The sequence below is a fragment of the Coregonus clupeaformis genome, chromosome 7 (genome assembly GCF_020615455.1).
Source record: "Coregonus clupeaformis isolate EN_2021a chromosome 7, ASM2061545v1, whole genome shotgun sequence".
Classification (NCBI taxonomy): Eukaryota; Metazoa; Chordata; class Actinopteri; order Salmoniformes; family Salmonidae; genus Coregonus; species Coregonus clupeaformis.
In genome coordinates this window covers 71,456,315-71,600,493 of record NC_059198.1, presented here as the reverse complement: position 1 = coordinate 71,600,493, position 144,179 = coordinate 71,456,315, and the positions used below count along the sequence as shown (strand labels likewise).

The following is a 144,179-nucleotide window of genomic DNA, read 5'->3' as shown; positions in this document are numbered from 1 at the left end:
TGAAATGTTTATTAGTTCTGACGTGATCTCTGAGATTAATCATGCTTGTAAAATACACTTATCCTGAATGTGAAGACATTTAGTCAAAGGGGTGGATTGTTAGATTAATTTGTATTTTAAGAATAATGACTAAAGGATTTCACCCCAAATACAGTATAAATGTGTAAACTGTGTTAGAATTATCAACCCACTAACAGAGGGGGGCGGGACTAAACATTCCAGGTTGAAGGAGAAAGGTGGAAACTGTTTAAGAAAGCCTCCTAAAGGTGGGCAGAGCAAAGTGCCTTTGTGTGTCAAGGGGTATAAAACAGGAGGGTATGGGTTTTGGCGCCAGAGCTCTCCATGAATAAAAATACAGATCATTCTTGCTGGTTGTGGACCTTGAATCATTTATGATTAAAACCAGAGCCTTACAACCTCTGGTAGTGATTCAAGCTTAGGTTGAATTAGAGATAGAAATTCTCTTAACACAAATCCAATGAGCTCATTAAGTTAACTTCCCCTCTGAACAAGAACGTAATGCCCCCACTTCACCCTCTGTCAGACCTGGTTTCAAATACTATTTCATTTCTTTCAAATATGTTTAGCGTTTGCATTAGCCTGCCTCGAGTGCTAGATTAATGGAGTTTGCCATTTGCAACTATTCTATTGGTTCCGTTGCGTCAGGCAAGCTCAATCAAGCCCAGCTAAAGTAGTTGAAATTATTTTATATAGTATTAGAACCCAAGTCTGCCCTCCATCCAGACTGTGTCTAGAGTCAACATGAGTAACACGTAAGTCAACTGACTGATATGACGCAGACAAGGCATTTATCCTCCAAGCCCTAAATGGTTTTAACAGAGTTGGGATTGGAGATGTCCTGCCTATCTGTCTCCCAGTTCTGACAGGAAGAAGGTAGTTTATCTGTTATCCCAGCCTCTGAGACATGTCTTAATGGTGTGTGTGTATTTGTGTGTGTGCGTGTGTGTGTGTGACCCAGGTCTTAATTGTCACTATCTAGGACCCTACTCAGAGTAAACAGGAACAAACAATGTGCTTTACTTTGCCAGGGCTGAGTCACTACTAAGTCATTATGGAGTTTATACTACCGGTTGTGAATTATTTTTGTTCAATTACAACAATGTACAGTGGGGAAAAAAAGTATTTAGTCAGCCACCAATTGTGCAAGTTCTCCCACTTAAAAAGATGAGAGAGGCCTGTAATTTTCATCATAGGTACACATCAACTCTGACAGACAAATTGAGGAAAAAAAATCCAGAAAATCACATTGTAGGATTTTTTATGAATTTATTTGCAAATTATGGTGGAAAATAAGTATTTGGTCACCTACAAACAAGCAAGATTTCTGTCTCTCACATACCTGTAACTTCTTCTTTAAGAGGCTCCTCTGTCCTCCACTCGTCACCTGTATTAATGGCACCTGTTTGAACTTGTTATCAGTATAAAAGACACCTGTCCACAACCTCAAACAGTCACACTCCAAACTCCACTATGGCCAAGACCAAAGAGCTGTCAAAGGACACCAGAAACAAATTTGTAGACCTGCACCAGGCTGGGAAGACTGAATCTGCAATAGGTAAGCAGCTTGGTTTGAAGAAATCAACTGTGGGAGCAATTATTAGGAAATGGAAGACATACATGACCACTGATAATCTCCCTCGATCTGGGGCTCCACGCAAGATCTCATCCCGTGGGGTCAAAATGATCCCAGAACCACACGGGGGGACCTAGTGAATGACCTGCAGAGAGCTGGGACCAAAGTAACAAAGCCTACCATCAGTAACACACTACGCCGCCAGGGACTCAAATCCTGCAGTGCCAGACGTGTCCCCCTGCTTAAGCCAGTACATGTCCAGGCCCGTCTGAAGTTTGCTAGAGTGCATTTGGATGATCCAGAAGAGGATTGGGAGAATGTCATATGGTCAGATGAAACCAAAATATAACTTTTTGGTAAAAACTCAACTCGTCGTGTTTGGAGGACAAAGAATGCTGTGTTGCATCCAAAGAACACCATACCTACTGTGAAGCATGGGGGTGGAAACATCATGCTTTGGGGCTGTTTTTCTGCAAAGGGACCAGGACGACTGATCCGTGTAAAGGAAATAATGAATGGGGCCATGTATCGTGAGATTTTGAGTGAAAACCTCCTTCCATCAGCAAGGGCATTGAAGATGAAACGTGGCTGGGTCTTTCAGCATGACAATGATCCCAAACACACCGCCCGGCAACGAAGGAGTGGCTTCGTAAGAAGCATTTCAAGGTCCTGGAGTGGCCTAGCCAGTCTCCAGATCTCAACCCCATAGAAAATCTTTGGAGGGAGTTGAAAGTCTGTGTTGCCCAGCGACAGCCCCAAAACGTCACTGCTCTAGAGGAGATCTGCATGGAGGAATGGGCCAAAATACCAGCAACAGTGTGTGAAAACCTTGTGAAGACTTACAGAAAACGTTTGACCTGTGTCATTGCCAACAAAGGGTATATAACAAAGTATTGAGAAACTTCTGTTATTGACCAAATACTTATTTTCCACCATAATTTGCAAATAAATTCATTAAAAATCCTACAATGTGATTTTCTGGATTTCTTTTTCTCATTTTGTCTGTCATAGTTGACATGTACCTATGATGAAAATTACAGGCCTCTCTCATCTTTTTAAGTGGGAGAACTTGCACAATTGGTGGCTGACTAAATACTTTTTTCCCCCACTGTATATAGTTTGGAGAGAGACGGAGAGAGATGGTTACACTGCAGATTTCTGGGAGAGGAAGTGCAAAAGACTTTCATATTTTACCCCAGTACCCTACACACACACACACACACACACACACACACTCCACCACCCAGAGACTAAGGAAGTTACAGTGCATTAGGAAAGTATTCAGACCTCTTGACCTGTTCCACATTTTGTTACGTTACAGCCTTATTCTAAAATGGATTAAATAGAAAAAAATCCTCAGCAATCTACACGCAATACCCCATAATGACAACAGGAAAAAAACTGGTTTTTAGAAATATTTGCAAATGTATTAAAAATAAACAACAGAAATACCTTATTTACATAAGTATTCAGGCCCATTGCTATGAGACTCGAAATTGAGCTCAGGTGCATCCTGTTTCCATTGATCATCCTTGAGATGTTTCTACAACTCAATTGGACTCCACCTGTGGTAAATTCAATTGATTGGACATGATTTGGAAAGGCACACACCTGTCTATATAAGGTCCCACAGTTGACAGTGCATGTCAGAGCAAAAACCAAGCCATGAGGTCGAAGGAATTGTCCGCAGAGCACCGAGACAGGATTGTGTCGAGGCACAGATCTGGGGAAGGGTACCAAAAAATTTCTGCATCATTGAAGGTCCCCAAGAACACAGTGGTCTCTATTATTCTTAAATGGAAGAAGTTTGGAACCACCAGGACTCTTCCTAGAGCTGGCCACCTGGCCAAACTGAGCAATCGGGGGAGAAGGGCCTTGGTCAGGGAGGTGACCAAGAACCCGATGGTCACTCTGACAGAGCTCTAGAGTTCCTCTGTGGAGATGGGAGAACCTTCCAGAAGGACAACCATCTCTGCAGCACTCCACCAATCAGGCCTTTCTGGTAGAAAGCCTGTTACAACTCATCTAGGTGGTGTGATGGATTAGTCATGTCTGAATGTGTGAATGGTAGATGTTTGCCTCACATATGCAGACATTCAGAGTAATGAATGCAAACACACTTTTAATGTCATATGTGACAAATTGTTCATTCACTCAGAGCAAAGGGATGTCCCAACTTTACATTTCAAGTCAGGATCCAGTAATCCAAGATTATATTCAAGGCCCATAACAATACAATTACAATATTTTCGTTTTTATTTTGTGAAAATGACATAAGCTCACATACTTATGACATAAGTTATCTTTAGAGGTTTAACTACAAAAGTCATCAGTTTGACAGGTGAAGACAGAGCACATTTTTTATTAACAGGTAGAGAATGTAAATACAATATTACAGCCTGCCAGATACCTCTTGTTATACTATTCACAAAGAAGGAACCCTCTCAAATATAAGTATACCGACCAATGGTTATAGTTCCCCAAACTATTTCTAACCTCATATAAGGTACTAAAACCGGTAGAATGTGGAATGCCAAGCATCACATCTGGAGGAAACCTGGCACCATCCCTACAGTGAAGCATGGTGGTGGCAGCATCATGCTGTGGGAATGTTTTTCAGCGGCAGGGACTGGGAGACTAGTCAGTATCGAGGCAAAGATGAACGGAGCAAAGTACAGAGAGATCCTTGATGAAAACCTGCTCCAGAGCGCTCAGGACCTCAGACTGGGGTGAAGGTTCACCTTCCAACAGGACAACGACCCTAAGCACACAGCCAAGACAAAGCAGGAGTGGCTTCAGGACAAGTCTCTGAATGTCCTTGAGTGGCCCAGCCAGAGCCCGGACTTGAACCCGATCGAACATCTCTGGAGAGACCTGAAAATAGCTGTGCAGCAACGCTCCCCATCCAACCTGACAGAGCTTGAGAGGATCTGCAGAGAAGAATGGGAGAAACTCCCCAAATACAGGTGTGCCAAGCTTGTAGCGTCATACCCAAGAAGACTCGAGGCTTTAATCGTTGCCAAAGGTGCTTCAACAAAGTACTGAGTAAAGGGTCTGAATACTTATGTAAATTTAATATTTAATATTTTTATATATATATAAATTAGCAAACATTTTGAAAAACCTGTTTTTGCTTTGTCATTAAGGGGTATTGTGTGTAGATTGATGACGGAAAAAACTATTTAATCAATTTTAGAATAAGGCTGTAACCTAACAAAATGTGAAAAAAGTCAAGGGTTTTGAATACTTTCCGAAGGCACTGTAAATGTAATTTAGATTCCCATCCACCTGAAGATTAGATCTACATGGACAGGACCTACGTGTTGATATTCTTCTGTAACCTGTTCAGTAATCGTTTTCCAGCATGACACACCATACTGGGCCAAATGGAAAGACCACCTTTGCTGCTCTATCTATTACAGTGAACCTACGCTAGATTTATCAGCGGTGCCTGGTTTTCCTGCTACCTCCGCCTATCAGTTTCCTCCCAAAGGTGGAATGGAAAGACACTAGCTAAAGAGACAGGCAGGCTGTCCAGCTAGCCCACATTGTCCACCTCTCAGTAGTCACTCACTGATGTGCTATTCATACACCATTTAAGACATTTAATAAAGAAACAGATCAAATTGATTATAATAGCAAAAGCAGATGGGCACATTTGTTGGGTAGAATGTTGTCATTACTATAAATTAGTAGCAACGTCTCTGTGATATAGTTTCAAATATTTATTAGTAGCAGAGAAATATGATTTGAGGGATAAATGGGTGATTTGCAATTCGCCATGAGCAAAAGAAGCATAAGAAGCCATCCAGATTCAGCTCTTTCACTATGTCCCGAGTAACTAAAGCCAGCAGGGGCGGACTGGGTCCAAAAATTGGCCCTGGCATTTCTAACACACTGGCCCATTATTTTCCTTCAGGCCCCCATTATTAGCTAGATAATTACAATTTTGTGCAAAAAATCCAGGTTAGACAGGCCCACTGGGCTAAAAATGGACCAGTCCATCTGGCATTTGCCCATAATGCCAGATGGCCAGTCCGCCCCTGAAAGCCAGACATAATTCTCAGATGCCATACATAATTTTTTATTGATGATTGTTGATAGATCTTCTTATGGATCCTAATAGATCTGCATGACTGTCTAGAATAAGCTTTAATTGAACTGCTTTTGAACAGAAAGACTGAGTTTTCTCTGTTCTGTGGCTGTTATCAATTACATTCCTTACCCCTCAGTCAAACTTGGGGAAAAGCGCCCCTAAAGGCATGATACGGTTTGCCAGGCTAATATGCCCTGTTTGAATGCCTCATTACCATTGGCAGACACATAAAGCCAATGTATATACAGTGAACACACACACACACACAAAATACAAACAGTATGTGTGTGTGTGTCCTCCGGAAGGTTTGTCCCTCCCACTGTCCCCCTCTGCCACCATGCCTGGGGTCTGGTTTACATCTGTGTGTCCCTCCCTGCTGTACCCTTAAGCAAAGATGGGAGTAGTGTGTGATGTGAGGGGTGTGTGTGTATGTTCAGAGTCCCTGGTGTTCACGGAGAGGGGGAGTGTGTTTGTCCACAGTAGCAGATAAATGGCTAAACACCCCCTGAAGGGAGCAAGACAAGGCAGCTTAGATCCGTTGATATGGACCATGGATGGAATCCCCACCCCCTGTTCTCAACGCATTCCCATTAGACTGGCTCAATCTGTTGCTCCACAGACAAAGTGCATTTCAACTGTTTCTCAACTCAACAAAGGTTGTGACTTGAGGAGAAAGTGCTGTCCACAGTCAAACTATGAATGCGGATGTTGCAGATCTGTTGCTATATTTACATAGTGAAAAAAGAAAGTTGGACAAAGGGCTGACTGCATAAGCAGCAAACGTTTTAGCTGATGGTATCAACAGTGCTGCCCCAGTTTTTGTAAACTAAACAAGGTCCCCATGAATCAATAGATTGCTGTGTAGATTTTGACGAGTTTGAGGATGGAAAACACGCAGATGCTTTCACTCCTACTCCAGTCCTCGTTTCAGAGCGAACACAAGGTGTATCCAAATGACTGGATGGCACAGCGAGTGCCTTACATGTGACTGGGATGTGTGCAGGAATTTATGATGCGTATAAAGCCTGCATTCCTGTACAAGCCATGTGGAGGGAGGATGGAAAAGCCTGTATACTCAGGGAACCCAAAGGTCCTTCCTTCACTTTTGATCCAGTCCGATTATGATTATCTATAAATTGTTTTACATAACATTTCCAGAGTGGGCTCTCTGCTAATTCTGAAGGTATGATACATTTTATAAGCACCACCAACACAATGAATGAGAAAATGGAAAGGGAACTCCCTCAGCTGGTGACTTGCTGAATGTGCTATCCTAAAGGAGGGCTATGATTGGTTAATGACCTATCATGTCAATTTCTCTGTATAAAATCGGTCATATCATTCAAAGTACCAGAGAGCCCACTCTGGAAATGTGACATGTTTGAAGAGTATATTGTTACAAACAATATGTCTAAAAATTATCAAAATCAAAAGGGTAGTTTTAATATTTCTTAATGTTGAATAAGTGAATGCGAAAATTGGATTTCACAATCTAGACATACTCCATATTTTAGAGCACACTATAAGGAGTATAATGACTCCAAGATGTCTGTATCATGTACAGTTCACAGATCAAAGGATTCACAGATCATCTTACAGGAGGAATGCATAGGTCTGAAAAGGGCCTAACGGTGTGTAGAGCCTAGGTGGTGGGTGGGAAATCCTGCCGTTATGTTGACCAACCATTGTGTGGAATTAGTCAACCATCCTGGAGATATGACAGAGTGGTGGGAAGACTGCATGTGGTCCCCTTAAACTGAGCAGTAAATTGGCTAATATGCTAACAGGGGAGCATGCTAACAGGGGTCCTCCTACCACTTCCATTGTTTTGCGTTCAAGGATGCTAATGTTAACTGTAGCTTGCTAAATCAACACAAATCTTTGTTCCCTGATTTGGGGCAGGTTTCCTGGGCACAGATTAAGCTTAGTCCTGGACTAGAAACTTAAAATTATGATTCTCTATTGAGAATTTTTTTTTGTCCAGCACTAGTCTTAATCTGTGTCCAGGAAACTGACCCTTTGAGTCCATGGAGTACTTAGTTACTACTTAGGTACTACTTTAGGTATCTAGAAGATGAGGTCAATTGTAATTTGGGTGAACTATCCATTTAACTATACACTGCCGGTGTTAAGGAAGGAGACTCATTTAATATGATCCAATGTGGTTTGAGTGGAGTTAGTGGGCTATTGTGGCATTGAGTCAAGTTGACCAGCTCAAATGAATAGATGACATCATATCAACAGGCTACTGTTTGGGTGGAAACCATGTATCACGCTGTAGGTATTAGTAAGTCTTTCTGTGGGATAAGGAAAAATAACATGTGGTAAAAAGTCTAAATGTGATTCAGTGGGAGAGGATATGCCTACTGAATGGAGGAAAGTAATCCCTGAGACAATGAACTTTCTGTTGACTCTGTTTCTGGACACATTGTCCTGTGCTAAACTGGGATTGTGGTTATTGTGCTCTCTTCCCAGACCATTGAATGAATAACAATAACATGGTTTTCATTTAGTCTCATTATGCTGTACTGTATACAATAAAAGGGATTACTCACCCCATCCACCACAAATGTTTACAATAACACCCACCTGGTTGGTGCATGGCAACCATTTTATATAAGAATGCCCACCACAAGCTGTGAATGATGAGGTGATCATGCAGTATGAGTTGCCCCATTGGGAATTTAGCCAGGACACCGGGGTTAAGACGGTAAGACCCCTAGTTTTGCGGTAAATGTGGAGAGAGTCTCATAGAATTTCACCAGACTTCTCTGTCGACAGTTGTAATCAGATAAAGGATTGGTTCTCTGGGCTGTGTTCATGCCTGTCAGGTCTCACTTCACACAGGCTGCGTTGGAGTTTTATGTCAAAAGCATTCCAGAATGATTCTGAAGAAATTGACATGAAACAAGATTATTCTGTCTTGAAGTGTAAAAGATTTGGTAGATAGGTTTCTCTGGGACTCTTCTGATTACTGCTACAAAGTTCAAACTTCCAATTCAACATGCAACTTTGGTTTCCCCAGTCACTACCTATTAGGTCTGCAGCGCACATTGTCCCCACTGTGGTTAGAGTCCCTTGCTTTTCTGTCTCAATGGCCTTTGACTTGGTAGCACTTTTTCTAATTTTCTGAATCTTGTGGAAACACCTTTTGCAGGTAGGAACAGACTCTGGACTATTTTTTTAACAGGAGAACAGAGCGGGTGGGGAGTAAATGTCACGATCGTTTACGAACGAGAAGTACCAAGGTGCAGCGTGATATGCGTTCATATTTATTTACGTACTGAACACACGACAAAACAACAAACGAAACGTGAAGTCCAAGGTAGACAAATAACATACCTCACACGGAACAAGATCCCACAACTAACAGGTGCCAAAAGGCTGCCTAAGTATGGTCCCCAATCATAGACAACGAGCTACAGCTGCCTCTGATTGGGAACCACCCCGGCCAACATAGATCTGCACATGCTAGATCTAAAACATAGAAATCAACATAGCAACACACAACACGGAAAATACACACCCTGACTCAACAAATACAAGTCCTCAGAGTCAGGGCGTGACAGTAAAAATAGCCATAGCACCAGTTAACATCTGCTGTGTTTGTTCGGCAGAAAAAAAATCCATAAGCTGCATTTGCGCTCCTTTATGAGTGTCTGTGCGAAGTGCTCGTCGCTAACTGGGCCCAGATGTGTTCCATGTCAAACAACGGCAGCCACGGCCATGGCGTTTGATCAGTGGAAAGAGAGTGGCAGGCCAATGTTGGGCCCAGGGATGGCCACGGGGCTCTTGTGAAAACAAACTCATTGCGGGAAGACCTGGCAACCCAGTACTGGACTGAAGGGCCGATATCAATGGCTGTCTGAGTGCTATGTAAGCCTACTTATTTTACTTTGGGGAGACAGATTCATGTACAGGAGACGTCTTATCAATCCGTCCTACTCTCACTCACATATTTATGGACCCCAAGAGGTTCTGTTCTGGCTTACACTATGGCAACACTGCCATTCATCAACATATAAAACCAACTCTCCCTCCCTCCCTTGCAATGAAACCTATGAAACCTATTTGGCCGGAGTTGTGACACCCAGTTGACACATTGCGTAAACCATTTCCATATCCCTCTGTTTATTAGATTCTCTTCCTACAGTATGGATGTGTAATGGAATCAGAGATGGTGTCAGAGATGTGGTTACTGGGAAAGAAATGTGGTTATTGGGTAAAGAAGAGCTCATCTATCCTCATCGCCATGACGATATCCTTGCCGCTGCCTCTTCTCCAAAGGTTCCACGTGGGTGGTGGGGCAAGAGGGAGTTTGTAGGGAGTTAGACCATTAATTTTTTATTATTTTTTATTTTAGAACTTTTGGGAGAGTGCCAAACCTCTATTGTTTCAGGCATATGCTATATGCTTTTGTTTTATTAAGTGTATGTTATGCTATATTTTCCAGGTTAGGGGGGTCAGCTTTGCATATACAGTGAGCTACAAAAGTATTGGGACAATGATTATTTTTGTTGTTGTTTTGGCTCTGTACTCCAGCACTTTGGATTTGAAATTATACAATGACTATGCAGTTAAAGTGCAGACTGCCAGCTTTAATTTGAGGGTATATTCATCTATTCATCTAGAAATTACAGCACTTTTTGTACATTGTCCCCCCATTTTATAATATGTTTCTTAACACTTCCCCGTGGTTTTCTGGGACAGCGTTCACGAATTACCTTGATCGCCTGGTGTCTTCATGAGTATGGCCAACTATGGTCATCCGCGGGCCCTCCTTGGCATCGGTAGTGTCTTGTCAGCCTTATCACCTGATCCTAATCCAGCTTTATTAACCAGTGTTGGTGTGGCGATGGATCACCCATCTGATCCAAGACCAGGCATTTCATAAGGATGGATGAGGCAAAGGGTGTTTGATGCTCACATACTTTAGTGTGCCACTTGAGAATATGCCTTCCAAACTGTTTTAAGTGAATGGGTATTTAACCAAGCGTCAAGCTTTGTTAAAATGATATTAACCCGTATCTACTGGGGTGTTGTGCATTTGATCTGTCTGTAAATGTGTTAGTATCGGATTGAAATGTTCAATTTAATAGTTTTCATGGGTTTTCTGCACATATCGTGTATGAAAAGCATAAATCAGTATCTGCGCTCTTAGAAACAAGGGTTCCAAAAGGATTCTTCGGCTGTTCCCATAGGAGAACCCTTTTTGGTTCCAAGTAGAACCCTTTTTGTTTCAGGTTGAACCCATTTGGGTTACATGTAGAACCCTCTGTGAACCCAAAAAAGTTCCACCTGGAACCAAAAAGGGTTCTTCAAATGGTTCACCTATGGGGACAGCCGAAGAACCCTTTTAGGTTTTAGACAGCAACTTTTTTTCTGTTCCCCGCCTGGAAAAATGGCTCCTGATCCATAATCAAGTATGAGTCACTCACTGTATAGAATAAGATATCAACTGTACTGCCTGTCCAGTGTCCACTTTACGGTGATGGAGAACTCATTCACACTCATTTACTTAATTTATGATTCCAGGCATTGTTTCAGAAGAGCAAGCATAAGGAAAATAGGTTTGGTTGTCCAAAAAGAGATGTCTGAAGTAGTCGTTTGGATCACACACCGTCCAAAAACGCTTCCCTGAAGACTCACTTCATCAATCTCACTGAGTTCAAATTGTTTGTCATTGGAAGATGGATTGAAGCGATATGGTGCACAAGATATGTTGCCACACCAAAAACTCTTGCGAAGTCCCACATAAATTGAAACAATAATATAAACAATTTGGTGTACTTGGCAGTCTTTTAAAGAACTCTCACAAAATTTTGTATCCAAGGATGAATTCTCTAATGGCCGCCCATTGTTTTGTGATCTGTGAGATTGTTGTCTAAGATAATTGCCTCATTATGTTGCCTGCTGTATACAAAACAATGTCTATGACAATCTTGACATTGCTGAGAAACAGCCTTCGGTTGACTACAGAAATCATGCAGTGTAGACCCTATGGAAATGTTAGTAAGATTATACAAATTCAGCTGAAGGGTCATTCATTCAAAATGGCATTGGAGAACGTGTTACTCTCTTTTCAGAGTAATTCATATGACTTCTGTTATGAATCATTGCCCATTTACATTATTCCTGCATTAAATGTTATGTTTGCTTACATGTAAAAACGGTAATTCAAATAAACTTTCTGATTGCAAAGCAAGCATGTTCACTTGTAAAGCTAACCTAAATAAACTATTGTACTATATGTACTGTGGGTGATATACAGCATTCTAAAGGAGTTTAGATGCGGGGGTTACAGCATTTTGAAATCAACATTCTTTCTGACCCTGCCTGCACGTCCGTTGAAGAGAGCCCCTAGGGATTGAAAAGTAAATGTGTGTTTGGAACACTTTGAGAAACAAAAAGTTTATTTTCATTAAGGACAATATCCCGCAAATGTTTCGGTAACGACTTTAATCGTGTGGAGTAGAGGGAGGGATTTGTGAGGAAAAGCAGTGAATATATTTTCCTATTGCTCTGAGAAATATGCCAGGCCGGGGAAGCTCTCAGTCTCTCCATGTATACCAGTTCTGTTTTCCTTAGCCTTCGGGGTGGGATGGAGGCAGGGGCAGCTAAGGTATGTGTCAGCATCTGGGCATAACTTAATGCTTGGGCCAAGGTGCACTTTCCCTTGAAGAGTTCATGTCCACCCAGTGACTAGAATGAATGGGCCAAACATCAGTTATCACAGAGTGGGACTTCAAAAAACACTGCTGCCCCCAGAGCCAGAGCTGGCTGTTAATTTGGCTGCCCCTTCCAAGGTGTGTGTGTGTGTGTTTGTCTGCATGCATGTGTGTGTATCTGCGTGCACGTGTGTATGTCTATGCCTGCGTGTGTGGGTGCACGTATGTGTGTGTGTGGGCATCGGACAAGGGTTTGCTTGGTCGTGCAGGGGCGTTGGGCGTGTGCGTCCCCTCCCCTCCAGTAGGGCAGAGCCACAGACAGCTGTGGAGGCAAGAAGAGGCCAGGATGAATGAACAGTATCTGGCTGCGCTCCTCACTCCTCCACTGACTCCCATTCCATTACGTCAAGAAGCCTCTCTCCATCTCTCTCTCTCTTCCTCTCTCGCTCTCTCTCTCTCTCCCTCCCTCCTCCTCTCTCTCTCGCTCTCTCTCTCTCTCTCTCTCTATATATATATACATATATATATATATATTTATCTCACTCTCTCTCTGGCAGAGTAACATAGCTTCAGTTAAATTGTATTTAAAAGGCACTCCGACAACATTGATTTATAAGGCACCCTTTTGGTAGTAGGTTTTCCAGCAAAGAAATGGGTTGAAAGATCACCTGCCTGTTCAACCATGTCATTCAAATCTTGTTTAAAAGTTTTAAAACATGCTTGGCTTGCCCAGTTCAAAGTTCCACTGAGTAAAAATACATTTTCACTGTTTGGAACATATGAGCTATCAAATACTCAGATATAAAACAGCACTTCTGCAGCATATGCAAAAAAGAAAAAAAATTAAATATTGGCATATTGTTTATCGATTTGGACTAAATTTACCTCATGCAATGATGTTTTGTAAATTGTGTAAATGTAAATGTAATGTTTTGAGGACACAATCTGTACACTGTTACAGTGTTGAAGCCATTACCTGAAAGGCTTGCAGGTTAAATGACACTTTTTAGATTACCCTAGTCATCAGTATCACAAATACAAACAAACCACAGAGCCAAGCGAAGGGACCTCCATGGTACTGTGTCTTATTGAGATACTTGACCATGAGTAGCATCCAACAGTACAGTAGCCCTCATTAGCGCAGTCTAACACAGGAGACAAAGCTATGTTATTATCATACACCTTATCTCCACTGGTTGAGGGTGGGGGTTAACCCCCCTAGACATGGGAAACACGACCCCTGACCCCAGAGAGAATGCAGCTCTGTCAAATGACTTCATTATAGTGCAAACCAACTTACTCACAAAGGGGTTGGGGGGTCAAACCAACTCACGCATGGGGGTGGGTGGGGGGGTGTCCTTGTCATTCATAGGGAAGGGGTGAATGGTGTGGGTTGAGACAGGAAAGAGGGAAAGGGGGATGGTCTGTGGAGACAAAGGCCCCCAGCCAAAATTTGTCACAGTGTCCACTACAGGACCAACTTTTCTCCCTTCCCTTATTAAGAAAGATGCAGGCAGCCCGTGCAGAACAGAGTAACTATTCTCAGCATTATTTGTGATCTGTGAAGCACATCCTTTCTATTTAAATCAGCTGCCTGTTGAATTCAATGAAACCAGTCTTTGCATCAATGATAACCATGCATTTCTCTACTGCCACAGCATCATTAACCAGGTTTCCATCCAACCAGTTTAATGCGGATGAATGACCTGACGCATGAAAAAAGTCACGACCAGGCTGATGGAAAAAGGAAATGTTAGTACAATTTGATCAATTTCAGCAGACAATTTGTTGGTAAAAAAAAGGGTTAAAAAGATATATATACACTACCGGTCAAAAGTTTTAGAACAACTACTCATTCAAGGGTTTTTCTTTATTTTTCCTATTTTCTACATTGTAGAATAATAGTGAAGACATCAAAACTATGAAATAACACATATGGAATCATGTAGTAACCAAAAAAGTGTTAAACGTCATTGTGAGACGCGGTGTGGGTGAACAGATGATCTCCGCATGTGTATTTCCCACCGTGAAGCATGAAGGAGGAGGTGTTATGGTGTGGGGGTGTTTTGCTGGTGACACTGTCTGTGATTTATTTAGAATTCAAGGCACACTTAACCAGCATGGCTACCACAGCATTCTGCAGCGATATGCCATCCCATCTGGTTTGGGCTTAGTGGGACTATCATTTGTATTTTAACAGGACAATGACCCAACACACCTCCAGGCTATGTAAGGGCTATTTTACCAAGAAGGAGAGTGATGGAGAGCTGCATCAGATGACCTGGCCTCCACAATCCCCCGACCTCAACCAAATTGAGATGGTTTGGGATGAGTCGGACCGCAGAGTGAAGGAAAAGCAGCCAACAAGTGCTCAGCATACGTGGGAACTCCTTCAAGACTGTTGGAAAAGCATTCCAGGTGAAGCTGGTTGAGAGAATGCCAAGAGTGTGCAAAGCTGTCATCAAGGCAAAGGGTGGCTATTTGAAGAATCTCAAATATAAAATATATTTTGATTTGTTTAACACTTTTTTGGTTACTATGTGTTATTTCATAGTTTTGATGTCTTCACTATTATTCTACAATGTAGAAAATAGTAAAAAAATAAAGAAAAACCCTTGAATGAGTAGGTGTTCTAAAACTTTTGACCGGCAGTGTATATGTAAAAAAAAAAGGGATATATTTGTGTCTGTAAAATGTTATATGGCGGTGGAAACACTTTTATGCTCAAATATTGATATAATAACCATCACATCTAAGTAAACTTGGAGTCACGCAATAATATGGTGTGTGGTCCTCCCACTACGACTCGGGAAAGCATGGAGTTTATTAGGCTACAGATGACATAAGTTTTGATGAACTTCACAGGGTGATGAAAGTACACGGTGATGAGCTTGATGCTCCTTTCCAATACATTTCGAGGGCCTTATTCTGGTGACACGATGATCGATGCTTGGCTGCCATTTTACAAATACAAATAATCTTACTCTTATGTATAATAATGTCATCGTGTAGGCCTAAACTAGCCTATACCAGTACTGTGTATCCGCGAGCTGTCGGTTAGAGCACACGTGCCAAGACCAGAGTGGGTACATATGCTATATAATGCAACAGTTTTTAGACAAAACCATCGGTAGAGTTGAAAATGCGATGGAAACCAATTTATCTTCATCATCATGCACAGACCTTTATCTGCAACAAGTCAGTTTGTTAGAAACATATCTGTGGTGGGAAAATACACATATTGTTTTCATGCAGATTTTAGAATATTCACATGAAAATCTGTCGCCAATTGGATGGAAACCTAGCTAATGAGAGAAACATACTTTTCTATTGGGAATGGCTCCTGGCCGGTCCCCAAGCACATTTATCTGCTTCTGTATAGCGTATTAATTATACTACATATTGTACTGTCACAGCTACAGTACTGAATCCTTTGATTGAAAACGTGAGCTATGGTGCAACACTAGATGGTGTGCAAGATTTCTCAGGGCAGTTTGAATTGCACACGCACGCACACACACACACACACACACACACACACACACACACACACACACACACACACACACACACACACACACAGGGACTAGTCCAGGTGTCAGTGTGGTGGAAGGCTCTGTGTTCTGTCTCCTCACACTAGCCATCTATGTTTACTTGTGGGTTTGTCTCTAAAGTGTTGTGATAATGTGTGTGTGTGTGTGTGTGTGTGTGTGTGTGTGTGTGTGTGTGTGTGTGTGTGTGTGTGTGATAACACTAGTTTCACTCCAAGCTGTATCAGAACAGTCTGAAAAGTAGCTCTCCTCTTAGTTGGAGAGCTTCTTCATCTTCTAAATTGTTTGGAAAACAGATTTGGGCCTCCCCTCATTGAAGTGGAGGAGTTATCTTGAGGTCTACTTGCTTGACCACCTGTTGTATGGGAGTCTTTTCCAAGTCCTGGCTTGGGTCTGTGTGGTGTTTACATCACCACAGAAAGCTTTCAGGCAGACCATGTTTACCACAGAATACACAACAACACATTTGTATTTACAGGTTTACATACATACATACTGCGGTTAGAGTTACTTTATCTGACAACTTGTTTTAGGTTAACCCATTGCATCAAACAAGCTTCCCATTCAAACATCCAAGTTCCAAGCAGCCATTTCTAACAGATAAGTTTTGTTCTCCTATGTCTTTTGCTGTCAGTGAAGGCTACTGTGTATTGTCCCAGATTCTCACAGTGGTCCATAGAGAGGTGATGGTGACCTGTCTGACTCATATAGGCCTTAGATTTCCACTTTAATCTGCAGCTGCAGTTTTACTGCCCACAGTGCCTCTATCTCTCTCTCTCTCTCTCTCTCTCTCTCTCTCTCTCTCTCTCTCTCTCTCTCTCTCTCTCTCTCTCTCTCTCTCTCTCTCTCTCTTTCTCTCTCTTTCTCTTTCTCTTTCTCTTTCTCTTTCTCTCTCTCTCTCTCTCTCTCTCTCTCTCTCTCTCTCTCTCTCTCTCTCTCTCTCTCTCTCTCTCTCTCTCTCTCTCTCTCTCTCTCTCTCTCTCTCTCTCTCTTTCTTTCTTTCACTTTCTTTCTCTCTCTCTCTCACCATCAACACTTATTCTCTCAGACACTGTTTGTTTCCCTCCAATGACACACAGGCTACCATGGAGATCCCCTAAACATGGCTTTGTGTGAATTCACTTCCTCCCTTTCAATGTCTGTGTATGTGTTCTCTGTAGCCTACATGTTTTTGGCCACAATCATTTTGAGATGAAGGGCAACTGTTTTCCTTTGGGTATAGGCTTTCCTGCTAGGGTATGATATTGGATGTGATTGCAGTGCTGTAATTTGTTAACTGTGACCAAACCGTTTTGTTGTGGGACGGATCAAGGCGTTGTTTTCCTCTGAAATCATAGGATGGGGTGATGGAACCCGAGATGTGAGAACTTTGTTTCCCATAACTTTTAATGTGACTGTTAGGCCCTTCATATGAGTTGTTTGTGGTTCACAGTTTGTCAAAAGCATCTTTTAAATGATATTTTACGGAGTGGCTGCGGATCTGACTTTTATGGACCCCTCTTCGGGACCTTTGGCTGTCAGGATGAGGTGTCCAGAAAAGTAGGATTTGCAGCCTCTGGCTATCTTTTATTGCTTCTTTATCCCAAAAACTGTTGTTGCTTTTAATATTATTCTCCTGACCTTTCACATTACTTTTAAAAAAAAATCAGAGTTGGATGAATATCCAAACCAAATAATGAAAATGACTTGGACAGATTATGTTGTCCAGCTGCAGACCTTCCTCTCTCGTTTGAACAGTATTTAACTCTTTTGAACAGCTCTGATGAAGGCCAAGAGGCTTGAATGAAATAAAAAAGTGATACTAGCAAGAGCAGTGTGCGGCTTTCTCTTTTTTTTAACAGTATTTCATGAAAGCAGCAACACTGAAGTTCTCATTTACAACGGCGACCTGGCCAAGATAAAGCAAAGCAGTGCGATAAAAACAACAACAACACAGAGTTACATAATATAATATATAATATGCCATTTAGCAGACGCTTTTATCCAAAGCGACTTACAGTCATGCGTGCATACATTTTTTTTTTTGTGTATGGGTGGTCCCGGGGATCGAACCCACTACCTTGGCGTTACAAGCGCCGTGCTCTACCAGCTGAGCTACAGAGGACCATGTATGGAATAAGCAAAACGTACAGTCAATAACACAATAGAAAATCTATATACAGTGTGTGCAAATGTAGTAAGTTATGGAGGTAAGGCAATAAATAGGCCATAGTGCAAAATAATTACAATTTAGTATTAACACTGGAGTGATAGATGTGCAGAAGATGATGTGCAAATAGAGATACTGGGGTGAAAATGAGCAAAATAAATAACAATGTAAATAACAATATGGGGATGAGGTAGTTGGGTGGGCTAATTACAGATGGGCTGTGTACAGGTGCAGTGATCGGTAAGCTGCTCTGACAACTGATGCTTAAAGTTAGTGAGGGAGATAAGAGTGTCCAGCTTCAGAGATCTTTGCAGTTCGTTCCAGTCATTTGCAGCAGAGAACTAGAAGGAATGGCGGCCAAAGGAGGTGTTGGCTTTGGGGATGACCAGTGAGATATACCTTCTGGAACGCATACTACGGGTGGGTGTTGCTATGGTGACCAATGAGCTAAGATAAGGCGGGGATTTGCCTAGAAGTGATTTATAGATGACCTGGAGCCAGTGGGTTTGGCGACGAATATGTAGTGAGGACCAGCCAACGAGAGCGTACAGGTCACAATGGTGGGTAGCATATGGAGCTTTGGTGACAAAATGGATGGCACTGTGATAGACTACATCCAATTTGCTGAGTAGAGTGTTGGAAGCTATTTTGTAAATGACATCGCCGAAGTCAAGGATCGGTAGGATAGTCCGTTTTACGAGGGCATGTTTAGCAGCATGAGTGAAGGAGGCTTTGTTGCGAAATAGGAAGCCGATTCTAGATTTAACTTTGGATTGGAGATGCTTAATGTGAGTCTGGAAGGAGAGTTTACGGTCTAACCAGACACCTAGGTATTTGTAGTTGTCCACATATTCTAAGTCAGACCCGCCGAGAGTAGTGATTCTAGTCGGGTGGGCGGGTTCGATTGAAGAGCATGCATTTAGTTTTTTACTAGCGTTTAAGAGCAGTTGGAGGCTACGGAAGGAGTGTTGTATGGCATTGAAGCTCGTTTGGAGGTTTGTTAACACAGTGTCCAATGAAGGACCAGATGTATACAAAATGGTGTCGTCTGCGTAGAGGTGGATCTGAGAGTCACCAGCAGCAAGAGCGACATCATTGATATACACAGAGAATAGAGTCGGCCCGAGAATTGAACCCTGTGGCACCCCCAAAGAGACTGCCAGAGGTCCAGACAACAGGCCCTCCGATTTGACACATTGAACTCTATCTGAGAAGTAGTTGGTGAACCAGGTGAGGCAGTCATTTGAGAAACCAAGGCTATTTAGTTTTCCAATAAGAATGCGGTGATTGACAGAGTCAAAAGCCTTGGCCAGGTCAATGAAGATGGCTGCACAGTACTGTCTTTTATCGATCACGGTTATTATATCATTTAGGACCTTGAGCGTGGCTGAGGTGCACCCAAGACCAGCTCGGAAACCAGATTGCATAGTGGAGAAGGCACGGTGGGATTCGAAGTGGTCGGTGATCTGTTTGTTAACTTGGCTTTCAAATACTTTCGAAAGGCAGGGCAGGATGGATATAGGTCTGTAACAGTTTGGATCTAGAGTGTCACCCCCTTTGAAGAGGGGGATGACCGCGGCAGCTTTCCAATCTCTGGGGATCTCAGACGTTACGAAAGAGAGGTTGAACAGGCTAGTAATAGGGGTTGCGACAATTTCGGCTGCTAATTTTTGAAAGAAAGGGTCCAGATTGTCTAGCCCAGCTGATTTGTAGGGGTCCAGATTTTGCAGCTCTTTCAGGACATCAGCTATTTGAATTTGGGTGAAGGAGAAGCGGGGGGAGCATGGGCAATTTGCAGCAGAGGGTGCAGAGTTGGTGGCCGGTGTAGGGGTAGCGAGGTGGAAAGCATGGCCAGCCGTAGCAAAATGCTTATTGAAATTCTCAATTATCGTAGATTTATCGGTGGTGACAGTGTTTCCTAGCCTCAGTGCAGTGGGTAGCTGGGAGGAGGTGCTCTTATTCTCCATGGACTTTACAGTGTCCCAAAACTTTTTGGAGTTAGTGCTACAGGATGCAAATTTCTGTTTGAAAAAGCTAGCCTTTGCTTTCCTAACTGATTGTGTATATTGGTTCCTGACTTCCCTGAAAAGTTGCATATCGCGGGGGCTATTTGATGCTAATGCAGTACGCCACAGGATGTTTTTGTGCTGGTCAAGGGCAGTCAAGTCTGGGGTGAACCAGGGGCTATATCTGTTCTTAGTTCTGCATTTTTGGAATGAGGCATGCTTATTTAAGATGGAGAGGAAAGGTAGACAAGATGGCGTATTGAATAGACAGCGGTACAAATCTCCTCAAGATAAAAACATAATATTCAAAATCAGTAATTTAGACTAAATATTAGCATTTCATATATTCGCAGTTAATACAATTCTATCTGGATAATAACACAAAACAAATCATGAGGCTAGAGAAATATATCGACAAATATTACAACAACACTTAACACCCAAACATGTCGGAAGATAAACGAGGAGAACCAATCTCCAAGAGAAAACGTGACTCGTCGACTGATACAGATTATATATGCTTTTCACCACTGGGTCTGGTAAGTGTGGAAAGCGACCTGTTGAAGTCGATAAATGACAAACTGGGCATACTAGAGTTGGTCAGTAAGGATGTAAAGGAGTTGAAAGCTAGTCTTGAGTGACGAAAAAGCTGCGATAATGGAGAAAGAAACCAAACAATTAAAAGTGACAGTCACTAAGATGGAAACGGACGTTAGGGAACTTAAAAAGGAGAACAACCTTCTGAGAGAAGCCTTACTAGACATCCAAACTAGATCAATGAGAGAAAATCTAGTACTTACGGGTATTCAGGAAAAAGAGGGAGAAGTAACTGAGAATATTGTGAAGGACTTATTTCTTACAGCGCTTCAAATCCCACTCGAGGCTGTCGATAAAATCCAACTCGAACGTGTACACCGTTTCGGACAAAGAGGACAGAAATACGAGCGTCCAATCGTTGCCAAATTAGCTTTTTTTAAGGATAAAGCAATGGTTAAAAGCCTAGGTAAAAGACTTGCTGGCACGAAAATAGGCATGAATGATCCGTTTCCGAGGGAGATTGCAGAAAGGCGCAAAGTTCTGTACCCAATCTTCAAGGACAATAGATTAAAAGGGAAACGTGTTGCACTCGTTGTCGATAAACTGTATATTGACAACCAAATGTTCCGAGACACAAAGATTACTCCATGGCTATTCTGAAAGTTCTAATAGAGGAGTCGAATAATGGAACACCCAATACTAGCCATGATAGGGATTGTAATATTATAAAAGGATAAGACGATATAACAAGAAAAGATAACAAGCAGAATAATACATCTTCAAATACAACTAATTAGAACATTGCATTTTTGGCAGGCAATTGTTGTTTTGGCGAACGGTTGTTGTGGTTGGTCCTGTGTTCTCCCTGGCGTCCTTTCCCCCTTGCGGCAGGTGTGGGATGCAGAAACACGCGTGCGCTTGCGCGCTCGGCCCCTATCCTCCGCAATCAGCCATGTGGTGTGCGTTTGGAAAAGTGCCGTTAAGTGAGTGAGAGGGGAAATGGTTGCATATCCCAGAACCAACGGGTGTCTATGAGCAGGGGTTGTGAGAGAGAGCTTTCAATTTTGTGTAGATGAGGGATACAATTTTTTTTAAATATAGTATACATCTAATCAATTTTTTTATTGTCCTATCATGATAGAACGATCCCCAACACTATATCCTGGACACCCACCTGAGCGACCCATACACCAAAGAGAAGTTCCCATCTGTTTTATGGACCTGCTGTGAATTGCCTATATGCAGCCGAAACAGATAAATAAATGCGGTCAGAGACCTATTTGAGCAGCACCGCCCCTCAAGATTCTGAGCCTGCCTGGCAGGGTTGGTCCTACAAAGCCAGAGCCCCCGATGGGGGAGCATAATATACAAGTAAATTCTCAAAGCTGCTAATGAGAACCTTGACGACCTTGTACCTAGCCGGTGGGGATTCCGGTGGGGTACCCCCACCCAGGTAGTGGCAGTGCTGGCAACACTGGATGCAGTAATCGCAGTGGTTGTTTGCTGAAGTGGTAGTTGCTTGTTAAAAATGTAATGTAATACAATGGCAATTTGGGTTATAGGTTAAAATCCTACGCATGAACTGCCGACATTATTACGCACATTAATTGATAATGATGGAAAATAAGATATGCAAGATATTTGAATAGATATTTTTTAAATAGCTATATAAATATATTGAGGTGAGAGCATTGGAAATGCTTTTGGCGGTTGACCTGCTTCTGTTTTGTGGGTGGCACTATGTGATGTTTTCGATGGATGGCTCCTGACCCCTCGGGGGCATAGGGATCCGGGGGGACAAGGGTGGTATGCTGATCACTGGGATGACGGCCCAACTTGGGATGGGGAGGGCTTTTAGCGGGGGAATTAGTGGAGAACAATTGGAGGGTTATTTAGTGACATTGCAAATATCATGGTATAGCTATATGGACACTCAATCACTATGGTATTTTCTATTGGTAAATTTGCAAACATATATAATGACAAAAATATTTGAAACTTGTATCTCATTATGATATGTGGTGAAATAAGTATAGCCAGTTATAATTGTAATGGCTTAGCAGATAATAACAAAAGAAGAACAATATTTACATGGCTCAAAGAGAAGGAATATAATATCTATTGTTTACAGGAAACCCATTCAACAATTCTAGATGAAGTTGCGTGGAAAAAGGAATGGGGGGGGCGAAATATACTTCTCCCATGGGCTAAGAAACTCAAAAGGGTGATGATATTAATTAACAGTAATTTCGATCCGAATGTGCAAATTGTCCAAACAGATACGCAAGGTAGATGGATTATTTTAAATATGTTGTTGGACCATAAACAAATATGGCTCATTAACCTTTACGGACCAAATAATGATGATCCACACTTCCTGGAAAATATATATAATAAATTATCGACCTTGCAAGCAATTCAAGACTCTATTATTACGGTGGGAGATTATAATACCGTTTTAAATAGCTCAATGGACCGTAAAGGAAATCACACTACAAACAATCACCCTCATGCTCTTAAGGAAATCGTGAATGTCATGGATACATTAGAACTAGTAGATATATGGAGGCTTAAATATCCTGATGTAGTGAGATATACATGGCGGAGACTCAATTAAGCTAGTCGTCTTGACTTCTTTCTTATGTCATTCTCGTTGGCACCAAAAGTTTAAAAAGTGTTGATAGGGGACAGAATGCGGTCGGACTATCATATAATTGGCATATACATTACTCTTACTGAATTTCCACGTGGGCGAGGATATTGGAAATGTAATCAAAGCCTATTGGATGATAACTTGTTTTTAACTAGGACAGAGGAATTTATAACAGATTTTTTCCGACATAACATAGGTACAGCAAATCCCCCTATTGTATGGGACACCTTTAAATGTGCCTTTAGATGCCATGCAATTCAGTAATCTCGAAAACAAGAGCAATTTAGGTCAAAAGAGTCCACACTAACAAAGGAAATAGAAGGTCTAACAGAACAGGTTCAGAATAAATTAGAGGAAAAACAAAAAGAAATGGAGAAACTTATTCAAGAAAGATCAAGTGTAATATATTATAAAAATAAAGCAAACTGGATGGAATGTGGGGAAAAATGCACCAAATTATATTTTAATCTTCAACATAGGAATGCTACCAAAAAGAATTTAGTGAAACTGGTTACAAATGACGGAGTCACCCATGATTCACCAAATGATATTTTGAAGGAGGAAACAAAGTACTTTAAGCATATGTTTTCGTTTCAGTCGCCTCCATCTCCTCTAACTGAAGCAAATTGTAGAGATTTTTTTTTCTATTGATAATGTAAAATTAACAGAAAGACTCATGTGAAGGTGAAATTACAGAGGAGGAACTTCTGGATGCAATTAAAGACTTTAAGTCCGGGAAAACTCCAGGGTTGGATGGCATGCGAGTCGAGGTATACCAAACCTTTTTTGATATACTCAGATTACCGTTATTAGCATGTTTTAACCACTCCTATGTAAATGGTAGATTATCAGGCACTCAAGAAGAAGGTTTGATTTCATTATTACTGAAACAGGATACAAGTGGAAAATATAAAGATCCAGTCCATTAAAAAAATTGCCGGCCCCTTACACTTCAGTGTTGTGATGCAATAATTCTAGCAAAATGTATAGCGCATAGAATAAAAAAGGTATTGTCAGAAATTATTAATTCTAATCAGACAGGTTTTTTACATGGGCGATACATTGGAGATAATATAAGGCAAGTACTGGAAACAATAGAACACTATGAAAAATCTGGGAAACCAGGCCTATTATTCATAGCAGACTTCGAAAAGGCATTTGATAAAGTACGACTGGGGTTCATATATAAATGCCTGTAGCATTTCAATTTTGGACAATCTCTTATAAATTGGCTTAAAATCATGTATAGTAACCCTAGGTGTAAAATAGTAAATAATGGCTATTTCTCAGAAAGTTTTAAACTGTCAAGAGGAGTGAAACAAGGTTGTCCACTATCGGCATATCTATTTATTATTGCCATTGAGATGTTAGCTATTAAAATCAGATCCAACAATAATATAAAGGGATTAAAAATCCAGGGCTTAAAAACAAAGGTGTCATTGTACACTGATGATTCATGTTTTCTTTTAAAACCACAACTTGAATCCCTCCACAGCCTCATAGAGGATCTAGATACATTTTCGAACCTCTCTGGATTACAACCAAATTATGATAAATGTGCTATATTACGTATTGGATCACTAAAAATACAATTTTTACATTACCTTGTAGTAATAAAATGGTCTGATGGTGATGTGGATATACTCGGAATACATATCCCAAATGAAATAAATGATCTCACTCCAATACATTTTTATAGAAAGTTAACAAAAATAGATAAGATCTTGCTACCATGGAAAGGTAAATACCTGTCAATTTGTGGAAAAATCACCCTGATTAACACTTTAGTATTATCCCAGTTTACCTATTTACTTATGGTCTTGCCTACGCCTAGCGAACAGTTTTTTTAATTATATGAGAAAGAAATATTCCATTTGATTTGGAATGGCAAGCCAGACAAAATTAAACGGGCCTATTTATATAATGAATATGAATTCGGAGGACAGAAATTATTAAATATTAAAGCAGTAGACCTATCACTAAAAGCTTCAGTCATACAACAATTATACTTAAATCCAAACTGGTTCTCTAGCAAGCTAGTAAGATTGTCTCACCCAATGTTCAAGAAGGGACTTTTTCCCTTTATTCAGATTACAACCCCTCACTTTCAGGTATTTGAAAAGGAAATAATCTCCCAAATATCACTATTTCTAAAACAAGCCATAGAAAGTTGGTTGCAATTTCAATTTAATCCTCTAGAAATGACAGAACAAATATTGTAACAAATATTGTGGTTAAACTCAAATATACTAATTGATAAAAAACGGTTATTTTTTTAGATAATGTTTAAAAAAGGTATAATCTTTGTAAATGATATTATCTGTAGGAATGGTGGAGTTATGTCGCACATGCAGCTAACAAAAACATATGGAAATGTCTGCTCTACCCAAAATTACAACCAAATAATTGCAGCATTACCGCAAAAATGGAAGAGGAAAGTGGAAGGAGGAAAAAGTAAGGAACTTGTCTATCGGCCTTGCATTAAAGAACATAAAAAAGTTTACCAGTTTCATTTAAGGACCAAAAGATTGACAGCCGTCCCATATAGATTGCAAAATAGTTGGGAAGAGATTTTTGACGTACCGATTCCATGGCATAGTGTTTATGAACTGATACGCAAAACGACGCCGGATTCAAAACTTCGAATTTTTCAATTTAAATTATTATATAAAATTCTTGCTACCAATAGAATGTTATTTGTATGGGGGATACAATCTTCCCAGCTCTGCAGATTTGGCTGTGAAGAGACAGAATCATTAGATCATTTGTTTTGGTACTGTCCATTTGTAGCTTGTTTCTGGACACAGGTCCAGGAATGGCTGAAGGATTGCAATATTTGCATGGAGCTGACCCTGCAGATAGCACTACTGGGTGATCTGAAAAGTCATAGTCAATCGATCAATAATATAATAATACTTTTAGCGAAAATGTTTATTTTCAATTCACAAACTGTAGAAACAATGAGAATAGAAAGGTTCAGAACTTTTGTAAAACATCACAGTACAGTTGAAAAATATATGGCAAATAGAAATCCAATATGGATGGTGTTAAGAGATAGATGGGAGGTGTTGAATGGAGATGAAGGATGGAACTAATAACACCAAGACCTTCTCCAGATCCTTCAGGTTTCGGGGCTGTCGCTTGGCAAAACAGACTTTCAGCTCCCTCCAAAGATTTTCTATTGGGTTCAGGTCTGGAGACTGGCTAGGCCACTCCAGGACCATGAGATGCTTCTTACGGAGCCACTCCTTAGTTGCCCTGGCTGTGTGTTTCGGGTCGTTGTCATGCTGGAAGACCCAGCCACGACCCATCTTCAATGCTCTTACTGAGGGAAGGAGGTTGTTGGCCAAGATCTCGCGATAAATGGCCCCATCCATCCTCCCCTCAATACGGTGCAGTCGTCCTGTCCCCTTTGCAGAAAAGCATCCCCAAAGAATGATGTTTCCACCTCCATTCTTCACGGTTGGGATGGTGTTCTTGGGGTTGTACTCATCCTTCTTCTTCCTCCAAACACGGCGAGTGGAGTTTAGACCAAAAAGCTATATTTTTGTCTCATCAGACCACATGACCTTCTCCCATTCCTCCTCTGGATCATCCAGATGATCATTGGTAAACTTGAGACGGGCCTGGACATGCGCTGGCTTGAGCAGGGGGACCTTGCGTGGGCTGCAGGATTTTAATCCATGACGGCATAGTGTGTTACTAATGGTTTTCTTTGAGACTGTGGTCCCAGCTCTCTTCAGGTCATTGACCAGGTCTTGCCATGTAGTTCTGGGCTGATCCCTCACCTTCCTCATGATCATTGATGCCCCACGAGGTGAGATCTTGCATGGAGCCCCAGACCGAGGGTGATTGACCGTCATCTTGAACTTCTTCCATTTTCTTATAACTGCGCCAACAGTTTTTGCCTTCTCACCAAGCTGCTTGCCTATTGTCCTGTAGCCCATCCCAGCCTTGTGCAGGTCTACAATTTTATCCCTGATGTCCTTACACAGCTCTCTGGTCTTGGCCATTGTGGAGAGGTTGGAGTCTGTTTGATTGAGTGTGTGGACAGGTGTCTTTTATACAGGTAACGAGTTCAAACAGGTGCAGTTAATACAGGTAATGAGTGGAGAACAGGAGGGCTTCTTAAAGAAAAACTAACAGGTCTGTGAGAGCCGGAATTCTTACTGGTTGTAGGTGATCAAATACTTATGTCATGCAATAAAATGCAAATGAATTACTTAAAAATCATACAATGTGATTTTCTGGATTTTTGTTTTAGATTCCGTCTCTCACAGTTGAAGTGTACCTATGATAAACATTACAGACCTCTACATGCTTTGTAAGTAGGAAAACCTGCAGTGTATATATGTATGTATATGCGTACATGTATGTGTATGTATGTGTATATATATATATATATATATATATATATATATATATATATATATATATATATTAGCGAGAGAAAAAAAAACATATGGGGGATTGGAAGTGATGCAGACAATTACATTGATGGAAGTTACAATCTATCTGCAATTATTTAAGCTGATCTACCCCCTAGAATTTTTTTTTTTTTAAGATGGAGTGGAAAGCACTTTTAAAGAACATCCAGGCATCCTCTACTGACGGAATGAGGTCAATATCCATCCAGGATACCTGGGCCAGGTCAATTAGAAAGGCCTGCTCACTGAAGTGTTTTAGGGAGTGTTTGACAGTGATGAGGGGTGGTCGTTTGACCACCACAACATGTCCACAACACTTCCACAACACGTCCACAACACTTCCACAACACTACCACAACCCGTCCACAACACTACCACAACACTACCACAACACTACCACAACATGTCCACAACACATCCACAACAATACCACAACATGTCCACAACACTTCCACAACACTTCCACAACACATCCACAACCCCACTTCAACACTCTGTCCTGCACTGGCTTCAAAGAGGTGCCTCAGAACTGGCTTTTCAACTACCAGGGCCAGACAATGGTAGAGACAGTTCCCATCTCCCACTAACACCACTCAGATGCTTGTCATTGCCCCCCAGCTGTGTATAACAGTAAGACTAGTTGTGATAGCCTCCCCTATCAGTGGTTTGGCCTCACGTAGCATCACTCATGGCTGTGACTCAATGGGAAGGGGATTTCAGAGCAGTCTTCTTATCGACCCTCCCCACCACACCGACCACAAAGGCATCTCCCAGACAGACAGAAAGCTCTTGGGGGTCTGGATGCTGGATTCCATTCTTGACTATACACCCAACTATATCTAAGGTCCGACCAGACGTGGTGGTGGGTGAATCATGGACTGTGTCACGGTCACGAAGTGCAGATGTTCTACAGAGATGCTGTACATTCATAGCAAATGAGTGGGTGTACAGTATCTGTTGGTTTAGACTCAACCTTATCTCTATGGTTACTATAATATAATAATAATATGCCATTTAGCAGACGCTTCTATCCAAAGCGACTTACAGTCATGCGTGCATAAATTTTTTTTTGTGTATGGGTGTTCCCGTGGATCGAACACACTACCCTGGCGTTACAAGCGCCGTGCTCTACCAGCTGAGCTACAGAGGACCACCCATACTGTTAACAGTCATAATGATGATCGAAGAAGAAGATTATTCCCATGGAGATTTTCCCATGGAGATCTTCTCTTAAAAAGCAAAAGGTTTTGTTGATGACACCTTTATAAATCCTTTATTTGGTCATAGGAAACAGAAGAGTATAAGTGGCACAAAGGTGACAATTAACTGACAATTAACTGACAATTAATTGGCAAATAACTGACAATTAACTGACAATTATTTGATACAAAAATGTATGAAATGCATCTGTGCCTGACACATATTTTCTAATTTCAAGGCCAGATAAGAGCCATTTAAAACAGGAGAAAGTTAGGAGAGAGAGATCTCTCCTTAATCGATAGGGAGGGAACTTGGTGTGTACATTCATTTGAATCTGGGATAGGTAGTGATATACAGTCAGGTCCAAAAAGATTGGCACCCTTGATAAAGATGAGCAAAAAATACTGTATTATAATACAAATATTGAGCTATATTGCATGCAAAAAAAGGAAAACTATAGTATTTTATACTAATATAATTGGTCAGAGAAAGGCATTTTGTTAAAAAAAGTAATTTTTAAAATCTACAAAAGATAGGGGTCAAGATTATTGGCACCCCTGTTTTCAGTACTCCAGCACCCTCCCCTTGCAATGATAACGACACAGAGACTTTTTCTAATGTTTTATGAGATTGGAGAACACATTTGGAGGGATCTTAGACCATTCCTCCATATATAATCTTTCCAGAACCTTGATATCCTTCGTCTGCGCTTATGGACTGCCCTCTTACATTTACATTTGTACATTTACGTCATTTAGCAGACGCTCTTATCCAGAGCGACTTACAAATTGGTGCATTCACCTTATAGCCAGTGGGATAACCACTTTACAATATGTTTTTTTTTTCTTTTCTTTTTTTTTCTTTCTTTGGGGTGGGGTAAGGGGGGTAGAAGGATTACTTTATCCTATTCCAGGTATTCCTTAAAGAGGTGGGGTTTCAAGTGTCTCCGGAAGGTGGTGAGTGACTCCGCTGTCCTGGCGTCGTGAGAGAGCTTGTTCCACCATTGGGGTGCCAGAGCAGCGAACAGTTTTGACTGGGCTGAGCGGGAACTGTGCTTCCGCAGAGGTAGGGGGGGCCAGCAGGCCAAAGGTGGATGAACGCAATGCCCTCATTTGGGTGTAGGGACTGATCAGAACCTGAAGGTACGGAGGTGCCATTCCTCTCACAGCTCCGTTGGCAAGCACCATGTTCTTGTAGCAGATGCGAGCTTCAACTGGAAGCCAGTGTAGTGTGCGGAGGAGCGGGGTGACGTGAGAGAACTTGGGAAGGTTGAACACCAGACGGGCTGCGGCATTCTGGATGAGTTGTAGGGGTTTAATGGCACAGGCAGGGAGCCCAGCCAACAGCGAGTTGCAGTAATCCAGACGGGAGATGACAAGTGCCTGGATTAGGACCTGTGCCGCTTCCTGTGTAAGGCAGGGTCGTACTCTCCGAATGTTGTAGAGCATGAACCTACAGGATCGGGTCACCGCCTTGATGTTAGCGGAGAACGACAGGGTGTTGTCCAGGGTCACGCCAAGGCTCTTTGCACTCTGGGAGGAGGACACAACAGAGTTGTCAACCGTGATGGCGAGATCATGGAACGGGCAGTCCTTCCCCGGGAGGAAGAGCAGCTCCGTCTTGCCGAGGTTCAGCTTGAGGTGGTGATCCGTCATCCACACTGATATGTCTGCCAGACATACAGAGATGCGATTCGCCACCTGGTTATCAGAAGGGGGAAAGGAGACGATTAGTTGTGTGTCGTCTGCGTAGCAATGATAGGAGAGGCCATGTGAGGATATGACAGAGCCAAGTGACTTGGTGTATAGCGAGAATAGGAGAGGGCCTAGAACTGAGCCCTGGGGGACACCAGTGGTGAGAGCACGTGGTGCGTAGACAGATTCTCGCCACGCCACTTGGTAGGAGCAACCTGTCAGGTAGGACGCAATCCAAGAGTGAGCCGCGCCGGAGATGCCCAACTCGGAGAGGGTGGAGAGGAGGATCTGATGGTTCACAGTATCAATGGCAGCAGACAGGTCTAGAAGGACAAGAGCAGAGGAGAGAGAGTTAGATTTAGCAGTGCGGAGAGCCTCCGTGACACAGAGAAGAGCAGTCTCAGTTGAATGACCAGTCTTGAAACCTGACTGGTTTGGATCAAGAAGGTCATTCTGAGAGAGATAGCAAGAGAGTTGGCTAAAGACGGCACGCTCAAGAGTTTTGGAGAGAAAAGAAAGAAGGGATACTGGTCTGTAGTTGTTGACATCGGAGGGATCGAGTGTAGGTTTTTTGAGAAGGGGTGCAACTCTCGCTCTCTTGAAGACGGAAGGGACATAGCCAACGGTCAAGGATGAGTTGATGAGCGAGGTGAGGTAAGGGAGAAGGTCACCAGAGATGGTCTGGAGAAGAGAGGAGGGGATAGGGTCAAGCGGGCAGGTTGTTGGGCGGCCGGCCGTCACAAATCGCAAGATTTCATCTGGAGAGAGAGGGGAGAAAGAAGTCAAAGCATAGGGTAGGGCAGTGTGAGCAGGACCAGCAGTGTCATTTGACTTAACAAACGAGGATCGGATGTCGTCAACCTTCTTTTCAAAATGGTTGACAAAGTCATCCACAGAGAGGGAGGAGGGGGGGGGCGGGATTCAGCAGGGAGGAGAAGGTGGCAATGAGCGTCCTAGGGTTAGAGGAAGATGCTTGGAATTTAGAGTGGTAGAAAGTGGCTTTAGCAGCAGAAACAGAGGAAGAAAATGTAGAGAGGAGGGAGTGAAAAGATGCCAGGTCCGCAGGGAGTCTAGTTTTCCTCCATTTCTGCTCGGCTGCCCGGAGCCCTGTTCTGTGAGCTCGCAATGAGTCGTCAAGCCACGGAGCAGGAGGGGAGGACCGAGCCGGCCGGGAGTATAAGGGACATAGAGAGTCAAAGGATGCAGAAAGGGACGAGAGGAGGGTTGGGGAGGCAGAATCAGGAGATTGGAGGGAGAAGGATTGAGCAGAGGGAAGAGATGATAGGGTGGAAGAGGAGAGAGTAGCGGGAGAGAGAGAGCGAAGGTTGCGACGGTGCATTACCATCTGAGTAGGGGCAGAGTGAGTAGTGTTGGAGGAGAGCGAGAGAGAAAAGGATACAAAGTAGTGGTCGGAGACATGGAGGGGAGTTGCAGTAAGATTAGTAGAAGAACAGCATCTAGTAAAGATGAGGTCAAGCGTATTGCCTGCCTTGTGAGTAGGGGGGGGGACAGTGAGAGGGTGTGGTCAAAAGAGGAAAGGAGTGGAAAGAAGGAGGCAGAGAGAAATTAGTCAAAGGTAGACGTAGGGAGGTTAAAGTCACCCAGAACTGTGAGGGGTGAGCCATCCTCAGGAAAGGAACTTGTCAAGCTCATTGATGAACTCTCCAAGGGAACCTGGAGGGCGATAAATGACAAGGATGTTAAGCTTGAATGGGCTAGTGACTGTGACAGCATGGAATTCAAAGGAGGAGATAGACAGATGGGTCAGGGGAAAAAGAGAGAATGTCCACTTGGGAGAGATGAGGATTCCTGTGCCACCACCCCGCTGACCAGATGCTCTCGGGGTATGCGAGAACACATGGTCAGACTAGGAGAGAGCAGTAGGAGTAGCAGTATTTTCAGTGGTAATCCATGTTTCCGTCAGCGCCAAGAAGTCGAGGGACTGGAGGGTAGCATAGGCTGTGATGAACTCTGCCTTGTTGGCCGCGGAACGGCAGTTCCAGAGGCTGCCGGAGACCTGGAACTCCACGTCGGTTGTGCTTGCAGGGACCACCAGGTTAGAGAGGCAGCAGCCACGCGGTGTGAGGCGTTTGTATAGCCTGTGCGGAGAGGAGAAAACAGGGATAGACAGAGGCATAGTTGACAGGCTACAGAAAATGGCTACAATAATGCAAAGGAGATCGGAATGAAATGAACTAAACATCTGGGAAAGCGAGAGTGCGGGTCCTCCCCCACTTATGTTTCACTGAAACACCCAAATATAACTCTCCCAACTTCCACCTCAGAAACTATAATTGTTGTAAACTACAGCGGTTCAATGTTTTCTAGGAATAGACTAACTTAGTTTATTCAGCTAGCTAACTTGGTACAGTATTCTTCCGTGCAAACCGTCCAGGGCACCTAGTCCTATGACGCCATAGCCAACTAGCATGCCAGGCTCCAACAACACGGTTTAGCACCAATACTCGGCCACAACAAACCACCAGTGTGTTAACACGCCAAGCAGATCATACGTGTCCGTGTCTAACGTTGTGGGTTAGTCCCGACAGCTTGAGCGAGTCCGTCGTCAATTCAAACCACAGGTTTTCAATAGGTTTCAAGTCCGGAGACTGAGATGACCATTGCAAAATGTTGACTTTGTGGTCAAGTTACCATTTCTTTGTGGATTTTGATGTGTGCTTGAGGGTATTGTCTTGCTGGAAGAGCCACTTCCGGCCAAGTGTCAGCCTCCTGGCAGAGGCAATCAGGTTTTTGGCTAAAATGTCCAAGTACTTGGTAAAAAATCATGATGCCGTTGACCTTAACAAGGGCCCCAGGACTTGTGGTAGCAAAATAACCTTATAACATCAACAATCCACCACCATATTTTACTGTAGGTATGAGGTACTTTTTTGCTTATGCTTCTGTTTTTGATGCCAAACCCACCACTGGTGTGTGTGGCCAAAGAGCTCTATCTTCACATCATCTGACCATAGCACCGCCTGGAGTTTGATAATGACATTGGCACTTGGATTGGAACCAATCTGAGCAAATGTATTAGTATAAAATAATGTAATTTCCCCTTTTTTTTGCACACAATATACTGTATTTGTATTATTAATTTTATATAGTATTTTTTGCTTATATTTATCACGGGTGTCAATCATTTTGGACCAGACTGTATGAGGGCAGAGTTGGATAAAGCGGTGGTCCACGAAGAGTGAGGAGTCCGATTTCAGTGTTTGAGGACGGGTTCACTCTTGGAGGACTAAAGCAACCTTTGTTTCATTTGCAAATGCGGGCAGTCCAAGTGAGGGGGAGAGCGAGAGATTTTTAAGAGGGAGTGAGTGAGGGATAGAGCGGGCTCCAACTCTTACCACTATCACATTGGAACAAGAAGACTTTTGTGTGGACTTAACAAGATTGAAGATGATTTCACGGTAAATTCGCGCATATTTTACGCGCATTGAAAGTGTTTTGACAAACCGAGAATTGAACTCAGCTAAATTATTAACTTTTTCCCCTCTATCATCAGCCTCTCCCTGTGGTCCTTTGGAATACATCTCGCCTTGTGGTACTGTCAACTGTCGACTGCATATCAGCTTCTGGACGGTATGTGACGCTCATCAGATTTGTTCCTGTTCTCGCTCATTTGGCTGAACTGGTTTGGTATTGTGAGAAAGTATAAGCACAAATATCGCAAATATGCATTCATTCACGCATGTAGTATTGCTTGATAGTTAGATGAAATCACATAGTCAGCGCGAGTTTAGCTATAGGATTTTGTGATAATGCACATCGTATTCTAAAATTCCTTGGTGCAATCGCATTTTCGTAAAGTTCCACTTTTTTGGACAGCTGGTGCTGTGCAATTATTATAGCGTTATGAAAGTGAGTGATTGGTCCGTAAATCCTTTCCTTGTGGGTCTAGTGTTGGGATTTACGAATGTTTTTAACTTGACAATAAAAACATTTATTTCAGACTGATGCTTAAAACCTCTTGAGTTGGTTTCGTCTTGTGGGTGTAAATACAAAGCGCGTGTCTTTGACAGCATCGACAACCAAGCGTTAAACCAATCAGTCATTATTCTTTGCGTAAAGTGTCATTCTGGCAACACTCTATCTCATAGCTGGACAGTGCGACAGAACATGTCAACACAAATTTGGAAAGCTGAAGATGTGATGATGCAGCGTAGTCAAGGCTCGTTTTCTTGTGGCTGGTTGTGTGGCTTGCTGTGCGCTCTGTGTCTACGGTGTCTGCGGAGACTTTTCAATGATCTGTCACCGACGGCTCCGTGACTAATGGTAAAAGTAATGCAAGATGTGCGCGACTCAGCAGGTATTGACTGTGATACCAATGGCCACTGAAAGGAATTGTCACAGACAGACAGACTAGTGTCGCAGTGTAATCAAGGACGCAGACAGCAAAGGACTATGTCTGGAAGATGAAGAGCATAGGCACCTGCTGTATCAGCAGCCAACCATGTCATTGAGTTGGAGCAGTAGATGGAGTTCTGTATCACTTTGAATACACTTTCCGCATATAACCATCCAGTAGAACTCATTGGACGTTAACTCGATAGTTCAGACATTTTATAGGACAGTCGGGACTGATTATGCGCCCGGGCCAAAGAAAAAGGATACACTTTCAAAGGGAACGTGTGTATGTGTGTGTGTGTGTGTTTGTGATTTCGTGCATGTATGTGTCTAATGACAGGTCCCTGACTTGGCTTCAACTTCAATTCAAGGTCAATGCCTGGGACGATATTAGGCTTCTTCATTTCATTAGGGTTTGCCTATATACGGCTCCATCGTGATAAATGACCTGTGTAGTGACTGACAGATAATTACTGTCTCTCCTCGTCAGTAGAATGGCGCGCAGATTGCCATTTTGACAAGCTCTGGAGATCATATAATCACCACTCTGAGATGACCTCACAACAGCACCTTTGTTTTCGCTAGCCCCATAAAATAATTATGGGCTGCCAAGTCATTGTAATGTGGCCCCGGGAGCTTAATTGTTGAGCTCATTCCTTCTGAGTTAGAGTCACTTGGCTCTTACAACAACAAAAAATCTATATGAGGAAGCTGTCTCTAATTTACTATGGAAAAGAACTCTGAAGTATGATGACTTGTGACTGAGGGGAATGTGGAGCTGGGGGGAAACTGGTGATTCTACAGCCTTGACAGTTTCCTCAACTGTATTTCCTGTCAGCTGTTTGTGTATGTGCCATATTCATAAACTGCTCAAAGATGATTCACTTTTCGGAGAAAAAAGAATTCAGTGTGTGCTGCTTTTGCCAGCGGAGACCATTAGGGACAAATATTTCCATGCACATGTAAGCTATGCAGTAAATACTCTAAAAAACAAAACCGTCGCCTAGAAACGTCCCATCTCATGAATTTGTGGAAATCGAGCTGATATTACAAATTGTGGGGTTTTGTGCTGTAGCCTACCGCTTAGATCAGGGGTGGCAAACTCATTTCATGGAGGGCATAGTGTCTGCAGGTAAAAATAAAATAAAAAATGTATCAATCAAGTACAAGGGAGGAGCGAAAACCCGCAGACACTCGGCCCTCCGTGGAATGTGTTTGACACGTGCCTTAGATACTTGCTACACTCTCTTGTTCCTTAAAGTAAAATCGAATCAAATCAAAATGCCTTTGTCACATGCGCCTAATACAACGGGTGTAGACTTTACCATGAAATGCTTGCATGAAAAAAATATATACAGTACCAGTCAAAAGTTTGGACACACCTACTCATTCAAGGGTTTTTCTTTATTTTTACTATTTTCTACATTGTAGAATAATAGTGAAGACATAAAAACTATGAAATAACACATATGGAATCATGTAGTAACCCAAAAAGTGTTAAACAAATCAAAATATATGTTATATTTGAGATTCTTCAAATAGCCACCACTTGCCTTGATGACAGCTTTGCACACTCTTGGCATTCTCTCAACCAGCTTCATGAGGGAGTCACCTGGAATGCATTTAAATTAACAGGTGTGCCTTCTTAAAATTTAATTGGTGGAATTTATTTCTGTCTTAATGCGTTTGAGCCAATCAGTTGTGTTGTGACAAGGTAGGGGATGTATACAGAAGATAGCCCTATTTGGTAAAAGACAAAGTCCATATTTTGGCAAGAAAAGCTCATATAAGCAAAGAGAAATGACAATCCATCATTACTTTAAGACATGAAGGTCAGTCAATATGGAACATTTCAAGAACTTTGAAAGTTTCTTCAAGTGCAGTCGCAAAACCATCAAGCGCTATGATGAAACTGGCTCTCATGAGGACCGCCACAGGAATGGAAGACCCAGAGTTACCTCTGCTGCAGAGGATAAGTTCATTAGAGTTACCAGTCTCAGAAATTGCAGCCCAAATAAATGCTTCACAGAGTTCAAGTAACAGACATCTCAACATCAACTGTTCAGAGGCCTTCATGCTCGAATTGCTGCAAAGAAACCACTACTAAAGGACACCAATAAGAAGAAGAGACCTGCTTGGGCCAAGAAACATGAGCAATGGACATTAGACCTGTGGAAATTTGTCCTATGGTCTGCAGTCCAAATTGGAGATTATTGGTTCAAACCGCCCTGTCTTTGTGAGACGCGGTGTGGGTGAACTGATGATCTCCGCATGTGTAGTCCCCACCGTAAAGCATGGAGGAGGAGGATGGTGTGGGGGTGCTTTGCTGGTGACACTGTCTGTGATTTATTTAGAATACAAGGCACACTTAACCAGCATGGCTACCACAGCATTCTGCAGCGATACGCCATCCCATCTGGTTTGGGCTTAGTGGGACTTTCATTTGTTTTTCAACAGGACAATGACTCAACACACCTCCAGGCTGTGTAAGGGCTATTTGACCAAGAAGGAGAGTGATGGAGTGCTGCCTCAGATGACCTGGCCTCCACAATCCCCTGACCTTAACCCAGTTGAGATGGTTTGGAATGAGTCAGACAGCAGAGTGAAGGAAAAGCAGCCTACAAGTACTCAGCATATGTGGGAACTCCTTCAAGACTGTTGGAAAAGCATTCCAGGTGAAGCTGGTTGAGAGAATGCCAAGAGTGTGCAAAGCTGTCATCAAGGCAAAGGGTGCCTACTTTGAAAAATCTCAAATATAACATATGTTTTGATTTGTTTAGCACTTGTTTGGTTACTACATGATTCCATATGAGTTATTTCATAGTTTTGATGTCTTCACTATTATTCTACAATGTAGAAAATAGTAAAAATAAAGAAAAACCCTGGAATGAGTTGGTGTACCAAACTTTTGACTGGTACTGTATATATTGTAACACCAGAGGAATGAAATACAGAATAATTAAACTATGTGTCCTTGTATGCTCCTTGTGCAGTGACTAGCCCTAATGGTTTTCTTAACAGCCTAGTCCTGGACAAATACCTGGTTTAAGTGTGTATCAATGTAATGAGCCCTTACACATACCAGGAGAGTTTAATGTATGAGGTATTGTCATAGCTAATTAAGTTGTTTTTCTTTTGGAGACATCATAAAATGAGTTTGTGGGAATTCACTCATGTTGATTTGTTGCTCTTAATGCTTGGTAATGTGGAATTTATCAGCCAGCAGGCACATTGCGCCATTCCAGCCTTAGTGTGCTACCCTCAGTCTAAATGCATGATCAAGCATTTCCAATTCAGATAAAGGTTGAAGACTGCTGCCTCTTAAACCTAAATGTGTTAATATTGTCCTAATGATCTGATTATCTATGGTTAAATTCTGCAATAGGCTAATTAGAGCGTCAACATTCACCATTTGAAGGTATTATGTGTAATTTCTTATGCATTGGAGCAAGGACTGTAAAATGTTAGATGCTTAGGCCTACAGCGCATGTGGAGGCGGCCTACTCATGTTAAAGGTTTATTAGTTAAGGAAGGGGGGTGGAATTTGGCAGCCTGCTTGGTGTTGGCACCTTCCATCTGTTTCACACATGCAGAATATTCCCTTAATGATGTTCATGGGACTATTGTAATGAATATCTGAGACACAGAGACAGACAAAAGGCTTTCAGTTGTTCAAAAGAGGAGCACAATTATGCATCTCCAAACAGTAATATAATAATGACATTTAGCAGAGGCCTTTATCCAAAGCATACATTTTACATATGGGTGGTCCTGGGAATCCAACCCACTATCCAGGCATTGCAATCGCCATATCTATGAACTGAGCTACAGAGGACGACAGTGCTGACATAACTAATTTCCTGTGGCCTAGTCTGTAATGTAGCCTACATACTTCGTCTAAGAGATAACCATTGGAGTAGTCATTGGAGGAAAGGAGTAATCCCATGTGTTTCACTAGTACCCCTAATGATGATGATGATGATGATGATGATGATGATGACAATGCGGTGGTGTAATTACACTTGTTATGATGGTTTTCAGTCGCGGCTCCTGCCCTCAGTTGACTGGGGCCTGACAGTAACTTACTGTATAGGCTAGAGCTGTGAATTATTCAATACTGACATGCATATGCCATGTGGGGACCACCAACTGAACCTTTTTAGGAGGGGAGCTGAGGGTCTAGCTGTTGATGTACGGTATATATTTATGGGAACAGCACAGTATGCTTCCTAAAGAAATGTAAACGTCTGTACAGTGTCTCAGGATACTACACTATACAGATAAGAAGATACCATATATCACTCAGAAGCATGCCCGTGTGTATGTGTGTGCTTGTGTGTGTGTGTGTGTGTGTGCTTGTGTGTGAGTCTGTATGCTCTTAATTCTGGACCAGTCCCATGGAGCTTTGAGCCAGAGAGGGGCTTGCATAGTTTGAGTTTCTCCGCCCAGGGCTGCTCCCATGTCAGGCTAACAGAGAGAGAGGGTGGCCTCCTGCCAGGCTGCTGAGTTTAGCTGTAATGAAAGATGACTGAGTGGCAGCTCTGTCCTGGCTGTGGGGGCAGCAGGCTCAGACATACAGTAGAAGGGCAGACTGCATCACCCCTCACAGTGCATGACCAATAATGAATGTCAACAGACTCAACACCTCAGTGAAGAGAACTGCACTGACATTCCATGTGTTGCCCTAAAGGGATAGTTGTTCACCCCAAGATCAAAGTTTCATACCTCAAAAGTGGTCCAAAGTCGAGCTGAGTTTGTACTGATGAGCTTATTTTTAAATAATTGTTTTAATTATATATTTTATTTGATCACAAGGCCATGCAAAGGTACAATCATTGATAGTTATGCAGAAGAGCTGCTTCAACAAAAAACACAAATATATGTAAACAATGTACAATATTAACAGAAATACAGTAGTTAGATGCTAACGGATTTGTGTTCCAAAATGGCTTACCATACAGGAAAGAAAACATTAAAAAAACAGGATAGTCACTTATGGCAGAGCATTAGTATCTAAAATACAACTAATACATAGGGATATTTTTCTTTTTTAAACCATGTGTCCAAATCAAGTCCATATTATGGCAAGAACAGCTCAAATAAGTAAAGAGAAATGACAGTCCATCATTACTTTAAGACATGAAGTACAGTCAATCCGGAAAATTTCAAGAACTTTGAAAGTTTCTTCAAGTGCAGTCACAAAACCATCAAGCGCTATGATGAAACTGGCTCTCATGAGGACCGCCACAGGAATGGAAGACCCAGAGTTATCTCTGCTGCAGAGGATAAGTTCATTAGGGTTTCCAGTCTCAGAAATTGCAGCCCAAATAAATGTTTCACAGAGTTCAAGTAACAGACACATCAACTGTTCAGGCCTTCATGGTCAAATTGCTGCAAAGAAACCACTACTAAAGGACGCCAATAAGAAGAAGAGACTTGCTTAGGCCAAGAAACATGAGCAATGGACATTAGACCGGTGGAAATGTGTCCTTTGGTCTGGAATCCAATTTGGAGATGATTGGTTCCAACTGCCGTGTCTTTGTGAGACGCGGTGTGGGTGAATGGATGATCTCCACATGTGTATTTCCCACAGTAAAGCATGGAAGAGGAGGTGTTATGGTGTGGGGGTGCTTTGCTGGTGACACTGTCTGTGATTTAGTTCAATTCAAGGCACACTTAACCAGCATGGCTACCACTGCATTCGGCAGCGATACGCCATCCCATCTGGTTTGGGCTTAGTGGGACTATCATTTGTTTTTCAACAGGACAATGACCCAACACACCTCCAGGCTATGTAAGAGCTATTTTACCAAGAAGGAGAGTGATGGAGTGCTGCATCAGATGACCTGGCCTCCACAATCCCCCGACCTCAACCAAATTGAGATGGTTTGGGATGAGTCTGCTTATTTTTCTTTGTTTTTTTTTTGTTTCCTTATTGCTGTTAGTGTATATCATATTTGACTTCACTTTCTCCTATTTGGTTTTTGTTTTTATCTGTTTCTTTAATTAAATACAGAGTCTCCTGTTACGCTCAACACGCTGCGCTTTGGTCTCCTCCTTCAGGCGATCGTGACAAAAACCCACCATAAGAAGACCAAGCAGCGTGTCCAGGAGCAAAAGACTGACATGGTGGCCCTAAGGAGATGGAGAGGCTGGCGATAGGCGGGTGGGCACATCGTGGTCCCTGGGAGGGACATGCTCGGGAGGCAAATGGATTGGGGAAGATCAAGGCCCTGGCGAAGAGGGCATCGAGCGGCAGCAGGTTTCCCGATCGGAAGAACGAAGGCAAAAATTTTGGGGCACATGGTCTGGGCGCAGGGCTGCCACAGGAATCTGAGGCCATTGGCGAGTAGAGGGGGAAGTGTTTGTGACAGTCGTGAACCACAGAGTGAAGCAAAAGCAGCAAACAAGTGCTCAGCATATGTGGGAGCTCCTTCAAGACTGTTGGAAAAACATTCCAGGTGAAGCTGGTTGAGAGAATGCCAAGAGTGTGCAAAGCTGTCATCAAGGCAAAGGGTGGCTATTTGAAGAATCTCAAATATGAAATATATTTTGATTTGTTTCACACTTTTTTGGTTACTACATGATTCCATGTGTTATTTCATAGTTTCTATGTCTTCACTATTATTCTACAATATAGAAAATAGTAAAAAATAAAGAAAAACCTTTAAATGATTAGGTGTTCTAAAACTTTTGACGGGTAGTGTATATCTACACACATGGGTACAAATGTAAACTCTTGTACATAATTAATCCGACACAGGTATCGGTTTCATCATAAGAAAGAAAAGGAGCTTTCTTATTTGAGATTAACTAGCCGTTTAAGTAAACAAGCCATCGTCCATTGCTGATGAGACGTGGTGATGTTGCTGGGCTAGCTCACCATTAATCCATGTCTAGAAAAAGCAGCGAGGTGATGGTTTGATGTCCTTCCACAGATATGTAATACATATGGTTTAGGGCTTTGTTTCAGTAAAAGAGACATACAATTGGGGCCCAGGCCCCACATGGCAAGCATTTATTTATGTTATATGTAAATCTCTGCTCCCTCTGTCCCTCCCTGATTGAATAACAGAAGTGGCTGTATTTGACTTGAAATGCCAAACTGTTTCTTCTTCCAAACTCTCCTAAACTCTGGAAAATATGAAGTAGAGGAGGATGGAGATGGATATTCATCAAGGAAAAAGTGTTGTTCTCATGTCCAAACATGAACCATGGAGACAAAAAAACTGGGCGGTTCAGTTTAGTCCTCTCTCCTCTCCCCAAACGGACAGTGTGTGTGTGAACATGTGTGTTGGAGAAATTTTCAGACATGAAGGGGAGGAGAAGTTCGGACCTTTATGGAATGTAATGTAAGCTCACTCGAGTACTGTTGCTAATACGAGCCTGTCCCTTGCACTTGTCGGAGAGACTCTCCAGTCCTGTGTCTTCCAGGCAGACTGTTAGCCAAACACAAGGCTTCCCTTGGGTGTTGGGGCAGGGCGAGTGTCCACTGGGTCTGGTCAATGTCTGCTGCACCATGTATTGTAACACCGACCAGACCCATTCTAAACTCAGCCTCCATTACAAAGGAATAATTACTTGTCACACCGTTGGGGTAAACATTCACCAGTATTCATCAAGTTAAAAGCGCTCTAGCTTTAGTTTTGAGCCAGCGTGCCTATGTATGTTTATAGAATTGTTAGATGTGTATGGATGTGTATATATAGGAGAGGTTCAAGCACATTCTATTTCCCTTGTGCTTACTTGCCCCCTTAGAAGTCCATACCCACTGGGCACACCATGTCATTTCAACATGGATATTTGGGTAATATTTGGTTGAGACTTTGATCAATCAGATTACAACCTATATTCACCCACTCGTTGAATTTCCAATATGTTATCACTATGCTTTCAACCATCTAAAAGCACAACCAAATTCCTATGGAAAAACAGTGTCTGACTTTTGGTTTAGTTGTCACCCAAATGTTTATCACTGTGCTTTCAAACACACAATACAACCACACATGGATACTATGCATTTAAAAATCACAGAGGATAACATACACAAGTTTAGAAGCCTATTTCATCGTGGTCCTCTTGCTAACAAAATACTTGATGAACAAGACATGAAAGATGGAAAACGAATGGAGTTGAGGCTGTTTGGAAAAGTCAGTATGGCTTGAGCGGATGGCACATCAATGGTACAGTACAGCCAGGGAGAAAGTCAGTCTGTCAGACAAGGGCCCATCGCTTTGTCCGACGTTCCCAGTTCCTCCATAGTAGCCACTCCTCCGTAGTCCCTCTGCCTCTCTGACATCTCAGACACTGCAGTCTCCACCTTCCAACCGTCAGGTGAAACAAAAAAGCTGGAGATGCTGCTGCATTATTTAAATGCAAATATTAGCCATCCAGCTAGCTAGCCATGGCAAACAAACAGATTTAACATCAAAGTCCTGTAACTTTGACATTGAAGACCACAATATGTATGTGATAAATTGTTTTAAACAAAAAAACGCTTTAAAATGATTAAATATTTACAGAATGTACAGGAGCTCTCTGCCTAGGCAACCTCACTGTCACGCCCTGGCTCTGGGGACTCTTATATGTTGAGCCAGGTGTGGATTTTTCTATGTTATAGTTTTCTATGTTGTGTTCTAGATCGTTTAGTTTCTATGTTGGCCAGGGTGGTTCCCAATCAGAGACAGCTGTAGCTCGTTGTCTCTGATTGGGGACCATACTTAGGCAGCCTGTTGGCACCAGTTTATTGTGGGATCTTTTTATTTTTTTCTTGATCCGAAAGGTTTGTGTTATGACCTAGGACTTCACGTATCGTTTCGTTTATTGTTTTGGTTCGTGTTGTGTACACTCAATAAAGTATGTACGCCTATCACGCTGCGCCTTGGTCCGCTTCATCATGTGACGATCGTGACACTCACAACACCATCGTTTGATTTGATTTAGTCCTATTCTTTAACTTAACTTTTTGGTTAAGATGGAGACGTGAATCCAACATATAAATCATTAATTTGTAGACAAACTGGAATTAAAGCCAGACTAAGTCAGTGGCACAGATTAAACTATCCAAGCAGAAGATACATCTCCTTCAAATGTTGATATTTGGTTGCGTTGACAACCAAACACAATTCAATATCACTAAATATCATTACATTTTCAATCAACCAGATCTTGAAACCCTAGGCCTATTATAGTCTATTTTCAGTTGAATTCTGGGTTGAATTGAAACAATAGCTGTTGATGACTTCACAAATTATATATAGGCCTAAATAGTATCATTGATGATATATGAGTGATAAAGTATGGTCACATTTAATTTGCTCTGTTAAACCTAACCTTTGGAATGACTTCGATAGCAACAGTGAATATATTTAGTTTGGAGATCTAAATGGAGATCTCTCAACAACTATTCTCACAATAGCACATTGGTAATAGTCTGTGACAAAAAGCTCAGATAAGCAGGGCTGTGCTTGATTAAAAACCTGGCTGGGAGAGCAAAGGGTAGCTGTAGATAGATCAATTCTCCAGTAGGAGGTGCTGCCCAGGCTATTGTTTTTTTTCTGACAGTGGATATAACATTGAATATCTGACGTTGTTTTAAAGGTACAAATTCAAGGTTTGTCTATGTTGAAATTTGGTTATCATGATGACATAATCCTGTGGTTGAAATTTCACCCTCAAAACAACAGTTGATGATCCAATCCAATGTATTTTCTAGTAGATTCCATGTCACAATACGATTACAAATTGCATTGAAACAACGTTGATTCAACCAGTTTGTGCCCAGTGGGTGTGTCATGAGACAGCATACTCAAACCAAGACCCCCTTATAGATGTGTTTATACAGGAGAGGTTCAAGCACGTTCTATTTCCCCAGTTGCTTACTTCATGATGTAAGAATAGCATATATTCGAGTGTACATTTCCCCTTAGAAGTGACCCTAAGAAGTCCATACTATTATATTTACATTTACATTTTAGTCATTTAGCAGACGCTCTTATCCAGAGCGACTTACAGTTAGTGAATACATATTATTATTCATACTGGCCCCCCCGTGGGAATCGAACCCACAACCCTGGCGTTGCAAACGCCATGCTCTATCAACTGAGCTACATCCCTGCCGGCCATTCCCTCCCCTACCCTGGGCCAATTGTGCGCCGCCCATGAGTCTCCCGGTCGCGGCCGGCTGCGACAGAGCCTGGATTCGAACCAGGATCTCTAGTGGCACAGCTAGCACTGCGATGCAGTGCCTTAGACCACTGCGCCACTCATTATCATAAGTCAGCATCCAATACTAAATCCACTACATTTTTATGCGGATGACACTGTTCTCTATTCAAGTAGAAGCAGTTTGACTTTGGCTTTTGAAAAAGCTCAAACAGCTGTTAACATCATTCAACAGAATCTGTCCTACTTGAAGCTTGTTCTGAATTCCTCTAAAACAAAATGCATGTTATTTTCCAATACTAAACACTCTGAAAACCATGTAATTACTACCTTGGAAGCACATTCTATAGAGCAAGTCAAAACGTACAAATATCTGGGAGTTTGGGTGGAAGAGAAGTTGAGCTTCACCACCCATGTAGAGAACTCAAGTATTGGGTTTTATTACCGGCACAAAGTTTGTTTTCCCTTTGCCGCCAGAAGATAGTTGTACTTTTCTCTCTGTGTGTGACTATGGTGACTATGTGCAAGCCTCAAGCTCCACACTGAAGGCTATTGAGTCTGTGTATCATGCAACCCTTTGTTTTATCACCAATTAGAGATATGCTGTCGGGTGGCCGTCACTAGCAACAGGCAAGCTCAAACACTGGTACATTCTTATTTGTAAGGCCATTTTAGGAAAACTGCCATCTTATAGCTCGAAATGAAAACACATACAAGCTCAGATCTCAATCTTGTTGTATGCTTACAGTCATTAACATTTGAACCGAGCATTACTCAGCCTCCTGGTCTTGGAATTCCCTCCAAGCCAACCTAAAACTCCAGGACCCGGTGTCCCTGGAGGGGTCAAAGGACAAACAGATGAACAGGTTGTTGAGACGTAGTTGTTTCTAGTTGTCAGCCGATGTCACTAGCTTGCGTTGCCTCAATCTCTCTAGCTCAGGCTGTTATCCCCACCTGCTTCAAGATGTCCACTATCATCCCCGTGCCCAAGAAAGGGAAAGTAACTGATCTGAATGACTACCGACCAGTAGCACTTACTTCTGTCATCTTGAAGTGCTTCGAAAGACTAGTCAAAGACCACATCACCTCCTCCCTCCCTGCAACACTCAACCCTCTCCAATTCGCCAACCGCCCGACAGATCCACGGACGTCGTGGATCATTATTGCACTGCACACTGCCCTCACCCACCTGGAAAAAATGAATGCATACAGTTGATGTCGGAAGTTTACATACACTTAGGTTGGAGTCATTAAAACTCGTTTTCCAACCACTCCACAAATGTCTTGTTAACAAACTATAGTTTTGGCAAGTCGGTTAGGACATCTACTTTGTGCATGACACAAGTAATTTTTCCAACAATTGTTTACAGACAGATTATTTCACTTATAATTCACTGTATCACAATTCCAGTGGGTCAGAAGTTTACATACACTAAGTTGACTGTGCCTTTAAACAGCTTGGAAGATTCCAGAAAATGATGTCATGGCTTTAGAAGCTTCTGATAGGCTAATTGACATAATTTGAGTCAATTGGAGGTGTACCTGTGGATGTATTTCAAGGCCTACCTTCAAACTCAGTGCCTCTTTGCTTGACATCATGGGGAAATCAAAAGAAATCAGCCAAGACCTCAGAAAAAGAATTGTAGACCTCCACAAGTCTGGTTCATCCTTGGGAGCAATTTCCAAACGCCTGAAGGTACCACGTTCATCTGTACAAACAATAGTACGCAAGTATAAACACCATGGGACCACACAGCCGTCATACCGCTCAGGAAGGAGACGCGTTCTGTGTCCTAGAGATGAACGTACTTTGGTGCAAAAAGTGCAAATCAATCCCAGAACAACAGCAAAGGACCTTGTGAAGATGCTGGAGGAAACAGGTACAAAAGTATCTATATCCACAGTAAAACGAGTCCTATATCCACATAACCTGAAAGGCCGCTCAGCAAGGAAGAAGCCACTGCTCCAAAACCGCCATAAAAAACTCCAGACTACGGTTTACAACTGCACATGGGGACAAAGATCGTACTTTTTGGAGAAATGTTCTCTGGTCTGATGAAACAAAAAGAGAACTGTTTGGCCATAATGACCATCGTTATGTTAGGAAGAAAAAGAGGATAACTTGCAAGCCAAAGAACACCATCCCAACCGTGAGGCACAGGGGTGGCAGCATCATGCAGGTGGTGTGCTTTGCTGCAGGAGGGAATGGTGCACTTCACAAAATAGATGGCATCATGAGGAAGGAAAATTATGTGGATATATTGAAGCAACATCTCAAGACATCAGTCAGGAAGTTAAAGCTTGGTCGCAAATGGGTCTTCCAAATGGACAATGACCCCAAGCATACTTCCAAAGTTGTGGCAAAATGGCTTAAGGACAACAAAGTCAAGGTATTGGAGTGGCCATCACAAAGCCCTGAGCTCAATCCTATAGAAAATGTGTGGGCAGAACTGAAAAAGCGTGTGCAAGCAAGGAGGCCTACAAACCTGACTCAGTTACACCAGCTCTGTCAGGAGGAATGGGGAAAAATTCACCCAACTTATTGTGGGAAGCTTGTGGAAGGCTACCTGAAACGTTTGACCCAAGTTAAACAATTTAAAGGCAATGCTACGAAATACTAATTGAGTGTATGTAAACTTCTGACTCACTGGGAATGTGATGAAAGAAATAAAAGCTGAAAGAAATCATTCTCTCTACTATTATTCTGACATTTCACATAACGTGGTGATCCTAACTGACCTAAAACAGGGAATTTTTACTAGGATTAAATGTCAGGAATTGTGAAAAACTGAGTTGAAATGTATTTGGCTAAGGTATACAGTGGGGAGAACAAGTATTTGATACACTGCCGATTTTGCAGGTTTTCCTACTTACAAAGCATGTAGAGATCTGTAATTTTTATCATAGGTACACTTAAACTGTGAGAGACAGAATCTAAAACAAAAATCCAGAAAATCACATTGTATGATTTTTAAGTAATTAATTTGCATTTTATTGCATGACATAAGTATTTGATCACCTACCAACCAGTAAGAATTCCGGCTCTCACAGACCTGTTAGTTTTTCTTTAAGAAGCCCTCCTGTTCTCCACTCATTACCTGTATTAACTGCACCTGTTTGAACTCGTTACCTGTATAAAAGACACCTGTCCACACACTCAATCAAACAGACTCCAACCTCTCCACAATGGCCAAGACCAGAGAGCTGTGTAAGGACATTAGGGATAAAATTGTAGACCTGCACAAGGCTGGGATGGGCTACAGGACAATAGGCAAGCAGCTTGGTGAGAAGGCAACAACTGTTGGCACAATTATTAGAAAATGGAAGAAGTTCAAGATGACAGTCAATCACCCTCGGTCTGGGGCTCCATGCAAGATCTCACCTCGTGGGGCATCAATGATCATGAGGAAGGTGAGGGATCAGCCCAGAACTACACGGCAGGACCTGGTCAATTACCTGAAGAGAGCTGGGACCACAGTCTCAAAGAAAACCATTAGTAACACACTACGCCGTCATGGATTAAAATCATGCAGCGCACGCAAGGTCCCCCTGCTCAAGCCAGCGCATGTCCAGGCCCGTCTGAAGTTTGACAATGACCATCTGGATGATCCAGAGGAGGAATGGGAGAAGGTCATGTGGTCTGATGAGACAAAAATACAGCTTTTTGGTCTAAACTCCACTCGCCGTGTTTGGAGGAAGAAGAAGGATGAGTACAACCCCAAGAACACCATCCCAACCGTGAAGCATGGAGGTGGAAACAGCATTCTTTGGGGATGCTTTTCTGCAAAGGGGACAGGACGACTGCACCGTATTGAGGGGAGGATGGATGGGGCCATGTATCGCTAGATCTTGGCCAACAACCTCCTTCCCTCAGTAAGAGCATTGAAGATGGGTCGTGGCTGGGTCTTCCAGCATGACAACGACCCGAAACACACAGCCCGGGCAACTAAGGAGTGGCTCTGTAAGAAGCATCTCAAGGTCCTGGAGTGGCCTAGCCAGTCTCCAGACCTGAACCCAATAGAACATCTTTGGAGGGAGCTGAAAGTCTGTATTGCCAAGCGACAGCCCCGAAACCTGAAGGGTCTGTATGGAGGAGTGGGCCAAAATCCCTGCTGCAGTGTGTGCAAACCTGCTCAAGACCTACAGGAAACGTATGATCTCTGTAATTGCAATCAAAGGTTTCAGTACCAAATATTAAGTTCTGCTTTTCTGATGTATCAAATACTTATGTCATGCAATGAAATGCAAATGAGGAGAGAGGTTGGAGTCTGTTTGATTGAGTGTGTGGACAGGTGTCTTTTATACAGGTAACGAGTTCAAACAGGTGCAGTTAATACAGGTAATGAGTGGAGAACAGGAGGGCTTCTTAAAGAAAAACTAACAGGTCTGTGAGAGCCGGAATTCTTACTGGTTGGTAGGTGATCAAATACTTATGTCATGCAATAAAATGCAAATTAATTACTTAAAAATCATACAATGTGATTTTCTGGATTTTTGTTTTAGATTCCGTCTCTCACAGTTGAAGTGTACCTATGATAAAAATGACAGACCTCTACATGCTTTGTAAGTAGGAAAACCTGCAAAATCGGCAGTGTATCAAATACTTGTTCTCCCCACTGTATGTAAACATCCGACTTCAACTGTATGTGAGGATGCTGTTCATCGACTACAGCTCGGCCTTCAATAGCATAGTGCCCTTTAAGCTCACCACAAAGCTCACGGCTCAGGGACTGCTCTTTCCTATGTTACTGGGTCCTGGACTTCCTGACGGGCCGCCCCCAGGTGGTGAAGGTAAGCAACATTACCTCCTCCACACTGATCCTCAACATGGGGGCCCCATAAGGGTGCATCCTCAGTCCCCTCCTGTACTCCCTGTATACCCACGACTGCGTGACCTCACACATTTCCATCTCCATCATCAAGTTTGCTTAAGACAGTAGTAGGCCTGATTACCAACAACAGAGAGGACGTAGGCACCATGATGGCATGGTGCCAGTTAAATAACCTCTCCCTCAATGTCAGCAAAACAAAGGAGGCTGAAGAAATGCATCCTGTCCCCGAGGGCCCTCACAGTGTTCTATAGGAGTACCATCGAGAGCATACTGTCGGGCTGCATCATAGCCTGGTACGGCAACTTTACCGTTGCTGACCGCAAGGCTCTACAGAGCGTGGTACTCTCAGCCGAACGCACCATTGGGTGCACACTGCCTGCCCTACAGGACACCTACACCAGGTGTCGCAGGAAGGCCAAGAAGATCATCAAGGGCCTCAGCCACCCGAGCCACAGTCTGTTCTCCCCGCTTCCACCAGTCAGACGCGGGCAGTATAGGAGCATCATGGCAAAAACGGACAGACTGGCCAATAGCTTCTACCCCCAGACCATCAGGCTGCTGAATAGCCACCATTAGGAACCTAGCTACCTGCTCATCCTGTCCCCCTCCTGCTACCTGGACTTCCTTTGATTTGATTTGACTAACCAAGACCCATTGTACATGCAGTTGTCAGATACTCAGAGAAGTGTGTGTTCCATATGGCCAAACATGTTCCTGCTGTTCCCAATGTGAATATCATAGACATGGAAAACGAGAAGTGATGACACAATGAAACCAGGAAGTGAGGAAAAACAGGAAAGGGATTGGGTCCAGGAATGGTTCCATCCATGCATTGCCCTCATCATGGCACGATCCAGCTGTTAGATCAACAAACACACTATCCACTCACCTCGTATGTTTTTGTTCCATTTATGTAACCACTAAGTAGCATGGTCCCAGCTCTGTTTGTTTTGTGGGTCGTTCCACCAATTCATTGCCTTTTGAGAAAGGATAACTTTCACCCTAATTTAACATTCTGTCAAAAAGAGCACATGTTCAACTTCATAAAAAAACATGTTTTCCCATCTCAAGAGGTTAAATAACAAAAAGTCTATAGTATGTGCCTATTAAGTACCAAATAAAGTAACAGGGTTGACCGTAACAGGGTTGACGATTTAATCTTAAATCAGCCATAAATCCCCTTGTGACAGGGGGAATGGAAGCTTGTTGTGTGCAACAGGGAATGGCAATTGAATGCAAGCTTCAGCCCCAAAAATGTATTGTGGAACAACCCCAAAAATGACTATTTTTGTGGAACGACCCTTGTCTTGCCAACTCCTATGGTCAAATATGGCGTGGCAATGACCATAAGAGTTGGAAAGACAGCACAAACAGATCTGACACCAGGTGACTGGTGTTGATATCGAACTCCTTTCCCCATTTCCCTTATCTTTTCATTAATCTCTCATTAATTCTCCCATCTTTGCATTAATCAGCCTGTTGAAATCAAAGCTTTGTTCATCAAAGAGACTAGTGCTTGGCTGGCCCATTTTCAAAGACTTTGATGTGCCTAAAGATAGTTTTTTTCTCTCTTTAATTTTGAGGTCTTGAGTAAAATGCATCAGGCCATTGCCATCTCCCACTCTCCCTCTCTCCCTTTCTCTCTCTATCCCTCTCTCCCCCTCTCCCGCTCTCCCTTCTCTCTCTCTCCCTCTCTCACTCTCTCCCTCTCTCCCTCTCCCTTTCTCAAGCCGGTATTTATTTATGTAACCTTTGTTTCCCCCAGGGAATCTCCTTTGGGTTAGAGCCTTTTTTCCAAAAAGAGACCTGAATGCTGCCTGAAACTAGGAAAGGAAAGAACATTTTCCTACATTAGGTCACCTTCCAAAGGGTTTAGAAGTGCATCAAATACATAAGTTAATAGAAGATTAAATCTGTATGAAACATTTGTGTTTTTCTGGGAGTACCAATGCAATGTCCTGGCGCAATGCGACAGACAAAGGGGCCTGATGGGAGATTTATCCTGTCCTGGAACGTCACTGTCAGAGTGGAAAGATATTGCGAAAAACAAGCAGAGAGAGAGTGGCTATCTTCTCATCCCACAGTGAAGCATCTGAGCCCTGAGAAGCCTTTAGAAGTACAAGCAGCAGGTATCCTGACTGGCTGTTGATTAAAGTCAGTTGAGTACTGCTGTGTTTGTTCTCTCACTCACTGAAGGTGATGAGACTAGAGAGGGGGCCCCCTAATGACAGAGCAGCCATCTGCAGCCAACAGATTTATGAAGTTGCTTTGGAGCGCGAGTGTTTTCTCTTCCGTCTGGAAAAATGTCAGCTTGTCATTTGAAGCGGGTGGCGCATCCTTCACCCTTTGATCGCTGCTTGTCAGATTAGCACCTCAGCCTCAGCTGTTGCTGTTTTAGAATCTTTCATCATCAACTTTAAATGGTTTTTGGTTGGCTTTTTGAAGATAACGTATCAGCGCTCCATGTATGCACAGGCAGTCGACTCGACGCATTAGGTCATTTGAGGTCACTCGGCCAGGGGGATTTACTGTGGTCTCTGTGTTGTGGTCAAGAGTGTGGTCACTGACCATCTGTGCCTCTCAGCGTGGTTATTGAAAATCCTCTGCTTTGTCAGCAGGAAATCCAAACACACGTCACACTCTCAGAGATTCCACATGTCATGGATGTAATATGTGTTGGTGTAATGCTGTTTTCGTAAGGCATGGGTCAGGGGTGAGGTTAGGCTGCAACTTCTGCAAGGATGCTGTCAGCCTACAGTAACTTGTTTAATGGAAGATAGCGAGAGAGGGGGGTTAGAGGAAGAGATAGTCTCTCTCTTTCTCTATCTCTGAATCTATCTTGATGAGTTTCCGGGCAGACTAGATCCTGGGATTTTCTCGGGGCGGGGGGTGGGGAGTGGTCTCTACTCTCAACAGCTGGACTGCAGCTACTTTGTTTTTGAGATGCGACATAGTACTGTCAACAAACTTCCCCAAACCCCACCACAAATGTAATCAGCAGCCTCCCACTCATAAACCTTACCTCTTCCTGCCAACCTTAAAACCCCCGCTATGAGTGTGTATGAAGTCATCACTGTCTTTTTTTCATTCATTCAGCCTGTTTATTTGATTCCTCTCCACCCTCACATAGATTATTTAAGAAGCTAAAATGTGACTAAACCACCTTGTTTTCCGGCTTCTTGATTAAACAGTAAGAAGAACCTACAGTAACTGGAAAAAGCAACAACAACTCAACAGTGCCCTTCCCTTGATTGGGTTCTAATTACAAACCAGCAAATCAGTTTCTCGCTTCGGTTTGTGGTGACGAGGCCTTTAACACTCACTAATGTAGCATGGCTGCTGCCCATCCAAAACAGTGCCCCTCCTTAAACAGTGATGATTATGATTGTGTTGTACGTATTCTACACAGTCTGCACCCCTTTCCAAAGGCATAATAACATGGTATCAAGAGAGACAATGAGCCCTATAAAGACTCATTATTACTCTTCCTCATCCATCCAGTAGCAGCACAGCACAGAAAATCCCCATCCATAGACATAATATCAGAATACGGCTCAGTGGGGACCTATTCTGGAGGACCCACAGCGAGTTCTTCAGCCTATTATAAACACACCTCCACTGGTGTGTGTGTCAGTGTGCTTTTGCGCACGTGTGTGTACGTGTGTGGCTATGAAACTACCTCTACCTCTCAGAAGAAGTTCCAGCTGTTTCCACAGAATTTACGCCTTTAGAGCCGTGGATTAGCAGTTGTGGTCAGTCAAACGCATAAACGCAAATGCACCTTTGGATTTTAAGGCTTCCCCTGAAGTACAGTTCAGTATATGATGTGTCCTACAGGAGATAATAATAATATAATAATATGCCATTTAGCAGACGCTTTTATCCAAAGCGACTTACAGTCATGTGTGCATACATTTTTACGAATGGGTGGTCCCGGGGATCGAACCCACTACCCTGGCGTTACAAGCGCCATGCTCTACCAATTGAGCTGTATGTTATGCTGTATGTTATGCTCCTTAATTATGGTCTGCCCATATAAATAGTCATTCTATGTTATGGGGATTGTCAGAAAAGTGCTATTAGTGTGTCCCACAGGACTCTTCAAAAACACATCCAAACTTTTACAATGTTTGGGAGGATAAATATTGAGCTAAATGACTTTCTTGACTGTGCTGTCCTTGCCAAGCTAGATCTTGGTTAAAGGTCTAGACGTAGCAATGACCAGGACTGTCTTAGTGTCTTGGTTGATTATTGTATAATTCAGTGCTCAATATGACTTACTTTTAAATCTTGACTCATATCTCCATCACTCAATTCTTTGTCTTGCGTTAACCATCTGTGATCTTGACTCAGTGGTCTTTCCTCCTCATCTCTCAGTCTAAGGCAATCCACCATTACTTTGAAATTAAGCGTGTTTTTGGAGTAAGATGTCATGGATGTTACACACTTCACTGCATGGCCAACTGTCCATCTTCCCTCCCTAGTCAAGATGGTAATGATCCATAAGTGTTAGGCTCCAGATAAGAATCTGAAGCCAAAGTCGACAAGCCAATACTAGTGGTTGTTTGGATATAAAGTGTGTTCTTTGTCTATTTATGATGATACACCACCATACTTGTTGCAGTGCTACACCACCACACTCTTCTGGGTCACCTCCAGAACACTAGACTCTAACCAGGGTCCTCAGTTGTAAACATTATTCCACAGTAGGCTACCTTCCCATGAGCCTCAGCTGAACAATGCTGTCGTTAGTCCATCACAGCAGAGTAAACACCAAAGCTCTCAACCTAGGGTGAACGCTCCTAAACCTTTCATCGACTCACACCAGACTTGAAACATACTTCCCTTTCCAAGGCCCACCAAACTGAGAGTGAAGGTTGATCCCAAATTGGCCCATGCTACTGACTTAAACCGCACTGCAAACTTCCTTTAGCCATGCCCTCGAAAAATCGGCAATTCAGCAGGCTTACTGTAACAGCTGAGTCAGACCTGGCAACCAAGTGAAGCCAAGGGGAATCAGCATGCTGTAGTTTTAATGGGAAACACAATGCAGGGGAAGCATACCTGGCAAACCATGCTGTAAAACGCTCCGAATGGCAAAACCATGGGTATGAAATAGCGATTTCCTCTCCCTCCACTCACAGTTCTTGAGATATCATCAGCTGTGAAATTGCTCCATTCTTGGTGTATTGAGCGTAACTTTGTGAAGTGGGCCGTCACGGTAGGAGTTAGAGTTTTGGGCATACAATGTATGGAGAGTATAATGTTGAACTCTTGACTAATGGAAGTGTGGGTGCTTTTCAGCCAATCTGTTTTGAATGAGCACAATACCTGTGGGTTTTGGAAGCGGTGTCCGGGACCAAGGGTTTAAGCGGTTAGAGCAGAGACTTATGGGTCAGAGGAGCCACTTGGCAGGAACGGCGGGCGGTTGAAGGGATGCTAGTCCTCCCCTACTGCTTTGTGGGTAACCATAAACAAACCTATAATCCAGTGTCACATGTATTGGAGGATCCTGTGGTCATGCATTGGGTTGGTGATACAGAGGGAGAAGGAATGGGAGGAGGGGGTGCTAGGTGTTATGGCAACGAACAGATCCTACCACCATTCAACTAATTGCGGGGAGAAATCCTTATTGTTTGTGACGATGGACATGTCTTGGGAAGCCCTTCTACATAGTGAGGCCCGTTTTAGCTGACAGGCCTTTTGTAGAGTGATGCATGCCACTGTTAAATGGCAAGTCAATGAGATGGACTAAAATAAAGAAGAAATAACTATTTATTGTCTAAGACTAGCTAGTCAGTTGAAATGTCTGTAAGATGACCACACCTGTCTAATTAGATCCGTTTAGACAGTATTTTAATTAGGAAGTTTATTTTTCACAATAAACTGCGGTTGTGATCCTTGTTAAAGGGTTCTGTGACACTCTGGCTCTATGGACTTTGATTTTGAGCCAGGGTTGTTCATTTCACTTGGGTGTATTTCTATGTTGGTTAGTCTAGGTTGTTTTTTCTATGTTTGGTCAATGACTCCCAATCGGAGGTAACGAGTGTCAGCTGTCGGCTCGTTATCTCTGATTGGGAGCCATATTTATACTGTGTGTTTTCACCTTGGGGTTGTGGGTTTTTGTTCCATGTTTCTGTCAGTGTTACAGAGGACTTCACTATCGTCATTTGTTGTTTTTTGTGGTTGCTTTATTAAATAAAGTCATCATGTTCACTCCACGCAGCTGCGTATTGGTCCGCTTCTTCAGACGATCGTGACAGAAAAACCCACCACAAGAGGACCAAGCAGCGTAACAAACGGCAACAGGACCTACCTACACAGGATTTATGGACGCCTCCAAAGGATTCGTGGACATGGGAGGAGATACGGGCTGGAAAGGGTCCTTGGGCACAACCGGAGGAATATCACCGCCCTCGTGAAGAGCTGGAGGCAGCTAAAGCAGAGAGGAGGTGGGATGAGGCGGAAGCACGGAGGCAAGGCTGGAAGCCCGGGAGTACTACCCAAACATTTCTTGGGGAGGAAGCGCCGGGTAAGGAGAAAACGCTGGTGGATGTCCTCCTCGGTTGGGGACAGATAACGCAGGAGGAGGCCGTCCGGTACCGGAGGGCGATGAAGGGGGAGAACCTGGCAGGAGAGGAGCAACGACAGCAGCAGGGCCATCGTCGGAAGGACGGGAGGCAACCCCAAAAATTTTTTGGGGGGGGGCACATGGCTTGGGCGCCTGAACTGCCCGTCTGCTCAACGGCGCCTGTACTGCCCGTCTGCCCTATGGCGCCTGAACTGCCCGTCTGCCAAGCGCTGCATAAGCCGCCCGTCTGTACTGAGCCTGCAAAGCCGCCCGTCTGCCATGAGCCTTCAGAGCCGTCCGCCAGACCGGAGCCGCTAGAGCCTTCCGCCAGACAGGAGCCGCTAGAGCCTTCCGCCAGACAGAATCATACACCAGCGATGGAATCAGCAGGAGCCGACGCAGCCCGTGCAAGACTGGAAGCCCAGGTTCGGGTCCAGCAAGAGCAGCTCCTGCAGATGGGAACCGCCCTGCGGAGGTGATGACCACTCTCCGAGGCTGGGGTCCGCCTCCACCGCCAGCCGCCCAGCCAGCACCGTCAGCCAGCCACGAGCAGCCAGATCCGTCAGCCAGCCACGAGCAGCCAGATCCGTCAGCCAGCCATGAGCAGCCAGATCCGTCAGCCAGCCGCGAGCAGCCGGATCCGTCAGCCAGCCATGAGCAGCCAGATCCGTCCAGCCAGCCATGAGCAGCCAGTTCCGTCAGCCAGCCATGAGCAGCCAGATCCGTCAGCCAGCCATGAGCAGCCAGATCCGTCAGCCAGCCACGAGCAGCCAGATCCGTCAGCCAGCCATGAGCAGCCAGACCCGTCCAGCCAGCCAAGAGCCGTCCAGCCAGGATCCGCCAGAGCCGTCCAGCCAGGATCCGCCAGAGCCGTCCAGCCAGGATCCGCCAGAGCCGTTCAGCCAGGATCCGCCAGAGCCGTCCCAGCCAGGATCCGCCAGAGCCGTCCAGCCAGGATCCGCCAGAGCCGTCCAGCCAGGATCCGCCAGAGCCGTCCAGCCAGGATCCGCCAGAGCCGTTCAGCCAGGATCCGCCAGAGCCGTCCAGCCAGGATCCGCCAGAGCCGTCCAGCCAGGATCCGCCAGAGCCGTCCAGCCAGGATCCGCCAGAGCCGTCCAGCCAGGATCCGCCAGAGCCGTCCAGCCAGGATCCGCCAGAGCCGTCCAGCCCGGAACCCGCCAGCCAGCCAGGATCCGCCAGAGCCAGCCAGCCAGGATCCGCCATTTAGTCCGGAGCTGCCCCTTAGTCCGGTACTGCCCCTTAGCCCGGTGCTGCTCCTTAGCCCGGTGCTGCCCCTTAGCCCGGTGCTGCCCCTTAGTCCGGTGCTGCCCTTAGGCCGGTGCTGCCCCTTAGTCCGGTGCTGCCCCTTAGCCCGGTGCTGCCCCTTAGTCCGGTGCTGCCCCTTCCGCCCTTAGCCGGTGCTGCCCCTTAGTCCGGTGCTGCCCCTGAGTCCGGTGATGCCTCTTGGTCCAGTGCTGCCCCTTAATCCTGTGGGGTTTAGTTGGGGGTGGTCATGTGGAGGAGGTTACACAAGCGGGTAGTGACTATGGTGGGGTGGGGACCACGACCAGTGCCTGAGCCGCCACCATAGACAGACGCCCACCCAGACCCTCCCCTAGACTGTTTGCTGGTGCGCCCGGAGTTCGCACCTTTAGGGGGTACTGTGACACTCTGGCTCTATGGACTTTGATTTTGAGCCAGGGTTGTTCATTTCACTTGGGTGTATTTCTATGTTGGTTAGTCTAGGTTGTTTTTTCTATGTTTGGTCAATGACTCCCAATCGGAGGTAACGAGTGTCAGCTGTCGGCTCGTTATCTCTGATTGGGAGCCATATTTATACTGTGTGTTTTCACCTTGGGGTTGTGGGTTTTTGTTCCATGTTTCTGTCAGTGTTACAGAGGACTTCACTATCGTCATTTGTTGTTTTTTGTGGTTGCTTTATTAAATAAAGTCATCATGTTCACTCCACGCGCTGCGTATTGGTCCGCTTCTTCAGACGATCGTGACAGGTTCACTTCAGTGTATAGTCAGACCTCATTCACACAAACAATACACAAATATGCTTTGTTTGTTCTGAATGGATCTGCTTGTTGTTGACATTTCTTAGCATTGAATTGTTCCCATGCCAACTGGATATTCTCAGTGAACCTCATATGAAGTTATTTAACATCCTCAGGCAGTGTATCATCCTTTCTTCTTCCTCTTCTCTCCCAGGGTCATGTTTTCAATGGCTGGCCAACTGCTTTTAATTTTCCCAACACTCCGCTTCTCTCTGTTTGTTTTGACTTGTGTGAAGCAAAGTTCTGAGGGCTTCGGGGCCTTCTTTTGAATTTTCCATCAGAGGATGCAATCTATGTAGTCCACTACTTGATGTGTAACAGTGGAGTGTGAATGGGAAGTGGGAATGGGGGATTATTGCAGTCACAGCCTTTTCGGTCGGTCTCGTAACGTCTCGCAAGCTTTTAGCAAAAGGGGGGGGTCATCTACTACACTAGGTTCAGTCTTTCTCGCTATTACGATGGGACATTTTAATGAAAGAGTAGAGTGTCCTCCATCATGAGGAGGATTGAAAAGAGGGGTTTGTGACCTTTGAACTCTGGGGTGTTGGATGTTTACCTTCCCCATCAAGGTGGACCTCATTCTAAACTTGAAAAGAGGGAGAGTGGGGGTAACATAAGTAGAAATAGACATCTAACGGTCAAAGGAGAGAGAAAGACAGGAGGCAAAGAAAAGCAAACTTACGGGAAAACCTGCATGTAAAAATCCCAATTTTGTATTTGTATTGTATTTGTATTTATTAAGGATCCCCATTAGCTGCTGCCAAGGCAGCAGCTACTCTTCCTGGGGTCCTGCAACATTAAGGCAGTTATATACAATTGAAAATAATACATGACATTATATTTCATAACACTTTACCCAATACATTTAATGTGTTCCCTCAGGCCACTACTCCACTATCACATATTTACAATACAACATCCATGTGTATGTGTGTGTATGTGCCTGTGTGTGTGTCTCTTCACAGTCCCCGCTGTTCCACAAGGTGTATTTTTACCAGTTTTTTAAATCTGATTCTACTGCTTGCATCAGTTACCTGATGTGGAATAGAGTTCCATGTAGTCATGGCTCTATGTAGTACTGTGCGCCTCCCATAGTGCGTTCTGGACTTGGGGACTGTGAAGAGACCTCTGGTGGCATGTCTTGTGGGGTGCATGGGTGTCCGAGCTGTGTGCCAGTATTCCAAACAGACAGCTCGGTACATTCAGCTCGTCGACACCTCTCACAAAAACAAGCAGTGATGAAGTCAATCTCTCTTCCACTCTGAGCCAGGAGAGACTGACATGCATGTCATCAATGTTAGCCCTCTGTGTACTTTTAAGGGCCAGCGTGCTGCCCTGTTCTGAGCCAACTGCAATTTTCCCAAGTCCCTCTTTGTGGCACCTGACCACATTACTGAACAGTAGTCTAGGTGCCACAAAACTAGGGCCTGTAGGACCTGCCTTGTTGATAGTGTTGTTAAGAAGGCAGAGCAGCGCTTAATTATGGACATACTTCTCCCCATCTTAGCTACTGTTGTATCAATATGCTTTGACCATGACAGTCTACAATCCAGGGTTACTCCAAGCAGTTTAGTCACCTCAACTTCCACATTATTCATTACAATATGTAGTTGAGGTTTAGGGTTTAGTGAATGATTTGACCCAAATACAATGCTTTTAGTTTTGGAAATATTCAAGACTAACTTATTCCTTTCCACCCATTCCGAAACTAACTGCAACTCTTTGTTTAGTGTTTCAGTTATTTCAGTTGCTGTAGTAGTTGACGTGTATAGTGTTGAGTAATCCGCGTACATAGACACACTGGCTTTACTCAAAGCCAGTGGCATGTCGTTAGTAAAGATGGAAAAAAGCAAGGGGCCTAGACAGCTGCCCTGGGGAATTCCTGATTCTACCTGGATTATGTTTGAGAGGCCTCCATTAAAGAACACCCTCTGTGTTCTGTTAGACAAGTAACTCTTTATCCACATTATAGCAGGGGATGTAAAGCCATAACACATACGTTTTTCCAGCAGCAGACTATGATCGATAATGTCAAAAGCCGCACTGAAGTCTAACAAAACAGCCCCCACAATCTTTTTATCATCAATTTCTCTCAGCCAATCATCAGTCATTTGTGTAAGTGCTGTGCTTGTTAAAGTGCTGTGCTTGTCTGTTGTTTATAGTAAAATAGCATTGTATCTGGTCAAACACCATTTTTCTCAATAGTTTACTAAGGGTTGGTAAAAGGCTAATTGGTCAGCTGTTTGAGTCAGTAAAGGGGGCTTTACTATTCTTAGGTAGCGGAATTACTTTTGTTTCCCTCCAAGCCTGGGGGCACACACATTCTAGTAGGCTTAAATTGAAAATGTGGCAAATAGGAGTGGCAATATCATCCGCTATTATCCTCAGCAATTTTCCATCCAAGTTGTCAGACCCCGGTGGCTTGTCATTGTTAATAGACAACAATAATTTGTTCACCTCTTCCACACTCACTTTACAGAATTCAAAATAACAATGCTTGTCTTTCATAATTTGGTCAGATATACTTGGATGTGTAGTGTCAGCAATTGTTGCTGCTATGTCATGCCTAAGTTTGCTAATCTTGCCAATGAAAAAAGTATTAAAGTAGTTGGCAATATCAGTTGGTTTTGTGATGAATGAGCCATCTGATTCAATGAATGATGGAGCTGAGTTTGCCTTTTTTCCCAAAATTTAATTTAAGGTGCTCCAAAGCTTTTTACTATCATTCTTTATGTCATTTATCCTTGTTTCATAGTGTTGTTTCTTCTTCTTTTTATTCAGATTAGTCACATGATTTCTCAATTTTCAATAAGTTTGCCAATCGGTTGTGCAGCCAGACTTATTTGCCATTCCTTTTGCCTCATCCCTCTCAACCATACAATTTTTTAATTCCTTATCAATCCACGGGGATTTAACAGTTTTTACAGTCATGTTCTTAATGGGTGCATGCTTATTAGTAACTGGAATAAGCAATTTCATAAATGTGTCAAGTGCAGTGTCTGTTTGCTCCTCATTACACACCACGGACCAACATATATTCTTTACATCAACAACATAGGAATCACTACAAAACTTATTGTATGACCTCTTAGTCACAATATTAGGCCCAGCCTTTGGAACTTTGGTTCTCCGCTATCTTCAAGGCGGTAACCCGATCCTGTAGGTTCATGCTCTACAACATTCGGAGAGTACGACCCTGCCTTACACAGGAAGTGGCACAGGTCCTAATCCAGGCACTTGTCATCTCCCGTCTGGATTACTGCAACTCGCTGTTGGCTGGGCTCCCTGCCTGTGCCATTAAACCCCTACAACTCATCCAGAATGCCGCAGCCTGTCTGGTGTTCAACCTTCCCAAGTTCTCTCACGTCACCCCGCTCCTCCGCACACTACACTGGCTTCCAGTTGAAGCTCGCATCTGCTACAAGACCATGGTGCTTGGCTACGGAGCTGTGAGGGGAACGGCACCTCCGTACCTTCAGGCTCTGATCAGTCCCTACACCCAAATGAGGGCATTGCGTTCATCCACCTTTGGCCTGCTGGCTCCCCTACCTCTGCTGAAGCGCAGTTCCCGCTCAGCCCAGTCAAAACTGTTCGCTGCTCTGGCACCCCAATGGTGGAACAAGCTCCCTCACGACGCCAGGACAGCGGAGTCACTCACCACCTTCCGGAGACATTTGAAACCCCACCTCTTTAAGGAACACCTGGGATAGGATAAAGTAATCCTTCTACCCCCCTTACCTCACCCCACCCCCCAAAACAATAAAAATAAAAATTATAATAATAATTGTAAAGTGGTTATCCCACTGGCTATAAGGTGAATGCACCAATTTGTAAGTCGCTCTGGATAAGAGCGTCTGCTAAATGACGTAAATGTAAATGTAAAATTTGGCTACTATATTGTGATCACTACATCAAATGGATTTGGATACTGCTTTCAAACAAATCTCTGCAGCATTAGTAAATATATGATCAATACATGATTTAATTTCTGTACTGTTTGTAACCACCCTGGTAGGTTGACAGATAACCTGAACCAGGTTGCAGGCACTGGTTACAGTTTGATGCTTTCTCTTGAGTGGGCAGCCTGATGAAAGCCAGTCAATATTTAAATCACCCAGAAAGTATACCTCTCTATTGATATCACATACATTATCAAGCATTTCACATGTTATCCAGATACTGTTAGCACTTGGTGGTCTATAGCAGCTTCCCACCAGAATTGGCTTTAGGTGAGGCAGATGAACCTGTAGCCATATTACTTAAACAGTATTTAACATGAGATACTCTCTAATCTTGACAGAAATGTGGTTCTGAATATAAACAGCAACACCTCCACCATTAGCATTTCTATCTTTTCTGTAAATGTTATAATCTTGTAATGCTACCACTGTATCATCAAAGGTATTATCTAAGTGAGTTTCAGAGATATTCAGAATATGAATGTCATCTGTTACTAGCAAATTATTGATTTCATGAACCTTGTTTCTTAAGCTACATATGTTAACGTGGGCTATTTTGAGCACTTTTCTTCTGGGATGCTTACTTGTTTTTATTGCTTTACTGGGAAGCTTAGCAGCAGTAGATGTGCTCATGTTCTTTATGTTAGTGCACGGTGAGCTGCACACAGTGGACTGCCTCCTCGGGTACACCGGCTCAGTGCTAACAGTATAGATCTGGTTCTTAGGCACATGATTACTGCACACAATAGTTGTAGGATCAGCGGTGGAATTCAAGGCAGTTAGAGGGACATAAATTACATTACTTATATTGTGACTACCGACGCCCCTGATGTAATGTACATTTGCTGAAGCATTTTGACAACTCTGCGTTACAATGGTAGGGATTAGCTGAGCTTGGCTTGGGTCATTGCTAAGTCATTGTCTCAACGCAGCCTTATAATGCTGTGAAAGGATCTAGGAACCCAAATGATTTGGGTGGATCCCATCCTCCTTATAAAAACGTGTTTTGTTTCCAAAAGGTATCGAAATTGTCAACAAAAGTTACACCCATTGAGCTGCAATAATCACGTAGCCAGTTGTGAAGAGAAAGAATCCTGCTAAAGCGTTCAATGCCACGATTCAGAGAGGGCACAGGGCCAGATATTATGGGTTTTTGTTAGTGTCTAGCAGAGAGTCAATCAGCTCTTTAAAATCCAGTTTCTCTTTAGAATCGATTTCCATGTCCTGACATAGTACATTCGGGAGCAGCTTAGTAATGTAATTTACTCGAGCTCCGGGATAGGACATTGTTTTTGCACCAGGAACGGTCACATTTCTTACCATGGAGCTGCCCAAAATCAGGCTGGCGAGAAGGACGAGGAAATTCGCCCACTCCCACGCTTCACAGGATGCAGGCCTCCGACAGATGGAGAAGCCCCACTCGATCCAGAGCAGGGACGGAAGGTTGCCGACATCGACTTTGAAATCGTAGTAGTAGACACTGTGGCCGCAGACACAGGCACCCCCAGCGAGGAAGGTGCAGGAAGATCAGGCTCCAGTACGGCGAAACTATTCTTTGTTTGTATCCGCTCCGGGCCTCTCGTTGGGAGTGTAGACTGCTTTGCGGGAGGTCACTGTCTTCGGCTTCCATGGCTCGTGACATGCGACCATCGTTGATTGCCTTTCTCTTCATGCTGTGCTTCTTCGACAGCGCTATCAGATGGTGGAGCTCCGGGCAACACCGGCCAGTCGGATAACGACAAACGACAAGGCGGAGATGTATCCAACAAGCGTGAACGCCGTCCAGCCACCGGCGTAGAAAATTTTAACATTCCACTCTGCGTTTTCCCCAGTTTCCATATTGGGCCGGTTACAGTTTACACCAATTTCCTCTTGCTACTTAAAAAGAAATGTCTTAGAAGTTACTAGTTTATACACTCAGTGGCCAATTTATAAGGTACACCCATCTAGTACTGGGTCGGACACCCCTGTAGCCATGAAGGGATGCACCTGGTCAGCAACAATGTTCAGATACGCTGTGGTGTTCAATCGTTGCTCAATTGGTATCAAAGGACCTAACGGGTGTGCCAGGAAAACATTCCCCACACCATTACACCACCACCACTAGCCTGTACCGTTAACACCAGGCAGGAGGGGGCCATGAACTCATGCTGCTTACGCCAACTGTGCCATCAGCATGACGCAACAGGAACCAGGATTCGTCAGACCAGGCAATGTTTCTCCACTCCTCAATTGTCCAGTGTTGGTGATCGCATGTCCACTGGAGCCGCTTCTTCTTGTTTTTAGCTGATAGGAGTGGAACCCAGTATGGTCATCTGCTGCAATAGCCCAACGAGTTGTGTGTTCCGAAATGCCGTTCTGCACACAACTGTTGTACTGCACCATTATTTACCTGTTTGTGGCCCGACTGTTAGCTTGCACGATTCTTGACGTTTTTTGAATAGATGTCTTTTGTTTGTCTCACCATTCTCGGTAAAATCTAGACACTGTCATGAGTGAAAAGCCCAGGAGGCTGGCCTGTATCTGAGATACTGGAACCGGCGTGCCTGGCACCGACGATCATACCATGCTCAAAGTTGCTTAGGTCACTGGTTTTGCCCATTCTAACGTTCAATCGAGCAGTAACCGAATACCTCGATGCCTGTCTGCCTGCTTTATATTGCAAGCTACGGCCATGTCTGTAGGAGCGTGTACCAAATAACGCTCCCTACTTCAGTAGCAGGTTGTCAGTCATTCGAAGACCAATGACCATAAAGCTGTAATGGCGCTCCTCAGGTGTGAATCTATTTTTGTGGATCTATATTTTGGCAATTTGCGCCTAGTGGAAGAGAGTCAGAGTTCAGACGTTTAGTGCTGTTTGGCATCAAAGAGCCGACAAAGTAGGTCCTGTGCCACCAGCCACTTGCTGTGTGGATTTATAGGGTCTAACAGCTAACTGCTATCTCCTCTGTTATATAGGCCCTGGCAGCCAAAGAGGCCAAGTTCTCAATCTGGACAATTTAAGAGCATGTGAAGAGGGCTTGAGTTGTAGCGTTTGCCTCAGGAACTTATTACCTGGACTGTGTTAGCGTAAATCTCGTTTGGCACCTTAGCTGAGGCAGACCTAGAAAATCCCTTTTATCCTCTGCTGTAGATATAGATGAGCTTATACAGGTAGGAAGACATAAATGTAAGATAAATGGTTATTGTAAGACAGGCATACTGTTCAGTGTATGGGTTGTGACGTCTCTGTCCATTTGCTTGGTTCTTCAGGGCTCTGATCCTTTAACTATAGTAGAGGAAAGATAAACAGGTGCATTCGAGGTCACACAGTATTTTTATTTTATGAATAAAAATTCCTATGCGTAGAAATCCACAGAGGGTGGCAAGCAGAGATAGGCGGGATAGGATGAGAGAAACTGAGGGTTGGGATGTGGAACTGGAGACAATTGGAAGTGGAGTTGCTGGGCCGGGGATAGAATGACGGTCAAAGATAAAAGTAATAAATAAAGTCAAAATAAACAACAAAAAAGTATGTTTGATTGACACTGAGGGGCAACGCTGCTACATCCAATGCCTGTTTGCCTGAGGCTGATCCCGCGCGGGTGCTTGTATGCGTGTACACCTGCATATACACACACTCGCATTCAAACGCACACATGTGCACACACATTGACACACACACACACACACACACACACACACAAGTAAATAGTGCCAGACATGCACTGAAACGGATACAGTTGGGCTTGCTGTTTTGATTTGTGTTGTTCTTGATGTCTTTTGTTTTTGCATTGTTGTTTTCTGTAGTTTTCCTTTGTTTTTATCTTTTTAAAAAGGGAGAGGTTATGTGGAGGGATCTTGGATGGTTGGTGTCCTGGCGGAAGGTCGCTGGTTCGGGTCCCAGTTTTGACTAGATGGGAGATCTGTCAAAGTGCCCTTGGGCGGGGCGCTTGACCTTGATTGCTCCTGTGGGTCGCTCTGGACGGGAGACGGTTAGATGACTGAATGTAATGTAAATGTTGAGCGGCTTCACTGCAGGTAGATTGTATGTTTTAATATTAAATAAAAATACAAAATAAAATACAAATAAAAAAATCATATGAATGTACTGTATGAATTAGAAATTTGAATTAGAGTCAAAGAGAAACAAACTTTATTGGTTACATAAGTTTGTTTCCTTGTCCATAGTGGATTAATTAGTTCATTGACTACTACAGTTTGGCAGGTAGAAGAGTTTACTTTGGGTCCTGTTTGTTATTGCCTCTAACGAGAACGATGAATCAAGCTTTCAGCTTCCCTGGACGTCAACCTGAACCTGCTCGGTAGGTCAAGTACAGCAGAGGCTGAAACCATACAATTCAAATGTCTGAACATACAGCTGGTCTCCAATGCTTTGGTAACATCATACTTTGGGTTGTTCCATTAGCATAGAAGGTAGGGTTAGTTCCCAGTGGGCAAAATAGGTTGAAATGATGTCATTACAACCAGTTTAACATTCATTAAGATGTTATTTCAACCAATTTTGCGCGCTGGGCTAGACAGTGGTTCCCAAATTTGGGAAGCACTTTGTTAGAGGATTACTGTCTAATTTCTGGATGGGGAAATGGAAGTTTAATGTTTCAGGACTTGAACCTGAGTGTGTGACCTTGTTATGGGGTTGAAGCGGTGGTTGAAGTGTGTTGGGTTGATTTCTCCTCAGTAGGAGAAGGGAAGTGGGAGTTTTGGTCAGGAGGTCAGTTCGATCGAGTGTTGCCAAACAGCCACAATCAGTTGGCGCCATGGAAACAATGGTGCTACACTGATTTAATAAACTGTGAGTGGACTGCAAAGCGGACTGCAAGTGGCCCTCTTCAGACTTTACAGACTCCCACTGCAATGCAAAGCCAAGACAGATGGTATTGCTCTGGGCTTTAGAGCACTTTACTAGTTTTGATTTCTAAACTGGGATCTACAAGTGATGTATATGGACACGGATAACCCACTCGGCTTAAGCCAGAAATACTTTATTTTTCCAGGAAACAGAAAATAAGAAAACAGGGGGAAAAAACACATTAGGGGATATTCCGACACAGAGGGGGCTTCTTTATGACTCTGGAGCGACCACTGCAGTGCACTTCAAAGAAAAGCCCCTTATGGATGACTCTAGTCTTCAATGGGTCATGGTATACTGCAGACCTCCCTTTACAAAGCACTCCATCAGTCATCGTTCCCTCTTTCTCCCCCTGAGAGGCTGGAAGGGGGGTGGGGGGGTTGGAGGCAAGCTGCCAAAAAGTGCAGCAATTTTAGCCTCTCGAGCATTTTCTCTGACACTTCGGTCAGAGAGGTGTCAGTACAGCTGGTCAAACAGAGAGGGAGACCTCTAAAACAACGTGTCGTTTACATGACGGCAGCCTCATGCCCCCTCCAGCCATACACTACTGCAGCCATGATGTACTCAAACCAATTACCACTGTCCTAAGCAAGAGCATATAGCTAGCTAAGCATGAAATAACAATCTATTTTATTAACCAATCATTTGCTGGACTGTACTTATTTAATTTGTATTTATTTTTATTAAACCTTCAATTAACCAGGTAAGCCAGTTGAGAACAAGTTCTCATTTACAACTGCGACCTGGCCAAGATAAAGCAAAGCAGTGTGATAAAAACAACAACATACAGTCAATAGCACAATAGAAAATCTATATACAGTGTGTGCAAATGTAGTAAGTTATGGAGGTAAGGCAATAAATAGGCCATAGTGCAAAATAATTACAATTTAGTATTAACACTGGAGTGATAGATGTGCAGAAGAAGATGTGCAAATAGAGATACTGGGGTGCAAATGAGCAAAATAAATAACAATATGGGGATGAGGTAGTTGGGTGGGCTAATTACAGATGGGCTGTGTACAGGTGCAGTGATCGGTAAGCTGCTCTGACAACTGATACTTAAAGTTAGTGAAGGAGATAAGAGTGTCCAGCTTCAGAGATGTTTGCAGTTCGTTCCAGTCATTTGCAGCAGAGAACTGGAAGGAATGGCGGCCAAAGGAGGTGTTGGCTTTGGGGATGACCAGTGAGATATACCTGCTGGAGCGCATACTACGGGTGGGTGTTGCTATGGTGACCAATGAGCTAAGATAAGGCTGGGATTTATAAATGACCTGGAGCCAGTGGGTTTGGCGACGAATATGTGGTGAGGGCCAGCCAATGAGAGCGTACAGGTCACAATTATGGGTAGTACAGTGGGGGAAAAAAGTATTTAGTCAGCCACCAATTGTGCAAGTTCTCCCACTTAAAAAGATGAGAGAGGCCTGTAATTTTCATCATAGGTACACGTCAACTATGACAGACAAATTGAGATTTTTCTTTCCAGAAAATCACATTGTAGGATTTTTTATGAATTTATTTGCAAATTATGGTGGAAAATAAGTATTTGGTCACCTACAAACAAGCAAGATTTCTGGCTTTCACAGACCTGTAACTTCTTCTTTAATAGGCTCCTCTGTCCTCCACTCGTTACCTGTATTAATGGCACCTGTTTGAACTTGTTATCAGTATAAAAGACACCTGTCCACAACCTCAAACAGTCACACTCCAAACTCCACTATGGCCAAGACCAAAGAGCTGTCAAAGGACACCAGAAACAAAATTGTAGACCTGCACCAGGCTGGGAAGACTGAATCTGCAATAGGTAAGCAGCTTGGTTTGAAGAAATCAACTGTGGGAGCAATTATTAGGAAATGGAAGACATACAAGACCACTGATAATCTCCCTCGATCTGGGGCTCCACGCAAGATCTCACCCCGTGGGGTCAAAATGATCACAAGAACGGTGAGCAAAAATCCCAGAACAACACGGGGGGACTTAGTGAATGACCTGCAGAGAGCTGGGACCAAAGTAACAAAGCTTACCATCAGTATCACACTACGCCGCCAGGGACTCAAATCCTGCAGTGCCAGACGTGTCCCCCTGCTTAAGCCAGTACATGTCCAGGCCCATCTGAAGTTTGCTAGAGTGCATTTGGATGATCCAGAAGAGGATTGGGAGAATGTCATATGGTCAGATGAAACCAAAATATAACTTTTTGGTAAAAACTCAACTCGTCGTGTTTGGAGGACAAAGAATGCTGAGTTGCATCCAAAGAACACCATACCTACTGTGAAGCATGGGGGTGGAAACATCATGCTTTGGGGCTGTTTTTCTGCAAAGGGACCAGGATCCGTGTAAAGGAAAGAATGAATGGGGCCATGTATCGTGAGATTTTGAGTGAAAACCTCCTTCCATCAGCAAGGGCATTGAAGATGAAACGTGGCTGGGTCTTTCAGCATGACAATGATCCCAAACACACCGCCCGGGCAACGAAGGAGTGGCTTTGTAATAAGCATTTCAAGGTCCTGGAGTGGCCTAGCCAGTCTCCAGATCTCAACCCCATAGAAAATCTTTGGAGGGAGTTGAAAGTCCGTGTTGCCCAGCGACAGCCCCGAAACCTGAAGGATCTGGAGAAGGTCTTGTTGTTATTAGTCCCATCCTTCAGCTCCATTCAACACCAAAACATCACTTCTCTAGAGGAGATCTGCATGGAGGAATGGGCCAAAATACCAGCAACAGTGTGTGAAAACCTTGTGAAGACTTACAGAAAACGTTTGACCTGTGTCATTGCCAACAAAGGGTATATAACAAAGTATTGAGAAACTTTTGTTATTGACCAAATACTTATTTTCCACCATAATTTGCAAATAAATTCATTAAAAATCCTACAATGTGATTTTCTGCATTTTTTTTCTCATTTTGTCTATCATAGTTGACGTGTACCTATGATGAAAATTACAGGCCTCTCTCATCTTTTTAAGTGGAACTTAAACTTAAAATTAGAACTTGCACAATTGGTGGCTGACTAAATACTTTTTTCCCCCACTGTATATGTGGCTTTGGTGACAAAATGGATGGCACTGTGATATACTACATCCAGTTTGCTGAGTAGAGTGTTGGAGGCTATTTTGTAAATGACATCGCCGAAGTCAAGGATCGGTAGGATAGTCAGTTTTACGAGGGCATGTTTGGCAGCATGAATGAAGGAGGCTTTATTGTGAAATAGGAAGCCGATTCTGGATTTAACTTTGGATTGGAGATGCTTAATGTGAGTCTGGAAGGAGAGTTTACGGTCTAACCAGACACCTAGGTATCTGTAGTTGTCCACATATTCTAAGTCAGACCCGCCGAGAGTAGTGATTCTAGTCTGGCAGGCGGGTGCAAGCAGCGTTCGATTGAAGAGCATGCATTTAGTTTTACTAGCGTTTAGGAGCAGTTGGAGGCTATGGAAGGAGTGTTGTATGGCATTGAAGCTCATTTGGAGGTTTGTTAGCACAGTGTCCAATGAAGGGCCAGATGTATACAAAATGGTGTCGTCTGCGTAGAGGTGGATCTGAGAGTCACCAGCAACAAGAGCGACATCATTGATATACACAGAGAATAGAGTCGGCCCAATAATTTAACCCTGTGGCACCCCCATAGAGACTGCCAGAGGTCCCGACAACAGGCCCTCCGATTTGACACATTGAACTCTATCTGAGAAGTAGTTGGTGAACCAGGCGAGGCAGTCATTTGAGAAACCAAGGCTATTTAGTCTGCCAATAAGAATGTGGTTATTGACAGAGTCAAAAGCCTTGGCCAGGTCGATGAAGACGGCTGCACAGTACTGTCTTTTATCGAACGCGGTTATTATATCGTTTAGGACCTTTAGCGTGGCTGAGGTGCACCCATGACCAGCTCGGACCTGGTAGCCGGGGTAGGGGTAGCCAGGTGGAAAGCATGGCCAGCCGTAGCAAAATGCTTATTTATCGGTGGTGACAGTGTTTCCTAGCCTCTGTGCATTGGGCAGCTGGGAGGAGGTGCTCTTATTCTCCATGGACTTTACAGTGTCCCAAAACTTTTGGAGTTAGTGCTACAGGATGCAAATTTCTGTTTGAAAAAGCTAGCCTTTGCTTTCCTAACTGATTGTGTATATTGGTTCCTGACTTCCCTGAAAAGTTGCATATCGCAGGGGCTGTTCGATGCTAATGCAATACGCCACAGGATGTTTTTGTGCTGGTCAAGGGCAGTCAAGTCTGGGGTGAACCAGGGGCTATATCTGTTTTTAGTTCTGATTTTTTTGAATGGGGCATGCTTATTTAAGATGGAGAGCAAAGCACTTTTAAAGAACATACAGGCATCCTCTACTGACGGAATGAGGTCAATATACATCCAGGATACCCGGGCCAGGTCAATTAGAAAGGCCTGCTTGCTGAAGTGTTTTAGGGAGCGTTTGACAGTGATGAGGGTTGGTCGTTTGACCGCGGACCCGTTACGGACGCAGGCAATGAGGCAGTGATCGCTGAGATCCTGGTTGAAGACAGCGGAGGTTTATTTAGAGGGTAAATTAGTCAGGATGATATCTATGAGGGTGCCCATGTTTACAGATTTAGGGTTGTACCTGGTAGGTTCCTTGATAATTTGTGTGAGATTGAGGGCATCAAGTTGTAGGACGGCCGGGGTGTTAAGCATATCCCAGTTTAGGTCACCAAGCAGTACGAACTCTGAGGATAGATGGGGTGTAATCAATTCACATATGGTGTCCAGGGCACAGCTGGGGGCTGAGGGGCATCTGTAGCAAGCGGCAACAGTGATAGACTTATTTCTGGAGAGGTAGATTTTTAGTAGAAGCTCAAACTGTCTGGGCACAGACCTGGATAGTATGATAGAGCTGTATGATTGTACCGTACTACATTTACATTTTAGTCATTTAGCAGACGCTCTTATCCAGAGCGACTTACAGGAGCAGTTAGGGTTAAGTGCCTTGCTCAAGGGCACATCGACAGATTTTTCACCTAGTCGGCTCGGGGTTTAGAACCAGCGACCTTTTGGTTACTGGCACAACGCTCTTAACCACTAAGCTACCTGCTGCCACACCCTGCTAGATTCCCAGTTAGCTGTTTTCAGTACATTTTTCGTGCACATTCCATCCCAAACTGTTGAACATTGTTAAATCCCCCCAGATTTATTTTTGGTCTGTTTGACAGAGAAGCCCACATAGTTTACAGGTCTCCATGGATAGTATTTATATAAGTTATACATGTACATGCAGTTATTCCTATGTTCTTCATAGACAGTGTTTGAACTGTTCCTCCTGTTCCTCCTTGATTTGCCCTAACAAACAAATTTATCAAATTAAGATCCTACATCTGTACACTGCATGTAGTTCTTAAATCAAGGTGAAATTGCCTCTCAAGAGACCAACATTAAAAATCAAGACAAATACTGCAAATCTCCCCCCACACAAAAGAGATACTGTTCTCCCACTGACACTAACAAAATGCTGGCCAATATCTAGATTAGAGATAAAGACATCTGGAAGGAGGAGACTAGTCGTGAGGGACCGTTAGGTCAGTGACCTAATTATAAAGAGCTATTTGGTCCTTGGCCTTTTTGTCCCTTGACATTATGCCCAGACACAGTTATCAGTAACCCCCATCTTATAAATGTTTACTTATGTGGGTACACCCTGTTGTGGAATGGGATTTTGGCCTGGACTTAACAAACTCACAGTGCCCCCTATTGGGCTTGGCAAGGAGTACTCTCTACTATGATTTCCTGTATAAATGTCGTTGTGAATGTCTTGTGGTCATACGGATTTGCTCTTTATTGAGGATAAAAGCTCACTTTCACAAATGGTTAAACTCTTGTCCTACCACTTGTCAAGTGTTGTCATTAGGATGTTGTTACAGCTCTGTTACACAGTCTGCTGAAAATGGAGGCACACATCCTTTAACCCCTTGTAAATCACTCACACACACACTCAACTCCATATGAGTGACTACATCAGACTGGGAGCCTGGTGTACTGTCAACAGGCTCTCTTAATGAGGCACACACACACACACACACACACACACACACACACACATCACACTCACATTCACATTCACACCCTGGCCCGGCCCCTGGTTGCTCCTGGCCGCTGCCTGCTCCTGGCCCAAACACATGCTGTAAAGAAGGGGCTCTGCTAACTCTGCTAGGCTGCGTTTACACAGGAAGCCCAATTCTGATCTTTTGCCTAATTATTGGCAAAAAGTCTGATCTGATTGGTCAAAAGACCAATTAGTGAGAAAAAAAAGATCAGAACTGGACTGCCTGTGTAAACACAGCCCTAGACTTTCAGACTCTTCTTATGTCTTGACTGGCTGGCTGAATGTTATCTCCTAGTTAGTCTCACTTTGGCCAAACTCTTGGATCCACCAGACACAACGGGTGTGGTAAGAGACTGTCTCCTTGTGGTCTGACAGCCTTTGTGTCTCAGGACTCTAGCATCCCAACGCCATGGTAATTATGATGGAAATATAAATCATTTAGCCAGGGTTGCCAGATTACTGAAGGCCATTTGCATTGCAGAACTCACTTTTCCCGGGTTGCCAGATTACCGGAAGACATTACAGCATATCCTCTCGCAAAGGTTCACGGATCATTAGCTGATCTCAGCATCTCTGTGGTGCGGTAATCAGCGTTCAGAACCAAAATGTCTCGCTACGTAGTCTCAGTAGACCTCACAGCAGTTAGCCATAACGTTAAGAGTACAGGCATCATCTTGTTTCTATAACAAACCACCTACTGTACAGTCAGTCAGTCTGGACTCTGTGGTCAGAGACTGTAGCTACTGTAGACTGAATGACCTCAGCTAGCCTAACGCCGTTAGATAGATTCTCCTGACTCAGGTAAAAAAGGGCTGCTGACATTCAAGATGAAGTCTGTCTGGGATGAGGGGGAAGAGCGAAGCCGAACCGCAGATGGTCGGGCCAAGTCGACCACTGGACCGTGGTAATGAGCGCGGTCAAACACAGATGTTCATTAAAAAAAGTTCTCGACCTTGTCTGTCTGGGCGCAGTTTAATGCGCTCCCCTGTGCCGCAACAGCTCCTGCATTCATAATATAGGTTCCATTCAGTCAGCTTAGGTTTACATCTCACTCCTTAATTTGCACTCCTATCCAAGTACAACACACTCAGCGGAATGTGGGTGATTAGGTGACCCATGAACAGTAAGAAAGGGTTCAATTGAGACTTTGTACACTAGGTGGTAGAGCTGTTAAATATATTGCTAAATATAATGGTAGAGAGCCGTGTCTTAAGTCTGTGTGGTCTGTGTGTGTGTGTGTGTGTGTGTGTGTGTGTGTGTGTGTGTGTGTGTGTGTGTGTGTGTGTGTGTGTGTGTGTGTGTGTGTGTGTGTGTGTGTGTGTGTGTGTGTGTGTGTGCGTGCGTGTGTGTGGGTGTGCTTGTGCAATACCATGAATGTGTATGAAAAGGCATGGGACATGAGACCACCAGACAGCTAATGACATTCAACGAGTGGCGCAGTGGTCTAAGGCACTGCATCGCAGTGCTAGCTGTGCCACTAGAGATCCTGGCTCGAGTCCAGGCTCTGTCGCAGCCGGCCATGACCGGGAGACCCATGGGCGGCGCACAATTGGTCCAGCGTCGTCCAAGGTAGGGGAGGGTTTGGCCGGCAGGGATGTAGGTTTGTTTCCCACAGTATGAAAATAATAAATATATAATAATTACATGTATGCATTCACTAACTGTAAGTCGCTCTGGATAAGAGTGTCTGCTAAATGACTAAAATGTAAATGTAAAATTAAAAACCTTTGTGTTCCCTAAGAATTACTCCCCTACTTTATGTGAAACTGTAACCCTAATGACAAAAGTTCCTCTCTCTGTGCTGTCGGAGCTGAGCACACCAGGACTGGGGATTGCAGAAATAATCAACTTCCTTGTCCTCACTTTGGTAGCTGCAACCAAATGTTACAGTTGGTTTACAGTAGGCATGCATGTGCATCTTAACATTTAACATCTTCATCTCCCATTAGCGTGGACTTGACCCTGCCCTTTCTGTTTCCTGTCTAGGCGGGTCATGAGTCACAGTAACCCACGGCAACGCTACTGTGGAAACTCCCTGAAATTATCTTTTGTGTTCCCAACTTAATTTCCCTCCAATTACGTTAATGCACCATGTGTGTTCCACCGGAACACAATGTGAAGGAGCCTTCTCCCCCTTAACACGGAACAGGGGTTAATTGAGGACGTTAGGTAAAAAATGTTGGCTATTAAGACTTGGCTTTGAGGCCACACAAAGGGCCTGAGCACTGCCAACAGAGTAATGCTGTGGTGTCATGGAAGCTGTGATGCTAATGAAATCATGCAGATGGGGCGTGGAGATGGAGATGGCATGCTACTCCCTGGTCTGCCAAGCTGCTTTTTTCTGTCTTTCATTCCATTTCTCTCTGCCTTTCCCTCTCTTTCTCTTTCTCTTTCTCTACCCCCCCCCCTCTCTCTCTATTTCTGGGTCCCTTTCCCCCTCCTCTCTTTCCCTTTCCCCTGTCTTTCTCTCTCTTTCACCCTTCTTTGTTCCTGTTCTCCATAGCTCCTAGTAGTTTATGTCTGCTCTCACACATAAGCCCCTTTAGACCGTCCTCAGCAGTGCCAAGTTGCATGCCATCTGCAACTCAGGACAGCCCAACTGGACAACTCAGTTGTTACATTTGCAGAAACATACTGTATACTGTCCGCAGAAGGGTGTGCAGAAGATTATACAGATTGTTGAATGAAAGTTATTTTGAACCTCAAGTTTCTTAGGCTCATGCACCTTGGTTAGACCGCAAAGCAGCGATAGCATACTTGTTCCTTTGTCAATGTCAGTTCACCCCCTGGCTACTGAACCACATTTCTCTCTCAGATAAAACACGCATGTACACTGACAAACAAACACACAACCCAGAAAATATTATTGTACAACTTTAATTGATTAGTCTTGACTATAGAGGGATGACTTCAGTGCAAAGTATTAGTCCACAAAGGTTGATTGCAGTCAAGCTTGAATCACTACGAATTATGCTTCCAACTGTACCAAATAGATAAAGATATTTTAACTTATCTTTTGTTTCCAACCAATGGGGAATGAATCATAATTGATATTTGATGCATTTGCCCAAACCCGCAATGATAAATAATGGGCATTACAGTGAAAACAGACTTTGACTACTCTTGAGTAATTGAGTAATACCCACATTTCTGTCATGTCAATTCATTCCAAATGTCGTGATGTAATTCATTTAACAAGATATTGTTTTTGTTGAATTTCCTCATGGGCTCTAGTTGGGCTTCTGGCAAAGTCTTGGCTGGCTCGTAAAGACATTAACAAAGAAAACAGTGCCCGTGTTAAAACCTGATGGAAAAATGACTGTTAATAACCGACCCAGAGGGTCCTCCAAATATGAATTAAGGGCGATTCCACGCCAGCATGGCCCGAAAACAGATTGTTCTGGCAATTCTCACATAAAAACTTCATGGGGAGGTTTAACATGCTTTTTACATATATATCACAAACCATTTTTGGCAAAATCCTAATGAAAGTGGCCATTTTAGGCCCCTTTTAGACCTATACATGCCTCCTGTAAGACCCTATGATCCGGAACCGTACATTGTACAGACAATATCTTAGTGTCATTATACTCCTTATAGTATGTCTAAAATATATAGTATGTCTATATTCTGAAATACAATTTTCCACATTAATTTATTCCACAATAAAAATATTATTATTCATATTTCAAAAGTACCCTTTTTTTATTTAGCTTATTTTTAGACATATTGTTTGGAACAATATACTCTTCAAACATATCACATTTCCAGAGTGGGCTCTACTTTTGAAGAAATTATAAATCGTATACATAGAAATTAACATTATAGGTCATTAACCAATCACAGCCCTCCTGTAGGATTGCACATTCACCAAATCACCAGCAGAGGGAGGTCCCTTTGAATCCATTTTCCCATGCACTGCATTGGTGGCACTCATACAATTTATCATAACAAAAAAAAAGCAGAGAGCCCACTCTGGAAATGTGATGTACTTGAATGCTATATTGTTTAAAACAATATCAAAAAGGGTACTTTAGAGATATTCATATGAGTAATATTTATGTTGAATAATTGTATGTGTAAAAATGCATTTCAGAATGCAGCGATACTCCATATTTTAGAGCAAACTATTAGGAGTGTAATGACACCAAGATGTTGTCCGTATCATGTACGGTTCACAGATCATAGGGTCTTACAGGAGGCATGGATACAGCTGTGGAAAAAATTAAGAGACTACTGCAATTTTTTCTTAAATCAGCATCTCTACATGTATGACAGCAATTCCATTCCAGTGTCTGTTGAATTCCAACACAGGCACACCTCATTCTACTGAATTAGGTACTGATTAGGTGATCACATGAACCAAATCTTATTTAACGAGGAAAAGTATAAAAACCACTGCTGTGGTCTTCACTATCATCTTGCAATAGAACCAGCTGGATAGCAAAAACAGTGCTAATAGTACCACAAAAGTAATATTAATCAAAAAATAATATTGACCATGCCAAAAGAGTTGAAAAGGAAAGTTTTGAGTGAGGAAAAGAAGGGGTCAATTCTGGCTTTACTGGCAGAGGGATACAGTGAGCGTCTGGTTGCTTCCATCCTTAAAATTTAAAAGACGGTGGTTCATAAGAACAAGGTCAAGCAGCAGACATTGAGGACAACAAAGCTACAGACCGGCAGAGGGCGAAAACGACTCTCTACTGACCGGGATGACCGCCAACTCATTCGAATGTCACTCAACAACCGTAGGATGACATCAAGTGAGCCAGGCTGAGGTTTGCAAAAGACCATAAGGATTGGACCGTAGAGGACTGGAGTAAGGTCATCTTCTCTGATGAGTCAAATTTTCAGCTTTGCCCAACACCTGGTCGTCTAATGGTTAGACGCAGACCTGGAGAGGCCTACAAGCCACAGTGTCTCGCACCCACTGAGAAATTTGGTGGAGGATCGGTGATGGGGGTGCTTCAGCAAGGCTGGAATCAGGCAGATTTGTCTTTGTGAAGGATGCATGAATCAAGCCGATGAATCCAAGATGGCATAGCAGTACGGTCGTGTTTTCTGAAATGTCCTCATGTAAATAGCCTGTTTTTTTAGTTTTTTGTATTTTTCGCATATATTTCTCAATCTCACTTTCCATCCTTTAACTAAATATACTTTCCTGCAACCCGCCTCACCCAATGTGGAACGGATTCTGTTGTTCTTCATACATTTCTATCCAGAACCTCTGGCTGAAACTAGCTAGCTAACTAGCTACTTGCTACTTGCTATCAGCCACCATTAGCGGTCCTCACCATTGTCCGTGGCCGTGGCCTGCACTACCTACCAGCCAGCTCTAGCCTGGACAATTGTCGGCCAGTCTGCACAGTCTGCACATCGCGCTATCGAGCCAGAGCATATCGGATTTTCTGCTGGAACCACTGAATCACTGGACCTTAACACAGGATCATCGCTAGCCAGCTAACTAGCTATTGCTATTAGTCACCATTAGCGGTCTTCACCATTGTCTGTGGCCGTGGCCTGCACTACCTACCAGCCAGCTCTAGCCTGGACTATTATTCGGCCAGTCTGCACAGTCTGCCCAGCGCGTTATCGACCCAGAACATATCGTTTTTTCTGCCGGAATCACTGAAACACTGGACCTTTAACACCGGATTCTTCGCTACTAGCTAACTGCAACCAAATGGACGTCGTGGTTGCTAATCAGCCCTGAGCTAGCCTTGAGCCAGGCCCATCTCCCGGCTATCTACCTCTCTGTCAACCGGACGGGACCTCCTAGTCTTGACACGGAGCCCCGCCGATCCAACACGACTGGTCTGCCGACGAAATCGTCTGATGTGGTTACAACAGGCTTCCCGTTATGACGTCGACCACAAAGATCAATCTGCTAGCCCTGGCCCGCTAGCACACGCTAGAGGTGGCCTCTTGCTCGCTAGTGCAATAGCAACCCCCGAACTACCTCCGAACTATCCTATTGCTGCTCACCGGACCTTATGATAATTCAGCTATACAGCTGATGCCTGCTGGACTGTTCCTTTTTACGGTACCTTATCCTGTTTATGTTTAGCCTCAGTCCAAACTTTGTCGCCATTACCAGCTGTTGTCTTAGCTCTCTCGAATTACACCTGTGATTGCTTTATGCCTCTCTCCCATGTCAATATGCCTTGCTTATTGCTGTTTCGGTTAATTCTTATTGTAATATTTCACTGTAGATCCCCCAGCCCAGCTAAACCTGCCTTAGATAGCTCCTTTGTCCCACCCCCCATACATGCGGAGACCGATTCAATCGGTGGCTCCAGTGATGCTATCTCTTTCATCATTACCCAGCGTACTCTGTACCCAAGGCACTAGAAGACCAGTACTTAAAGCCTTTAGCCGTATCCTTATTCTACTCCTCCTCTGGTGATGTAGAGGTTAACCCAGGCCCTGTAGCCCCCAGTATCACTCCTACTCATTTACATTTTAGTCATTTAGCAGACACTCTTATCCAGAGCGACTTACAGTTAGTGAGTGCAAACATTGATTTTTTTAATTTTTTTTATTTTTCTCTTTTTTTATTTTGTTTTATATATATTTTTTTCATTTCATACTGGCCCCCCGCGGGAATCGAACCCACAACCCTGGCGTTGCAAACACCATGCTCTACCAACATCCCTGCCTGCCATTCCCTCCCCTACCCTGGACGACGCTGGGCCAATTGTACGCCGCCCCATGGGTCTCCCGGTCACGGCCGGCTACGACAGAGCCTGGATTCGAACCAGGATCTCTAGTGGCACAGCTAGCACTGCGATGCAGTGCCTTAGACCACTGTGCCACTCGGGAGATACTCCCCAGGTGTTATCATTTGTTGACTTCTGTAATCGTAAAAGTCTTGGTTTCTTGCACGTTACTATCAGAAGCCTCCTTCCTAAGTTTGAGTTATTCACTGCGTTAGCACACTCCGCCAACCCTGATGTTCTAGCAGTGTCTGAATCCTGGCTTAGGAAGGCCACCAAAAATTCAGAAATTTCCATCCCCAACTACAACATTTTCCGTCTCGATAGAACTGCCAAAGGGGGTGGGGTTGCAATCTACTGTAGAGATAGCCTGCAGAGCTCTATCGTACTATCCAGGTCTGTGACCAAACAGTTTGAGCTCCTACTTCTAAAAATCCACCTTTCCAGAAATAAGTCTCTCACTGTTGCCACTTGCTACAGCCCCCCCTCAGCCCCGAGCTGTGCCCTGGACACCATATGTGAACTGATTGCCCCCCCATCTATCCTCAGAGTTCGTACTGCTTGTTGACCTAAACTGGGATATGCTTAACACCCCGGCCAACCTACAATCTAAACTAGATGCCCTCAATCTCACACAAATTATCAACGAACCTACCAGGTACAACCCTAAATCTATAAACATGGGCACCCTCATAGATATCATCCTGACAAATTTACCCTCTAAATACCCCTCCGCTGTCTTCAACCAGGATCTCAGCGATCACTGCCTTATTGCCTGCGTCCGTAACGGGTCCGCGGTCAAACGACCAACCCTCATCACTGTCAAACGCTCCCTAAAACACTTTAGTGAGCAGGCCTTTCTAATTGACCTGGCCCGGATATCCTGGATGGATATTGACCTCATTCCGTCAGTAGAGGATGCCTGGTTGTTCTTTAAAAGTGCTTTCCTCTCAATCTTAAATAAGCATGCCCCGTTCAAAAAATTCAGAACTAAGAACAGATATAGCCCTGTTTCTCCTCAGACTTGCCTGCCCTTGACCAGCACAAAAACATCCTGTGGCGTTCTGCATTAGCATCGAACAGCCCCCGCGATATGAAACTTTTTAGGGAAGTCAGGAACCAATATACACAATCAGTTAGGAAAGCAAAGGCTAGCTTTTTCAAACAGAAATTTGCAACCTGTAGCACTAACTCCAAAAAGTTTTGGGACACTGTAAAGTCCATGGAAAATAGGAGCACCTCCTCCCAACTGCCCACTGCACTGAGGCTAGGAAACACTGTCACCACCGATAAATCTACAATAATCGAGAATTTCAACAAGCATTTTGCTACGGCTGGCCATGCTTTCCACCTGGCTACCACTACCCCGGCCACCCTCCGCTGCAACTTGCCCATGCCCCCCGCTTCTCCTTCACACAAATTCAGACAGCTGTTGTTCTGAAAGAGCTGAAAAATGTGGACCCCTACAAATCAGCTGGGCTAGACAATCTGGACCCTTTCTTTCTCAAATTAGCCGCAGAAATTGTCGCAACCCCTATTACTAGCCTGTTCAACCTCTCTTTCGTAACGTCTGAGATCCCCAGAGATCCTCTTCAAAGGGGGTGACACTCTAGATCCAAACTGTTATAGACCTATATCCATCCTGCCCTGCCTTTCGAAAGTTTTTGAAAGCCAAGTTAACAAACAGATCACCGACCATTTCGAATCCCACCGTACCTTCTCCGCTATGCAATCCGGTTTCCGAGCTGGTTATGGGTGCACCTCAGCCACGCTCAAGGTCCTAAACAATATTATAAATGCGATCGATAAAAGACAGTACTGCGCAGCCGTCTTCATCGAACTGGCCAAGGCTTTCGACTCTGTCAACCACCGCATTCTTATTGGCAGACTAAATAGCCTTGGTTTTTCTAATGACTGCCTTGCCTGGTTCACCAACTACTTCTCAGATAGAATTCAATGTGTCAAATTGGAGGTCCTGCTGTCTGGACCTCTGGCCGTCTCTATGGGGGTGCCAGAGGGTTCAATTCTCGGGCCGACTCTATTCTCTGTGTATATCTGTCACGCCCTGACTCAGGGGACTCGTATATGTTGAGTCAGGGTGTGTATATTCTTTGTTGTGTATTATCTATGTGGTGTATCTAGTATGTTCCCAATCAGAGGCAGCTGTCGCTCGTTGTCTCTGATTGGGGACCATACTTAGGCAGCCTATTGGCACTGTCTAGTTGTGAGATCTTGTTCCGTGTAAGGTATGTTGTGTGTTCTACCTTGGACTTCACGTTTCGTTTTGGTTGTTGTTTTGTCGTTGTGTTTATAAGTTAATAAACATGTACGTATATCACGCTGCACCTTGGTCTGACCCGTCATTCAATGAACGTGACAGAAGATCCCACCAAACGAGGACCAAGCAGCGTGCCCAGGCGGAGCGAATAGCCATGTCACAGGTGGGCAATTTGTGGTCATTGGAAGAGATATTTGCGGGGAGAGGACCATGGGCTAAGGTAGATGCCCAGGCAGGAGAGGTGCAACGGCAAGACGGAGGAGGCCGGTCGAGGAGGAAGCCCGAGAAGCAGCCCCAAGGACATTTTTGGGGGGGGCACACGGGGTGGTTGGCGGAGCCTAGTGTCAGAGCAGGGCCAACTCCCCGTACTCACGCAAGGAAGTGTATGACTGGGCTTGCACCACGCACGTGCCGTGCGAAGATGGGCATCCAGCCAGGACGGGGTGTGCCGGCTCAATGCTCCTGGTCTCCAGTACGCCTCCTCGGTCCCGCATATCCTGCGCCAGTTCTACGAACTGTATCGCCAGTGCCCGTGCACAGCCCAGTGCGTCCTGTGCTGATGCCTCACACATACTGTGCGGAAGTAGGCATTCAGCCAGGACGGGTTGTGCCAGCTCTGCGCTCCAGACCTCCAGTCCGCCTCCACAGTCCGGCCCGGCCTGTTCCTGCTCCTCGCACCAAGCCAGTGGTGCGCGTCGCCAGCCCGTCCTGGCCTGTTCCTGCTCCTCGCACCAAGCCAGTGGTGCGCGTCGCCAGCCCGGCCCGGCCCGTTCCTGCTCCTCGCACCAAGTCAGTGTTGCGCGTCGCCAGTCCGGCCCGGCCTGTTCCTGCTCCTCGCACCAAGCCAGTGGTGCGCGTTCCCAGTCCGGCCCGGCCTGTTCCTGCTCCTCGCACCAAGCCAGTGGTGTGCGTCGCCAGTCCGGCCCAGCCTGTTCCTGCTCCTCGCACCAAGCCAGTGGTGCATGTCACCAGTCCGGCCCGGCCCGTTCCTGCTCCTTGCACCAAGCCAGTGGTGCGTGTTCCTAGTCCAGTCCGGCCCGTGCCTGCTCCTCGCATGGCCCGTGCCTGTTCCACCGGTGCCTGGTCCGGCACGGTCAGCGGCTCCACTCCGGAGCCAGAGCAGTCCGCTCCACCGGTTTCTGATCCAGCTCCGGTCAGTGGCTCCACTCCGGAGCCAGAGCAGTCCGCTCCACCGGGGTCTAGTCCAGCTCCGGTCAGCGGCTCCACTCCGGAGCCAGAGCAGTCCGCTCCAGCGGTGCCTGATCCAGCTCCGGTCAGCGGCTCCACTCCGGGAGCCTGAGTAGTCCGCTCCACCGGTGCCCGGTCCAGCTCCGGTCAGCGGCTCCAGTCCAGACCATGACGTCAGCCCCTCTCCAGGTTCGGGGTCTCCCACACCAGGGTCCAGACAGTGCCTGGAGTATTGGGGGAGGAAGGAGAGGGGAAGCAGCGCGCCGAGGTCCAGACCAGACCAGGGGCGCAACAGGGAGGTGGAGAGGGTGTGGTCGTCGCGCCCGGAGCCGGATGCCCCCCCGGCCCCTACCCTGGTATGTGAAGGTTGTGCGGTCGGAGTCCACACCTTTGGGGGGGGGTACTGTCACGCCCTGACTCAGGGGACTCAGATAGAATTCAATGTGTCAAATTGGAGGGCCTGTTGTCTGGACCTCTGGCCGTCTCTATGGGGGTGCCAGAGGGTTCAATTCTCGGGCCGACTCTATTCTTTGTGTATATCTGTCACGCCCTGACTCAGGGGACTTGTATATGTTGAGTCAGGGTGTGTATATTCTTTATTGTGTATATTCTATGTGGTGTATCAAGTATGTATAGATCTATGTTGGCCGGTGTGGTTCCCAATCAGAGGCAGCTGTCGCTCGTTGTCTCTGATTGGGGACAATACTTAGGCAGCCTATTGGCACTGTCTAGTTGTGGGATCTTGTTCTGTGTAAGGTATGTTGTGTGTTCTACCTTGGACTTCACGTTTCGTTTCGGTTGTTGTTTTGTCGTTGTGTTTATAAGTTAATAAACATGTACGTATATCACGCTGCGCCTTGGTCTGACCCGTCATTCAACGAACGTGACAATATCAATGATGTCGCTCTTGCTGCTGGTGACGCTCGGATCCACCTTTATGCGGACGGCACCATTTTGTATACATCTGACCCTTCATTGGACACTGTGTTAACAAACCTCCAAACGAGCTTCAACGCCATACAACACTCCTTCCGTAGCCTCCAACTGCTCTTAAACACTAGTAAAACTAAATGCATGCTCTTCAACCGAACGCTGCTTGCACCCACCCACCCGACTAGAATCACTACTCTCGGCAGGTCTGACCTAGAGTATGTGGACAACTACAAATACCTAGGTGTCTGGTTAGACTGTAAACTCTCCTTCCAGACTCACATTAAGCATCTCCAATCAAAAGTTAGATCTAGAATCGGCTTCCTATTTCGCAATAAAGCCTCCTTCACTCATGCTGCCAAACATGCCCTCGTAAAACTGACTATCCTACCGATCCTTGACTTCGGCGATGTCATTTACAAATTAGCCTCCAACACTCTACTCAGCAAATTGGATGTAGTCTATCACAGTGCCATCCGTTTTGTCACCAAAGCCCCATATACTACCCACCATTGTGACCTTTACGCTCTTGTTGGCTGGCCCTCACTACATATTCGTCGCCAAACCCACTGGCTCCAGGTCATCTATAAATCACTGCTAGGCAAATCCCCGTCTTATCTTAGCTCACTGGTCACCATAGCAACACCCACCCGTAGTCTGCGCTCCAGCAGGTATCTCACTGGTCATCCCCAAAGCCAACACCTCTTTTGGCCGCCATTCCTTCCAGTTCTCTGCTGCCAATGACTGGAACGAACTGCAAAAATCTCTGAAGCTGGAGACTCTTATCTCCCTCACTAACTTTAAGCGTCAGTTGTCAGAGCAGCTTACCGATCACTGCACCTGTACACAGCCCATCTGAAATTAGCCCACCCAACTACCTCATCCCCTTATTGTTATTTATTTTGCTAATTTGCACCCCAGTATCTCTATAATATATAATAATAATAATATAATATGCCATTTAGCAGACGCTTTTATCCAAAGCGACTTACAGTCATGCGTGCATACATTTTTTTTGTGTATGGGTGGTCCCGGGGATCGAACCCACTACCTTGGCGTTACAAGCGCTGTGCTCTACCAGCTGAGCTACAGAGGACCACAATTCTCTATTTGCACATCATCTTTTGCAGATCTATCATTCCAGTGTTAATATGAAATTGTAACTATTTTGCACTATGGCCTATTTATTGCCTTACCTCCATATCTTACTACATTCGCACACACTGTATATATATGTTCTGTTTGTATTTTTGACTTGTTTTGTTTACCCCATATGTAACTCTGTGTTGTTGTTTTTTTATCGCACTGCTTTGCTTTATCTTGGCCAGGTCACAGTTGTAAATGAGAACTTGTTCTCAACTGGCTTACCTGGTTAAATAAAGGTGAAATAAAAAATAAAAAATAAGCCACGTACAAGGTTGTCCTGGAAGAAAACTTGCTTCCTTTTGCTCTGACATTGTTCCCCAACTCTGAGGATTGGTTTTTCCAGCAGGACAATGCACCATGCCACACAGCCAGGTCAATCAAGGTGTGGATGGAGGACCACCAGATCAAGACCATGTCATGGCCAGCCCAATCTCCAGACCTGAACCCCATTGAACATTTCTGGAATGTGATCAAGAGGAAGATGGATGGTCACAAGCCATCAAACAAAGCCGAGCTGCTTGAATTTTTGCGCCAGGAGTGGCATAAAGTCACCTAACATCAATGTGAAAGACTGGTGGAGAGCATGCCAAGACGCATGAAAGCTGTGATTGAAAATCAGGGTTATTCCACCAAATATTGATTTCTGAACTCTTCCTGAGTTAAAACATTACTATTCTGTTGTTTAAAAATGAACATGAACTTATTTTCTTTGCATTATTCGAGGTCTGACAACACTGCATATTTTTTGTTATTTTGACCAGTTGTCATTTTCTGCAAATAAATGCTCTAAATGACAATATTTTTATTTGGAATTTTGGAGAAATTTTGTCAGTAGATTATAGAATAAAACAAAAATGTTATTTTTACCTAAACACATACCTATAAATAGTAAAACCAGAGAAACTGATAATTTTGCAGTGGTCTCTTAATTTTTTCCGCAGCTGTAGGTCTAAAAAGTGCCTAAAATGGCCACTTTCATCATGATAAAAATAAAATAATAGTTTGTGCTACAAATATAAAAAGTATATCAAACATCTTTCTTCCCAGTGAAGTCTCTATGTGAGAATTGCCAGAACAATCTGATATACTAACAATATGTTCAGTCCATGCTGGCATGGAATCGCCCTTAAGCATCCCAGGAAAGTATTTTGTAGCCATCTGGTTATTTTCATACTAAATGTTACATATAAATCTGCTTCTCCACTGTCCCAGTGCAGTGTTATTAGACCGAGGAGTGTTCGTATTAAGTTCAGCCATACTCTTCTTGAAGTATGGCTGAAGTAGGGCGTATGTATGGTGTCAGAAATGAAGGCCATGGGAGTGATAACAGATTCTAGGCTCTTCACCATTTTGTCAGCTCAGCTTGCTGTTTGCATTATAACATTGTTGTCAAGCTGATGTTTAATTGATAGTCCCATCGAAATGCAAAAACACTATGGAGTGATATTAATGCCAACAGAATTCAATAATTTGAACTATACCATTGCATAGTAGTGTGACAATGGAGGCATTCTCGCAGCTGATTGGACAGAGTAGGTTATTAAAAACATTCCTTGGCATTCAGGGGTGACAGCTCCCTAGATCAGTGGTTCCCAACCTTTTTTCCTTAGAGTCCCCCCTACTTGTATCTAAGAAAAGTGATTCATTCCAAATCTTTATTGGCAAAAATGTACATCAATTATAGTTTTTCTTTCCTTTTCTCTTTGGTTTGCCCTGGTTATCTTTGTGTATAATCAACTGTAGGCCTATACACACACATTGTTACCAAAATAATAATAATGATTCATTATCAGGGTAATAAGTGATTAACAGCACCTATATAGCTCTGTCCTAGATCTCCCTCAGACCAATCCTATATAGCTCTGTCCTAGATCTCCCTCAGACCAATCCTATATAGCTCTGTCCTAGATCTCCCTCAGACCAATCCTATATAGCTCTGTCCTAGATCTCCCTCAGACCAATCCTATATAGCTCTGTCCTAGATCTCCCTCAGACCAATCCTATATAGCTCTGTCCTAGATCTCCCTCAGACCAATCCTATATGCTCTGTCCTAGATCTCCCTCAGACCAATCCTATATAGCTCTGTCCTAGATCTCCCTCAGACCAATCCTATATAGCTCTGTCCTAGATCTCCCTCAGACCAATCCTATATAGCTCTGTCCTAGATCTCCCTCAGACCAATCCTATATAGCTCTGTCCTAGATCTCCCTCAGACCAATCCTATATAGCTCTGTCCTAGATCTCCCTCAGACCAATCCTATATAGCTCTGTCCTAGATCTCCCTCAGACCAATCCTATATAGCTCTGTCCTAGATCTCCCTCAGACCAATCCTATATAGCTCTGTCCTAGATCTCCCTCAGACCAATCCTATATAGCTCTGTCCTAGATCTCCCTCAGACCAATCCTATATAGCTCTGTCCTAGATCTCCCTCAGACCAATCCTATATAGCTCTGTCCTAGATCTCCCTCAGACCAATCCTATATAGCTCTGTCCTAGATCTCCCTCAGACCAATCCTATATAGCTCTGTCCTAGATCTCCCTCAGACCAATCCTATATAGCTCTGTCCTAGATCTCCCTCAGACCAATCCTATATAGCTCTGTCCTAGATCTCCCTCAGACCAATCCTATATGCTCTGTCCTAGATCTCCCTCAGACCAATCCTATATAGCTCTGTCCTAGATCTCCCTCAGACCAATCCTATATAGCTCTGTCCTAGATCTCCCTCAGACCAATCCTATATAGCTCTGTCCTAGATCTCCCTCAGACCAATCCTATATAGCTCTGTCCTAGATCTCCCTCAGACCAATCCTATATAGCTCTGTCCTAGATCTCCCTCAGACCAATCCTATATAGCTCTGTCCTAGATCTCCCTCAGACCAATCCTATATAGCTCTGTCCTAGATCTCCCTCAGACCAATCCTATATAGCTCTGTCCTAGATCTCCCTCAGACCAATCCTATATAGCTCTGTCCTAGATCTCCCTCAGACCAATCCTATATAGCTCTGTCCTAGATCTCCCTCAGACCAATCCTATATAGCTCTGTCCTAGATCTCCCTCAGACCAATCCTATATAGCTCTGTCCTAGATCTCCCTCAGACCAATCCTATATAGCTCTGTCCTAGATCTCCCTCAGACCAATCCTATATAGCTCTGTCCTAGATCTCCCTCAGACCAATCCTATATAGCTCTGTCCTAGATCTCCCTCAGACCAATCCTATATAGCTCTGTCCTAGATCTCCCTCAGACCAATCCTATATAGCTCTGTCCTAGATCTCCCTCAGACCAATCCTATATAGCTCTGTCCTAGATCTCCCTCAGACCAATCCTATATAGCTCTGTCCTAGATCTCCCTCAGACCAATCCTATATAGCTCTGTCCTAGATCTCCCTCAGACCAATCCTATATAGCTCTGTCCTAGATCTCCCTCAGACCAATCCTATATAGCTCTGTCCTAGATCTCCCTCAGACCAATCCTATATAGCTCTGTCCTAGATCTCCCTAAGACCAATTAACTGCAACGGGGCCGTTTGTTGCATACACACATGCACATCATGTGAACATTGGTTTTGACACACTATAATGTATGTGTTATAAAAAATAAAAATAAGTAACAATTACAAACAGTATGTTACAATCAATAACTTGTTCCTTCCTTAAAAAACTAATGGCCACCTTGGGCTTGCATACCTCTGACCAGGGATGGGATGTCAGGTGTGATGCTAGTGACAGCCAGCCTAAAGTCCTGGTGGACATGGAGCCTGTTACGGCCTTTTGTTTTTATTGTTACAAGCGCGCTGAAGGCCGTCTCAGACAGGTACGTATTGCTGAATGGTAGAATAATAATTATATTATTATTATTATTATTATTATATTATTATTATTATTATTATTTATATTATTATTATATTATTATTATTGAATGGTAGAATAACCCTTGTAGCTGCGTGTTTGGCCAGTCTTTTTCCAACTCTGTACTCCAGTTTCCGCACAAAAGCGTTGAGAGTCTTTGCACTGCATGACGTTTGATTCAGGACCCTGCATCCGCTTGTTTGTCTCATTGTAGAGAGTGAATGTATTCGCTAGGTATGCCGTTTTGATCCAAAACGCATTAGTCAGCTGTTCGCACAGTGGTCGATTGTGATCTTGCAAGAATTCCTTTATTTTTTCCTGCAGTTACATAAAACGCACAAGCACTTGTCCACGTGACAACCAGCGTACCTCTGTGTGTAACAGCAGTGTTTGATGCGCTTCATCCTCACACAGCTGGGCAAACAGTCTTTTGTTAGTAGGGCGAGCCTTAATAAAGTTTACAACTTTAACAACAGTTGCCAGGGTGTTACTAAGGTCTTCCGAAAGTGTTTTACTGGCCAATGCTTGGCGATGTAGCATGCAGTGGAAAATTGCGCACCCCTGGGCTTTTTCCTTCAATCGGCTGTTAAATCCCTTGTTTTTGCCCATCAACGCTGCAGCCCCATCAGTGCAGCATGCAATAATATTCTCGTAGGGCAGATTGTTGGACGAGAGATATGAGTCCATAGCTATAAAAATATCTTGGCCTGTTGTTGTTGTGGCTAGATTGGTAGACATAAGAATGTCTTGTTTCAAGTCATCACCGTCAATATATTGCACATAAACGATGAGCATGGATTCGTCTGACACTGTTGTTGTTTCATCCAACTGAATGGCAAAGGGAACATTCCTAAGCTTCTTGTGCATCTGGTTTTGACAATCTCCAGCCATTTGATCAATTCTGTCTTTGACAGTGTTGTCAAAGAGTGGGACGGTTCTCACTTTATCCACCACCTGTGGGCCACACAGCCTCTCTACAATTTTCAGGCAGGCGGGTTTGATTAGTTGCTCTCCAATATTGTGCAGCTTTTTAACCTTGGCAATTAATAGCGAACACTCAAATGACGCCTCCGTGGCTCTATGTAAATCACTGCCTGCTCTTTCAAATGCTTTTCTGATGTCTGTGGACCTTTTTGATAGTGCCAACTGCTTCTTTCTCTCAAAAAAATCCTGACCATCACCAATAGTCTCCTGGTGTTTTGTTTCCTGGTGTCGTTGCATTTTGCTTGACTTCATGCTGTAACACTCACTGTAAGATCTAGCTATCAACTAGTTTCTAAGTCAACCACAACAGATTTGACTGTTCTGATATGACTAGGGTTGCAAAATGTAAACTTTTCCAAAATGTCCAGGTTATAATTTCCTGCTTATTACCTCGTAACTCCAGAAGTCTTCCAACCAGGATTTCTGAAAAATCTAGAAATGTTGGGAAAGTTACTGGAATTTTGCAACCCTAGATATGACTGATCTGGATGGGACCACATGATGGAGCTGGAAGCCTGTTTTTACAGCTGTTCATTGGCTGACCTCCAGTTCTCTATCTGTGTTTACACAGGCAACCAATTCTGATCCTTTACCAAATCATTGGCCAAAGACCAATTAGTGGCTCTCACCCTTGCCCTCACATAATGTACACAGTAGGTACTGACTGAATGCTGTGTGTGTGTGTGCGTGTGTGACTCAGTGCACCTAATAGTAGAGCTATCTCAAATCCAAGTCATCTATCTCCTCCTGTGACAGTAGTAGAATGCAGTTGCTCGGCGTCGGAGCCCTTATAAACGTTCCCCATTCATTCCCACTTAAGTGGTGAAAGCCTTTGATCAAGGCTAGGGTGCTAGGAGCTTTGCTGGGTGTTGACTCACCTCTAAGCCTGCCTCTAACAGACAGGCCTTTGTGCTTACAGGAGGCCATCGCTCACCTGACCACGTGTCCTCTCTCAGCTGAATACACAACGCTAACGTTTACTTAGTCAGCTAGCTCCTTTTTCCTGTTTTTCAAACCATGCATGGCGAACATCACCCCCTAAACCGGGCTGTCACTCAAAACGAAGGACGCTGAAGTCAATGGCGACGAGCTTTTTGATCTCATGAATGACTTCTAAGTAAATGGTGCTCTTTTCAAAGTGAACACAAAGCAAGTCCCGTCACAGACTAAGGCTAATGTCGTTAAAGCGTGACAAAATCCCTAGAGAGAAGCATTACTGTAACGTGTGGTGTAGCCCATTCCCAATGTCACAGAGGATACAGTACAATGAGGTTTAGACTGAGTGGCTTTGTTGAATTCTAGCCTTTGTGACCAATGACAGCATTGTGGTAATACATATATGTGTGTGTTGTGTGTTTTGTGATGTGAGTTATTCCATTGGTATCCTTTTTATTTCAATTAATTACTGGAGGCTTACTCATATAAGGCCATCACAGATTCCATCTGGCCCTACCTATAACCCTACCAAGAATCTCACATCAGACTGGGAGTAAATGGATAGTGCAAGATTTTGGCATTTACCCAGAGTCAGATTAACTCATTTGTAACCAATTTTATGTCTCTGTGTGCAGTTTGAAGGAAGTGAAAGGTAGTTTTGCAAGCCATTGCTAACTAGTGTTAGACTTCCAGTCATTGCGCTAACGCTAGTTGAAAATTGCACTAACGCTAGTTAGCAACTTCCTTCAAACTGCACACAGAGACATACAAATGGTATTCAATAGTTCATCTGACTCTGGGTACGTAGAAAAAGGGCTAAATTGCCAAAATCTCTCACTATCCCTTTAAAGTATCTAGTTCTGTCCTTGAGCTGTTCTTGTCTATTAATGTTCTGTATTATGTCATGTTTCATGTTTTGTGTGGACCCCAGAAAGAGTAGCTGCTGCTATTGCAACAGCTAATGGGGATCCTAATAAAATTCCAAATACCAAAGTTTGATTAAAGATGGCCAACTCCCTCTCTCTCCACCTGGCAGTTCCAGGCTTAATGGAGGCGCATGGCAGCGTAATGACTGTAAACCCCTGGCCTGCTCTAGCTCCACTTAACCTGTCCAGAGCCTGTCTCTCACCACTGCTGTATTACCCCTCGACCTCTCTGTCTGCTGGGCCTCTCTCTGTCTGTAGTCTTCCCCCTATGCAGCATTTGTCTGCAGATGGCGTCAGCTAGGGCTGCAATGATATGCACATTATGGTACAAGAGCACACACTCAACACAAGTCCAACACAAGTAAATACAAACACACACACACACACACACACACACACACACACCACATACACACAGCCCTAAAAATTGTCAAAGGCTCCAGCCACCCTAGTCATAGACTGTTCTCTCTGCTACCACACGGCAAGCAGTACTGGAGCGCCAAGTCTAGGTCCAAGAGGCTTCTAAACAGCTTCTACCCCCAAGCCATAAGACTCCTGAACATCTACCCAGACAATTTTCATTGCCCCCTCCCTTTTACGCTGCTGCTACTCTCTGTTTGTTATCTATGCATAGTCACTTTAATAACTCTACCTACATGTACATATTACCTAAATTACCTCGACTAACCGGTGCCCCCGCACATTGACTAGGTACCAGTACCCCCTGTATATAGCGTCGCTATTGTTATTTTTACTGCTGCTCTTTCATTATTTGTTACTTTTATTTCATATAGTATATTTTTTTGTGATTTTTTTTTTGGTATTCTTTCTTAAAACTGCATTGTTGGTTAAGGGCTTGTAAGTAAGCATTTCACTGTAAGGTCTACACCTGTTGTATTCGGCGCAAGTGACAAATAACATTTGATTTGATTTGATTTGAGACACACACACACACACAAACACACACACACACACACAAAGACGCTCAAGAAAGATTCATTCCTTTCTGAATTCTTTCCATTCTGTACTTGGCACTCCATTATTGAAGAGAGATAGCAGGAAACAGCTAGCTATATATCTGACTCATGAAGTGCTATATAGAACCTTAAAGGGTTCTTTGGCTGTCCCCATAGGATAACATTTTGAAGAACCCTTGTTAGATCCAGGTAGAACCCTTTTGGATCCAATTAGAACCATTTTGGGTTCCATGTAGAACCCTCAGTGGAAAGGGTTCTACCTGGAACCCAAAATGGTTTTACCTGGAACCAAAAAGGGTTCTCCTATGCGGAGAGCCAAAGAACCCTTTTGGAACCCTTTTTTCTAAGGGTGTAACTAGAGCTCTGCTTACGTCACTCAAACGTTCACACAAATCTTCCATAGACATCATTTGCATTATGTGACTGTGAAAGAGTGAGATATGCAAGAAGAAATCAGTAGTCATATAACCATGACAAAGGACTTTTTCTCTCTCTATCTATTGTAAAGATGTAATTCAGTTTTGTGCTGAATGTTTGTTGATAGCTGCTAATACTCTTAATACTGTATACTACTATGTCTTCAAAATGACCTTAAATGTTTTCACTTCATTCAACACAGTGAATCTCTACTCCTCACAGAAACGTTTTAAAGACCATGGCTGGTTGTTTCATTTCACAAACAGGTTTCATTCACCTCCATGTATGGCTTGCACCAATAGTCTGAGGAGTTCTCAAAAGCACTAGCACATCTAAGACCATGGGGCATTTTAAATAATGCCCTTTTGAGGCCTGAACTTTCTAAATCAGTCCCGGGAGAAAGGCTTCAGACTTTTAAACAGTCTAGTAGTCTAGTATTCAAGGGGTTATTGTTTTGCATTCCTTTATTTGCTAGCTACAGCCCGTTGGGTGAACAAATGTTGTGGTTAGCTTCCTCTGTGGCCAGCTTGTAACTGTGACTCATGTCCATGTCCGGAGGAGAGAGGCATGGTGGGGCTGGAGTTGGGTTTAGAGGGGCAAAAGGGAGTAGACTTTGATGATGACACACACACACGCACATGCACACACACACACACACACAAAGACACACACACACACAGACACAGACACACCCTCCACGCCATTGCATTGTCAGCAACTTATCAGTTTGTCAACTGTCTTTAGTCTGAAGGTCTGAGGGTTGAAGTCAGGTTATATGATCATGCTGTAACTGTACACAACAGTGTTTTACAGTATCATGCTACATTCTCCGTCAGAATGTTTCTGTCAGAAGTTCTCCAGTGATTGTTTGATATAGAAAGGGGCCTGTGGTTTCCTGTAGGCCTGTCCAAAGTAAACCTCATAATACTACTGTAATGGGATTAGTGGTGGAGGTTTGACTGACTGGGAAACCTGGCTCAACAGGAAGAGGTTAGGAAGTTACTGTAACACACTCACACACACACATGAGCAGGCACACACACACACAAACACACACACACACTGAGTTAGAATACCTAATAATGAGCTGCAGACCATACTATTTACCAAGAGAGTTTTCATCTATATTTTTCATAGCTGTCTATTTATCACCACAAACTGATGCTGGCTCTAAGACCGCACTCGACGAGTTGTATAGGGCCATAAGAAAACAAGAAAATGCACATCCAGAGATGGTGCTTCTCGTGGTCGGTGATTTTTATGCAGGGAAACTGAAATCCGTTTTACCTTATTTTTACCAGCATGTCACCTGTGCAACTGGAGGTGACAAAACCTTTGATCACCTTTACTCCATACACAGAAACACATACAAGGCTCTCCCTCGCCCTTCCTTTGGCAAATCTCACTATAACTCTATCCTCCTGATTCCTGCTTACAAGCAAAATCTTAAACAGCAAGTACCAGTGACACGCTCAATACAGATGTGGTTCGATGAAGCGTATGCTAAACTACAGGACTGTTTCGCTACCACAGACTGGAAATGTTCCAGGATTCATCCGATAACATTGAGGAGTTTACCACATCAGTCACCGGCTTCATTAATAAGTGCATCGACGATGTTGTCGTCCCCACAGTGAACGTACCTACATATTGTGATGAGGTGTGAATAACGGAGTCAGGCGCAGGGGGTAAAACACCGAAATCCAGAGTTTATTCAGTGTACATGAATAAAGCGCAGCAAGCGTCAAAACGAAACTAGCAGAAGGGAAAAATCCACCTTGGCTACATACAAGGAAAGAGTAGCTCAACTGAGCTACTCACTCTCACAATGAACAATCACTCACAGAGGGAACACTTATACACAGACTAATGAGGGAATGAGTACCAGGTGTGTGTGATTGACAAGACAAGACAAGACAAATGGAGTGATGATAAATGGAGCGGTAGTGGCTAGTAAGCCGGTGACGACGAACGCCGAAACCTGCCAGAGCAAGGAGGGGCAGCCTCAGCTGAATTCATGACACATATCCCAATCAGAAACCATTGATTACAGGCAACATCCGCACTGAGCTAAAAGCTAGAGCTGCCGCTTTTAAGGAACGGAACACTAATCCGGACGCTTATAGGAAATCCCGCTACGACCTCCGACGAACCTACTACGCCAGCTCTGACGCTCGTCGGATATAGCAGGGCTTGCAAACTAGCATGGATTACAAAGGGAAACCCAGCCACGAGCTGCCCAGTGACACGAGCCTGCCAGACGAGCTAAATGCTTTCTATTCTCGCTTAGAGGAAATGGAGGTCCGAGCGCGCCCCCTTCGACATCGATGGGGCTGTACTGGAGTGGATCGAGAGCTTCAAGTTCCTCGGTGTCCACATTACTAAGGAATTAACATACCTACACAGTCATGAAGAAGGCACACCAATGCCTCTTCCACCTCAGGAGGCTGAAAATATTTGTCATGGGCCCTCAGATCCTCAAAATGTTCTACAGCTGCACCACTGAGAGCATCTTGACTGGCTGCATCACCTCTTGGTATGGTAACTGCTTGGCATAGTGCTTAATCCACACTGTCTGCTATCTCACTCAAAAGGTCACATAGGAGATACTTTATAAAAGCACATTTCCCTCAGCGTCTGAGGTTGCTCCAGGACTCAATATGATCATTTATTTGAATTGCATAACCTAAGCGAGACGATTTAGCCGTTATGCGCACTTAATGAAATAGTGCGGAGACTGTATAACTGGGCTATACTGTATGTGCAGATGGTAACAATCTAGTCCCTGACAAAATAATGCAGTGCTCTGAGTGCAGGCCGCATTACACACTCCTCAAAACGCAATGACCCACTTAGAAAATGACCCCCGAGAGAGATTCTTAAGGAACGACTGATGACAAGTTGGATAGAAAACAGTCATGGATAAACACACACATGCATACAAAAACACCCACCCACACCCACCCACACACACACACACACACACACACACCCACACACACACACGATGCCATACACCCATATGGCAAATAAGCAACATGTGCATGCGGCGCTAGCAGCCAAACCTTTCATTATGCAATGCCCAGAAACTGCTCACAAACACCCTCTAGCTAACGAATCAGGGGGATTTGGAGTGTTAATTAATTGGTCATTTATTCTAGTGGTCTTTATTCTGGCACTGTCCAACAAAGGAATGTTTGTCCTTATCCCAAAAATGCTTATATTAGCCTACAATTACTCATAGTGATTATATCATGGTATTGCCCAGTAGATTGAGACATGCTGTATGCACACTGAAATGATTAATCTGTGACCTGAAGTGAGTCTGAGATACTTGTTGCTTTGATGGTGAAATCTTAGTCCAGGTGGTGTTTGTCCCATCAAGACCAGGGCACTATCACTCCACCAATGATGATGTCACACCTGGTTCCGTACAGTATGTTGGTCTTGCATCATGGGAACCTGCATCTGCCAAAGAGTGCTGTGTGATGTCTCCAGCTTCTCCCCCATTGGCTCGGTCCAGAAACATCTGTTGTGATGTCACTGGGTTGGCAAGGAGCTCCAGGTGACAGGACTATCTGAACTTTTTTTACATTTACATTTAAGTAATTTAGCAGACGCTCTTATCCAGAGCAACTTACAGTTAGTGAGTGCATACATTTTTCATACTGGCCCCCCATGGGAATCGAACCCACGACCCTGGCGTTGCAAGCGCCATGCTCTACCAACTGAGCTACATGGGCCTCTTTTCCATGACACCAGTAAAACATGCACTCAGCTCAAGGGTTAAGGTTTACTAGGGACACTGGCTTGAATAAGCCTGAGAGGTGATGGCCATTAAAGACTGTGAAAGCATGCCTATCTGTCTGTGTCTCTCTATGGGGAGCTAGCGCTAGCCTAGCGGTGTGGGTTAGCCTAGCGGTGTGGGCTAGCCTATCGGTGTGAGCTAGTCTAACGGTGTGGGTTAGCCTAGCGGTGTGGGTTAGCCTAACAGTGTTGGTTAGCCTATTGGTGTGGGTTAGCCTAGCAGTGTGGGCTAGCCTGGCAGTGTAAAGCCCATTTTACAGGAGCAGCCTGGGCCCAGCGTGTGTATTAGTCTACGCTAATGCCTTCCAGATGAACAGGTATTATCCTTCTATACAGTCTCACAAAACGGATGATTGTTCAACGGGTTCTCCCTCCTAACGAGGACCATGTGTGGTGGGGAGTGTGTGTGAGTGTATAGAGATGTGTGTGTCTGTGGGGAGTTGCTGAGGGGGGGATCATTGAGAGAGAGGGAGAGGGACTGGGATGGAAGGGGTGAAGTATGGTAATGCTTCCACGTTCTCATCCTCTTGGCAAATTAGGTGAAACTGTGGCAGATTTGTAATCCATTGAAGTGGAAGGTAATGGTTGGAAATAAAAGTACAAGCCAGATCACCTTCACAATGCAGAAAGAGATATGAGGGGACAGGGTTAGTCAGTGCAGTGCAGCACAGTTTGCGGACCAATTCATCATCAGTATTAATATTAATAATCATGAATTCATTATGAATAGACACGTAACTAACTCATCAGGTCTTTATATGAATTAATGTGCTATCCATGCACTATATGTGTCATATTCATGTGATTTAATACAGTATTTTATTGATTGTGTTTCAGAGCGGGGCTCCCAGGGCCAGCTAGACCTGACCGAGCTGATCGGCGTTCCTCTCCCCCCATCGGTTTCCTTCATCACGGGGTTCGAGGGCTACCCGGCCTACAGCTTCGGGCCCGACGCCAACGTGGGCCGCCTCACCAAGTCCTTCATCCCCGACCCCTTCTACCACGACTTTGCCATGACCGTCACCGCCAAGCCCACCACGCAGCGCGGTGGGGTCCTCTTCGCAATCACTGACGCCTACCAGCGGGTGGTGCACCTTGGGGTGGCGTTGAGCCCTGTGGAGGATGGGTCTCAGCGGGTGGTTCTCTACTACACCGACCCGGGTGTTGGGAGGACCCAGGAGGCGGCCAGCTTCAAGCTGGGTGACCTGACAGGGCGGTGGGCCCGCTTCACGCTGACTGTGCAGGGGGCGGAGGTGCGCCTCTACATGGACTGTGAGGAGTACCACCGTGTGGCCTTCCAGAGGAGCCCGGAGCCCCTCACCTTCGAGGCCAGCTCGGGCATCTTTGTGGGCAATGCTGGTGGCACAGGGCTGGACAGGTTTGTGGTGAGTTGACGGGTGGGGTTTTGTTTTTGTGGTGTTTTTGCAAGACTTTTTTGTGTTAGTGTGGAGGGGGGGTGGGGGGTTATTTTATATTGATTAGGCCTATAGTGTGTTAGTGTTAAGTGTCCTCTGCTTGGTTTTCATGCTCATGTGCATGGTTGCTGTGTGGCTGTTGGGCAATGCAAGCATGGCGCAAAGCATTTAGAGTGGCGCATTATGCATTTTGGAACGTACTGTAGCTACACACTTGATGCCAGCCAAGGCCTCAGCCTTTCCAGGATGAAATCAGATCTCACTCTGATTCAAATGTTCTGATTCCATAATGATTTTCCTCAGCGCTACAATGATTCAATTGAGCGTGTGCCCCAAACCCAACAGTAATGAATCCCAAAATGGAGTGTTCAGAAGTGGTCATAGTGAGTGACAGCTGATGGCATCAGGTTTGATCATCAGGGCTCGCCACAGGGCTGGCAGCATGGCTCGCCTCCATAGGCTTTGAACGACTTCACTGTCGGTTGTCTGGGAAAGAGACAGTAGGGTGAGTCAGTGTGGAGAACTTGACTAGGAGCTGGGCTCACCACTTCTGCTGACATCATGGTCAGCCATTTTTAAGGCATGAAAAACATGACTGTAAACCCTGATGCAACGTAATGAAAATAGCAAAGGATAGAGGACTGAATGACCTAAGATGTTTATAAGATATACAATAAATGCTATAAATTATGGAATGACCGTATCGTGCAACAAACCAGTGTTTACTTAGCTGGAGAGTGTTTACTTAACTCTGAATTTGTTGTCAAATGTTTAGATGTAGAGAAAATTGACATTGCTTAACCAGTTTTCAGTCAGACTGTGACTCGAACCCGGCTCTTCTGCGAGCCACAAGACTGTGTTATCCCATTGACCTAAAGCCTAGGCATTACAATGCAGCTTACAATGCACTAGGGCACTGTATTGCAGTGCTAGCTGTGCCACTAGAGATCCTGGTTCGTATCCAGGGTCTGTCGTAGCCGGCCGTTACCGGGAGACCCATGGGGCGGCGCACAATTGGCCCAGCGTCGTCCAGGGTAGGGGAGGGAATGGCTGGCAGGGATGTAGCTCAGTTGGTAGAGCATGGTGTTTGCAACGCCAGGGTTGTGGGTTCGATTCCCACGGGGGGACAGTATAAAAAAATATTAAAATAATGTATGCACTCACTAACTGTGAGTCGCTCTGGATAAGAGCGTCTGCTAAATGACTAAAATATAAAATAACCAATCAAATGCTACTACCGTACCACTACTTAATGTTGTACTAAACGGAATGGATGAACTAATAAATCATTGCCTGCTTCAGTTTTAAAGTGCACCAAAAAGCTTTTGCCAAGCAGCTATTTTCCTCTCAATAAAGTTTCATTGGAGCAAGGTTACAGTTAAAGTTACAGTTAACCTAGGGGAGAGGAGCAGGAAACTCTTTCTGTTCCAACCTGCTTGTTTCAACCAGCACCAGCCTATCTCTTCTCAATTAGCACCCGGGATCAAAACAGACTTCTCACTGATCAGAGCCTATCAAATTATAAATCACTCTGTGTTCATTGCTCATCTTTCTTTACTCCGCTCTCTTTCTCTTGCTCTGCCATGAACTTGGCTCCGCCGCACGTGCGTGCGTGCGTGTGTGTGTGTGCGTGTGCGTGCGTGCAGCCAGGCAGGCATGGTAGACAAACCATGCTGGTTTGGGACCAGTGGTCTTCAGTAACAGCCAGTTCTGATAGTGACTCCCATGTTTATTTTATTTTATTTTTAAATATATTTAAGCAGAATATAAAATCTTGCTAAGAGACTTTGTGTAACCCTAACGTAAGCAGTATATGCTAAGCTACAGGACTGTTTTGCTAGCACAGACTGGAACATGTTCCGGGATTCTTCAGATAGCATTGAGGAGTACACCACATCAGTCACTGGCTTCATCAATAAGTGCATCGATGATGTCATCCCCACAGTGACCGTACGTACATACCCCAACCAGAAGCCATGGATTACAGGAAACATCCGCACTGAGCTAAAGGGTAGAGCTTCCGCTTTCAAGGAGCGGGACTCTAACCCGGACGCTTATAAGAAATCCCGCTATGCCCTCCGACGAACCATCAAACAGGCAAAGAGTCAATACAGGACTAAGATTAAATCGTACTACACCGGCTCTGACGCTCGTCGGATGTGGCAGGGCTTGAAAACTATTACAGACTACAAAGGGAAGCACAGCCGCGAGCTTCCCAGTGACCCAAGCCTACCAGACGAGCTAAACCACTTTTATGCTCGCTTCGAGGCAAGCAACACTGAAGCATGCATGAGAGCACCAGCTGTTCCGGATGACTATGTGATCACGCTCTCCGTAGCCGATGTGAGTAAGACTTTTAAGCAGGTCAACATTCACAAGGCCGCAGGGCCAGACGGATTACCAGGACGTGTACTCCGAGCATGTGCTGACCAACTGGCAAGTGTCTTCACTGACATTTTCAACATGTCCCTGACTGAGTCTGTAATACCAACATGTTTCAAGCAGACCACCATAGTCCCTGTGCCCAAGGACACTAAGATAACCTGCCTAAATGACTACCGACCCGTAGCACTGACGTCTGTAGCCATGAAGTGCTTTGAAAGGCTGGTCATGGCTCACATCAACACCATTATCCCAGAAACCCTAGACCCACTCCAATTTGCATACCGCCCCAACAGATCCATAGATGATGCAATCTCTATTGCACTCCACACTGCCCTTTCCCACCTGGACAAGAGGAACACCTACGTGAGAATGCTACTCATTGACTACAGCTCAGCATTCAACACCATAGTGCCCTCAAAGCTCATCACTAAGCTAAGGATCCTGGGACTAAACACCTTCCTCTGCAACTGGATCCTGGACTTCCTGACAGGCCGCCCCCAGGTGGTAAGGGTAGGTAACAACACATCTGCCACACTGATCCTCAACACGGGGGCCCCTCAGGGGTGCGTGCTCAGTCCCCTCCTGTACTCCCTGTTCACCCATGACTGCATGGCCAGGCACGACTCCAACACCATCATTAAGTTTGCCGACGACACAACAGTGGTAGGCCTGATCACCGACAACGATGAGACAGCCTATAGGGAGGAGGTCAGAGACCTGGCCGTGTGGTGCCAGGATAACAACCTCTCCCTCAACGTGACCAAGACAAAGGAGATGATTGTGGACTACAGGAAAAAAAAGAGGACTGAGCACGCCCCCATTCTCATCGACGGGGCTGTAGTGGAACAGGTTGAGAGCTTCAAGTTCCTTGGTGTCCACATCACCAACAAACTATCATGGTCCAAACACACCAAGACAGTCGTGAAGAGGGCACGACAAAGCCTATTTCCCCTCAGGAGACTGAAAAGATTCGGCATGGGTCCTCAGATCCTCAAAAAATTCTACAGCTGCACCATCGAGAGCATCCTGACTGGTTGCATCACCGCCTGGTATGGCAACTGCTTGGCCTCCGACCGCAAGGCACTACAGAGGGTAGTGCGTACGGCCCAGTACATCACTGGGGCCAAGCTTCCTGCCATCCAGGACCTCTATACCAGGCGGTGTCAGAGGAAGGCCCTCAAAATTGTCAAAGACTCCAGCCACCCTAGTCATAGACTGTTCTCTCTTTTACCGCACGGCAAGCGGTACCAGAGTGCCAAGTCTAGGTCCAAAAGACTTCTCAACAGCTTCTACCCCCAAGCCATAAGACTCCTGAACAGCTAATCATGGCTACCCGGACTATTTGCACTGCCCCCCCCACCCCATCTTTTTACGCTGCTGCTACTCTGTTAATTATCACTTTAACTCTACCCACATGTACATATTACTTCAACTACCTCAACTAGCCGGTGCCCCCGCACATTGACTCTGCACCGGTACCCCCCTGTATATATAGCCTCCCTACTGTTATTTTATTTTACTTCTGCTCTTTTTTTCTCAACACTTTTTTGTTGTTGTTTTATTTTACTTTTTTATTAAAAATAAATGCACTGTTGGTTAAGGGCTGTAAGTAAGCATTTCACTGTAATGTCTGCACCTGTTGTATTCGGCGCATGTGGCCAATAAAATTTGATTTGATTTGATATGTTTTAGATGTCCCCCTTGATAGCACCATTAATTAATTAACTTATCATCACAACACAAGACCTTCATGTCTGCTGGCTTTGCAACAGTCACTTGGTTCTAACAGACATGGTTGTTTATACAATATGATGGCTTGTGCTGTGAGGAAAACATTCTGCTTGCTGGGTGCCAGTCTGTTTCTGCTGGAGCCAGCTTGTTGTTATCCTGCCAAACAGTGTGCAGAAAAGGTTAGTCAGTCTAGCCAATGCTCCTCAGATTACAGACAGGCCATGTGATAACTTTACTTATGCTGATTCAGTCAGGTCTGAGGAAGAGAGAGGTACACTCCCCCTCCTCCCCGTCTGCAGCCAAGAGACAATCCAGCTTGGCTGAGACATGGCTCTCTGTGCCTTTGGCCACATCCCCATTCTCATAAATCTAAGCACACTACTCCCTTCTGTCACAGGGCTGAATACTCCTACCATACTAAGCATACCCTCTAGCTGCTTTTATATGTGCCTTCTTTCATTTACTGTAAATGTCTCTTTTCTAAAATAATGTGTATTTACAAGTTACATTTTATTGTTCAGCTTTTACTGCTGTATTTGTGTTTACTTGATGGTGTCAAATCTGTTTACTTCACTGTTCTATTGTTTATGTTTATTTGGTTGACTTTCCCTCTCCCCTTGTATCCTTGTCTTTTGTGTGTTTATGTCCACATCCTGTTAGATTAGTAACAAATAGCCAATAGTGGACATGGATCAAAACAACACTATGGGGCGATACTCTGCAGCTGACCCTGTCCTACTTCCAGCCTCTCCTATGTACTATTTGTGGGTGTGGTGTTTGGGGAGTTGGGATTAACATAAGACAGCAACAATAAGAATATCAGATTCACATTGGACAGTATAGTTTTATTCTATTCTTTTTATTTTCTCAGTTATGTCATCGTAGGGGTGAAAAGCAACATCAGTAGTCTACAGTAGCATTACAGCAGTATTACAGATCAGGGTGGGATTCGGCCTCTAGAGCAGCTATGTTTTTATTATCGCCCATTTGGCACTGGTATCACACAGAGTGAGCAATGCACGCAAACACATACAATATACAATCACACGCAATCACACAGATACGGATCAGTATGGATAATTTGAATCAGCTATGTAGTGTTAGGGCAAAAAACGAAACGTGCACCGAGTTTGGGAAAGGCTGGTGTTTAGGGTTGGTCCATTCTCACTCAGACCAAAGTCCTATACATCCACAACCACATGGCTAGGCCTCGTGTTGGACGTATTGGTCAAGCTTGCCCGTTCTCACAGCTAAAATTGGTATTCTACAGAGAATGTAAAGTGTTCTTGTGGCTTTTGTTTTTTTCATCAGTAGTGGATTGCATTGGTATAGAATGGGTCTTTTAGCAGCTGAACACGATTGATGGTAGTGTTTCCTATTTGGAAGGTTTACTGGGGGCGGCAGGTAGCTTAGTGGTTAAGAGCGTTGTGCCAGTAACTGAAAGGTTGCTGGTTCCAATCCCTGAGCCGACTAGGTGAAAAATCTGTCGATGTGCCCTTGAGCAAGGCACTTAACCCTAATTGCTCCTGTAAGTCGCTCTGGATAAGAGCGTCTACTAAATAAAATAAATAAATACTGATCACAATGTGTTTAATTCAACAAAATTCCTGATTGTGCTATACCATACTCTTCTCATGTCTTTTTTCTACTTGACAATTAAGATTGATCTCAGAAAAGCTCATTAAACTTTGATGGAATCAGAGCTCGCTGTTGCGTGGCACATTTGTTGTTTATCTGCAAACTCTGTTTACAGCATTAACAGATGGACTTGATTTGATTTACCCAGATTGATCCTGCCTCTCGTCTCCCCTCCTCTCCTCTCTTATGGATTAAAAACAGGTGTTTGTCCTCTGGATAGAACCCATAAACAGATTAACCAAGCATGCCTTTGTCCATTTGCAACCCTCCTGTCACTCATTGTTATTGTTAGAGTGGGATCTATGTTCTGTTAGAGCTATAGCAGTTTAAAGGTTGCTTGTCTTGAACAGTTCTTGCCAGTAAGACTAGAGGCACCTGTTCACCATACTTAAAATGCTTATTTCAATTTCAGTAAAACGTTGTGGAATGGTATTACTGATGGAGAGTGAGAGTGGTCATGCATTTGATGTGTGTGTGTGTGTGTGTGTGTGTGTGTGTGTGTGTGTGTGTGTGTGTGTGTGTGTGTGTGTGTGTGTGTGTGTGTGTGTGTGTGTGTGTGTGTGTGTGTGTGTGTGTGTGTGTGTGTGTGTGTGTGTGTGTGTGTGTGTGGACGTGTTTAACTGTTCTTGTGGGGACCAGAAGTCCCCACAAGAGTAGTAAACGAACAAAGAGTTGACCAACTGGGAACATTTTGTTAGTCCCCATGAGGTCAAATGCTATTTCTAGGGGGTTTAGGGTTAAGGTTAGAATTTAACGTTAAGGGTTAGGGTTATGAGCTAGGGTTAGGGTTAAGGTTAAGGTTAGGTTTTTGGGTTAAGGTTAGGGTTAGGGTAAGAGTACGGGTTAGGGTTAGGGGTTAGGGAAAATAGGATATTGAATGGGACTGAATTGTGTGTCCCCACAAGGTTAGCTGTACAAGACTGTGTGTGTGTGCGGGTGTGTGTGTGCGTGCGTGCAGGGGCACAAGGGTTTATGCATTTACTGTGAGTGTGTACACTAGTGTTATTGTGACTTACCATCTCCCCCCTCTATCTCTCCCTCTATCCCCACAGGGTTCTATTCAGCAGCTGGTTCTGAAGGGGGACCCCACAGCCCCAGTTGACCAGTGTGAAGAGGATGACCCCTATGTGAGTGTGTCCCCTCAATCCCAATACTCTACCTTAAAGGACAATTCCACCCAAAAACTATCTTTTGGTATTTGGTTCATTAGTCCATTGTTGATATAGTCCCAAAATGTTTTCAAGATATATAACTTTCCAAATACAGCTGGTATGATAAGCACTAATAGGTAGGACTGGGTAGGTTTCCACCATACAACTATTACCTATGAAACATTTTCAAAAGTAAAGTAAAGTAAAGAATGCAATGAGAGGCTATTTAAGGCTATTGGAACAGTATTGGTGTTTAACACCAGAGACACTGGTAAAGTACTATACATGGGCTAGGCTAGCTACAAGGTTCACTGATATCCTCAAAGCTTGAGGTAGAAGTTGCCTCTAACCTGTGTCCTAGGATCAGATGACTCCACCCCCAATACTAAAACTATGATGAAAATTTAAAATCTGACCCTGAATCAGTGGTAATGGGCTGAACTACTACCTACTCCATCCTTAAACCTGAGACAGGCTCATGATGAATGGGCTCATCCCCCCCTCTTGTGGTTGTGAGAGAGCATCACAGGGCTGTGTGTTAAATAAAATAAAATAAAATGTTATTGGTCACATACACGTGTTTAGCAGATGTTATTGCGGGTGTAGCGAAATGCTTGTGTTTCTAGCTCCGACAGTGCAGTATATCTAACAAGTAGTATCTAACAATTTCACAAGATATACCCAATACACACAAATCTAAGTAAAGCAGTGGAATTAAGAATATATAAATAAATATGTGGACGAGCAATGTCAGAACGGCATAGACTAAGATACAGTAGAATATTATAGAATACAGTATATACATATGAGATGAGTAATGCAAGATATAGAAACATTATTAAAGTGTCTATGTATATAGGCAGCATCCTCTAATGTGCCAGTGAAGGCTATTTAACAGTCTGATGGCCTTGTGATAGAAGCTGTTTTTCAGTCTCTCAGTCCCAGCTTTGATGCACCTCGCCTTCTGGATGATAGCGGGGTGAACAGGCAGTGGCTCAGGTGGTTGTCTCCTGAGTGGCGCAGTGGTCTAAGGCACTGCATCGCAGTGCTAACTGTGCCACTAGAGATCCTGGTTCGAATCCAGGCTCTGTTGCAGCCGGCCGCGACCGGGAGACTCATGGGCGGCGCACAATTGGCCCAGGGTAGGGGAGGGAATGGCCGGCAGGGATGTAGCTCAGTTGATAGAGCATGGCGTTTGCAACGCCAGGGTTGTGGGTTCGATTCCCACGGGGGGCCAGTATAAAAAAAAAAATATGTAATCACTCTGGATAAGAGCGTCTGCTAAATGACTTTAATGTAAATGTTGTTGTCCTTGATGATCTTTTTGGACTTCCCGTGACATCGAGTGCTGTAGGTGTGTTAGAGTCTGGTCTGCCGTCTGCAGGGGTGGCAGGTAGCTTAGTGGGTAAGAGAGTTGTGCCAGTAACCGAAAGGTCGCTGGTTCTAATCCCCGGGCCGACTAGGTGAAAAATCTGTCGATGTGCCCTTAAGCAAGGCACTTAACCCTAAATGCTCCTGTAAGTCGCTCTGGATAAGAGCCTGCTAAATGACTAAAAAAATAATAATAATATGATTCATTAGCTTGTGTTGCACTTAACACCAGATGTTTTGGTTGAGTTGATTTCTTTGTATTTTCCCCCCTCTGTTTTATCTCTGTTTTTAAGTATTTCCACATGCATAAGCCTGAGTTATTGCTACTTGGAAAAGCATTAGATAATTTGCTTGCGATTGAATATGAAAAAAAAAGAGATTGCAAAGTCATATCATAACTTAAATGTTATGTTATGACAAGGTTGTTACTAGAGTAATTCAATTGTTATGCTCTTTCAGGCATCTGGGTATGGGAGTGGAGACGACTCCTTCGATGACACAGAAACTATGGATGAAGTGAAGAAGGTAGTGGAGGAGAGAGAGTACACCATGGTGAGTGACCGACACATCAGCGGCAACCGTGACCACTGGCTCACCCTTCTCGCCTTGCAAACACACACACACACACACACACACACACACACACACACACACACACACACACACACACACACACACACACACACACACACACACACACACACACACACACACACACACACACACACACACACACACAGACCCAACCATGTATGGTATATAAACATGTAGAATTTTTTTTATCACACTCTCATAAACCCACAAGGATAGTTTACGGTGGTCCTCTGTAGCTCAATTGGTAGAGCATGGCGCTTGTACCGCCAGGGTAGTGGGTTCGATCCCCGGGACCACCCATACGTAAAAATGTATGCGCACATGACTGTAAGTCGCTTTGGATAAAAGCGTCTGCTAAATGGCATATTATATTATTATTATTACGAAATACTTCAATTCAAACGTCAACAAAATGTACACCTTCTAAATCCATACTTCCACAGTGTTTTTACAGTACATCCAGAATCAAAGGGCCTGGGATCAATCCAATTAAAAAATGTAATCCTAATAGGGCCAGTTAGGTGGGAGACGTGGATATATGCCGTTCCTCCCACCAGGTCCTCTATCTGAGAAATGCTGTTAGTTCAGCCAGATCTGGCCTGATGTTCTTGGACCATGTCTGGGAAGAAAACATTTCCTCTTCTGAATGCAGCTGCTTTCTGACACATCTGTGCTCCTCCCCCATATCTCAACACAGCCATTTAGATAAGAACACGTTGGTTATTCCCAGAGATGGAAATTAAGCTAGCTCGTTTGATATAGAGTGTATTAGAAAAGGTCAGAGTGAGTTCTGCATCCAAAAACATGTTACTATCTGTCTCACTCCCACTCCTCTATTGCATCCCTCTGCCCGTTTGGAGTGAGATGTCTTGGTCTTTAGCTTGGACATTTTAATGCCTCAAAAATGATCTAAAGTTGACAGACACATCCCATGCTATATGTCGTGGAGATCATGCTTTGTTGACAAGATAATATACTGGCGCCGTCTAACTATCCCTTGAACACTGCCTTCCATCATCTTTTCAGTGCATTGAACTTTCACATGGACACCAAGCAGACTGCTTAGTCATTCACTGATGCTTTGCAGAGTTTCTCTTCCAATATCCCATTAGCTTTTTCTCTCCCATTACATTTACATTTTAGTCATTTAGCAGACGCTCTTATCCAGAGCGACTTACAGTTAGTGAGTCCATAATTTTTTTTCTCCATACTGGCCCCCCGTGGGAAACGAACCCACAACCCTGGCGTTGCAAGCGCCATGCTCGACCAACTGAGCTACAACTGAGCTACACGGGTTGGATATGATCTGAAAGAATGTGATGAGTTCAAGTGTTCAGTGGGAGAGACCACACAATGTGCAGGTCAATGGTAATTTTCTAGGACACTTCAGGGAAGCATACTTCTAAGTACAAGGACAGTAGTAACCCCACTTTGAAGCACCACATGGTTGTGGCTAGTTAGTTAGGCTTCACACTATCAGGGTTACTTACCTCTCTCTCTCTCGCTCTCTCTCTCTCTCTCTCTCTCTCTCTCTCTGTCTCTCTCGTGGTCTCGCTCTCTCTCCCCCCTTCTCTCTTGTGGTCTCTCTCGCTCTCACTCTCTCAGGTATTCTGCCACTGTGTGCACTCTGTTTAGGGCCAAATAGCATTATAGTTTGCTCTTTCTTTTTGTTAATTCTTTCCAATGTGTCAAGTAATTATCTTATTGTTTTCTCATGATTTGGTTGGCTCTAATTGTGTTGCTGTCCTGGGGCTCTGTGGGGTCTGTTTGTGTTTGTGAACAGAGCCTCAGGACCAGCTTGCTTAGGGGACTCTTCTCCAGGTTCATCTCTCTGTAGGTGATGGATTTGTTATGGAAGGTTTGGGAATCGCTTCCTTTTAGGTGGATATAGAATTTAACAGCTCTTTTCTGGATTTTGATCATTAGCGGGTATCGGCCTAATTCTGCTCTGCATGCATTATTTGGTGTTTTACGTTGTACACGTAAAGGATATACTCTCTCTCCCCTTCTCACTCTTGCGGTCTCTCTCTCTCATTCTCTCTCCCCTTCTCTCTCTTTTTCTCTCTCTCTCTCTGTGTGTCTCTGTCTCTCCCTCATTATCTGTTTCTGTCTCTCTCATTCTCTCTCTCTCTTTCCCTCTCTCTCGCTCTCTCTCCCTCTCTCTCTTGTGCCATCTGTCTCTCTCTCTTCTCTCTCTTGCGGTCTCTCTCTCTGTCTATGTCTCCCTCTCTCTCTCTCTCTCTCTCTCTCTCTCTCTCTGTCTCTGTCTCTGTCTCTCCCTCATTATCTGTTTCTGTCTCTCTCTCATTCTCTCTCCCTCTCTCTCTCTCTCTCTCTCTCTCTCTCTCTCTCTCTCTCTCTCTCTCTCTCTCTCTCTCTCTCTCTCTCTCTCTCTCTCTCTCTCTCTCTCTCTCTCTCTCTCTCTCTCTCTCTCTCTCTCGCTCATTCTCTCTCTCCCCTTCTCTCTCTTGCGGTCTCTTTCCCTCTCTCTCTCCGTCTCCCTGTCTCGCTCTCTCTCTCTCTTGGGTTAGACTCAGGATGGGTGATTTGGCTGCTAAACCTCACTCTGTTCCAGTATGGGTCCATGGTATGCACTGACCTCTGGCTAATGAGTGTGGGTGTGTGCGTTGTGGAGTAGGATGAAGTTGGCCCAAATCACTGATCTAGGGTCAGTTTTCTTCCCTAATGGGGAAAGTTAGGATTTTCTGAGGGAAAACTGGTCCTAGATCTGTGCCCATGGGTGGCTTCATCCGGGAGCATAGGATGTACTGAGGCAGGGGAGAGTATCTCTGGCATTCCAAGTGTGTTTGTGGATCCGGTCCCAGCCTTTTCTTGCATAGCTGGTTTGGCAGGGCTCCTGGTCCGTCAGCCCACGCACAAACACATTCATACACACATATGCATGCTCACACATACAAATACAAACATAAACACATTAACACACACACACACACACACAAACACACACAAACACACATACACATAAACACATGTACCCATCCACAAGCTGTGAGCCAGAGAAGGAGAGGAAACACACCATGCCCCCTACCGGAAAATAGTATGAATTAGGCAGTTTGAGAAGATTTGAATCCCAAGCAACCTGCATACACATTGTTTGAAATACAATAGACCAACATAGCTACTGTAGTAGGTCAAAGCTGTGTGCTGCAAAACCTTGGTAGAGCATGGGTGAAGTAGGCCTGGTGGCGCTCATGTGAATCAAATTACATCAAATGATTTTACAACACCACAGTATTGCCACAGTTGTAAATGTGTAGTTTTAAATGTTTACAATTACCATTTCATTACCACAATGACTATTTTATATATTTTATACAGCCACCCCCAAGTTCAGACACTTAAATCAATTTTAGGCACACAATACCATACAGTTATTGCATAATCCTAACAGGGTGGACATTTGGAGCCTAAATTAGCCATCGCTCTGTGGGGGATTGAGATTAAGATAGCATAATGGTAAACACTTCAAGAGGATTTAAGTTCTAAAATGAAATGCATTTTGACATTTTATAAATGTTCTCTATAATTTAGCCTAACAGGGTGGAAATGTATGAGTGAGACAAACAGACTGAAACATGGAAAAATAGATCAAACCGAGTGTTTATGTTTATTTAGCTTTGCACCATTGTTTTCCCACCAAACAAATAATGGCACATCCTGAAGGTGATGTCATTGTGGGAAGGGGAAGTTTTCTTAAAGGAGAATTACTACAACCTAACAGGGTAGAAAGTAATAGTAGGGACACACAGAAAGTGTTAAATACAATAATAATAAATACAATAATCATGAGAAAAAAAACATTTTGATCAGAGAAATTTTAACTTGGACAATAAAATAATGAAGAAAGATTTTTAATATTTTATTATTTTATGGCTTATATTTATCATAGATGTTGATGAATAACACCCGGGGGCATGGCAAAAACGCCTAAAAAAGTATCTTTCAAGATCCATATTTTTTTGTTTTTAAGGTAAAGGACACCTGACATTTAGCAGACGCTCTTATCCAGAGCGACTTACAGTTAGTGAATACATATTTTTTTTATACTGGCCCCCCATGGGAATCAAACCCACAACCCTGGCGTTGCAAACGCCATGCTCTATCAACTGAGCTACATCCCTGCAGGCCATTCCCTCCCCTACCCTGGACCAATTGTGCGCTGCCCATGAGTCTCCCGGTCGCGGCCGTCTGCGACAGAGCCTGGATTCAAACCAGGATCTCTAGTGGCACAGTTAGCACTGCGATGCAGTGCCTTAGACCACTGCGCCACTCAGGAGTACATGGCTTTACACTACCGTTCAAAAGTTTGGGGTCACTTAGAAATGTCCTTGTTTTCGAATGAAAATAACATCAAATTGATCAGAAATACAGTGTAGACATTGTTCATGTTGTAAATGGCTATTTAATGGAATATCTACATAGGCGTACAGAGGCCCATTATCAGCAACCATCAGTCCTGTGTTCCAATGGCACGTTGTGTTTGCTAATCCAAGTTTATCATTTTAAAAGGCTAATTGATCATTAGAAAACCCTTTTGCAATTATATTAGCACCGCTGAAAACTGTTGTGCTGATTAAAGAAGCAATAAAACTGGCCTTCTTGAAACTAGTTGAGTATCTGGAGCATCAACAATTGTGGGTTCGATAACAAGCTCAAAATGGCCAGAAACAAATAACTTTCTTCTGAAACTCGTCAGTCTATTCTTATTCTGAGAAATGAAGGCTATTCCATGCGAGAAATTGCCAATAAACTGAAGATCTCGTACAACGCTGTGTACTACTCCCTTCACAGAACAGCGCAAACTGGCTCTAACCAGAATAGAAAGAGGAGTGGGAGGCCCCGGTGCACAACTGAGCAAGAGGACAAATACAGTTTGAGAAACAGGTGCCTCACAAGTCCTCAATTGGCAGCTTCATTAAATAGTACCCGCAAAACATCAGTCTCAACGTCAACAATGAAGAGGCGACTCCGGGATGCTGACCTTCTAGGCAGAGTTGCAAAGAAAAAGCCATATCTCAGACTGCCCATCTTAAACTTTTCTTTTTATTGGCCAGTCTGAGATATGGCTTTTTCTTTGCAACTCTGCCTAGAAGGTCAGCATCCCTGCAACCAAGCCTATGGTCTCATTAGTCTTCTCAAGTAGCCCCTGTGGATAGGCCAAGTAGGCCAAATACCCGCAGGGATCCTAGTACTCCTGGTTGGGAACCATCAGTTTGATGGCCAGCTAACTGCCTGTGAAGCCTCTGCACCTCAGCTTCCATCATCTGATTCTTGATGTGCATGTGTTCCAGGACATTCTCAAGGAGACACTTGTGAGACTGTATCTTCTTGAGAACTTTCATCTTTCTCAAAGTGGCATTGTATGCCTGAACCACCTTTCTATCCACACACCTGACCATTTTCACCAGCTGGTCTCTCATGCTTTCAAAGTGCGTCTTTCTGTCCTGAAACTCATTCACCTTGTTCTCCTTTTCACAAATATCCACAATCAGAGAATCCATCTTTTTCACCAGTTTGCGGTTATACTCTCTCATGATGGGTTTCATTCCAGCCCTTGTTGGAATCCACAACAGGGCCCAGATTCACAAAACATCTCTTACGCAAAAACATAAGAAGCTTCTTAAGAAAAAAAAAGAAGTTCATAAGATAGTTCGTAAGTCCAATTCCTCAACGATATCTTAAGATTTAATGATTTTCCTACAAACTTTTCAAACATCTTCTTACGAATCTTCTAAACATGTTTGTTGCTAGGCAAACGATATAGCTAGTTATCTAGCTAGCAATGGCAACATGTTAGCATATTTCCTACTGAGATTACTGTTCTAAAACATGTTCTTCGGTTTGTGCTTGAATTAAACATGTTCAATTGCTTTCATGAGCTTTTTCTCTCACTGCCCTTAGTTTAAGACAATGGTTTAGCTATCTTGGAATTAAAGAACATTTTCAATAACTTTATTTTCAAGAATCTAACGTCTTCTTAACTTTTTGCTTAAGGAGAAACATAAGAAATTGCGCAAGAAAATTTACAATAACCTTTTTGAGGATTAGCAACTTTGCTTAACTTTCTTCTTAAGTCTATAGTTAGGGGGGAAATGGCAGTTAAGAAGACATTTCTTCTTAAGAAGGTTTTGTGAATCTGGGACCAGATCTCCTCCAGAGACATGGGAGAGGCAACAACATCAAAATCATACTTACTCTCGCTATCTGCCAATGGTGAAGATCACAGGCTCAAACTTTCCAGTGGTGTCAATGGCAAACATTTTCAAGCCTTGGGTTCAGAATGTGTTCACAAGAGTTGATGAAAGTTGTTCAAATAAAGTTCTGTAATAATCCACCAGAGAACCAGAAAAGTCATCTGAATCTGTGAGGACTGAAAGTAAATTCAGAAAATGTAACAAATTATCATGGCAACAATTCAAGCAAACATTCCAAAATCTCATGTCTCCTAAATATGAAATGCAAAGCCATAGCAACAATGCTTTAAAACAATTCAAGCAAACATTCAAAATTCTAGGCTTTTCCTAGGGCGGCAACAAAACCCATCTTGCAGAAAATGGTAAACCTGACTCTAGCTGTATGTTCAAATGGTGCATTATTTTAAAACTCTTCCCTCTCTCCCCCTACCCCCTCAGCCAGAGGAGCCAATGATCACCCCTGTGCGCGCCCCTCCCACAGAGGCATCGCCCAGTGACGATGAGGAGGATGCTGACGAGACCTCGGGTCAGGACGTGGAGCTGACCACTGAGAGAGGTGAGAGAGAGGCATGGAGGGGAGACTGTACACAATTAATTCATTAGGGATAATTTGAAATGATAATCCACTGCATGAACATGTTATTATCCCTTGTGATATTGACATGAAGAGCCACCAGGGGGCGGTAAACCATGGTGAGGCACGGAGCCATTAACTGTACATTTGTATTGATGATTTTGTATCTTTGGCCACAGGACCAAGTCAGACAGCGGATGCAGCCTATAGACCAGGAAGTGTAAGTTTCAGTTGTTGACTTGAATGACAGATTGAATAGAATGCAACTGAAGACCTGGAGTGTGTTGCCTGCCCTATAGCAGTGGTTGTCAAATCTCTCCTTTGCTGTAGCCCTGAACTAGTTAATCTGTTTCACCTAGTCAAAGGCTTGATAATTAGTTGACAAGTTGAATCAGGTGTGCTAGCTCAATAGTTCAAATACATGGAGTTGCTGGGGGTCCCGGAGGAGTGGTTTGAGAATCCCTGCCCTATAGTACCTGACGAGCCATCAATAACAAATCATTTATTGCCAATATACCAGACATACCACATTTTGCTAGCTTGTTCTAAAACGTCCTTTCATTGTGTGAGTCTACTCTCTCCCTTCAGGTGACGCACAGTCAGAAAGGAGAGCGAGGAGACCCAGGGCCAGCCGGCCCCCCTGGCTCCCCCGGGCCCCCAGGCCCGCACAGCCCCTCAGGCGATGGCTCCTCTGGGGAGGGAGAGCCAGGACCCAGGGGCCCCCAGGGGCCTCCGGGACCAGCAGGAACACCCGGAGCACCCGGCAACGACGGCCAGCCAGTAAGAGCCTGTTTGTTACCACAACATCCCCTCCCTTCACTACCTATTGGTCATGTTCATCAGCACTGCATTGTAATTGGGAAAAATCGCTGTTGTATCTGGTTACGGTCGATTCATTCGTTCTCTCTGGCTCCTAGACAGTGCCTGTCAAACACCGAACAACTCCCCGCCTGATTTGTCATGCTACGCAATGCACAATAAACACAGTGAGAGCTCTGCAGTTGGTAGGCGATAGGAGAGCATTCTCTATTCTCCGTCTCACATCGAGAACATGCTATTCTTGTTATTTGTGTGGTTTGGCCCGCCCGGCATATTTTCAACAATATAGTTCAGTTCAATTGGTGTTCTCTCTCTGTAATTCTGTCTCTATAAACATCAGCTATTGTCTATTTTAATGGCCTATTTAGTTGGTTGCAGACCTTCAGCCATTGTACGTGACAGCTGTGTCATCTTGTTCAGTGGTTTAGAAGGGCAGTTTTTGATGTAGCTGACGTAAGTTTATGGGGTCAAAAATAGTTTTGGGTCTTTGTATTGTTGTTTTCTTTGTTCTGGAGGCAGTGGAGGGAAAGATGGCAACCCTGGAAGTATTCTTTATTAGGTATTAGGCCGTACAGTACACAATACATAGGACTTGACCCTGTTGTCCTGCTACGTACAATCACTCCCACCCTCTCTCTTTCTCAAGAACACAAATATTCTCATTCCACTGTACACACACCAAAGCTTCCCAGGCACAAACAAACACACACAACCACACACACACACACACACACACACACACACACACACACACCCACAGACACACCAGAGGAGGTTAATTGGGGAGGACGGGCTCGTAGTAATGGCTGGAGCGGAATATGTGGAATGGTATCAAATACATCAAACACATCGTTTCATTGTGTTTGGTGACATTCCATTCACTCCATTTCGTCCATTATTATGAGCCGTCCTCCCCTCAGCAGCCTCCTGTGACATACACACACACACACACACACACACACACACACACACACACACACACACATAACCTGCCAATACCTCACAAGTGTGCACCAGACCCAGTCCCTTAGCCAATAACGGAGGAAAGGGGAATATAGTGATTTAGAAATGTTTTACAAAAATGAGGAAAGTTGAGTCATTGTGCATCCACCTCTAACAGCTGTAGTCCAAAATGGCTGACTATTTATTTACAACCCACGTCCCTGGACCTCAGAGATGAGTGATAGAGAGATGATCTTGTACGGTGGTCTCTCTAGCTGTTTTTGATCTGTTCTGTGCGTTTGAATGGTGGAACGAGAGCACCTGCCCACCTGTGGGCTTGATTATCTCTGAAGCCCAGGTCCCGACCTCTGTGGGGTGGGATATAGGTCTTGCTTACATGTGGTACGTCTGTGTGGGGTTCTGTGTGTGTGCGTCTGTGTGCGTCTACATGTTTGTGTGTGTGTCTGCATGTGTGTGTGTGTGTCTGCATGTGTGTGTGTGCGTATGTCTGCATGTGTGTGTGTGTGTGTGTGTGCGCACAGCCTTGTGAGTCGTAAAGGGGCTTCAGAAGAGATTAGATAACTGTTGTAGTGAATACTGGGGTGAATGTTCTCTTTGAACACTGTGTTTATGGAGTGAGATATAACTTGAGGAGAAAGGGCCACACATGAATCCAATCTCCAACTCCTGTCAATCCACCAATCATTGTTAGAAAGCCTACAGTACTGTACACGACCCATGTGGGTATCTTTATATGTTTCAACCAGCAGCCATTTCTCATGTTGATAATCCTCACTTGCTGTGTTCCTACCACAGGGAGAAAATGCAGTTCAGGGATTCCCAGGCTTGCCAGGAGATCCTGGTCCCAAAGGAGACAAGGTGCAAAAACACATAGTGTATAACCTCCTTTCACTGTTACAGAGGGTACATGATGTTCTAGTGACCTACAGGTCTTAGTGGCTACAAGGTCATGGGGGACTGTCACTGAATAGTTCAGCAGTGCTCTACTTCATTGCACATTTTTGATCTAGCCTAGCACCAACACACCCGATTCAACTAATCAAGGGCTGGTGATTAATTGAATCAGGTGTGTTAGTGCTGGGCTAGAACAAAAATATGCGTCATCCACCAAGGGTCCCGTACCCTAGGATTGGATTGAGAAATACTGGTCTAGTTGGTTGTTGTGTTTGACCCTGGATTGTGTGTTGGTTGTTGTGTTTGACCCTTGTAGGGTGATCCTGGAGTGGGGAAACCTGGTCCCCCCGGCCCTCCCGGGCCACCGGCCCGACCCAACTCATCCAGATCCCTGGTACGTAGTGGAATGAACCACCCTGGATGTGTGGATGGATGGATTAGTTGGTTGATTCATTCATTCATCAGTTCATTGATTCATTGTAAGTTGATGTGGTTTGCAGAATGGTGTGGACGGTTCAGGCTTTGAGGACTTTGACAGCGACACAGAGATTATGACAGTGAGTGGCCATCCTTTTCAAAACCCTAGAATCCACCTGCTGTTGTTCTACTCTCTGACTACAGCCACAAAGACCATTTGTATATACATTAGCGTTTATGGGTTATGATAGTCATGTTATTTGTTAACATTAATGTTAATATTATTTATTTTCTACATCCAGGGTCCTCCTGGTCCACCGGGTCCTCCTGGGCTGCCTGGCCCCCCAGGTTCGTCTGAGGGCCTCTCTGCGTCACCTGGAGCCCCTGGGGCCCCCGGGAAAGATGGGAAGGATGGAGAGATGGGTAAACCTGGACTGCCTGTGAGTCACCAAACACTTTACTGAAACTCCATCACTCTCACTTACACTGTTAAAGCCAGTGAGTGGTAAAATGGCACCATCCATCTATCACTTGTAGTTCTAAGGGCCAATTAAGCAGCTGTTATAGCACACCCTGTGGAGAGGTCAGCATTGGTACATTCCAACCCACATTTGAAGGAGACTTCTAAAACTGTATTGTAGACACAACTAAATTCTGTGGTGGTGTTCCAGTCCCTTTTTACGCCTCTGTTTCAGGTGATGCTGGGTTGGTTTAGTGGCTCTGGTTCTGGGTCTGGTTCTGGAGAGGTATTAAACTCTGGTCCTATCTGGTTATTGAACCGATGGGCCAAAAGGCATAATTTCCCCCACAACTTCACTTCATGCCCCATGTTTCTTAACACCAGTCACCTCTGCTTTTGCGTACTCTGTATGCTGCAGAACGAAGAACAAAGGGGGTGTGTGTGCGTGCGTGCGTGACCTTACAAATCAATTTCTTAGAACAAAGCGCTGCCAGATAATCAACAGCATGGAACTCCAGGTGTCTGCCAAAGATTTGTCAAACCCAGCGGCAACCTTCAGACAACCTTACCCCAATCCCTTCTGCTGCCCAGCACAGCTTTAACACATCTCTGACCGTTACATGACAAGAGATGCCTGGAAACCATTTGTGCATAATTCCCCTGCAACCCTGCAATTTGTTCCGTTTGCTTAAGCCTAGAATGTTCTGGAGGCCCAATGTTTATGTGAATGATTGAACGGGCGAATGAGGGACCCAGAGCAGCTGTTGCCATGGTGAGGTCACCATGGAGCTGGACCCTCATGATACCAATCTGGCTGCCTTGACAACTTGTATTGTAAATGATGCTTTCTGACCTGCGGTGACTTGGGGAGATTTTTACTGTGGGAAGGAGGGCTGTAGACAGAGGCATGGAGGCAAATATTTATTTGTAACTTTTTAAAAAAGTACGTTGGAATTTGACTTTCAATCATTTTAGTCATTTAGTAGACGCTCTTATCCAGAGCGACTTACAGTTAGTGCATACATTTTCCTTTTGCATATTTTTTTATTTTTTTATTTTATTATTGTTGCATGTCTGTTAATCAATCCAGAAGGAAAGCAGGAGTGACATCACTCACACACCAGTTATTGTGTGTGTCACCCAGTCTCTTAGCCAAACTGTAAAAGGAGCTCAGTGTTTGTAAGCAAGTCTGCTCCCCTTTGCTACGGTAAACACAACCCCAGCCAGCATCTCTTTCGCCCCTGTCTCTCTGTGTGGTCTAGCCTGCCTGCGCCCCGCACTACAAGCTGCCTGGCCTGCTGTCCCCAGAACATGTACACATCTCAGACATCTCGCCTGTTCAAAGCCAGGGACTTTGATCACAGAGCACTATGGGAATTCCAACCCTTTGTGTTTGACAGAGTAGGTCAAAGATTGCATTATCCGATTATACAGGGTCAGGTCTTTTTTTCAGCCCCCTAATGGTTAGGGATAGGATCGGAGGTAACTGGTTGGGTAATCTGATCCTAGATCTGTGGTTAAGGCCGACTTGTACCTGAACAGGTTTGACAGTTTGGTATTTTGGTATTTTATTAGGATCCCCATTAGCTGTTGCAAAAGCAGCAGCTACTCTTCCTGGGGTCCACACAAAACATGAAACATGACATAACACAGAACATTAATAGACAAGAACATAGCCTACATATCAATACATACACACAAACTATCTAGGTCAAATAGGGGAGAGGCGTTGTGCCGTGAAGTTTTGCTTTATCGTTTTTTTGAAACCAGGTTTGCTGTTTATTTGAGCAATATGAGATGGAACGGAGTTCCATGCAATAATGGCTCTATATAATACTGTACGCTTTCTTGAATTTGTTTTGGATTTGGGGACTGTGAAAAGACCCCTGGTGGCAAGTCCCCTGTAGCTCAGTTGATAGAGCATGGCGCTTGCAACGCCAGGGTTGTGGGTTCGTTTCCCACGGGGGGCCAGTATGAAAATGTATGCACTCACTAACTGTAAGTCACTCTGGATAAGAGCGTCTGCTAAATGACTAAAATGTAAATGTAATGTCTGGTGGGGTAAGTGTGTGTGTCAGAGCTGTGTGTAAGTTGACTATGCAAACAATTTGGGATTTTCCACACATTATAAAAAGAAGAAGTGATGCAGTCAGTCTCTCCTCAACTCCAGAGCCTGGAGAACTTGCTTTTTGGAGTGTGGTGTCAGAAAAAGCAGAGCATCTCTTTATTACAGATAGACCTCTCCCCATCTTTACAACCATTTAATCTATATATTTTGATCATGATAGTTTACAATCTAAGGTAACACCAAGTCATTTATTCTCCTCAACTTGTTCAACAGCCACACCATTCATTACCAGATTCAGCTGAGGTCTAGAACTTAGGGAATGATTGCCCATGTGATCATGCATTCCCAGTTCCCAACTTCCCACAGACAGACCCCTGATTACTTGGCTATGCTCCAGACAGCATGTAATACTGTAGCTACACACTGTTTGACTGTTTAATCAAAATACATGGCTGTTATGTGTCAAATCCACCCCAACATGTCCTCCAATCAACCTCCTCTTTGGTGAAGTACAGGGATCTCACAGTCATCTTTCCACAACACGTCACAATCTATTTCCATGGGATTTGGCAGTGTTTATGCCTACTTTCCCACTGGTGAGATATTGCTCAACACCCTAATCCAACCTCATGACATTTTAATATGTTCTGAATGACAGATTACAGAATGTTATTGCCCAGACCAATAATCTCTCACTTAATCTGTTGAGAAACATTTTTACGTTTGTTTCACGATACGATTCATAAAATACAGTAAGACCGTTAACCAATGGACCAGTGGAGACAAAGATATTACGAGTCTAGTGTGGAAAGGTTAAAGGTTAAGAAGCGATGACGCAGCAATGTAATCTTGGCTCTGTGAGCTAATGGCTTCTGACTGCAGCTAGACGCTTCTCATGAAACATAGTCCTTCCCATTATCTGCATCGTTAGGGAAAACTTCCTTTTGACTTGAGAATGCAGGAGGCTTTTACTAACTGTGTGAATGGATTACTTACAGGACATTTATCACATGTCAGTTATCATCGTTGAAACTATGAATTGAGTTCTGGCTCTTCTGAATAGATTAATAGATTCATTATTTCTAAATTAGCTGGTGGACTAAAGATACAGTATATTGTCTTGCTGTGCTGTCAGATCAGACACTTCACAGCTAAATACAATCTGACAAATGGAATGATCCCATACTGGACAGAAATAGATTACGGAGAAACACATCTAATCTAAGTGATTGTTCTATCTCCCAGGGGGTTGATGGACATGATGGGAACCCTGGTCCAGCAGGCGAGAGAGGAGAGAAGGTACGACTTATGGATATAGACCTCTGATATCCTGTGTACTGATTGCATAGAATCTATCATCTCAAGACAGTCTCCATCTGATGTAAAAAGAGCTTCAATTTGATTGATTTAATTTGATTGAAACATTGATTTTCTTTGACAGGGTGAGCCGGGTCTGAGTGGACCACCTGGACTAAAGGTAAAGTCAGAGTCACGCTACTCCATCACTCCCCAACCTAGAAGTGACCCTAAAAACCACAACAGCCTTTCTCCACTATTCAAACCCAAACACAGTTGTTCCCCACATGTGAATCAAGTGATAATTACTGCTAATAACCAGAACCAAATAAATAAAGACTCACTCCATGGTCCAAAAACAATACCTAGGCCTAGCCATTCCCCCATCAGCGTTGTCAGATCTAAAGGAATAACATAGGCCTAAGCTACTGTGATGCCTCCAACTTCCAATGGGTTTAGTGGGAGCCCCCTCCATAATACTTACACCCATCCAGTTCATTCACATCTGCAAACATGGATGTTGTAATAATGTATGCTGCTTGAGGTGGTTTTTAGACTGAACCATTGTGGTTCTCTCGCAGGGGGAGCCAGGTGCTGCAGGGTTCCCAGGTCTGCCCGGCTCAGAGGGTCCAGAGGGGATGTCAGGCCTGAGGGGCCCTCCTGGGCCACCGGGACCCCCAGGACGGGGCTTCAGCTTGGACCTGGAGGTATGATTTCACTCATTCAGCTCTCCTGTCTGTCAGAGGGTCAACAACATACTGTACACCTGTTAGATTATTTTCAAGCTGTTTGAAATTAAGGATAACTAATACTGTTCTCATAGCAATGATAGTGGGTTGTATTATTATACAACTTTAGAGTGATTTACATTGTATGTTGGGAGGGATGAGGACAACGACTCGCCCTATACATCACCAATGTGTAGAACCCACCTTAGTGATGCTCGGCAGCCATTTTGTGCCAGAGGGCTCATCACCACACACCAGTTGTCATTGACTGTATGTTGTTTACAGGACATGGAGGGGTCTGGGACACTCGGTGGCTTTGGGGCAGTGATGCCCAGAGGCCCTCAGGTAAGAACACAAAGAATGGTTTCTATATGGAGCTGTTGGGACACCATTTTGCTTATAAGATTGATATACAGTACCAGTCAAAAGTTTGGACACACCTACTCATTCAAGGGTTTTTATTTATTTTTACTATTTTCTACATTGTAGAATAATATTGAAGACATCAAAACTATGAAATAACACATATGGAATCATGTAGTAACCAAAAAAGTGTTTAACAAATCCAAATATATGTTATATTTGAGATTCTTCAAATAGTCACCCTTCGCCTTGATGATAGCTTTGCACACTCTTGGCATTCTCTCAACCAGCTTAACCTGGAATGCTTTTCCAACAGTCTTGAAAGAGTTCCTACATATGCTGAGCACTTGTTGGCTGCTTTTCCTTCACTCTGCGGTCCGACTCATCCCAAACCATCTCAATTGGGTTGAGGTCGGGGGATTGTGGAGGCCAGGTCATCTGATGCAGCCCTCCATCACTCTCCTTCTTGGTAAAATAGCCCTTACACAGCCTGGAGGTGTGTTGGGTCATTGTCCTGTTGAAAAACAAATGATAGTCCCACTAAGCCCAAACCAGATGGGATGGCGTATCGCTGCAGAATGCTGTGGTAGCCATGCTGGTTAAGTGTGCCTTGAATTCAAAATAAATCACAGACAGTGTCACCAGCAAAGCACCCCTACACCATAACACCTCCTGCTCCATGCTTTACGGTGGGAAATACACATGCGGAGATCATCTGTTCACCCACACCGTGTCTCACAAAGACACGGCGGTTGGAACCAAAAATCTCCAATTTGGACTCCAGACCAAAGGACACATTTCTACCGGTCTAATGTCCATTGCTCGTGTTTCTTGGCCCAAGCACGTCTCTTCTTATTGGTGTCCTTTAGTAGTGTTTTCTTTGCAGCAATTCGACCATGAAGGCCTGATTCACACAGTCCCCTCTGAACAGTTGATGTTGAGATGTGTTTGTGACTTGAACTCTGGGAAGCATTTATTTGGGCTGCAATTTCTGAGTCTGGTAGCTCTAATGAACTTATCCTCTGCAGCAAAGGTAACTCTGGGTCTTCCATTCCTGTGGCGGTCCTCATGAGAGCAAGTTTCATCATAGTGCTTGATGGTTTTTGCGACTGCACTTGAAGAAACTTTCAAAGTTCTTGAAATGTTACGTATTGACTTACCTTCATGTCTTAAAGTAATGATGGACTGTCATTTCTCTTTGCTTATTTGAGCTGTTCTTGCCATAATATGGACTTTTTTATTTTTTACCAAATAGGTCTATCTTCTGTATACCCCCCTACCTTGTCACAACACAACTGACTGGCTCAAACGCATTTAGAAGGAAATACATTCCACAAATTAACATTTAAGAAGGAACAGCTGTTAATTGAAATGCATTCTAGGTGACTACCCCATGAAGCTGGTAGAGAGATTGCCAGAGTGTGCAAAGCTGTCATCAAGGCAAAGGGTGGATATTTGAAGAATCTCAAATGTAAAATATATTTTGATTTGTTTAACACTTCTTTGGTTACTACATGATTCCATATGTGTTATTTCATAGTTTTGATGTCTTCACTATTATTTTACAACGTAAAAAATAGTAAAAAATTAAGAAAAACCCTTGAATGAGTAGGTGTGTCCAAACTTTTGACTGGTAGTGTATATATGAACATTTGTATGATTAATACTAACAATCATTTTTACCTGGTGCTATCCACAGGGTCCTATTGGGAAACCTGGCCCTCCAGGACCAAAGGTACTGTAGGCCCTCATGTCTAATATCACTGATACAGTTGGCTTACTCTATGTACCTATCAGGCATGTTTTAATACAATATCTACTTTCAAAAACACACTTCAACCAGACATCAAAGTCAACGTGTACTTGCAGTCGGCAGTCTTTTCACGACCCTTGAATGTTCGCATGTATGCTAGACACACAGTAGTGTATGTGCTAAAATGTCTATGTGTATTAGATCCTTGGGGTAAAGTGTGACTCACTTGTTTCACCATTGACTGTGGTGGATGACAAACACCACCTTATCTAGAAAGGCCACTTGCTCACATCCTACTGCGCGCCACTTAAAGTATGAGTCATATGAATCACAGAGTCAGTCAAGTATACAGGTGGATAAGATCATAGGACTGAAATCTCGCAATACTTATAATGTGCTTCAAGTGGTTCTAAGAATGAACTAATCTGTTGCATATGTGGCTGTAAAGCTTTCACTTTCCTGCATAAACTATAACTATGTTGGTATTTGTTGTGAGTGTGCATGTGCTTGGGTTCATTTCTATTTGGTGTGTGTCAGAATATGTGGTTCTACATACCTGTAAAAGGTTTCCATACTGACGGCCATTTTGTTTCTCCTTCACAGGGCAAAGATGGGCAGGACGGGCTTCCTGGTGTAGCGGTAAAGGTGGGTCCCCCCTACTCAACTGGTTCCCATTCATCCTCTCAGAGGAAGTGCAGCCTTCCACACCATGTGCTTTCTATTAGCCTGCTAATTTCCAATGAATTCCTCTCTGACACGTCTTTGCACAGGCAGGGCCAGTCGCCCAGGTCTCAGGCACTGTACCTCACATGCACCAGCACCACCACCTTGATAGAGACATCAGCTAGCGTTAAAGGGAAAGTTCAGATAGCATTAAAGAGAAAGTTCACCCCGAAATCAAAGTTTGTCCAATGTAAACTAACTACAGTTTTTTTTTAATGCGAGGGGGGGAAACTAACTCAATATACTTTCAAATGATTAAAACAAAATCAAAACTGTGTAGAAATGATAATGGACCTATATTCATACAGTTTCTTGACTGTCCAGCTCGCAAAAAATCACTACAGTCAGGGGGCACCGAAAATTCGATGGATAGAAGACAATTTCTTGCAAATTTTGACGGCAAGGAAATATAAGACATTTTCAGTGTGGCCTTCTGGAACTCGTTGAAGACAGAATGCGGCCCCCAGGGCAAAATGAGTTTGACACCCCTGCTCTAAACGATAGTTTAATGATATTGCACTCTGCAGCCTACTAGGGCTGTGATTGAATGAATGGGAGGTCATTGGGCATTGAGAAATTGAGCTATTACCAGTTGTTTCGCATTTAGAAATATTGCCTCTCATAACCCTTTCCCCTAGTCCAGCAATTCACAAAGCATTAAGCATCTATGCCATAGTGAAATTCCCAACTGTAGATGTGATTTATAAATGAAAGAGTCATTCACCTTCATCATTAAGATAAAAAGGTTTTCTGAAGTCTCACTCATTGATGAGGTATACTATTATAGGTACACAGATGAGGTAGTTAGTTGGAATTGTTCCTCCATTTTGGGCTATGCTATGTGGGTTGGTCACTGGCATCTAAAACGGATCTAAAAGCCCTCTTATTTTAAATTGATGCTGTTCTTGTCTATTAATGTTCTGAATAATGTTATATTTTATGTTTCGTGTGGACCCCAAGAAGAGTAGCTGCTACATGAGCAACAGCTAGTGGTGATCCTAATAAATAAATAAATCAATTTCCTCTCTGTTCCTCTAGGGGGAGCCTGGTGCTCCAGGAGCAGCAGGGTCCTCTGGGCTGGACGGACTGTCAGGGCACTCGGTCAGTACTTCACCTGCCTTTTACTGTCCAATTCAATCTCTCTCCATTATTTGCCTTTTCTTTTGAATTTCTTTTGATTTTAAAATATTATATTCTGTCTTTATACCCTTTACGTTTGTTGTTGTAGGTTCATTATAAAACGGTCTCAGGTTTCAGTTATGTTTTGTCGTTATAGTGTTTGCCCTTTCTTCCATGCAGGGAGCGAAGGGGGACAGGGGTGATATGGGACCAAAGGTACAGTATCACTCCTGCTGACTCCATTCATGTCAATATGTTAATAAGACCATTGATTTCGACTGGCTTTCTGGAGCCAACCAAGCTGGCCCTGTTCTTAGTTCTTCTAACCCTGTGTTCTATGTTCTGTGTGCTAGGGAGAGAGAGGTCAGGACGGCCTCAGTTTCCCCGGCCCTCCAGGACCTCCCGGGCCTCCAGGACCAGTCATCAACCTCCAGGATGTAAGTGGATCAACCATGAAGAGATCCTCATGAAGGACCTAGGGGCTAGGGCCTAGGGGCAAGGGCCTAGGGGCTAAAGAAGTGTTTTTGTACGGGGCCAGTTATCCAGTTTACTTCTGATTTATTGAGTTACTCAGCTGTAATTTTAACACCCCACTAATGGCAGTATAGTATGACTTAATCCCTTAAAATTACCAGTAATCTCAGTTTCGGAAGGCTCATTTTATTAGCTAATCTTATACAGTAATTAGCTGTTATTAGAGCAATTACAAGCATTACAAATGACATTGTTATCATCCCTACTGATGAGCTCAGATGGGACAGTTTTAATGTGGATGTAGATAGTGATGTTACTGCCTCTCCTCTCTGTCCTCCTCAGCTCCTGCTCAACGATACAGAGGGTGTGTTTAACTTCTCAGGAGTGCTGGAATCTCAGGGGCCCAGGGTGAGTAGACTTAGGCTTGTGGTGTGTGTGGGTGTGTGGGTGTGTGTGTGTGTGTGTGTGTGTGTGTGTGTGTGTGTGTGTGTGTGTGTGTGTGTGTGTGTGTGTGTGTGTGTGTGTGTGTGTGTGTGTGTGTGTGTGTGTGTGTGTGTGCGTGCGTGCGTGCGTGCGTGCGTGCGTGCGTGCGTGCGTGCGTGCGTGCGTGCGTGCGTCCGTGCGTGCGTGCGTGCGTGCGTCAACAGTGACACAAAGCATTTCACAGGCGAGAGTTGAAGCAAGTGCACCCCTAAAATGATCACAGAGCAACACATTGTTAACTTCAGTTAAAATCTTTTCAGATTACAATTGCCCTTGTGGTGCTCTTTAAATGGCCTCTGCGGTCTCTCAGTTTTTTGCATTAACAAGATAACATGACAGAACTCCTTTTATATTGTTTTGGGTTCGGCGTACTCGCACCCCCAGAGCAATTAGGTTGAGAAATGGCTGGAATCATATCAAAGATTTGTTTCAAATTGCTGTAATGATATCTGTCATGCATGGTCATAAAACAGTGGTTTGTGTGTCCCACGGACAATTAGGTCCAGGTTATAAGAGATGCATGTTGAGGTATTTATCTGTGACTGATATGGAGGTTAATTCTACAGTGTGTAGTTAAGTTTGTTGGATTCCTTGGTACATTAACCGTTAGATAATTCCTTGAAACAGACTGTTGTTTTTTGTATGGGTGAATAACTGACCGATAGTAAAACAAATCAGATTTTCTCTCTTGCTGCTCAGAGGATCTGTTGGTAGGTTACCATGGTATTATGTCTATCCTTTCTCTATTGCAAAATATACAGTATGCGGCCCACACTTCTGGCATGAACTTGACAGTGCAAACTTTATACAGTGCAATCAGACAGGTACACACTGATAGAGAGATACACTGTAGCTGTCTGTTTCAATTTAGTTCTTTATTTAAATGATTCATACATTGTTTATTCACTGACTATGATTATTCCCAGGGGCCATGGGGTCCAAAGGGGGACTTGGGGATGGCAGGTATCATGGGGCCTCCAGGCCTAAAGGTATGTGTGTGTTTGTGTTATCTGTCTTTGTTTTGGGTTTAAGAACTCCACTAGGGGTTTACTATAGCAGGGTTTACTGTAGCAGGGTTTACTATAGCAGGGTTTACTATAGCAGGGTTTACTATAGCAGGGTTTACTATAGCAGGGTTTACTATAGCAGGGTTTACTATAGCAGGGTTTACTGTAGCAGGGTTTACTGTAGCAGGGTTTACTGTAGCAGGGTTTACTATAGCAGGGTTTACTATAGCAGGGTTTACTATAGCAGGGTTTACTATAGCAGGGTTTACTATAGCAGGGTTTACTATAGCAGGGTTTACTATAGCAGGGTTTGCTGTAGCAGGGTTTACTATAGCAGGGTTTACTGTAGCAGGGTTTACTATAGCAGGGTTTACTATAGCAGGGTTTACTATAGCAGGGTTTACTATAGCAGGGTTTACTGTAGCATTGTTTACTATAGCAGGGTTTACTATAGCAGGGTTTACTATAGCAGGGTTTACTATAGCAGGGTTTACTATAGCAGGGTTTACTATAGCAGGGTTTACTATAGCATTGTTTACGATAGCAGGGTTTACTATAGCAGGGTTTACTATAGCAGGGTTTACTATAGCATTCTTTACTATAGCATAACCTGCTATGGGGCCTTATCCGAACGGGATTGAATGAACATCTAATATACAAGCCCTTTGGATTCCAATCAATTAAAGTGTGTGAAACTCAACACCAGTGCTCATGATTAAAGCTAGGACCCCAGTTGCTGCACACTATTGATGTGTAAAAGCCTGCTAATGTGTTCCAGACTGTGCAGCCATAGACAATATACAACTGATTCAGTCTAGGTCCATGGAACAACATGAATGAGATTATTATCTAATGTTTTCCTTTCACTGAGAGGGGCTCAAGGTGCTTCAACATGCATGTGCTGCACATTACCCTTGGGTTCATGTGTGTATGTGTGTGTGTGTGTGTGTATGTGTGTGTGTGTGTGTGTGTGTGTGTGTGTGCGCGCATGTGTATGCATGTTTGTAATCTGACTGCAAGTGTATGTACAGTATTCATATCGTCTTATTGAGTGTGTGTGTGTGTGTGTGTGTGTGTGTGTGTGTGTGTTTGCAGGGCGAGAAGGGTGAGCCAGGGGTCATGGTTGCCGCTGATGGGTATATGATGTCTGGACTCACAGGGCCACAGGAGCCCAAAGGGATCAAGGTAAGTCTTACACACACTACTTCCTGGGTCAAAGTTCACATTGGCTGCCTGGGCTCTAGTTGTGTCAGACACTCACTTTGTTTCTTGACTCCTTCGCAGGGTGATTGTGGTGTACCTGGACCAGCTGGCGTGACGGTAAGACTTTATTGGTTTCTCAGTTTGATAACGGACGTGGAATAAACAACTGACTCTCGTGTGCATGTGCATATTATGTTGCCAATACAGCTCTCTGTGTGTGTGTGTGTGTGTGGGGGGGGTTGTTGTTCCCTACACTGAGTTTGGAGTAATCCCATTGTAGTAACTACCCCCCTCCCAAACCCTTCTTTGTGTTGCCGCAGCTGCTTTCATTCAAAGTGTTTTGGAACATTTTTGTCAGGCCAAGTCCATACGCACATACAGGCCTGCATCTGGGCCCCTATCCGTCCAATGCATATTTTCAGGCGTACTACGGACCTGTGATGTATCTTAATCCACAGTCCACCTGCTGAGGAGAGAAATACAAAGGGAAACAGTTCTGGTCCTTCAAAGGTTGATTTATTGTTGTGTTTTTACAGGGTCCCATTGGGCCAGTAGGACCCAAAGGAGAATATGGCTATCCTGGTCATCCGGTAAGTACAGTACCTCACATTATGATTTGAGCCATTCCTTTAGCATTGTAGGCGACACATGATAACAATAGCAGTAAAACATTATTTTATTCACATATTGTGTATTTTTAAAACCCAAGAGCAGTCCATTGGGTTACACAAATACACAGCACTACAGAGTATGATCATATCACTCCAATGCATTTGACCATTGGTGATGTGGTGTGTCTCTCGCTACAGGGTCGTCCTGGAATAAGTGGGCATAAAGGAGACCGAGGAGACGCTGTGGTTGTGTCGGTGAGTTGAACCCTCTCCCTCCTTCCCTCCCTCTTTAGATGGGTCACAGTCACAAAGGTTTGAGAAGCACTGCACTAGGGCCATCTGAAGGTGGCGCCCCCTAGCCAGAGCCAAACGATACTGCAACTGTTTGGTGCCTTGCCACTTTCCATTCCTTTCCATTCCAACTCAGCCACCATCAAATATTAGACCTAGACCACACATGGCCCATGAACCGCATGGTTGACCATCTGTCACCGACTCACCACGCAGCTGGTAAAGATGCCAGTCGACACGTTGGCATTGGGGTCAGTTGTTTAACAGGCAGTCCCGTGCCCAGACAACCCCAGCATACGATAAAAACATCCAGCTTATTTATCGACGGGCACTTGAAAGCACCCCGTAAACAAAATAGCTTTTGTTGACGTTTAACAAGACATCTTTCCTCAACATGTGTCAGAAGTCCCTGTGTTTGTTTTTCAGGTCCGTCCATGTGCTGTGGTGTTTCAGACTTCACTTTTACTGTTGGTTTAACTGGCTGACCAATCTTAACCAGACCTTATATACTTGTGGTCAGGGCCGTGCACAGAGCTTTGGAGGGGCAGGTGAAATAAAAAATAAAAATAAATGTATTTTTACATTTACCCATAAAATCTCTACGGCTCATGAAGCCAAATTTCAACATATATATTTCTGGCATAGGCCTTTTATTTATTTTTGCAAAAACAGCCTAGTCTACAGTTCACAGAGAGGGCAACTATATCAGCTATCAGCTGATCAGAGTGAATGTAGATGATGTAAATCAGCTAACTTGTTACAGTAGCTAGCTAATTGTTAGCTATGCTGTTGTAACAACTCTTTACTAGTGATGGGGGAAAACATTTATACAATTACATATCGCAAAATAATTTTAGGACGATATTATATTGATATTTTACTCCAAAGATAGATTTGTAAAAATCCACATAACAATTTTGTAAAAATACACTACATTGCCAAAAGTGCTCGTCGAACATCTCATTCCAAAATCATGGGCATTAATATGGAGTTGATCCTCCCTTTACTGCTATAACAGCCTCCACTCTTCTGGGAAGGCTTTCCAATAGATGTTGGAACATTGCTACGGGGACTTGCTTCCATTCAGTCATGAGCATTAGTGAGGTCGGGCACTGATGTTGGGCGATTAGGCCTGGCTCGCAGTAGGTGTTCCAATTCATCCCAAAGGTGTTCGATGGGGTTGAGGTCAGGGTTCTGTGCAGGCCAGTCAAATTCTTCCACACCGATCTCAACAAACCATATCTGTATGGACCTCGTTTTGTGCACAGGGGCATTGTCATGCTGAAACAGGAAAGGGCCTTCCCCAAACTGTTGCCACAAAGTTGGAAGCACAAAGTCATCCAGAATGTCATTGTACGCTGTAGCTTTAAAATATCCCTTCACTGGAACTAAGGGGTCTACCCAGAACCATGAAAAACAGCCCCAGACCATTATTCCTCCTCCACCAAACTTTACAATTATTGTGCTGATGTTTGCTTCCAGAGGCAGTTTGATACTCGGTAGTGAGTGTTGCAACCGAGGACAGAGATTTTTACGCGCTACGCGCTTCAGCACTCGGTGGTCCCATTCTGTGAGCTTGTGTGGCCTACCACTTCGCAGCTGAGCCATTGTTGCTCCTAGACATTTCCACTTCACAATAACAGCACTTACAGTTGACCGGGGCAGCTCTAGCAGGGCAGAAATTTGATGAGCTGACTTGTTGGAAAGGTGGCATCCTATGACGGTGCCACATTGAAAGTCACTAAGTTCTTCAGTACGGGCCATTCTACTGCCAATGTTTGTCTTTGGAGATTGCATGGCTGTGTGCTCGATTTTATACACCTGTCAGCAAAGGGTGTGGCTGAAATAGCCGAATCCACTAATTTGAAGGGATGTCCAAATACTTTTGTATATATAGTGTAAATATATACAGTGGGGAAAAAAGGTATTTAGTCAGCCACCAATTGTGCAAGTTCTCCCACTTAAAAAGATGAGAGAGGCCTGTAATTTTCATCATAGGTACATGTCAACTATGACAGACAAATTGAGAAAAAAAATCCAGAAAATCACATTGTAGGATTTTTTATGAATTTATTTGCAAATTATGGTGGAAAATAAGTATTTGGTCACCTACAAACAAGCAAGATTTCTGGCTCTCACAGACCTGTAACTTCTTCTTCAAGAGGCTCCTCTGTCCTCCACTCGTTACCTGTATTAATGGCACCTGTTTGAACTTGTTATCAGTATAAAAGACACCTGTCCACAACCTCAAACAGTCACACTCCAAACTCCACTATGGCCAAGACCAAAGAGCTGTCAAAGGACACCAGAAACAAAATTGTAGACCTGCACCATCTGGGAAGACTGAATATGCAATAGGTAAGCAGCTTGGTTTGAAGAAATCAACTGTGGGAGCAATTATTAGGAAATGGAAGACATACAAGACCACTGATAATCTCCCTCGATCTGGGGCTCCACGCAAGATCTCACCCCGTGGGGTCAAAATGATCACAAGAACGGTGAGCAAAAATCCCAGAACCACACAGGGGACCTAGTGAATGACCTGCAGAGAGCTGGGACCAAAGTAACAAAGCCTACCATCAGTAACACACTACGCCGCCAGGGTCTCAAATCCTGCAGTGCCAGACGTGTCCCCCTGCTTAAGCCGGTACATGTCCAGGCCCGTCTGAAGTTTGCTAGAGTGCATTTTGATGATCCAGAAGAGGATTGGGAAAATGTCATATGGTCAGATGAAACCAAAATAGAACTTCTTGATAAAACTCAACTCGTCGTGTTTGGAGGACAAAGAATGCTGAGTTGCATCCAAAGAACACCATACCTACTGTGAAGCATGGGGGTGGAAACATCATGCTTTGGGGCTGTTTTTCTGCAAAGGGACCAGGACGACTGATCCGTGTAAAGGAAATAATGAATGGGGCCATGTATCGTGAGATTTTGAGTGAAAACCTCCTTCCATCAGCAAGGGCATTGAAGATGAAACGTGGCTGGGTCTTTCAGCATGACAATGATCCAAAACACACCGCCCGGGCAACGAAGGAGTGGCTTTGTAAGAAGCATTTCAAGGTCCTGGAGTGGCCTAGCCAGTCTCCAGATCTCAACCCCATAGAAAATCTTTGGAGGGAGTTGAAAGTCCGTGTTGCCCAGCGACAGCCCCAAAACATCACTGCTCTAGAGGAGATCTGCATGGAGGAATGGGCCAAAATACCAGCAACAATGTGTGAAAACCTTGTGAAGACTTATAGAAAACGTTTGACCTGTGTCATTGCCAACAAAGGGTATATAACAAAGTATTGAGAAACTTTTGTTATTGACCAAATACTTATTTTCCACCATAATTTGCAAATAAAATCATTAAAAATCCTACAATGTGATTTTCTGGATTTTTCTTTCTCATTTTGTCTGTCATAGTTGACGTGTACCTGTGATGAAAAATACAGGCCTCTCTCATCTTTTTAAGTGGGAGAACTTGCACAATTGGTGCCTGACTAAATACTTTTTTTCCCCACTGTAGGTAGCATTAGCTAGCGCTAAATGGCTGTACTTGCGCCAAAACTCAGGCATTTTTCATCCTATATCTGGTTCTCCATCATATTTTTAAATAGTAAGCCAACATGTTTTCAGCACTTTTATTTCCCTGACTGATCAAATCTTGTTTTCTCATGCTCTCTCTTGTCTCTCTGCAGCAGACATATAATGAGTAATATGTTTGGGACATCAAATCGCAAACAAAATTGCAGTATCTTTACCTGTGATTGGAGTTTGTTCTGCTGCTAACTTCCGCGTTGTAGGCCTACTTAAAAACAGTCTAATTGAACCCTTCCCTGACTGTGAGAGATACATACAACTCAAAAAGTAGCCAATGTGCCACTACTCATACTACCGCTAGGCGCCAGTAGTGTCTTGTGCAGCAGCAGGAGGACAAGTGCAGTGCGCGCTCACGTGGGGGTAGAGGAGCGGGGGAGGGGGAATGTTCCAAGATTAAATTAGCTAGTTTGATGGCCAGTTCTTTACAGAACAGGGGAGAAAAGAGACTACAAGTAAGATTAAAATACATTAGTGAAAAAAATCGACCAATCTAAAAGGGCACTTTTCTCATAGGAGGGCAAAAGGGCAGAGCCCTTGTGGTCATATCTGAAGTCCATGTGTGCAGATCAAGGGTTGTTTCACTATGAAGGTTTGTGGGTGAGTGATTCAGAAGGACCTTGATCACTCCAAGGTGGATGTGAATTGGACTTCTGAACCAGTATGTTGTCCATTCAACTCTAATTTTCCTCTTCCTCTCTGTCTCTCTGTCTTGTTATCTCTCTGTTCTCAGGGGCCCCCTGGCCCTCCCGGACCTCCAGGACGTCCCGGAATGTTCAACTGCCCCAAAGGAGTAAGTATGACCCCCCCGACCCCCCCTACCCCCTTCCTATATCCATGTTTGTCCATGTCATCGTCAGGTATTGTAGCTCTCCTGTGCTCACTGTCTCCTTCTTCCCCTACGTGTTTTGAAGACAGTTTTTCCCATCCCTCCCAGACCACACTGCAAAAAGGCCGTAAGTGACTGACAGCACAGCGGTGGGCAGGCTGAGCTCAGGCCTGTCTTTCTGTCTCTGTGGAGTATACCTTTTCTTTCTGACTCACTCTTTCCATTACTCATTCACTCTCTCTTTCTCTCTCTCTCTCTCTCTCTCTCTCTCTCTCTCTCTCTCTCTCTCTCGCTCTCTCTCTCTTTCTCTCACTCACAGACACACACACAAAAACACACACACACACACACACAAACACTTTGTATCTCTCTCTCTCTCTCTGTCTCACAGTTACTTGTTCAATCTGTGTAGTATCTTTCCTCACTTCTCCATCATAAAAGGGGAATGTGCATGTTGCATCCATGGTCCCTAACCTATTCCAGGCGTGAATAGAGGATCACTCCTAGCATGCTGCATGCCATATGGACATGGTGGTCATGTGGTGTGGGTTTGCTCTTCCATAGGTTGGTGTTTCATTGGGAAGACACTAACAAAATGCAGGATGGTCCCCAAGATTGAATATTAAACATTCATGAAAATTACAACATTTACATTTTTAGCAGATGCACTAGTGTCAAAACAAAATCAATTAATGTTAACAGTTTATATTGCAGGATGTATTTGCCTGGTATTTGGTGAGACGTGTGGTAATTTCCAAGAATTCCAGATTTTATAACCATGTAATTTTGTAGTAAATACCAGGTTAATAGTGTTCTGAAATACAACATAACGAAATGAATGTACTTACTATGTAAGGTCTTTCAGAAGTGAGATGAGCCAAGTGTGATTGGCATCTCCTGTCTTTCTTGGGGGCCATCTTAAAAAAGCATATTTCATCCAGGGTGGTGGTGGTCACTGGCATGTTTTAGATGTTATTTTTGTTCATTCTTCTAACTCTCCATTTTAATACAGATAGATTAACCCGTCCACTGTGAACTCAACATATAATATGAAATATTATATACTGTAGATACAGTATAATAGCTGTCTTGGATTCATCTTGTTCATCATGTACAATGTTTTTGTTTGTGTCTGAAATGGATGATGTGATGTTTCCATGCTTCACTGTTCCTGTTCTTGTTCCTGCATAAAAAAATCCAATATGTCTCATGTCTTTTAACATGTTTGTTTCACTTTTGCAGATAAATGGTTCTATGAGCTCAACAAATGGTGAGTTGAAGGACTTTCTGGATATGACATAACATTTCAGAACAACATAAATAAATAAATGAGATGTATTTCTTTGTTACAGTTTTTCTCACCATTAAATACAAATGGCATCAGTGAATACAAAATACACTGTTAAAGTGTTCTGTTCACAGAATACAACACATTGTTTTCATCAGAAGAGAAATGTATGCAATTGTGTTCGCTGTTTCCGGCAATCAGTAAATAATACTGCAAAAAAGTATAAATCACTCCATCAGTGTCATACCATGTACAATATATGGTATCTTTTACAATATTGAGGACATGCAGAGATGCAGAGAATGAAGTTGGGTTACTTCTAAGTAATCATCTTCGACATTGTGACCTTCCATGATAGAGCATTGCTTTGGTGTGGATTGAGGCTTATACATTCATATCAGTTGTGTTCCTCCATTGTATTCACCTTTCCTTATTTCTATTGTGGATAGTGTTTCTGTGCACCAATGGAACCAGCCTTTGCATTGAATATATGGAATTGGATTGTGATGATACCGATTAATGAATCATGCACAGAATGTGCTTAAAAAATCAAATAAAAATTGTCAGGAATAATATTTGATTTGATGTGTATGAAATTGTCTGAGGAAATATGCGTAAAAGAAGAGTAATTGCCCATCATTCTGCACCTTTGGATAGTACTTCCAATTTTGATCATCATTATTTAGTAACTGCAAAGAAAAAGTATTGATCTTCTGTGATTTTTAAAAGACAGACTAACTTTCTGTTTTGTCTGCTTGGACTCAGGAGATAAGTATGGTTGCGTTAATCTTTTGCAGCCAGTCGTGTTCTTTTGATGAATCCATTTGCAATTACTTTGTTATGCTGTATTCTCTGATATGAATGCCAAAGGCTCACCTGTTATTCGCTATGTGACCTGTAGGTGGGGCTAACTGTCTTCCAACTGGGACCAAAGGGGACAAGGGGGAGAGGGGCTTCCCTGGGATGCCTGCCCCATCACGTGAGTCACGGTAGATAGATAGATTAGATAGATAGATAGATAGATAGATAGATAGATAGATAGATAGATAGATAGATAGATAGATAGATAGATAGATAGATAGATAGATAGATAGATAGATAGATAGATAGATAGATAGATAGATAGATAGATAGATAGATAGATAGATAGATAGATAGATAGATAGATAGATAGATAGATAGATAGATAGATAGATAGATAGATAGATAGATAGATATATTACTGTTTACCTACAGTATGATTTTGTTTTAATTTTAATATAAAGAATACATGTTATAATCTGTCATAAGGACACAGGTATTATTCATGCACACAGGGATATTATTTACTTTTAAATTATTATTAGATTATCTTTAATAATCAATGGATGATGTGTTTTTCCTGCAGTTACAATGCTTCCCAAAGGAACTATGGTAAGTTGAATATTTGGTTCTGCTGTGTGCGTGCGTGCGTGTGTGCTGTTTACTTCCTGGAGCTCTCACAGTCTGTGTGTCTATGTGTCTGTCTATCCACAGGGGAATAAAGGGGACCAGGGCTTCAGGGGGGACAAGGGAGAAAAGGGGGAGGCCGGGTTACCGGGCCCACCTGGTATGCCTGGGAGATCAGGACTGGTGGTGAGTCCCGTTTCCATTGAGACCATATGCTTCCAAAGCCCCGCCCACCAACCACAGCTTTGACCAATTACAATTACTGAGAAGATCACGATACAACATAGACACATGAGATAGTACATAATCAGTGTCATCTTAATTTGAGGGCGTTATTGCAGTCTATGACCTCTTTTGATGGTGTGCTAGATAGGCAATTGGGTTGTGTGAGCAATGAGGATTTTGAATTTGGCCACGGTGGCAAAACGCAGAATTGACATGAAAGGAAATCCAAGTTGTGTGCAAAATAATACATTGTTTTGCCAATTCTTACTAAATTAAAATGCTGCATGCAACAATAGGGGATTTTTTCCTACTGGCTGCATTTAAATAACCACGCAGCATCATGGGGTTCAATAAGTCACCATGTTCCATTAATTAATTCAATGTAAGATCTTGGAGATGAATATCTGCTAAAGTACTGGGTTTGTTTCAGGGCCCCAAAGGGGAAGCTGTTATGGGGCCCCGTGGCTATCCAGGCGTTCCGGGATCTCCTGGTACTCCTGGGTATGGGAGACCTGGTCCTCAAGGCCCCCAAGGGCGTCCCGGACCCCCCGGAACCCCCTCTCGATTTGGCTCAGGTAAGACTTGTGGCACCCTTTGTGAAATGTTCCGTATGGTACAATATGCTGACTAGCATCACATAATAAAATGTTACCGTTGTGTTTGTCTCCCATTTTTCTAATTCCAGCTGTGACCATCCATGGACCACCAGGCCCCACTGGCCCGGCTGGACCTCCTGGGACCTCTGCCATGGTCAGTCAGTCTGTCCCCTCAGTTACGCCGCCACATATCTGCCCCATCAATGTCATCCCATCATACCATAAAATTGTCAACTCTGTTACATTATCACATCAGCTCCGTCACATCATCAAATAACCTCTGACATGCTAGATATTGCTGTCCTTCCCTCAATCACTCTGGCCACGGTCTCCCCAACAATTACTATATTCCTATACTTCGTCCCAGTCTAATAATGTGTTTCTCTCTATGTTTTTCCTTTAGTTGAAGACGTTTCCTTCCAGCGAGGTCATGATGCAACAGACGATAGACAGCAGCGAGGGGACCCTAAGCTTCACCACGGGGACAGGCAAACTCTACATCCGGGTGCAACAGGGATGGAAGGAAGTCCTGGTACAGCAGCATCTCTGGTCCTTCTCCTCCATGTCTCTATAGTGTCTCTATGAGCCGTGAAACAAACTGATGTGTTTGGTGTTTATCTGTGTCTCTGTCTCTACAGCTTGGTGACTTGATCTCCCTCCCAATTAATCTCATTCTAAATGACGAGGTAAGAACAGTAGAGTTGAGATGAGGATTGAACATGTTCAACTGCATGAATTTTCTGCACAATTCTCCCATTGACATCAATGCATTGTTTATGTGAAAGTGCATTGTAGACCTCCATATAATGGATACTTATAGCAGAATATGCTGTGTGATTGCTGCTTTTTATGTTTATAATCTAGTTAGTAATACACTTTTGCCCCCTTAGGCTCAGCCAGGCAGCGCCAGAAAATATGGGGTGAGTTTGTTGACAAATTAAGACAAGATTGACCTAGCGTTTGCAACTGTGCTAAGTTTGCTCTTGTTATTTCATAGGGGGACAATAAAAGGTTTTTTAAAACATAAACCTCTCTTTATTTACACTTCTATTGAAAATTATTTCTTACTCAAATATTTACTTTAACTTTTGTTTCACCACTTTTTCTTATGAAACGTTGCACTGGAGCAAAGAAACAGTCAATTAAAATACTTTCTTATAACTGTCTGCTTTCTAGTTTGTATCTAGTAAACTGCTAGATGCAAAAATTGAGAATAAGTCTGAAATGTAATCTTTGTTATTCGTTCTTGAAAGCAAGTCATCGGTTTGGCTCAAGTCTGGCCACAAAATGAGCTGGAGTCAAAATGTGATTTTGCCGTGGTTTGGAGTATTCCACTTTTAGACTAAATTACTGTCTGTGTGCTGTCATTGAAGGACAGCCCGAGGCAGGCCAGGTTTAGGTTTTAGAAATTTAGATCCACATTTCACAAAAGAAGACTGTACCATGCTACACTGCTACATTCCCATTTCAACAGCACTGACAAGACCATCATGGTTTCCCAAACTCAGTCCTCGCACCCCCCCCAACACACACACACACCCCACCCCTGGTTTTTTGCCCTAGCACCAGGACTGAGTTTGGGAAACCATGACCAAAGAGAGATGAGAATAGTGTGTGTGTGTGCACATGTGGGTGTGTGCATTCGTTTATTGGATACCTTGACCACCTGGAGTAGTATCCGGCTCGAAGGACCACTCTGAGTGAGGTGGAGGTTTAGAATACACACTAATGAATGACCCTTATTCCACTGTCTCTTCCTCAGCTCAACATGGTGGCTCTGAACCAGCCCCACACAGGGAACTTTGGTGGGGTCAACATAGCAGACAGGATGTGCTATGAACAGGCCAAGGCCATGGGCTTGTCCGCTTATTATCGGGCCTTCCTATCCTCCCCAAAACCCCGGGCCGTTAATAAAGACCTGGTCCCACAGAAGTTCAGGGAGAGCTACCCCGTTACCAACCTCAGGGTAAGCCAACCTCTGTTTCCCATAGGTTCATCTAAGATCAGTGTTAAAGGACCAGTTCAGTCAAAAGGATGATTTTCCTGTGTTTTATATATTTTTCCAAACTATGAGGTTGGAATAATACTGTGAAAATTATGATAATACCCTTTTAGTGTAAGAGCTGTTTGCAAAGACCGCCTGACATTTCAGCCTGTTTTGGTGGGATGGAGTTTTGGCCTGCCTGGTGGTAAATTAGTTAATAGACCAATAAGAAAGAGAGTTCCAAACCTCTCTGCCAATAACAGCTAGTTTTCAGTTTTTTCCCTCCCCATTCACTCCCAGACAGTCCTAGCAAAAGTCTTGCTTGAGAAATTGGTCTTTGCTAAGAAATTATTTTGGTTTATTTTTTACCAGAAATTATTTAATATTAAGATAAAAAGGTCTGTGTTGGACCTTTAACAAATAAAGTGTCAGTCAACTCAATTACTCCTTTCTATATCCACAGGGCGACATTTTGTTCAGTAACTACAAGTCTATCTTCACTGGGGGTGGAGGCAAATTCCCGCCAAACATCCCAATCTACTCCTTCGATGGACGGGACGTATTGGCAGACCCCTTCTGGTCAGTGAAACAGACAGATGTTCAGTTCAGTTCCTCAGACACAGGGCTCTTGGCTATGTGGACACCCTCATACACAACTCATCCTATATCACTGTCTCTAAAGAGTGAAGGCTAGGTAGACATCCTCATCCACCCCTCATCTTCTCCACAGTCCCACCCGACCCAAGCAGCTTCACCAAAAGACAAATGGGTTTGGAAGAGCGAGGCATGAAGAAGGGATGGGACAGACATGGGTGTTTCCACAAAATGAAGTTTTAAATGCAGGATAGCCCAACCGCAATCCAGACATCGGGGGTTGTAGCGTGGTGTTTTTCAGCCCGGGCCCATGTGAGCCAGCTATGTCCACCCTCGCTCTATTTTGAACCTATTTATACACAGCCATGTTAAATATAGCAGCCCCGACCAACCAGAGACTGGAGGCTGGCAATTGTGGCTCCAAAGTTACTGTTTATAGATTTTTTTCAAACAGACACTTTCTGACTTTGAGGCGAGGTCTATTTGAGAGCATGTATGAATGGATATAGCAGGGGACAGAGCAGAGCAATAGGGTTGTTGATGTCATCTGTTAGGTTGAGGTCGCATCTGTGGGTATCTCTGCTCAGTTTGGGGCTACATTAGTTCAAGTCCCATGAGGTTTTTTAAAAACTTTTTTTCTGGGAGGTTTATTTAAATAGAAGGTCATTGAAACTTTTAGTTGGTGTTTGTGTGATCTGTTATGTATGCTGTATTATTTTTTTACGTGTGTGTGTGTGTGTGTGTGTGTGTTCACATGTACTCTATGTGTGTACATCATAGCAGGCTGGTGGGAGGAGCTATAGGAGGACGGGCTCACTGTAATGGCTGGAGCTGAATAAATGGCCAAACACAAACACATGGAAACCACGTGTTTGACTCCATTCCATTTATTCCAATCCAGCCATTACAATAAGACCATCCTCCTATAGCTCTTCCCACCAGCCTCCTCTGGTGTACATCTGCCTGTGTATATGCTGTATCCACACACTCTCCCATTATATTTTTCTATCGCTCCCAACAGGCCTAAGAAGAGCATCTGGCATGGCTCCAATACGTTTGGCAACATGGCGGTAGACCGGTCCTGCGAGTCGTGGCGGGTCAACGACATTTCCATCGTGGGCCAGTCGTCCAATTTGTCCTCAGGCTCCCTTCTAGGACAGCAAACAAGCAGCTGCTCCAACGAGTTAATTATTCTCTGCATCGAGACCATAGAGCACGTTTAATAGACCTTTAACAGTCTCTACCACTCCTGCCCCCCCATTCCTCCATCCACCCATCCATCCACTGTCATCTTAACACTCTGGAAAGGTGTAAATACATGATCATTGCTTTATGAACATGTCGTCATCGTCATCAACTTATTCCTCTCCCATCCTCTGATTGGTTGGTTGATTGACTGAGATGGTGCTAAAGTGGGGATACTGTCTGTCAAACCAGCTCCAAATCATGGCTTTGCAGAGTTTTTTAAACCAACTTTCAAATCACAACTGTCAACTTTCAAGATTCTTTCTCACTAAAGATATTTCTCCTAGTCAAAATGTCACCTTTTGTCTTCCAGTGATTGGTCGTGTTTACAGGTTGTCCTATTAGGTCATTCTATAAGAGATGTTTACTCCATTAGACCACGGCCAATACCACATTTCACATAACATAACGTCCATATTCCAACAAGGGAACAACCAGTATTGCCACCAAATAAATTTTGATGCACTGTATTAGATTTGTTTTATACTTTTGTCACTTCATATCCATGAAGATTGTCTTTCAGTTTTTTAAATACATTTTATACACATTTCTCATTTGAGCAACAATTTCTCGTAGTATTTAATTTAAATTCAATGTTTTATTTATACCTTGACCGCACATAACATGAATGAGTCAAATGATTAAGGTTAAGTATGTAATTTATAGTTTGTTTGTCAAAGTGACTGTTTCAGTTTTTTGCCTTTTTGGAAATGTGTAGTTTTTGTACAGCATTCCTTTTATTGCGCTAGAATTTTGATTTGATAGGTAACTAGTTAGATTCAACATAAATTCCACCCATCATATAGAAATTCCCCACAAAAAATGACAACTCTTATGGAATTTTTATACAACAGAGATTTGATCAGTATGTGAGAGTATGTTTTATACAATAATTGGTGCTTATTGAATAAAAATGTTTTCTTTTTCTTAATAATATTAGTCTGATGTAATTTGTTTTGAAAGCCTGATCCAGTTACATTGACGCTGGTTGCCACCCACGTACTGTGGTTAAAGGACAAAACAGACCAACACGAAAGTCGGCCGTGCGCAGTACGACGAACAGTGGCGATTGAACATGTACAATAATCTGGAAATGAACAGAATATTACCGCCAATGTTCTGTGGTCAGAGGCAATAGGACGGCCACCTGCTGCGAACGGCCAACTCGAGTCAATCAGTGATGGTAGTCAATTTGGTACTAATGTGGCGCTGTAGCGTAGAGGCTCAATGGATTTTTTAGCAATTCCCCCTTACTCCAGTAGGTGGCTTTACCAAGACACAGGCCCTATTTGAATCCTTCCCTTCTCCCCTCCTTGAAGTAATCAGTGACAGTGATTAGTGTAATCAGTAATCAGTGACAGTGATTAGTGTAATCCGTAATCAGCGACAGGGATTAGTGTAATCAGTAGTGAGTGATTAGTGTAATCAGTAATCAGTGATTAGTGCTATCGGTAATCAGTGACAGTGATTAGTTTAATCGGTAATCAGTGACAGTGATTAGTGTAATCAGTAATCAGTGATTAGTGTAATCAGTGACTAGAAATGACTAGACAGATGAAAGCATGTCAAATCAAATCAAATTTTATTTGTCACATGCGCTGAATACAACACTGTGAAATCCTTACTTACAAGCCCTTAACCAACAATGCAGTTCAAGAAATAGAGTTAAGAAAATATGTACTAAATAACTAATAAGTAAAAAAAAAAAATCAAAAAGTAACACAAGAAAATTACATAACAATAATGAGGCTATATACAGGGGGTACCGATACCGAGTCAATGTGCGGGGGTACAGGTTAGTTGAGGTAATATATACATGTAGGTAGGGGTAAAGTGACTATGTATAGATAATAAACAGAGTAGCAGTATAAAGACAAGTAAATAGTCTGGGTGGCCATTTGATTAATTATTCAGCAGTCTTATGGCTTGGGGGTAGAAGCTGTTAAGGAGCCTTTTGGACCTAGACTTGGAGCTCCGGTACCGCTTGCCATGCGGTAGCAGAGAGAACAGTCTATGACTTGGGTGACCGGAGTCTTTGACAATATTTTGGGCCTTCCTCTAACACCGCCTAGTATATACAGT

General features: G+C 43.8%; 1 protein-coding gene across 3 annotated transcripts; it reads left to right on the top strand.

Moving 5' to 3' along the window:
• Positions 1-33,784: 33,784 nt before the first annotated feature.
• LOC121569135 (collagen alpha-1(XVIII) chain) lies at positions 33,785-143,031 on the top strand. 3 transcript variants are annotated; one of them, XM_041879798.2, is made up of 41 exons: positions 33,786-33,994; positions 34,090-34,166; positions 98,418-98,965; positions 105,802-105,876; positions 107,731-107,823; positions 114,519-114,636; positions 114,834-114,874; positions 115,243-115,434; positions 117,232-117,294; positions 117,647-117,724; positions 117,831-117,887; positions 118,050-118,187; positions 121,521-121,574; positions 121,717-121,752; positions 122,153-122,278; positions 122,585-122,644; positions 124,362-124,397; positions 125,019-125,060; positions 126,177-126,239; positions 126,438-126,473; positions 126,611-126,694; positions 127,074-127,139; positions 128,141-128,203; positions 129,317-129,406; positions 129,506-129,541; positions 129,961-130,014; positions 130,234-130,290; positions 134,642-134,701; positions 134,823-134,864; positions 135,980-136,007; positions 136,927-137,004; positions 137,413-137,438; positions 137,541-137,639; positions 138,109-138,253; positions 138,364-138,428; positions 138,678-138,806; positions 138,913-138,960; positions 139,165-139,194; positions 140,037-140,240; positions 140,722-140,837; positions 141,874-143,031. In XM_041879798.2, the coding sequence occupies exons 1-41, from the start codon at positions 33,984-33,986 to the stop codon at positions 142,073-142,075; spliced, it is 3,666 nt and encodes a 1,221-aa protein (XP_041735732.1). In that variant the 5' UTR covers positions 33,786-33,983; the 3' UTR covers positions 142,076-143,031. The 3 variants fall into 3 exon arrangements, with proteins under 3 accessions (XP_041735733.1, XP_041735734.1, XP_041735732.1); XM_041879799.1 differs by lacking the exon at positions 129,506-129,541 and having other exon boundaries at positions 33,785-33,994; XM_041879800.1 differs by lacking the exon at positions 134,823-134,864 and having other exon boundaries at positions 33,785-33,994.
• Positions 143,032-144,179: the final 1,148 nt, after the last annotated feature.

Excerpts from the sequence above, each read along its gene's own strand:
- LOC121569135 (XM_041879798.2), top strand. Across the intron at positions 115,435-117,231 it reads CCGGCAACGACGGCCAGCCA|GGAGAAAATGCAGTTCAGGG; the intron begins GTAAGAGCCTGT and ends TTCCTACCACAG. Across the intron at positions 138,429-138,677 it reads CTCCTGGGACCTCTGCCATG|TTGAAGACGTTTCCTTCCAG; the intron begins GTCAGTCAGTCT and ends TTTTTCCTTTAG.